Source organism: Carcharodon carcharias, chromosome 1 (assembly GCF_017639515.1).
Source record: "Carcharodon carcharias isolate sCarCar2 chromosome 1, sCarCar2.pri, whole genome shotgun sequence".
In the NCBI taxonomy this organism is placed as follows: domain Eukaryota; kingdom Metazoa; phylum Chordata; class Chondrichthyes; order Lamniformes; family Lamnidae; genus Carcharodon; species Carcharodon carcharias.
In genome coordinates this window covers 243,469,383-243,613,561 of record NC_054467.1, presented here as the reverse complement: position 1 = coordinate 243,613,561, position 144,179 = coordinate 243,469,383, and the positions used below count along the sequence as shown (strand labels likewise).

Sequence of the window (144,179 nt, the reverse complement as noted above, 5' to 3'; positions counted from 1 at the left end):
ATAGACAGAGATGCGGGAAGAGCAGTCAGAGAGGGGGACATGCGGGAAGAGCAGTCGGAGAGGCAGACAAGCGGGAAGTGCGGTCAGAGAAACAGACCTGCGGGAAGAGCAGTTGGAGAGACTGACATGCGGGAAGAGCAGTCGGAGAGGGGTCATGCGGGAGGAGCAGACGGAGAGACAGAAATGCGGGAAGAGCAGTCAGAGAGGGGGACATGCGGGAAGAGCAGTCGGAGAGACAGACATGCGGTAAGAGCAGTCAGAGAGGGGGACCTGGGGGAGGAGCAGACGGAGAGACAGACATGCCGGAAGAGCATTCAGAGAGGGGGACTTGAGGGAAGAGCAGTCAGAGATGGGGACATGCGGGAGTAGCTGACGGAGAGACAGATATGTGGGAAGAGCAGTCAGAGAGGCAGAAATGCGGGAAGAGCAGTCAGAGAGGGGGACATGCGGGAAGAGCAGGCGGAGAGGCAGACAGGCGGGAAGAGCAGTTGGAGAGGGGGACATGGGGGAGGAGCAGACGGAAAGACAGACATGCGGGAAGAGCAGTCAGAGAGGGGGAAATGCGGGAGGAGCAGTCAGAGAGGGGGACATGCGGGAGGAGCAGACGGAGAGACAGACATGCGGGAAGAGCAGTCAGAGAGGGGGACATGCGGGAGGAGCAGACGGAGAGACAGATATGTGGGAAGAGCAGTCAGAGAGGCAGAAATGCGGGAAGAGCAGTCAGAGAGGGGGACATGCGGGAAGAGCAGTCGGAGAGGCAGACAGGCGGGAAGAGCAGTCGGAGAGGGGGACATGGGGGAGGAGCAGACGGAAAGACAGACATGCGGGAAGAGCAGTCAGAGAGGGGGAAATGCGGGAGGAGCAGTCAGAGAGGGGGACATGCCGGAGGAGCAGACGGAGAGACAGACATGCGGGAAGAGCAGTCAGAGAGGGGGACATGCGGGAAGAGCAGTCAGAGAGTGGGACATGTGGGAGGAGCAGTCGGAGAGGGGGACATGTGGGAGGAGCAGTCAGAGAGGGGGACCTGGGGGAGGAGCAGACGGAGAGACAGACATGCAGGAAGAGCAGTCAGAGAGGGGGACATCCGGGAGGAGCATTCAGAGAGGGGGACCTGGGGGAGGAGCGGACGGAGAGACAGACATGCAGGAAGAGCTATCAGAGAGGGGGTCATGCAGGAAGAGCAGACGGAGAGGGGGACATGCGGGAGGAGCAGACGGAGAGACAGAAATGTGGGAAGACCAGTCAGAGAGAGGGACCTGCGGGAAGAGCAGTTGGAGAGACAGACATGCAGGAAGAGCAGTCGGAGAGGGGGACATGCGGGAGGAGCAGATGGAGAGACAGACATGCGGGAAGAGCAGTCAGAGAGGGGGACATGCGGGAAGAGCAGTCGGAGAGGCAGACATGCGGGAAGAGCAGTCGGAGAGGGGGACATGCGGTAGGAGCAGACGGAGAGACAGACATGCGGGAAGAGCAGTCAGAGAGGGGGACATGCGGGAGGAGCAGTCAGAGAGGGGGACCTGGGGAAGGAGCAGACGGAGAGACAGACATGCAGGAAGAGCAGTCAGAGAGGGGGAATGCAGGAAGAGCAGTCGGAGAGAGGGACATGCGGGAGGAGCAGACGGATAGACAGACATGCGGGTAGAGCAGTCAGAGAGGGGGACATGCGGGAAGAGAAGTCGGAGAGGCAGCCATGCGGGGAGCGCGGTCAAAGAGACAGACCTGCGGGAAGAGCAGTTGGAGAGACAGACATGCGGGAAGAGCAGTCGGAGAGGGGGTCATGCGGGAGGAGCAGACGGAGAGACTGACATGCGGGAAGAGCAGTCAGAGAGGGGGACATGCGGGAAGAACAGTCGGAGAGGCAGACATGCGGGAAGAGCAGTCAGAGAGGGGGACGGGGGGAGGAGCAGACGGAGAGACAGACATGCCGGAAGAGTAGTCAGAGAGGGGGACTTGCAGGAAGAGCAGTCAGAGAGGAGGACATGCGGGAGAAGCAGACAGAGAGACAGACATGCGGGAAGAGCAGTCAGAGAGGCAGACATGCGGGAAGAGCAGTCAGAGAGGGGTCATGCGGGAAGAGCAGTCGGAGAGGCAGACCTGCGGGAAGAGCAGTCGGAGAGAGGGACATGCGGAAGAGCAGTCGGAGAGACAGACATGCGGGAAGAGCAGTCGGAGAGGGGGGACATGCGGGAGGAGCAGACGGAGAGACAGACTTGTGGCAAGAGCAGTCAGAGAGGGGGACATGCAGGAAGAGCAGTCGCAGATGGGGACATGCGGGAGGAGCAGACCGAGAGACAGACATGCGGGAAGAGCAGTCGGAGAGGGGAACATGCGGGAGGAGCAGACGGAGAGACAGACATGCGGGAAGAGCAGTCAGAGAGGGGGACATGCGGGAGGAGCAGACGGAGAGACAGGCATGCGTGAAGAGCAGTCAGAGAGGGGTTCAAGCGGGAAGAGCAGTTGGAGAGGCAGACATGCTGGAAGAGCAGTCGGAGAGGGGGACCTGGGGGAGGAGCGGACGGAGAGACAGACATGTGGGAAGAGCAGTCAGAGAGGGGGACATGCGGGAGGAGCAGTCAGAGAGGGGGCCGTGGGGGAGGAGCAGACGGAGAGACAGACAGGCGGGAAGAGCAGTCAGAGAGGGGGACATGCAGGAAGAGCAGTCGGAGGGGGGGACATGCGGGAGGAGCAGACGGAGAGACAGACATGCGGGAAGAGCAGTCGGAGAGGGGGACATGCGGGAGGAGCAGACGGAGAAACAGACATGCGGATAGAGCAATCAGAGAGGGGGACATGCGGGAAGAGCAGTCGGCGAGGCAGACCTGCGGGAAGAGCAGTCAGAGAGAGGGACCTGCGGGAAGAGCAGTTGGAGAGGCAGACCTGCGGGAAGAGCAGTCAGAGAGAGGGACCTGCGGGAAGAGCAGTTGGAGAAACAGACATGCAGGAAAAGCAGTCGGAGAGGCGGACATGCGGGAGGAGCAGATGGAGAGACAGACATGCGGGAGGAGCAGTCAGAGAGGGGGACATGGGGGAAGAGCAGTCGGAGAGGCAGACATGCGGGAAGAGCAGTCGGAGAGAGGGTTATGCGCGAGGAGCAGACGGAGAGACAGACATGCGGGAAGAGCAGTCAAGGAGGGGGACATGCGGGAGGAGCAGTCAGAGAGGGGGACCTGGGGAAGGAGCAGACGGATAGACAGACATGCAGGAAGAGCAGGCAGAGAGGGGGAATGCAGGAAGAGCAGTCGGAGAGGGGGACATGCGGGAGGAGCAGACGGATAGACAGACATGCGGGTAGAGCAGTCAGAGAGGGGGACATGCGGGAAGAGCAGTCGGAGAGGCAGACATGCGGGAAGTGCGGTCCGAGAGACAGACCTTGGGAAGAGCAGTTGGAGAGACAGACATGCGGGAAGAGCAGTCGGAGAGGGGGTCATGCGGGAGGAGCAGACGGAGAGACAGACATGCGGGAAGAGCAGTCGGAGAGGCAGACATGCGGGAAGAGCAGTCGGAGAGGGGGACCTGGGGGAGGAGCAGACAGAGAGACGGACATGCAAGAAGAGCAGTCAGAGAGGGGTACATGCAGGAAGATCAGTCGGAGAGGCAGCCATGCGGGAAGAGCAGTCGGAGAGGGGGACCTGGGGGAGGAGCAGACGGAGAGACAGAGACGCGGGAAGAGCAGTCAGAAAGGGGGACATGCAGGAAGAGCAGTCGGAGATGGGAAATGCGGAAGGAGCAGACGGAGAGACAGACATGCGGGAAGAGCAGTCAGAGAGGGGGACATACGGGAAGAGCAGTCGGAGAGGCTGACCTGCGGGAAGAGCAGTCGGAGAGAGGGACCTGCATGAAGAGCAGTCGGAGAGACAAAACAAAAACAGAATTACCTGGAAAAACTCAGCAGTTCTGGCGGCATCGGCGGAGAAGAAAAGTGTTGACGTTTCGAGTCCTCATGACCCTTCGACAGAACTTGAGTTCGAGTCCAGGAAAGAGCTGAAATATAAGTTGGTTTAAGGTGTGTGTGTGGGGGGCGGAGAGATAGAGAGACAGAGAGGTGGAGGGGGTTGGTGTGGTTGTAGGGACAAACAAGCAGTGATAGAAGCAGATCATCAAAAGATGTCAACGACAATAGTACAATAGAACACATAGGTGTTAAAGTTAAAGTTGGTGATATTATCTAAACGAATGTGCTAATTAAGAATGGATGGTAGGGCACTCAAGGTATAGCTCCAGTGGGTTTTTTTTTAATAATGGAAATAGGTGGGAAAAGGAAAATCTTTATAATTTATTGGAAAAAAAAGAGAAGGGGGAAACAGAAAGGGGGTGGGGATGGGGGAGGGAGCTCACGAGCTAAAGTTGTTGAATTCAATATTCAGTCCGGAAGGCTGTAAAGTGCCTAGTCGGAAGATGAGGTGTTGTTCCTCCAGTTTGCGTTGGGCTTCACTGGAACAATGCAGCAAGCCAAGGACAGACATGTGGGCAAGAGAGCAGGGTGGAATGTTAAAATGGCAAGCGACAGGGAGGTTTGGGTCATTCTTGTGGACAGACCGCAGGTGTTCTGCAAAGCGGTCGCCCAGCTTACGTTTGGTCTCTCCAATGTAGAGGAGACCACATTGGGAGCAACGAATGCAGTAGACTAAGTTGGGGGAAATGCAAGTGAAATGCTGCTTCACTTGAAAGGAGTGTTTGGGTCCTTGGACGGTGAGGAGAGAGGAAGTGAAGGGGCAGGTGTTGCATCTTTTGCGTGGGCATGGGGTTGTGCCATAGGAGGGGGTTGAGGAGTAGGGGGTGATGGAGGAGTGGACCAGGGTGTCCCGGAGGGAGCGATCCCTACGGAATGCCGATAAGGGGGGTGAAGGGAAGATGTGTTTGGTGGTGGCATCATGCTGGAGTTGGCGGAAATGGCGGAGGATGATCCTTTGAATGCGGAGGCTGGTGGGGTGATAAGTGAGGACAAGGGGGACCCTATCATGTTTCTGGGAGGGAGGAGAAGGAGTGAGGGCGGATGCGCGGGAGATGGGCCGGACACGGTTGAGGGCCCTGTCAACGACCGTGGGTGGAAAACCTCGGTTAAGGAAGAAGGAGGACATGTCAGAGGAACTGTTTTTGAATGTAGCATCATCGGAACAGATGCGACGGAGGCGAAGGAACTGAGAGAATGGGATGGAGTCCTTACAGGAAGTGGGGTGTGAGGAGCTGTAGTCGAGATAGCTGTGGGAGTCGGTGGGTTTGTAATGGATATTGGTGGACAGTCTATCACCAGAGATTGAGACAGAGAGGTCAAGGAAGGGAAGGGAAGTGTCAGAGATGGACCACTTGAAAATGATGGAGGGGTGGAGATTGGAAGCAAAATTAATAAATTTTTCCAAGTCCTGACGAGAGCATGAAGCGGCACCGAAATAATCATCGATGTACCGGAGAAAGAGTTGTGGAAGGGGGCCGGAGTAGGACTGCAACAAGGAATGTTCCACGTACCCCATAAAGAGACAGGCATAGCTGGGGCCCATGCGGGTACCCATAGCCACACCTTTTATTTGGAGGAAGTGAGAGGAGTTGAAGGAGAAATTGTTCAGCGTGAGAACAAGTTCAGCCAGACGGAGGAGAGTAGTGGTGGATGGGGATTGTTCGGGCCTCTGTTCGAGGAAGAAGCTAAGGGCCCTCAGACCATCCTGGTGGGGGATGGAGGTGTAGAGGGATTGGACGTCCATGGTGAAGAGGAAGCGGTAGGGGCCAGGGAACTGGAAATTGTTGATGTGACATAAGGTGTCAGAGGAATCACGGATGTATGTGGGAAGGGACTGGACAAGGGGAGAGAGAAGGGAGTCAAGATAACGAGAAATGAGTTCTGTGGGGCAGGAGCAAGCTGAGACGATCGGTCTACCTGGGCAGTTCTGTTTGTGGATTTTGGGTAGGAGATAGAAGCGGGCCGTCCGAGGTTGGGCAACTATCAGGTTGGAAGCTGTGGGAGGGAGATCCCCAGAGGAGATGATGTCAGTGACAGTGCTGGAAACAGTGGCTTGATGTTCAGTGGTGGGGTCATGGTCCAGGGAGAGGTAGGAGGAAGTGTCTGCGAGTTGACGCTCAGCCTCCGCGAGGTAGCGGTCAGTGCGCCAGACAACAACAGCACCACCCTTGTCAGCGGATTGGTGACAATGTCGGAGTTGGACCTGAGAGAATGGAGTGCAGTAAGTTCAGAGAGAGACAGGTTAGAATGGGTGAGAGGAGCAGAGAAATTGAGACGACTAATGTCGCGCCGACAGTTCTCAATGAAAAGATCGAGAGAAGGTAAGAATCCAGAGGGAGGGGTCCAGGTGGAGGGAGAATATTGGAGATGGGTAAAAGGATCCGTTGAACTGGGAGAGGACTCCTGCCCAAAGAAGTGAGCCCGGAGACGAAGACGGCGGAAGAAGAGTACAGTATCATGCCGAGCCCGAAATTCATTGAGGTGAGGGCGTAAGGGTATGAAACTAAGTCCTTTGCTGAGCACTGAACGTTCAGCATCGGAGAGGGGAAGGTCGGGGGTATAGTGAATACACGGCTGGGGTTGGGACTGGAAGAAAGGGTGGGGACGGAGGGACAGGCAGGGGTGGAGGGTCCTAGATGGGTGTTGGTGTCGATGAGTTGTTGGAGCTTGCGTTCCTTAGCACTTGAGAGAAAGAGAAAAAGTTTCTTGTTGAGGCGTCGGATGAGCCGAAGGATAAAATGAAACAGGGGGCACGCGCAGCTTTGAAAAAGGGTACGGCGGTGCTGCTGGAGGGAGAGGTCGAGTGTGTTCATATGGCGGCACATGGCACTGAGAGTGGATTTCAGAATGTGATGGGAACAGCAGTCCAAGAAACGTTTTATGTCCCGGAGATACCTGTAATCCTGGGTGGGTTCGAAACATGAGGGGTGGAATTTCAGTTGAAATCCACGTGGGGTAAGTCGGAGACGGAGACAGTCACTGAGAAAGGAGATATGGCTGTGAAAGCGGGTCTAAATAAACACCTTGTCAAACACTAGGAGAGAAATGGAAAGAAATGAAGGTGAACAAGGCAACAGAGAGATCCGGAAATCTTGTCGCAGAGAGACAGACATGCGGGAAGAGCAGTCGGAGAGGGGGGCATGCGGGAGGAGCAGACGGAGAGACAGACTTGCGGGAAGAGCAGTCAGAGAGGGGGACATGCAGGAAGAGCAGTCGGAGATGGGGACATGCGGGAGGAGCAGAGCGAGAGACAGACATGCGGGAAGAGCAGTCGGAGAGGGGGACAGGTGGGAGGAGCAGACGGAGAGACAGACATGCAGGATGAGCAATCAGAGAGGGGGAATGCAGCAAGAGCAGTCGGAGAGGGGGACATGGGGGAGGAGCAGACGGAGAGACAGACATGCGGGAAGAGCAGTCGGAGAGACAGACATGCGGGAAGTGCAGTCGGAGAGGGGAACATGCGGGAGGAGCAGACGGAGAGACAGACATGAGGGAAGAGCAGTCAGAGAGGGGGACCTGGGGGAGGAGCAGACGGAGAGACAGACATGCGGGAAGAGCAGTCAGAAAGGGGGACATGCAGAAAGAGCAGTCGAAGACGGTGACATGCGGGAGGAGCAGACGGAGAGACAGACATGCGGGAAGAGCAGTCAGAGAGGGGGACATGCGGGAAGAGCAGTCGGAGAGAGGGACCTGTGGGAAGAGCAGTCGGAGAGACAGACATGAGGGAAGAGCAGTCAGAGAGGGTGACTTGCGGGAGGAGCAGACGGAGAGACAGACATGCGGGTAGAGCAGTCAGAGAGGGGGACATGCGGGAAGCGCAGTCGGAGAGGCAGACATGCGGGAAGAGCAGTCAGAGAGGGGGACATGCGGGAAGAGCAGTCGGAGAGGCAGACATGCGGGAAGAGCAGTCGGAGAGTGGGACCTGGGGGAGGAGCAGACGGAGAGACAGACATGCGGGAAGAGCAGTCAGAGAGGGGGACATGCGGGAAGAGCAATCGGAGAGGCAGACCTGCGGGAAGAGCAGTCGGAGAGAGGGACCTGCGGGAAGACCAGTCGGAGAGACAGACATGCGGGAAGAGCAGTCGGAGAGGGGGACATGCGGGAGGAGCAGACGGAGAGACAGACATGCGGGAAGAGCAGTCAGAGAGGGGGACATGCGGGAAGAGCAGTTGGAGAGGCAGACATGATGGAAGAGCAGTCGGAGAGGGGGACCTGGGGGAGGAGCAGACGGAGAGACAGACGTGTGGGAAGAGCAGTCAGAGAGGGGGACATGCGGGAGGAGCAGTCAGAGAGGGGGACCTGGGGGAGGAGCAGACGGAGAGACAGACATGCGGGAAGAGCAGTCAGAGAGGGGGACATGCAGGAAGAGCAGTCGGAGAGGGGGACATGCGGGAGGAGAAGACGGAGAGACAGACATGCGGGAAGAGCAGTCAGAGAGGGGGACATGCGAGAAGAGCAGTCGGAGAGACAGACCTGCGGGAAGAGCAGTCGGAGAGAGGGACCTGCGGGAAGAGCTGTCGGAGAGACAGACATGCGGGAAGAGCAGTCGGAGAGGGGGACATGCGAGAGGAGCAGACGGAGAAACAGACATGCGGGTAGAGCAATCAGAGAGAGGGACATGCGGGAAGAGCAGTCGGAGAGGCAGACATGCGGGAAGAGCATTCAGAGAGGGGGACATGCGGGAAGAGCAGTCGGAGAGGCAGACATGCGGGAAGAGCAGTCGGACAGGGGGACATGCGGGAGGAGCAGATGGAGAGACAGACATGTGGGAAGAGCAGTCAGAGAGGGGGACTTGCGGGAAGAGCAGTCGGAGAGGCAGACATGCGGGAAGAGCAGTCGGAGAGGGGGACATGTGGGAAGAGCAGTCAGAGAGGGGGACATGCGGGAAGAGCAGTCGGAGAGGGCGACATGTAGGAGGAGCAGTCGGAGAGGGGGACATGTGGGAGGCGCAGTCAGAGAGGGGGACCTGGGGGAGGAGCAGACGGAGAGACAGACATGCGGGAAGAGCAGTCAGAGAGGGGGACATGCGGGAGGAGTATTCAGAGAGGGGGACCTGGGGGAGGAGCGGACGGAGAGACAGACATGCAGGAAGAGCTGTCAGAGAGGGGGTCATGCAGGAAGAGCAGTCGGAGAGGGGGACATGCGGGAAGAGCAGTTGGAGAGGCAGACCTGCGGGAAGAGCAGTCGGAGAGGGGGACATGCGGGAGGAGCAGACGGAGAGACAGACATGCGGGAAGAGCAGTCAGAGAGGGGGACATGCGGGAAGAGCAGTCGGAGAGGCAGACATGTGGGAAGAGCAGTCGGAGAGGGGGTTATGCGGGAGGAGCAGACGGAGAGACAGACATGCGGGAAGAGCAGTCAGAGAGGGGGACATGCGGGGGGAGCAGTCAGAGAGGGGGACCTGGGGAAGGAGCAGACGGAGAGACAGACATGCAGGAAGAGCAGTCAGAGAGGGGGAATGCAGAAAGAGCAGTCGGAGAGGGGGACATGCGGGAGGAGCAGACGGAGAGACAGACATGCGGGTAGAGCAGTCAGAGAGGGGGACATGCGGGAAGAGCAGTCGGAGAGGCTGACATGCGGGAAGTGCGGTCAGAGAGACAGACCTGCGGGAAGAGCAGTTGGAGAGACAGACATGCGGGAAGAGCAGTCGGAGAGGGGGTCATGCGGGAGGAGCAGACGGAGAGACAGACATGCGGGATAGCAGTCAGAGAGGGGGACATGTGGGAAGAGCAGTCGGAGAGGCAGACATGCGGGAAGAGCAGTCAGAGAGATGGACCTGGGGGAGGAGCAGACGGAGAGACAGACATGCCGGAAGAGCAGTCAGAGAGGGGGACTTGCAGGAAGAGCAGTCGGTGAGGGGGACATGCGGGAAGAGCAGTCGGAGAGGCAGACCTGCGGGAAGAGCAGTCGGAGAGAGGGACCTGCGTGAAGAGCAGTCGGAGAGACAGACATGCGGGAAGAGCAGTTGGAGAGGGGGACATGCGGGAGGAGCCGACGGAGAGACAGACTTGCGGGAAGAGCAGTCAGAGAGGGGGACATGCAGGAAGAGCAGTCGGAGATGGGGACATGCGGGAGGAGCAGAGCGAGAGACAGACATGCGGGAAGAGCAGTCGGAGAGGGGGACAGGTGGGAGGAGCAGACGGAGAGACAGACATGCAGGATGAGCAATCAGAGAGGGGGAATGCAGCAAGAGCAGTCGGAGAGGGGGACATGGGGGAGGAGCAGACGGAGAGACAGACATGCGGGAAGAGCAGTCGGAGAGACAGACATGCGGGAAGTGCAGTCGGAGAGGGGAACATGCGGGAGGAGCAGACGGAGAGACAGACATGAGGGAAGAGCAGTCAGAGAGGGGGACCTGGGGGAGGAGCAGACGGAGAGACAGACATGCGGGAAGAGCAGTCAGAAAGGGGGACATGCAGAAAGAGCAGTCGAAGACGGTGACATGCGGGAGGAGCAAACGGAGAGACAGACATGCGGGAAGAGCAGTCAGAGAGGGGGACATGTGGGAAGAGCAGTCGGAGAGAGGGACCTGTGGGAAGAGCAGTCGGAGAGACAGACATGAGGGAAGAGCAGTCAGAGAGGGTGACCTGCGGGAGGAGCAGACGGAGAGACAGACATGCAGGTAGAGCAGTCAGAGAGGGGGACATGCGGGAAGCGCAGTCGGAGAGGCAGACATGCGGGAAGAGCAGTCAGAGAGGGGGACATGCGGGAAGAGCAGTCGGAGAGGCAGACATGCGGGAAGAGCAGTCGGAGAGTGGGACCTGGGGGAGGAGCAGACGGAGAGACAGACATGCGGGAAGAGCAGTCAGAGAGGGGGACATGCGGGAAGAGCAATCGGAGAGGCAGACCTGCGGGAAGAGCAGTCGGAGAGAGGGACCTGCGGGAAGACCAGTCGGAGAGACAGACATGCGGGAAGAGCAGTCGGAGAGGGGGACATGCGGGAGGAGCAGACGGAGAGACAGACATGCGGGAAGAGCAGTCAGAGAGGGGGACATGCGGGAAGAGCAGTTGGAGAGGCAGACATGATGGAAGAGCAGTCGGAGAGGGGGACCTGGGGGAGGAGCAGACGGAGAGACAGACGTGTGGGAAGAGCAGTCAGAGAGGGGGACATGCGGGAGGAGCAGTCAGAGAGGGGGACCTGGGGGAGGAGCAGAAGGAGAGACAGACATGCGGGAAGAGCAGTCAGAGAGGGGGACATGCAGGAAGAGCAGTCGGAGAGGGGGACATGCGGGAGGAGAAGACGGAAAGACAGACATGCGGGAAGAGCAGTCAGAGAGGGGGACATGCGAGAAGAGCAGTCGGAGAGGCAGACCTGCGGGAAGAGCAGTCGGAGAGAGGGACCTGCGGGAAGAGCTGTCGGAGAGACAGACATGCGGGAAGAGCAGTCGGAGAGGGGGACATGCGAGAGGAGCAGACGGAGAAACAGACATGCGGGTAGAGCAATCAGAGAGAGGGACATGCGGGAAGAGCAGTCGGAGAGGCAGACATGCGGGAAGAGCATTCAGAGAGGGGGACATGCGGGAAGAGCAGTCGGAGAGGCAGACATGCGGGAAGAGCAGTCGGACAGGGGGACATGCGGGAGGAGCAGATGGAGAGACAGACATGTGGGAAGAGCAGTCAGAGAGGGGGACTTGCGGGAAGAGCAGTCGGAGAGGCAGACATGCGGGAAGAGCAGTCGGAGAGGGGGACATGTGGGAAGAGCAGTCAGAGAGGGGGACATGCGGGAAGAGCAGTCGGACAGGGGGACATGCGGGAGGAGCAGATGGAGAGACAGACATGTGGGAAGAGCAGTCAGAGAGGGGGACTTGCGGGAAGAGCAGTCGGAGAGGCAGACATGCGGGAAGAGCAGTCGGAGAGGGGGACATGCGGGAAGAGCAGTCAGAGAGGGGGACATGCGGGAAGAGCAGTTGGAGAGGCAGAGATGCTGGAAGAGCAGTCGGAGAGGGGGACCTGGGGAAGGAGCAGACGGTGAAACAGACATGTGGGAAGAGCAGTCAGAGAGGGGGACATGCGGGAGGAGCAGTCAGAGAGGGGGCCCTGGGGGAGGAGCAGACGGAGAAACAGACATGTGGGAAGAGCAGTCAGAGAGGGGGACATGCGGGAGGAGCAGTCAGAGAGGGGGCCCTGGGGGAGGAGCAGACGGAGAGATAGACATGCGGGAAGAGCAGTCAGAGAGGGGGACATGCAGGAAGAGCAGTCGGAGAGGGGGACATGCGGGAGGAGCAGACTGAGAGACAGACATGCGGGAAGAGCAGTCAGAGAGGGGGACATGCGAGAAGAGCAGTCGGAGAGGTATACCTGTGGGAAGAGCAGTTGGAGAGAGGGACCTGCGGGAAGAGCAGTTGGAGAGGCAGACATGCGGGAAGAGCAGTCAGAGAGGGGGACATGCGGGAAGAGCAGTCGGAGAGGCAGACATGCGGGAAGAGCAGTCGGAGAGAGGGTTATGCGGGAGGAGCAGACGGAGAGACAGACATGCGGGAAGAGCACTCAAGGAGGGGGACATGCGGGAGGAGCAGTCAGAGAGGGGGACCTGGGGAAGGAGCAGACGGAGAGACAGTCATGCAGGAAGAGCAGTCAGAGAGGGGGAATGCAGGAAGAGCAGTCGGAGAGGGGGCCATGCGGGAGGAGCAGACGGATAGACAGAGATGCGGGAAGAGCAGTCAGAGAGGGGGACATGCGGGAAGAGCAGTCGGAGAGGCAGACAAGCGGGAAGTGCGGTCAGAGAAACAGACCTGCGGGAAGAGCAGTTGGAGAGACTGACATGCGGGAAGAGCAGTCGGAGAGGGGTCATGCGGGAGGAGCAGACGGAGAGACAGAAATGCGGGAAGAGCAGTCAGAGAGGGGGACATGCGGGAAGAGCAGTCGGAGAGACAGACATGCGGTAAGAGCAGTCAGAGAGGGGGACCTGGGGGAGGAGCAGACGGAGAGACAGACATGCCGGAAGAGCATTCAGAGAGGGGGACTTGAGGGAAGAGCAGTCAGAGATGGGGACATGCGGGAGTAGCTGACGGAGAGACAGATATGTGGGAAGAGCAGTCAGAGAGGCAGAAATGCGGGAAGAGCAGTCAGAGAGGGGGACATGCGGGAAGAGCAGTCGGAGAGGCAGACAGGCGGGAAGAGCAGTTGGAGAGGGGGACATGGGGGAGGAGCAGACGGAAAGACAGACATGCGGGAAGAGCAGTCAGAGAGGGGGAAATGCGGGAGGAGCAGTCAGAGAGGGGGACATGCGGGAGGAGCAGACGGAGAGACAGACATGCGGGAAGAGCAGTCAGAGAGGGGGACATGCGGGAGGAGCAGACGGAGAGACAGATATGTGGGAAGAGCAGTCAGAGAGGCAGAAATGCGGGAAGAGCAGTCAGAGAGGGGGACATGCGGGAAGAGCAGTCGGAGAGGCAGACAGGCGGGAAGAGCAGTCGGAGAGGGGGACATGGGGGAGGAGCAGACGGAAAGACAGACATGCGGGAAGAGCAGTCAGAGAGGGGGAAATGCGGGAGGAGCAGTCAGAGAGGGGGACATGCCGGAGGAGCAGACGGAGAGACAGACATGCGGGAAGAGCAGTCAGAGAGGGGGACATGCGGGAAGAGCAGTCAGAGAGTGGGACATGTGGGAGGAGCAGTCGGAGAGGGGGACATGTGGGAGGAGCAGTCAGAGAGGGGGACCTGGGGGAGGAGCAGACGGAGAGACAGACATGCAGGAAGAGCAGACAGAGAGGGGGACATCCGGGAGGAGCATTCAGAGAGGGGGACCTGGGGGAGGAGCGGACGGAGAGACAGACATGCAGGAAGAGCTATCAGAGAGGGGGTCATGCAGGAAGAGCAGACGGAGAGGGGGACATGCGGGAGGAGCAGACGGAGAGACAGAAATGTGGGAAGACCAGTCAGAGAGAGGGACCTGCGGGAAGAGCAGTTGGAGAGACAGACATGCAGGAAGAGCAGTCGGAGAGGGGGACATGCGGGAGGAGCAGATGGAGAGACAGACATGCGGGAAGAGCAGTCAGAGAGGGGGACATGCGGGAAGAGCAGTCGGAGAGGCAGACATGCGGGAAGAGCAGTCGGAGAGGGGGACATGCGGGAGGAGCAGACGTAGAGACAGACATGCGGGAAGAGCAGTCAGAGAGGGGGACATGCGGGAGGAGTATTCAGAGAGGGGGACCTGGGGGAGGAGCGGACGGAAAGACAGACATGCAGGAAGAGCAGTCAGAGAGGGGGAATGCAGGAAGAGCAGTCGGAGAGAGGGACATGCGGGAGGAGCAGACGGATAGACAGACATGCGGGAAGAGCAGTCAGAGAGGGGGACATGCGGGAAGAGAAGTCGGAGAGGCAGCCATGCGGGGAGCGCGGTCAAAGAGACAGACCTGCGGGAAGAGCAGTTGGAGAGACAGACATGCGGGAAGAGCAGTCGGAGAGGGGGTCATGCGGGAGGAGCAGACGGAGAGACTGACATGCGGGAAGAGCAGTCAGAGAGGGGGACATGCGGGAAGAACAGTCGGAGAGGCAGACATGCGGGAAGAGCAGTCAGAGAGGGGGACGGGGGGAGGAGCAGACAGAGAGACAGACATGCCGGAAGAGTAGTCAGAGAGGGGGACTTGCAGGAAGAGCAGTCAGAGAGGAGGACATGCGGGAGAAGCAGACAGAGAGACAGACATGCGGGAAGAGCAGTCAGAGAGGCAGACATGCGGGAAGAGCAGTCAGAGAGGGGTCATGCGGGAAGAGCAGTCGGAGAGGCAGACCTGCGGGAAGAGCAGTCGGAGAGAGGGACATGCGGAAGAGCAGTCGGAGAGACAGACATGCGGGAAGAGCAGTCGGAGAGGGGGACATGCGGGAGGAGCAGACGGAGAGACAGACTTGTGGCAAGAGCAGTCAGAGAGGGGGACATGCAGGAAGAGCAGTCGCAGATGGGGACATGCGGGAGGAGCAGACCGAGAGACAGACATGCGGGAAGAGCAGTCGGAGAGGGGAACATGCGGGAGGAGCAGACGGAGAGACAGACATGCGGGAAGAGCAGTCAGAGAGGGGGACATGCGGGAGGAGCAGACGGAGAGACAGGCATGCGTGAAGAGCAGTCAGAGAGGGGTTCAAGCGGGAAGAGCAGTTGGAGAGGCAGACATGCTGGAAGAGCAGTCGGAGAGGGGGACCTGGGGGAGGAGCGGACGGAGAGACAGACAGGTGGGAAGAACAGTCAGAGAGGGGGACATGCGGGAGGAGCAGTCAGAGAGGGGGCCGTGGGGGAGGAGCAGACGGAGAGACAGACAGGCGGGAAGAGCAGTCAGAGAGGGGGACATGCAGGAAGAGCAGTCGGAGGGGGGGACATGCGGGAGGAGCAGACGGAGAGACAGACATGCGGGAAGAGCAGTCGGAGAGGGGGACATGCGGGAGGAGCAGACGGAGAAACAGACATGCGGATAGAGCAATCAGAGAGGGGGACATGCGGGAAGAGCAGTCGGCGAGGCAGACCTGCGGGAAGAGCAGTCAGAGAGAGGGACCTGCGGGAAGAGCAGTTGGAGAGGCAGACCTGCGGGAAGAGCAGTCAGAGAGAGGGACCTGCGGGAAGAGCAGTTGGAGAAACAGACATGCAGGAAAAGCAGTCGGAGAGGCGGACATGCGGGAGGAGCAGATGGAGAGACAGACATGCGGGAGGAGCAGTCAGAGAGGGGGACATGGGGGAAGAGCAGTCGGAGAGGCAGACATGCGGGAAGAGCAGTCGGAGAGAGGGTTATGCGCGAGGAGCAGACGGAGAGACAGACATGCGGGAAGAGCAGTCAAGGAGGGGGACATGCGGGAGGAGCAGTCAGAGAGGGGGACCTGGAGAAGGAGCAGACGGATAGACAGACATGCAGGAAGAGCAGGCAGAGAGGGGGAATGCAGGAAGAGCAGTCGGAGAGGGGGACATGCGGGAGGAGCAGACGGATAGACAGACATGCGGGTAGAGCAGTCAGAGAGGGGGACATGCGGGAAGAGCAGTCGGAGAGGCAGACATGCGGGAAGTGCGGTCCGAGAGACAGACCTTGGGAAGAGCAGTTGGAGAGACAGACATGCGGGAAGAGCAGTCGGAGAGGGGGTCATGCGGGAGGAGCAGACGGAGAGACAGACATGCGGGAAGAGCAGTCAGAGAGGGGGACATGCGGGAAGAGCAGTAGGAGAGGCAGACATGCGGGAAGAGCAGTCAGAGAGGGGGACCTGAGGGAGGAGCAGACGGAGAGACAGACATGCAGGAGGAGCAGTCAGAGAGGGGGACCTGGGGGAGGAGCAGACGAAGAGACAGACATGCGGGTAGCGCAGTCAGAGAGGGGGACATGCGGGAAGAGCAGTCAGAGAGGGGGACATGCGGGAAGAGCAGTTGGAGAGGCAGAGATGCTGGAAGAGCAGTCGGAGAGGGGGACCTGGGGAAGGAGCAGACGGAGAAACAGACATGTGGGAAGAGCAGTCAGAGAGGGGGACATGCGGGAGGAGCAGTCAGAGAGGGGGCCCTGGGGGAGGAGCAGACGGAGAAACAGACATGTGGGAAGAGCAGTCAGAGAGGGGGACATGCGGGAGGAGCAGTCAGAGAGGGGGCCCTGGGGGAGGAGCAGACGGAGAGATAGACATGCGGGAAGAGCAGTCAGAGAGGGGGACATGCAGGAAGAGCAGTCGGAGAGGGGGACATGCGGGAGGAGCAGACTGAGAGACAGACATGCGGGAAGAGCAGTCAGAGAGGGGGACATGCGAGAAGAGCAGTCGGAGAGGCATACCTGTGGGAAGAGCAGTTGGAGAGAGGGACCTGCGGGAAGAGCAGTTGGAGAGGCAGACATGCGGAAGAGCAGTCAGAGAGGGGGACATGCGGGAAGAGCAGTCGGAGAGGCAGACATGCGGGAAGAGCAGTCGGAGAGAGGGTTATGCGGGAGGAGCAGACGGAGAGACAGACATGCGGGAAGAGCACTCAAGGAGGGGGACATGCGGGAGGAGCAGTCAGAGAGGGGGACCTGGGGAAGGAGCAGACGGAGAGACAGTCATGCAGGAAGAGCAGTCAGAGAGGGGGAATGCAGGAAGAGCAGTCGGAGAGGGGGCCATGCGGGAGGAGCAGACGGATAGACAGAGATGCGGGAAGAGCAGTCAGAGAGGGGGACATGCGGGAAGAGCAGTCGGAGAGGCAGACAAGCGGGAAGTGCGGTCAGAGAAACAGACCTGCGGGAAGAGCAGTTGGAGAGACTGACATGCGGGAAGAGCAGTCGGAGAGGGGTCATGCGGGAGGAGCAGACGGAGAGACAGAAATGCGGGAAGAGCAGTCAGAGAGGGGGACATGCGGGAAGAGCAGTCGGAGAGACAGACATGCGGTAAGAGCAGTCAGAGAGGGGGACCTGGGGGAGGAGCAGACGGAGAGACAGACATGCCGGAAGAGCATTCAGAGAGGGGGACTTGAGGGAAGAGCAGTCAGAGATGGGGACATGCGGGAGTAGCTGACGGAGAGACAGATATGTGGGAAGAGCAGTCAGAGAGGCAGAAATGCGGGAAGAGCAGTCAGAGAGGGGGACATGCGGGAAGAGCAGTCGGAGAGGCAGACAGGCGGGAAGAGCAGTCGGAGAGGGGGACATGGGGGAGGAGCAGACGGAAAGACAGACATGCCGGAAGAGCAGTCAGAGAGGGGGAAATGCGGGAGGAGCAGTCAGAGAGGGGGACATGCGGGAGGAGCAGACGGAGAGACAGACATGCGGGAAGAGCAGTCAGAGAGGGGGACATGCGGGAGGAGCAGACGGAGAGACAGATATGTGGGAAGAGCAGTCAGAGAGGCAGAAATGCGGGAAGAGCAGTCAGAGAGGGGGACATGCGGGAAGAGCAGTCGGAGAGGCAGACAGGCGGGAAGAGCAGTCGGAGAGGGGGACATGGGGGAGGAGCAGACGGAAAGACAGACATGCGGGAAGAGCAGTCAGAGAGGGGGAAATGCGGGAGGAGCAGTCAGAGAGGGGGACATGCCGGAGGAGCAGACGGAGAGACAGACATGCGGGAAGAGCAGTCAGAGAGGGGGACATGCGGGAAGAGCAGTCAGAGAGTGGGACATGTGGGAGGAGCAGTCGGAGAGGGGGACATGTGGGAGGAGCAGTCAGAGAGGGGGACCTGGGGGAGGAGCAGACGGAGAGACAGACATGCAGGAAGAGCAGTCAGAGAGGGGGACATCCGGGAGGAGCATTCAGAGAGGGGGACCTGGGGGAGGAGCGGACGGAGAGACAGACATGCAGGAAGAGCTATCAGAGAGGGGGTCATGCAGGAAGAGCAGACGGAGAGGGGGACATGCGGGAGGAGCAGACGGAGAGACAGAAATGTGGGAAGACCAGTCAGAGAGAGGGACCTGCGGGAAGAGCAGTTGGAGAGACAGACATGCAGGAAGAGCAGTCGGAGAGGGGGACATGCGGGAGGAGCAGATGGAGAGACAGACATGCGGGAAGAGCAGTCAGAGAGGGGGACATGCGGGAAGAGCAGTCGGAGAGGCAGACATGCGGGAAGAGCAGTCGGAGAGGGGGACATGCGGTAGGAGCAGACGGAGAGACAGACATGCGGGAAGAGCAGTCAGAGAGGGGGACATGCGGGAGGAGCAGTCAGAGAGGGGGACCTGGGGAAGGAGCAGACGGAGAGACAGACATGCAGGAAGAGCAGTCAGAGAGGGGGACATGCGGGAAGAGAAGTCGGAGAGGCAGCCATGCGGGGAGCGCGGTCAAAGAGACAGACCTGCGGGAAGAGCAGTTGGAGAGACAGACATGCGAGTAGAGCAGTCGGAGAGGGGGTCATGCGGGAGGAGCAGACGGAGAGACTGACATGCGGGAAGAGCAGTCAGAGAGGGGGACATGCGGGAAGAACAGTCGGAGAGGCAGACATGCGGGAAGAGCAGTCAGAGAGGGGGGCGGGGGGAGGAGCAGACGGAGAGACAGACATGCCGGAAGAGTAGTCAGAGAGGGGGACTTGCAGGAAGAGCAGTCAGAGAGGAGGACATGCGGGAGAAGCAGACAGAGAGACAGACATGCGGGAAGAGCAGTCAGAGAGGCAGACATGCGGGAAGAGCAGTCAGAGAGGGGTCATGCGGGAAGAGCAGTCGGAGAGGCAGACCTGCGGGAAGAGCAGTCGGAGAGAGGGACATGCGGAAGAGCAGTCGGAGAGACAGACATGCGGGAAGAGCAGTCGGAGAGGGGGACATGCGGGAGGAGCAGACGGAGAGACAGACTTGTGGCAAGAGCAGTCAGAGAGGGGGACATGCAGGAAGAGCAGTCGCAGATGGGGACATGCGGGAGGAGCAGACCGAGAGACAGACATGCGGGAAGAGCAGTCGGAGAGGGGGACAGGCGGGAGGAGCAGACGGAGAGACAGATATGTGGGATGAGCAGTCAGAGAGGCAGAAATGCGGGAAGAGCAGTCAGAGAGGGGGACATGCGGGAAGAGCAGTCGGAGAGGCAGACACGCGGGAAGAGCAGTCGGAGAGGGGGACCTGGGGGAGGAGCAGACGGAAAGACAGACATGCGGGAAGAGCAGTCAGAGAGGGGGAAATGCGGGAGGAGCAGTCAGAGAGGGGGACATGCGGGAGGAGCAGACGGAGAGACAGACATGCGGGAAGAGCAGTCAGAGAGGGGGACATGCGGGAAGAGCAGTCGGAGAGGCAGACATTCGGGAAGAGCAGTCAGAGAGGGGGACATGCGGGAAGAGCAGTCAGAGAGTGGGACATGTGGGAGGAGCAGTCGGAGAGGGGGACATGTGGGAGGAGCAGTCAGAGTGGGGGACCTGGGGGAGGAGCAGACGGAGAGACAGACATGCAGGAAGAGCAGTCAGAGAGGGGGACATGCGGGAGGAGCATTCAGAGAGGGGGACCTGGGGGAGGAGCGGACGGAGAGACAGACATGCAGGAAGAGCTGTCAGAGAGGGGGTCATGCAGGAAGAGCAGACGGAGAGGGGGACATGCGGGAGGAGCAGACGGAGAGACAGAAATGCGGGAAGAGCAGTCAGAGAGAGGGACCTGCGGGAAGAGCAGTTGGAGAGACAGACATGCAGGAAGAGCAGTCGGAGAGGGGGACATGCGGGAGGAGCAGATGGAGAGACAGACATGCGGGAAGAGCAGTCGGAGAGGGGGACATGCGGGAAGAGCAGTCGGAGAGGCAGACATGCGGGAAGAGCAGTCGGAGAGGGGGACATGCGGTAGGAGCAGACGGAGAGACAGACATGCGGGAAGAGCAGTCAGAGAGGGGGACATGCGGGAGGAGCAGTCAGAGAGGGGGACCTGGGGAAGGAGCAGACGGAGAGACAGACATGCAGGAAGAGCAGTCAGAGAGGGGGAATGCAGGAAGAGCAGTCGGAGAGGGGGACATGCGGGAGGAGCAGACGGATAGACAGACATGCGGGTAGAGCAGTCAGAGAGGGGGACATGCGGGAAGAGAAGTCGGAGAGGCAGCCATGCGGGGAGTGCGGTCAGAGAGACAGACCTGCGGGAAGAGCAGTTGGAGAGACAGACATGCGGGAAGAGCAGTCGGAGAGGGGGTCATGCGGGAGGAGCAGACGGAGAGACTGACATGCGGGAAGAGCAGTCAGAGAGGGGGACATGCGGGAAGAGCAGTCGGAGAGGCAGACATGCGGGAAGAGCAGTCAGAGAGGGGGACCTGGGGGAGGAGCAGACGGAGAGACAGACATGCCGGAAGAGTAGTCAGAGAGGGGGACTTGCAGGAAGAGCAGTCGGAGAGGGGGACATGCGGGAGAAGCAGACGGAGAGAAAGACATGCGGGAAGAGCAGTCAGAGAGGCAGACATGCGGGAAGAGCAGTCAGAGAGGGGTCATGCGGGAAGAGCAGTCGGAGAGGCAGACCTGCGGGAAGAGCAGTACGAGAGGGGGACATGCGGGAGGAGCAGACGGAGAGACAGACTTGCGACAAGAGCAGTCAGAGAGGGGGACATGCAGGAAGAGCAGTCGGAGATGGGGACATGCGGGAGGAGCAGACCGAGAGACAGACATGCGGGAAGAGCAGTCGGAGAGGGGGACAGGCGGGAGGAGCAGACGGAGAGACAGACATGCGGGAAGAGCAGTCAGAGAGGGGGAATGCAGGAAGAGCAGTCGGAGAGGGGGACATGGGGGAGGAGCAGACGGAGAGAAAGACATGCAGGATGAGCAATCAAAGAGGGGGAATGCAAAAAGAGCAGTCGGGGAGAGGGACCTGTGGGAAGAGCAGTCGGAGAGACATACATGCGGGAAGAGCAGTCGGAGAGGGTGACATGCGGGAGGAGCAGACGGAGAGACAGACATGCGGGTAGAGCAGTCAGAGAGGGGGACATGCGGGAAGAGCAGTCGGAGAGGCAGACATGCGGGAAGAGCAGTCGGAGAGGGGGACCTGGGGGAGGAGCAGACAGAGAGACGGACATGCAAGAAGAGCAGTCAGAGAGGGGTACATGCAGGAAGATCAGTCGGAGAGGCAGCCATGCGGGAAGAGCAGTCGGAGAGGGGGACCTGGGGGAGGAGCAGACGGAGAGACAGAGACGCGGGAAGAGCAGTCAGAAAGGGGGACATGCAGGAAGAGCAGTCGGAGATGGGAAATGCGGAAGGAGCAGACGGAGAGACAGACATGCGGGAAGAGCAGTCAGAGAGGGGGACATGCGGGAAGAGCAGACGGAGAGGCAGACCTGCGGGAAGAGCAGTCGGAGAGAGGGACCTGCGGGAAGACCAGTCGGAGAGACAGACATGCGGGAAGAGCAGTCGGAGAGGGGGACATGCGGGAGGAGCAGACGGAGATACAGACATGCGGGAAGAGCAGTCAGAGAGAGGGACCTGCGGGAAGACCAGTCGGAGAGACAGACATGCGGGAAGAGCAGTCGGAGAGGGGGACATACGGGAGGAGCCGACGGAGAGACAGACATGCGGGAAGAGCAGTCAGAGAGGGGGACATGCGGGACGAGCAGTCAGAGAGGGGGACCTGGGGGAGGAGCAGACGGAGAGACAGACATGCGGGAAGAGCAGTCAGAGAGGGGGACATGCGGGAAGAGCAGTCGGAGAGGCAGACATGCGGGAAGAGCAGTCAGAGAGGGGGACATGCAGGAAGAGCAGTCGGAGATGTTGAAATGCGGGAGGAGCAGACGGAGAGACAGACATGCGGGAAGAGCAGTCAGAGAGGGGGACATGCGGGAAGAGCAGACGGAGAGGCAGACCTGCGGGAAGAGCAGTCGGAGAGAGGGACCTGCGGGAAGACCAGTCGGAGAGACAGACATGCGGGAAGAGCAGTCGGAGTGGGGGACATGCGGGAGGAGCAGACGGAGATACAGACATGCGGGAAGAGCAGTCAGAGAGAGGGACCTGCGGGAAGACCATTCGGAGAGACAGACATGTGGGAAGAGCAGTCGGAGAGGGGGACATGCGGGAGGAGCAGACGGAGAGACAGACATGCGGGAAGAGCAGTCAGAGAGGCAGAGATGCGGGTAGAGCAGTCAGAGAGGGGGACATACGGGAAGAGCAGTCGGAGAGGCTGACCTGCGGGAAGAGCAGTCGGAGAGAGGGACCTGCATGAAGAGCAGTCGGAGAGACAAAACAAAAACAGAATTACCTGGAAAAACTCAGCAGTTCTGGCGGCATCGGCGGAGAAGAAAAGTGTTGACGTTTCGAGTCCTCATGACCCTTCGACAGAACTTGAGTTCGAGTCCAGGAAAGAGCTGAAATATAAGTTGGTTTAAGGTGTGTGTGTGGGGGGCGGAGAGATAGAGAGACAGAGAGGTGGAGGGGGTTGGTGTGGTTGTAGGGACAAACAAGCAGTGATAGAAGCAGATCATCAAAAGATGTCAACGACAATAGTACAATAGAACACATAGGTGTTAAAGTTAAAGTTGGTGATATTATCTAAACGAATGTGCTAATTAAGAATGGATGGTAGGGCACTCAAGGTATAGCTCCAGTGGGTTTTTTTTTAATAATGGAAATAGGTGGGAAAAGGAAAATCTTTATAATTTATTGGAAAAAAAAGAGAAGGGGGAAACAGAAAGGGGGTGGGGATGGGGGAGGGAGCTCACGAGCTAAAGTTGTTGAATTCAATATTCAGTCCGGAAGGCTGTAAAGTGCCTAGTCGGAAGATGAGGTGTTGTTCCTCCAGTTTGCGTTGGGCTTCACTGGAACAATGCAGCAAGCCAAGGACAGACATGTGGGCAAGAGAGCAGGGTGGAATGTTAAAATGGCAAGCGACAGGGAGGTTTGGGTCATTCTTGTGGACAGACCGCAGGTGTTCTGCAAAGCGGTCGCCCAGCTTACGTTTGGTCTCTCCAATGTAGAGGAGACCACATTGGGAGCAACGAATGCAGTAGACTAAGTTGGGGGAAATGCAAGTGAAATGCTGCTTCACTTGAAAGGAGTGTTTGGGTCCTTGGACGGTGAGGAGAGAGGAAGTGAAGGGGCAGGTGTTGCATCTTTTGCGTGGGCATGGGGTTGTGCCATAGGAGGGGGTTGAGGAGTAGGGGGTGATGGAGGAGTGGACCAGGGTGTCCCGGAGGGAGCGATCCCTACGGAATGCCGATAAGGGGGGTGAAGGGAAGATGTGTTTGGTGGTGGCATCATGCTGGAGTTGGCGGAAATGGCGGAGGATGATCCTTTGAATGCGGAGGCTGGTGGGGTGATAAGTGAGGACAAGGGGGACCCTATCATGTTTCTGGGAGGGAGGAGAAGGAGTGAGGGCGGATGCGCGGGAGATGGGCCGGACACGGTTGAGGGCCCTGTCAACGACCGTGGGTGGAAAACCTCGGTTAAGGAAGAAGGAGGACATGTCAGAGGAACTGTTTTTGAATGTAGCATCATCGGAACAGATGCGACGGAGGCGAAGGAACTGAGAGAATGGGATGGAGTCCTTACAGGAAGTGGGGTGTGAGGAGCTGTAGTCGAGATAGCTGTGGGAGTCGGTGGGTTTGTAATGGATATTGGTGGACAGTCTATCACCAGAGATTGAGACAGAGAGGTCAAGGAAGGGAAGGGAAGTGTCAGAGATGGACCACTTGAAAATGATGGAGGGGTGGAGATTGGAAGCAAAATTAATAAATTTTTCCAAGTCCTGACGAGAGCATGAAGCGGCACCGAAATAATCATCGATGTACCGGAGAAAGAGTTGTGGAAGGGGGCCGGAGTAGGACTGCAACAAGGAATGTTCCACGTACCCCATAAAGAGACAGGCATAGCTGGGGCCCATGCGGGTACCCATAGCCACACCTTTTATTTGGAGGAAGTGAGAGGAGTTGAAGGAGAAATTGTTCAGCGTGAGAACAAGTTCAGCCAGACGGAGGAGAGTAGTGGTGGATGGGGATTGTTCGGGCCTCTGTTCGAGGAAGAAGCTAAGGGCCCTCAGACCATCCTGGTGGGGGATGGAGGTGTAGAGGGATTGGACGTCCATGGTGAAGAGGAAGCGGTAGGGGCCAGGGAACTGGAAATTGTTGATGTGACATAAGGTGTCAGAGGAATCACGGATGTATGTGGGAAGGGACTGGACAAGGGGAGAGAGAAGGGAGTCAAGATAACGAGAAATGAGTTCTGTGGGGCAGGAGCAAGCTGAGACGATCGGTCTACCTGGGCAGTTCTGTTTGTGGATTTTGGGTAGGAGATAGAAGCGGGCCGTCCGAGGTTGGGCAACTATCAGGTTGGAAGCTGTGGGAGGGAGATCCCCAGAGGAGATGATGTCAGTGACAGTGCTGGAAACAGTGGCTTGATGTTCAGTGGTGGGGTCATGGTCCAGGGAGAGGTAGGAGGAAGTGTCTGCGAGTTGACGCTCAGCCTCCGCGAGGTAGCGGTCAGTGCGCCAGACAACAACAGCACCACCCTTGTCAGCGGATTGGTGACAATGTCGGAGTTGGACCTGAGAGAATGGAGTGCAGTAAGTTCAGAGAGAGACAGGTTAGAATGGGTGAGAGGAGCAGAGAAATTGAGACGACTAATGTCGCGCCGACAGTTCTCAATGAAAAGATCGAGAGAAGGTAAGAATCCAGAGGGAGGGGTCCAGGTGGAGGGAGAATATTGGAGATGGGTAAAAGGATCCGTTGAACTGGGAGAGGACTCCTGCCCAAAGAAGTGAGCCCGGAGACGAAGACGGCGGAAGAAGAGTACAGTATCATGCCGAGCCCGAAATTCATTGAGGTGAGGGCGTAAGGGTATGAAACTAAGTCCTTTGCTGAGCACTGAACGTTCAGCATCGGAGAGGGGAAGGTCGGGGGTATAGTGAATACACGGCTGGGGTTGGGACTGGAAGAAAGGGTGGGGACGGAGGGACAGGCAGGGGTGGAGGGTCCTAGATGGGTGTTGGTGTCGATGAGTTGTTGGAGCTTGCGTTCCTTAGCACTTGAGAGAAAGAGAAAAAGTTTCTTGTTGAGGCGTCGGATGAGCCGAAGGATAAAATGAAACAGGGGGCACGCGCAGCTTTGAAAAAGGGTACGGCGGTGCTGCTGGAGGGAGAGGTCGAGTGTGTTCATATGGCGGCGCATGGCACTGAGAGTGGATTTCAGAATGTGATGGGAACAGCAGTCCAAGAAACGTTTTATGTCCCGGAGATACCTGTAATCCTGGGTGGGTTCGAAACATGAGGGGTGGAATTTCAGTTGAAATCCACGTGGGGTAAGTCGGAGACGGAGACAGTCACTGAGAAAGGAGATATGGCTGTGAAAGCGGGTCTAAATAAACACCTTGTCAAACACTAGGAGAGAAATGGAAAGAAATGAAGGTGAACAAGGCAACAGAGAGATCCGGAAATCTTGTCGCAGAGAGACAGACATGCGGGAAGAGCAGTCGGAGAGGGGGGCATGCGGGAGGAGCAGACGGAGAGACAGACTTGCGGGAAGAGCAGTCAGAGAGGGGGACATGCAGGAAGAGCAGTCGGAGATGGGGACATGCGGGAGGAGCAGAGCGAGAGACAGACATGCGGGAAGAGCAGTCGGAGAGGGGGACAGGTGGGAGGAGCAGACGGAGAGACAGACATGCAGGATGAGCAATCAGAGAGGGGGAATGCAGCAAGAGCAGTCGGAGAGGGGGACATGGGGGAGGAGCAGACGGAGAGACAGACATGCGGGAAGAGCAGTCGGAGAGACAGACATGCGGGAAGTGCAGTCGGAGAGGGGAACATGCGGGAGGAGCAGACGGAGAGACAGACATGAGGGAAGAGCAGTCAGAGAGGGGGACCTGGGGGAGGAGCAGACGGAGAGACAGACATGCGGGAAGAGCAGTCAGAAAGGGGGACATGCAGAAAGAGCAGTCGAAGACGGTGACATGCGGGAGGAGCAGACGGAGAGACAGACATGCGGGAAGAGCAGTCAGAGAGGGGGACATGCGGGAAGAGCAGTCGGAGAGAGGGACCTGTGGGAAGAGCAGTCGGAGAGACAGACATGAGGGAAGAGCAGTCAGAGAGGGTGACTTGCGGGAGGAGCAGACGGAGAGACAGACATGCGGGTAGAGCAGTCAGAGAGGGGGACATGCGGGAAGCGCAGTCGGAGAGGCAGACATGCGGGAAGAGCAGTCAGAGAGGGGGACATGCGGGAAGAGCAGTCGGAGAGGCAGACATGCGGGAAGAGCAGTCGGAGAGTGGGACCTGGGGGAGGAGCAGACGGAGAGACAGACATGCGGGAAGAGCAGTCAGAGAGGGGGACATGCGGGAAGAGCAATCGGAGAGGCAGACCTGCGGGAAGAGCAGTCGGAGAGAGGGACCTGCGGGAAGACCAGTCGGAGAGACAGACATGCGGGAAGAGCAGTCGGAGAGGGGGACATGCGGGAGGAGCAGACGGAGAGACAGACATGCGGGAAGAGCAGTCAGAGAGGGGGACATGCGGGAAGAGCAGTTGGAGAGGCAGACATGATGGAAGAGCAGTCGGAGAGGGGGACCTGGGGGAGGAGCAGACGGAGAGACAGACGTGTGGGAAGAGCAGTCAGAGAGGGGGACATGCGGGAGGAGCAGTCAGAGAGGGGGACCTGGGGGAGGAGCAGACGGAGAGACAGACATGCGGGAAGAGCAGTCAGAGAGGGGGACATGCAGGAAGAGCAGTCGGAGAGGGGGACATGCGGGAGGAGAAGACGGAGAGACAGACATGCGGGAAGAGCAGTCAGAGAGGGGGACATGCGAGAAGAGCAGTCGGAGAGACAGACCTGCGGGAAGAGCAGTCGGAGAGAGGGACCTGCGGGAAGAGCTGTCGGAGAGACAGACATGCGGGAAGAGCAGTCGGAGAGGGGGACATGCGAGAGGAGCAGACGGAGAAACAGACATGCGGGTAGAGCAATCAGAGAGAGGGACATGCGGGAAGAGCAGTCGGAGAGGCAGACATGCGGGAAGAGCATTCAGAGAGGGGGACATGCGGGAAGAGCAGTCGGAGAGGCAGACATGCGGGAAGAGCAGTCGGACAGGGGGACATGCGGGAGGAGCAGATGGAGAGACAGACATGTGGGAAGAGCAGTCAGAGAGGGGGACTTGCGGGAAGAGCAGTCGGAGAGGCAGACATGCGGGAAGAGCAGTCGGAGAGGGGGACATGTGGGAAGAGCAGTCAGAGAGGGGGACATGCGGGAAGAGCAGTCGGAGAGGGCGACATGTAGGAGGAGCAGTCGGAGAGGGGGACATGTGGGAGGCGCAGTCAGAGAGGGGGACCTGGGGGAGGAGCAGACGGAGAGACAGACATGCGGGAAGAGCAGTCAGAGAGGGGGACATGCGGGAGGAGTATTCAGAGAGGGGGACCTGGGGGAGGAGCGGACGGAGAGACAGACATGCAGGAAGAGCTGTCAGAGAGGGGGTCATGCAGGAAGAGCAGTCGGAGAGGGGGACATGCGGGAAGAGCAGTTGGAGAGGCAGACCTGCGGGAAGAGCAGTCGGAGAGGGGGACATGCGGGAGGAGCAGACGGAGAGACAGACATGCGGGAAGAGCAGTCAGAGAGGGGGACATGCGGGAAGAGCAGTCGGAGAGGCAGACATGTGGGAAGAGCAGTCGGAGAGGGGGTTATGCGGGAGGAGCAGACGGAGAGACAGACATGCGGGAAGAGCAGTCAGAGAGGGGGACATGCGGGGGGAGCAGTCAGAGAGGGGGACCTGGGGAAGGAGCAGACGGAGAGACAGACATGCAGGAAGAGCAGTCAGAGATGGGGAATGCAGAAAGAGCAGTCGGAGAGGGGGACATGCGGGAGGAGCAGACGGAGAGACAGACATGCGGGTAGAGCAGTCAGAGAGGGGGACATGCGGGAAGAGCAGTCGGAGAGGCTGACATGCGGGAAGTGCGGTCAGAGAGACAGACCTGCGGGAAGAGCAGTTGGAGAGACAGACATGCGGGAAGAGCAGTCGGAGAGGGGATCATGCGGGAGGAGCAGACGGAGAGACAGACATGCGGGATAGCAGTCAGAGAGGGGGACATGTGGGAAGAGCAGTCGGAGAGGCAGACATGCGGGAAGAGCAGTCAGAGAGATGGACCTGGGGGAGGAGCAGACGGAGAGACAGACATGCCGGAAGAGCAGTCAGAGAGGGGGACTTGCAGGAAGAGCAGTCGGAGAGGGGGACATGCGGGAAGAGCAGTCGGAGAGGCAGACCTGCGGGAAGAGCAGTCGGAGAGAGGTACCTGCGTGAAGAGCAGTCGGAGAGACAGACATGCGGGAAGAGCAGTTGGAGAGGGGGACATGCGGGAGGAGCAGACGGAGAGACAGACTTGCGGGAAGAGCAGTCAGAGAGGGGGACATGCAGGAAGAGCAGTCGGAGATGGGGACATGCGGGAGGAGCAGAGCGAGAGACAGACATGCGGGAAGAGCAGTCGGAGAGGGGGACAGGTGGGAGGAGCAGACGGAGAGACAGACATGCAGGATGAGCAATCAGAGAGGGGGATTGCAGCAAGAGCAGTCGGAGAGGGGGACATGGGGGAGGAGCAGACGGAGAGACAGACATGCGGGAAGAGCAGTCGGAGAGACAGACATGCGGGAAGTGCAGTCGGAGAGGGGAACATGCGGGAGGAGCAGACGGAGAGACAGACATGAGGGAAGAGCAGTCAGAGAGGGGGACCTGGGGGAGGAGCAGACGGAGAGACAGACATGCGGGAAGAGCAGTCAGAAAGGGGGACATGCAGAAAGAGCAGTCGAAGACGGTGACATGCGGGAGGAGCAGACGGAGAGACAGACATGCGGGAAGAGCAGTCAGAGAGGGGGACATGCGGGAAGAGCAGTCGGAGAGAGGGACCTGTGGGAAGAGCAGTCGGAGAGACAGACATGAGGGAAGAGCAGTCAGAGAGGGTGACCTGCGGGAGGAGCAGACGGGGAGACAGACATGCAGGTAGAGCAGTCAGAGAGGGGGACATGCGGGAAGCGCAGTCGGAGAGGCAGACATGCGGGAAGAGCAGTCAGAGAGGGGGACATGCGGGAAGAGCAGTCGGAGAGGCAGACATGCGGGAAGAGCAGTCGGAGAGTGGGACCTGGGGGAGGAGCAGACGGAGAGACAGACATGCGGGAAGAGCAGTCAGAGAGGGGGACATGCGGGAAGAGCAATCGGAGAGGCAGACCTGCGGGAAGAGCAGTCGGAGAGAGGGACCTGCGGGAAGACCAGTCGGAGAGACAGACATGCGGGAAGAGCAGTCAGAGAGGGGGACATGCGGGAGGAGCAGACGGAGAGACAGACATGCGGGAAGAGCAGTCAGAGAGGGGGACATGCGGGAAGAGCAGTTGGAGAGGCAGACATGATGGAAGAGCAGTCGGAGAGGGGGACCTGGGGGAGGAGCAGACGGAGAGACAGACGTGTGGAAAGAGCAGTCAGAGAGGGGGACATGCGGGAGGAGCAGTCAGAGAGGGGGACCTGGGGGAGGAGCAGACGGAGAGACAGACATGCGGGAAGAGCAGTCAGAGAGGGGGACATGCAGGAAGAGCAGTCGGAGAGGGGGACATGCGGGAGGAGAAGACGGAGAGACAGACATGCGGGAAGAGCAGTCAGAGAGGGGGACATGCGAGAAGAGCAGTCGGAGAGACAGACCTGCGGGAAGAGCAGTCGGAGAGAGGGACCTGCGGGAAGAGCTGTCGGAGAGACAGACATGCGGGAAGAGCAGTCGGAGAGGGGGACATGCGAGAGGAGCAGACGGAGAAACAGACATGCGGGTAGAGCAATCAGAGAGAGGGACATGCGGGAAGAGCAGTCGGAGAGGCAGACATGCGGGAAGAGCATTCAGAGAGGGGGACATGCGGGAAGAGCAGTCGGAGAGGCAGACATGCGGGAAGAGCAGTCGGACAGGGGGACATGCGGGAGGAGCAGATGGAGAGACAGACATGTGGGAAGAGCAGTCAGAGAGGGGGACTTGCGGGAAGAGCAGTCGGAGAGGCAGACATGCGGGAAGAGCAGTCGGAGAGGGGGACATGTGGGAAGAGCAGTCAGAGAGGGGGACATGCGGGAAGAGCAGTCGGAGAGGGCGACATGTAGGAGGAGCAGTCGGAGAGGGGGACATGTGGGAGGCGCAGTCAGAGAGGGGGACCTGGGGGAGGAGCAGACGGAGAGACAGACATGCGGGAAGAGCAGTCAGAGAGGGGGACATGCGGGAGGAGTATTCAGAGAGGGGGACCTGGGGGAGGAACGGACGGAGAGACAGACATGCAGGAAGAGCTGTCAGAGAGGGGGTCATGCAGGAAGAGCAGTCGGAGAGGGGGACATGCGGGAAGAGCAGTTGGAGAGGCAGACCTGCGGGAAGAGCAGTCGGAGAGGGGGACATGCGGGAGGAGCAGACGGAGAGACAGACATGCGGGAAGAGCAGTCAGAGAGGGGGACATGCGGGAAGAGCAGTCGGAGAGGCAGACATGTGGGAAGAGCAGTCGGAGAGGGGGTTATGCGGGAGGAGCAGACGGAGAGACAGACATGCGGGAAGAGCAGTCAGAGAGGGGGACATGCGGGGGGAGCAGTCAGAGAGGGGGACCTGGGGAAGGAGCAGACGGAGAGACAGACATGCAGGAAGAGCAGTCAGAGAGGGGGAATGCAGAAAGAGCAGTCGGAGAGGGGGACATGCGGGAGGAGCAGACGGAGAGACAGACATGCGGGTAGAGCAGTCAGAGAGGGGGACATGCGGGAAGAGCAGTCGGAGAGGCTGACATGCGGGAAGTGCAGTCAGAGAGACAGACCTGCGGGAAGAGCAATTGGAGAGACAGACATGCGGGAAGAGCAGTCGGAGAGGGGGTCATGCGGGAGGAGCAGACGGAGAGACAGACATGCGGGATAGCAGTCAGAGAGGGGGACATGTGGGAAGAGCAGTCGGAGAGGCAGACATGCGGGAAGAGCAGTCAGAGAGATGGACCTGGGGGAGGAGCAGACGGAGAGACAGACATGCCGGAAGAGCAGTCAGATAGGGGGACTTGCAGGAAGAGCAGTCGGAGAGGGGGACATGCGGGAAGAGCAGTCGGAGAGGCAGACCTGCGGGAAGAGCAGTCGGAGAGAGGGACCTGCGTGAAGAGCAGTCGGAGGGACAGACATGCGGGAAGAGCAGTTGGAGAGGGGGACATGCGGGAGGAGCAGACGGAGAGACAGACTTGCGGGAAGAGCAGTCAGAGAGGGGGACATGCAGGAAGAGCAGTCGGAGATGGGGACATGCGGGAGGAGCAGACTGAGAGACAGACATGCGGAAAGAGCAGTCGGAGAGGGGGACAGGCGGGAGGAGCAGACGGAGAGACAGACATGCGGGAAGAGCAGTCAGAGAGGGGGAATGCAGGAAGAGCAGTCGGAGAGGGGGACATGGGGGAGGAGCAGACGGAGAGACAGACATGCAGGATGAGCAATCAGAGAGGGTGAATGCAGGAAGAGCAGTCGGAGAGGGGGACATGGGGGAGGAGCAGACGGAGAGACAGACATGCGGGAAGAGCAGTCAGAGAAGGGGACCTGTGGGAAGAGCAGTTGGAGAGACAGACATGCGGGAAGAGCAGTCGGAGAGGGGGACATGCAGGAGGAGCAGACGGAGAGGGGGACATGCAGGAGGAGCAGACGGAGAGACAGACATGCAGGAAGAGCAGTCGGAGAGGCAGACATGCGGGAAGAGCAGTCGGAGAGGGGGACATGCGGGAAGAGCAGTCAGAGAGGGTGACATGCGGGAAGAGCAGTCGGAGAGGGGGACATTTGGGAGGAGCAGTCGGAGAGGGGGACATGTGGGAGGAGCAGTCAGAGAGGGGGCCCTGGGGGAGGCGCAGACGGAGAGACAGACATGCGGGAAGAGCAGTCAGAGAGGGGGACCTGGGGGAGGAGCAGACGGAGAGACAGACATGCGGGAAGAGCTGTCAGAGAGGGGGACCTGGGGGAGGAGCAGACGGAGAGACAGACACGCGGGAAGAGCAGTCAGAGAGGGGAACATGCGGGAAGAGCAGTCGGAGAGGCAGACCTGCGGGAAGAGCGGTCAGAGAGAGGGACCTGCGGGAAGAGCAGTTGGAGAGACAGACATGCGGGAAGAGCAGTCGGAGACGGGGACATGCGGGAGGAGCAGACGGAGAGACAGACATGCGGGAAGAGCAGTCAGAGAGGGGGACTTGCAGGAAGAGCATTCGGAGAGGGGGACATGCGGGAGGAGCAGACGGAGAGACAGACATGCGAGAAGAGCAGTCAGAGTGGGGGACATGCGGGAAGAGCAGTCGGAGAGGCAGACCTGCGGGAAGAGTAGTCGGAGAGAGGGACCTGCGGGAAGAGCAGTCGGAGAGACAGACATGCGGGATGAGCAGTCAGAGAGGCAGACATGCGGGAAGAGCTGTCGGAGAGACAGACATGCGGGAAGAGCAGTCGGAGAGGGTGACCTGCGGGAAGAGCAGTTGGAGGCGGACATGCGGGAGGAGCAGACGGAGAGACAGACATGCGGGATGAGCAGTCAGAGAGGCAGACATGCGGGAAGAGCTGTCGGAGAGACAGACATGCGGGAAGAGCAGTCGGAGAGGGTGACCTGCGGGAAGAGCAGTTGGAGGCGGACATGCGGGAGGAGCAGACGGAGAGGGGGATATTTGGGAAGAGCAGTCGGAGAGAGGGACTTGCGGGAAGAGCATTTGGAGAGGCAGACATGCGGGAGGAGCAGACCAGAGTGACAGACATGCGGGAAGAGCAGACGGAGAGGGGGACATGCGGGAAGAGCAGTCAGAGTGGGGCCCTGGGAGAGGAGCAGACGGAGAGGCGGACATGCGGGAAGAGCAGTCAGAGTGGGGGTCATGTGGGAAGAGCAGTCGGAGAGAGTGACTTGCGGGAAGAGCAGTTGGAGAGGCAGACATGCGGGAGGAGCAGACGGAGAGGGGGACCTGCGGGTAGAGCAGACGGAGAGGGGGACATGTGGGAAGTGCAGACGGAGAGGGGGACCTGCGGGAAGAGCAGACGGAGAGGGGGACCTGCGGGAAGAGCAGACGGAGAGGGGGACCTGCGGGAAGAGCAGTCGGAGAGGGGGACATGTGGGAAGAGCAGACGGAGAGGGGGACATGTGGGAAGAGCAGACGGAGGGGGGACATGCGGGAGGAGCAGACGGAGAGGGGGACCTGCGGGAAGCTCAGACGGAGAGGTGGACCTGCGGGAAGAGCAGTCGGAGAGGGGGAGATGTGGGAAGAGCAGACGGAGAGGGGGACCTGCGGGAAGAGCAGTCGGAGATGGGGACATGTGGGAAGAGCAGTTGGAGAGGGGGAAATGCGGGAAGAGCAGTCGGAGAGGAGGACATGCGGGAAGAGCAGTCGGAGAGGGGGACCTGCGGGAAGAGCAGTCGGAGAGGGGGACCTTTCAGCTGCTCAGAGCCGGCTGAATTTGAAAGGAGAGTGAAAAAAAAATTGTGACATCACAGGAAAGAAGCAATTTTGATTGGCTGAAGAAGTAGCTGTTTGGTGAGTATCTGATGAGTATCTGGTAAGTGTTTAAAGTTTATTCTATTCCTAAGGTTTAGAATAAAGAATAATTGTACTTTTTGCTAAGGTTTATTAAGTAGGATTAAAAGTTCAAGTGATTTAAAAGTTTAAGGTTAAGGCATGGCAGGGCAGCTCAGCCAAGCAGAATGCCCATCCTGTGGCATGTGGGGAGTCATGGACACTCCTCGTGACCCAGACGAGCCCATGTGCAGGAAGTGTCACCGGCTGCACAAGCTTGAGCTCCGCGTTTCAGAGCTTGAGCAGCTGCTGGAGTCATTGAGGTGCATTGGTGAGGTGCAGAACTACATGGATAGTGCATTCTGAGAGGTGGTCACACTGCAATTTAGGGGCAAGCAGGCACATAGGGAATGGATGACCACCAGACAGTCCAAGAGAAACAGGCAGGTAGTGCTCACTAACCGGTTTTCCACTCTGGATATCGGTGAGGGTTATGGATCCTCGGAGGAATGCAGCAAGAGCCAAGCCCATGGTGGTCCAGCTGTACAGGAGTGGGGGAAGAAAAGTGGAAGGCCAGCACTGATAGGGGATTCTTTAGCTAGGGGAGCGGACAGGCATTTCTGCGGCATTCAATGTGACTCCACAATGGTTTGTTGCCTCCCTGGTACCAGGGTCAAGGATGTCACAGAACAGCTGCAGGATATTCTTGTGGGGCAGGGTGAACAGCTTGAGGTCGTGGTCCACATTGGTACTAACGACATAGATAGGAAGGGGGATGTGGTCCTGCAATCGGAATTTAGGGAGCTAGGCAAAAAATTAGCAAGCAGGAGCTCTAAAGTAGTAACCTCCGGATTACTCCAAGTGCCACATGCAAGTGAGTACAGGGATAGGAAGATATGAATGCATGGCTGGAAAGAAATTGCAGGAAGGAGGGCTTTAGGTTCCTGAGACACTGGGACTGACTCTGGCGGAGGTGGCACTTGAACAAGCCAGACGGGTCTGAGTTCCTTGAGGGTTGTTTTGCTAGTGCTGTTGTGGAGGGTTTAAACTAACTCAGCAGGGGTGTGGGAACCAGGAGAGGATATTAGAAAGTGATACCAGGGTGCATGGAATGTTGGGAGAGGCAGATAGCACTAAAATAGAGAATAGTAAGTTAAAAGAGAAAGTCAGAGTAAGGGAGCAAGTAATGAAGTCTAAATCAGGATTACACTGCATGTATGTGAATGCACGAAGTATAATTAATAAAATTGGAGAGTTACAGGCACAGATTGCCTTGTGGGGCTATGATGTTGTGGTGATAACGGAGACCTGGTTAAGGAAGGGCAGATCTGGATGCTAAATATTCCTGGTTACAGAGTGTTCAGAAAAGATAGGAAAGAGAAAAAAGGAGTGTGGCATTTTTAGTTAGGGAGAGTATTGCAGTACTGGAGAAAGATGATGTGTCAGAGGATTCAAGGACAGAATCAATTGGGCTAGAGCTAAGGAATAAGAAGGTACAATTACATTGCTCGGTGTAATGTATAGGCCACCAGATAGTGGGAAGGATATAGAGGCACAAATCTGCAAGGAAATTATAGAGAGGTGTAAACATAATAAAGTAGTTATAATGGGGGACTTTAATTACCCGTATATAGACTAGGTTAATGGTAGTGTAAGGGGCAATGAGGGACAAGCATTCCTAGATTGTGTTCAGGAGAATTCCCTACAGCAGTCTGTGTCCAGTCCAACAAGAAAGGAGGCACTGCTTGACCTGGTTCTTGGGAATGAGTTATAACGACAAGTGACAGTACTTGTAGATCAAGTGACAGTAGGGGAACATTTAGGAGACAATGATCATTGTATCACAAGGTTTAGGATTACGGTGAAAAAGGATATTGTTCAATCCAGAATAAGAATAATCAACTGACACAGAGCAGACCTCAATGGGGCAAGAACGGAGCTGGGCCAGATAGACTGGAACCAAAGGTTGCGGGAAAAACAATAGTTGAACAATGGGCTGCCTTCAAAGAGGAGATGGTTTGGGTACAGTCAAGGTATGTTCCCTCAAAAGGGAAGGGTAGGACAAACAAATCCAGAGCTCCCTGGATGACAAAGAAGATAGAAATTAAGTTAAAGAAGAAAAAGCATGCTATGACAGGTGTCAGGTAGCAAATACAATTGAGAACCAAGCTGAATACAGAAGGTACAGAAGGAATGTGACAAAGCAAATACAAGAAGCAAAGAGGGATTATGAAAAAAGACTGGCAGTTAACACAAAAGGAAATCCCAAAGTATTCTTTAAGCACATCAATAGCAAAAGGGTGATAAAAGAAGGAGTAGGGTCGATTAGGGACTAAAAAGGGGGTTTATCCATAAGGGCAAGAGGCATGGTTGAGGTGTTAAATGAATTCTTTGCATCTGTCTTGACCTACAAGGCAGGTGCTGCCCAGGCCATAGTGACAGAGGAGGAAACTCAATCACTGGAATGGTTTAAGATTAATAAAGATGAGATATTGTTTAAGCTTTCGGTACTTAAAGTTGACAAGGCACCTAGACCGGATGAGATGTATCCAAGATTATTGAAGGAAATGAGAGTGGAAATTGCAGAGGCACTGGCAATAATCTTTCAATGTTACCTGGATTCGGGGGAGGTGTCAGAGTACTGGAGAATTGCAAACATTACGCCCTTGTTCAAAAAAGGCTGTAAAGATCTGCCCTGCAATTACAGACCAGTCAGTTTAACTTCAGTGGTAGGGAAACTGCTAGAAACAATTATTCGGGATAGAATTAATAGTCACATGGAAAAATGTGGATTGATTTGGAAGAGTCAACATGGATTTGTTAAAGGAAAATCATGTCTAACCAATTTGCTGGAGATTTTTGAAGGGTTAACAGATGGTTGATGAGGGCAAGGCCATTGATGTGATGTATATGGACTTCCAAAAGACGTTCGATACAGTGCCATACAACAGACTTGTGAGGAAAGTTATAGGTCATGGAATAAAAGGGACAGTGGCAATGTGGATACAAATTGGCTGAGGGATAGGAAACAGAGAGTAATGGTTAATGACTATTTTTCAGGGTGGAAGAAGGTTTGTAGTGGAGTTTCCCAGGGGTCAGTATTGGGACCCTTGCTCTTCCTGATATATATAAATGATCTAGATCTTGGTGTGCATTGGGACAATTTCAGAGTTTGCGGATGACACAAAACTTAGGAGAATTGTAAACTGTCAGGAGGAGGAGAGTGTAGAACTTCAAAAGGGCATTAACACATTAGTGGAGTGGGCAGATAGGTGGCAGATGAAGTTCAATGCAGAGAAGTGTGAGGTGATACGCTTTGGTACAAAGAACATGGAGAGACAGTATAAATAAAGGATACTATTCTAAAGGGTGTGCAGGAGCAGAGATCTGGGTGTGTATGTACATAAGTCATTAAAGGTGGCAGGACAGATAGAGAGAACTGTTTCTAAAGCATACAGTATTCTAGGCTTCATTAATAGGGGCATAGATTACAAGAGCAGGGAGGTTATGAGAAACTTATATAAGGCACTGGTTAAACCCCAGCAGGAGTATTGTATATAGCACTGGGTGCCACACTATAGGAAGGATGTGAACACAATGGAGAGAGTGCAGAAGAGGTTTACGAGAATGGTTCCAGGGATGAGACAGTTCAGTTATGAGGAAAGATTGGAGAAGTTGGGACTGTTTTCCTTGGAGAGGAGAAGGCTGAGAGGAGACTTGATAGGAGTTTTCAAAACAGTGAGGGCCTGGACAGAGTAGACAGGGAGAAACTGTTCCCAGTCATCCCAGATCAAGAACTAGAGGACACAGTTTCAAAGTGCATTGCAAAAGAAGAAAATGCGAGGTGAGAAAAAACTTTTTCACACAACAAGTAGTTAGGGTTTGGAATGCACTGCCCGGAAGTGTGGTGGAGGCAGGTTCAACTGAGACATTCAAGAGGGCATTGGATGATTATTTAATTAGAAACAATGTGCAGGGTTACCGGGAAAAGGCAGGATATTGGCACTAAGTTAAAATGCTCAGAAAGCCATGCAGATACGATGGGCCGAATGGCCTCCTTCTGCACCGTAACAATTCTGGGATTCTGTTATGTACCACTTGTGGGTGATATGAAACTTAGAAGCATTGTGAACTGCAGGGAAGATAGTGTAGAAATTCAAATTGGGGGAGACAGTAGTACAGTGGTAATGTCACCAGACTTGTAATCCAGAGGCCTAGGTTAACGCTTTTGAGGGACACAGGTTTAAATCCCATCACAGCAGTTGGTGGAATTTAAATTCACTTAATAAAATTGGACTTGAAAGCTAGTCTCACTAATGATGGCTGTGAAACTATCATGATTGTTGTAAAAACCCATCTGGTTCACTAATGTCCTTTAGAGAAGGAAATCTGCCATCCTTATCTGGTCTGGCCAACACATGACTCCAGAGCCAGAGGAATGTGGTTGACTCTTAATTGTCCTCTGAAATGGACCAGCAAGCCACCAGTTCAGGGTGGGCAACAAATGTTGGCCTTGTCAGCAATGCCCACATCCCTTGGAAGAATAAATTTTAAAAAGGACATAGACAAGTTGGTGGAATGGGCGGATAATTGGCAGATTAATTGAAATTTGAAGTGATTCGTTGTGATAGGAAGAACATGGAGAGGCAATATAAAATCAAAGGGTAAACAAAGGGGGTGCAGGAGCTGAGGGACCTGGGTCTATATTTGCATAAGTCATTGAAGGCGGCAGGACAAGTTGAGAAAGCAGTTAATAAAGCATGCAGTAACCTAAGATTTATTAATAGGGGCATGGAGTACAAGAGCAAGGAGTTATGTTGAATTCTAAATCTAAAGAAAGATAACTACGAACGTATGAGGTGTGAGTTGCTTAAGATAGACTGGGGAACTTCATTAAAAGGCATGATGGTGGAGAGGCAATGGCTGATATTTAAGGAACGAATGCATGCATTGCAACAGCTATACATTCCTTTCTAGTGCAAAAGCACACAGGAGAAGCATCCAACAAAGGCTAACAAAAGAAATTAAGGATGGTGTTAGATCCAAAGAGGAGTCATATAAAGTTGCTTGAAAAAGTAGCAAGCTTGAGGATTGGGAGCAGTTCAGTTTAGAATTCAACAAAGGAGAACCAAGAGATTGGTTAAGAGGGGAAAAATAGGACATGAGAGTAAACTTGCAAGAACATAAAAGTGGACCATAAAAGTTTCTACAAGCATGTAAAAAGAAAAAGATTAGTGAAGACAAATGCAGGCCCCTTACAGTCCGAAACGGGGACATTTATAATGGAAAACAAGGAAGTGGCAGAGCAATTAAAAAACTATTGTAGTTGTCTTCATAGAGGAAGACACAAATAACTTCCTGGAAATACTAGGGAATAAAGGATAATGAGAAGGAGGAATTGCAGGAAATTAGTATTACTAAAACAATAGTGCTGGAGAAATTAATGGGACTGAAAGACGATGAATCCCTAGGGTCTGATAATCTACATCCCAGGGCACTAAAGGAGGTGGCCATGGAAATAGTGGATGCGTTGATTGTCATCTTCCAAAATTCTATAGACTCTGGAACAGTTCCTCCAGATTGGAGGGGGGCAAATGTAACCCCACTATTTAAAAAAGGAGAGTGGGAGAAAATAGGGAATTACAGACCAGTTAGCTTAACATCAGTAATAGGGAAAATACTAGGGTCTATTGTAAAGGATGTGATAACATGACACTTAGAAAATATCAATGGGATTAGAGAGAGTCAGCATGGATTTATGAAAGGGAAATCATGTTTGACAAACCTACTGGAGTTTTTTGAGGGCGCAACTAGCAGAATAGATAAAGGAGAAACAGTGGATGTGGTGACTTTCAAAAAGTTTTCGATAAAGTCCCACATAAGAGGCAAGTGTGCAAAATTAAAGCACATGGGATTGGGGGTAATATATTGGCATGGATTGAGAAATGGTTGACAGACAAAAGAAACAGAGAGTAGGACTAAATGGGTCTTTTTCAGAGTGGCAAGTGGTGACTAGTGGGGTACTGCAGGAATCACTGCTTGGTCCCCAGCTATTCAAAATATATATCGATGATTTGGATGAGGGAACTAAATGTAATATTTCCAAATTTGCTGACAACATAAAACTAGGTGGGAATGTGAGCGGTGAGGAGGATGTAAGGAGAAATTGGATAGGTTGGGGTTATTTTCCTTAGTACAAAGAAGGCTGAGAGGTGACTTGATTGATGTGTACAAAATCATGAGGGGAATAGATAGAGTGGACAGGATAAACTTGTTTCCCTTGATGGACAATTCTGGAACCAGGGGACATAGTCTCAAGATAAGTGGCAGAGGGGGAAGGGGGGACATGAGGAAGAACTTTTTTACAAGAGGATAGTGGGTGTCTGGAATTCGCTGCCCAAGTTGGTGGTAGAGGCAGAAACTGTAAACTCCTTTAAAAAGTAGCTGGATCTGCACCTTAAGTGCTGTAAGCTGCAGGGCTATGGACCGGGTGCAGGAAGGTGGGATTAGAAAGGGCACCTGCGTGTCCTCGGGCTGGCATAGACAAGATAGGCCGAATGGCCTCCTTCTGTGCTGTAACTTTTCTATGGTTCTATGGTTCTAAGGAGTCTTCAAGATGATTTAGACAAGTTGTGTGAGTGGGCAATTACATGGCAGGTGCAGTATACCATGCGTATGTATGAAATTATCCACTTCAGTAAGAAAAACAGAGTTGCAGAGAATCATTTAAATGGTGATAGATTGGGAAATGTTAATGTACAAAGGGACCTGGGTGTCTTTGTCCATCAGTCACCGACAGCGAGCATGCAGGTGAAGCAAAAAAACAAAAACAAAAAACTGTGGATGCTGGAAATCCAAAACAAAAACAGAATTACCTGGAAAAACTCAGCAGTCTGGCAGCATCAGCGGAGAAGAAAAGAGTTGACGTTTCGAGTCCTCATGACCCTTCAGCAGAACTGGGTGAATCCAAGGAGAGGGGTGAAATATAAGCTGGTTTAATGTGGGGGTGGGGGGAGAGAAGTGGATGGGGGTGGTGTGGTTGTAGGGACAAGCAAGCAGTGAAATGAGCAGATAATCAAAAGATGTCACAGTCAAAAGAACATAAAGGTGTTGAAGTTGGTGATATTATCTAAATGAATGTGCTAATTAAGAATGGATGGTAGGGCACTCAAGGTACAGCTCTAGTGGGGGTGGGGGGCATAAAAGATTTAAAAATAATGGAAATAGGTGGGAAAAGAAAAATCTATATAAATTATTGGAAAAAACAAAAGGGAGAAGAAACAGAAAGGGGGTGGGGATGGAGGAGGGAGGTCAAGATCTAAAGTTATTGAATTCAATATTCAGTCCGGAAGATGAGGTGCTGTTCCTCCAGTTTGCGTTGGGCTTCACTGGAACAATGCAGCAAGCCAAGGACAGACATGTGGGCAAGAGAGCAGGGTGGAGTGTTAAAATAATTCCAGATAGTTATTGAATTCAAATTCCACCATTTGCTGTGATGATATTTAAACCCAGGTCCCCAGATGGTTATTCTGGGCCCCTGAATTACCAGGCCAATGGCAATACCACTATGCCAGCACCACCATCTCTCTATATCACCGCTGGGGCTTTTTATTAAGCCTATTTCCAATCCAGCAATACCACTATGCCTCCCCTGTTTTGTTAGAAGTATTCAAAATCTTGAGTGGGTCTGGACAGTGTAGATAGAGAGAAACTGTTCCCAGTCATTAAAGGATTGAGAACATGAGGGCACAGACTTAAAACGATTGGCAAAAGAAGCAAAAGCAACATGAGGAAACACTTTATCACACCGTAAGTGGTTAAGGCCTGCAATGCACTGAGTGTGGTAGAAGCAGGTTCAATCGAGACTTTCAGGAAGGAATTGGACTGTTATCTGAAAAGGAAGAATGTACAGGGTTCCAGGGAGAAGGCAGGAGAATGGCACTAGGCGAGTTGCTCATTCAGAGAGCTGGCGCAGACACAATGGGCCGCATGGCCTCCTTCTACGTTGTAACAACGCTATGATTCTATGACACTATCTCAATTATCCCTACCTCTAGCCGACATGTGACTCGAGTCCCATTCTGTATGGTTAAGTTTTCGTCTTCTTACAGCGATGAGGAATGAACAATAAATATTGCCTTGCTAGTTTCCTGCAATAAATTTAAAAAAAAAAACAAATTTTTCTGATTGTCCATCGAATTCCTCAATGATGAATTCTACTTGTGATATGAATGCCCATCTGTTAAATCTCTGTCGGTCTCTTCGAAGTTCAACCCCTTTTTTTAAAATATAAGAACCGTAAGAAATAGGAACGGGAGTAGGCCATTCGACCCCCTGGAGCCTGTTCCGCCCTTCAATAAAATCACGGCTGATCTGTCCAAGCTACCTTCTCACAGCAGAAGCCACCTTGGACATACCGAACATTATGGATGGGATTTTCAGGGCCCTCCCACCACCGGGATCGTCCAGTCCCACTGAAAGTCAATGGATTTTTGGCTGGCCCGCCGCATCCCCCACAGTGGGTCCCACCATGCCAGGGCTGGGAAATCCCGGCCTGTGACTTATATTCAAAAGCATATTGTTTGCACTTCACAAACGGTGAATGAATGAAAATGTAAGAGAGAGTGCGAAAGAGCAAGAGAGAGACAGAGACAGAGAGAGAGAGAGAGAGACAGAGAGAGAAAGGAAGTCAGTCTTTGGAGTAAGGAATCTGTGATTACCTAACACGGAAGCCAGAATATTAACAGAGATTAAAAAGTAGGGAAAATCCCAAGATATTTTATGAGTATATCAATGGGAAGAGGATAACCAGGGAAAGAGTAGGGCCCCTAAGGGACCAAGGGGGCAATCTATGGGTGGAGCGTTGAATGAATACTTCATGTCCGTCTTCACCCAAGAGAATGAGGATGAAGGTATCGAACTCAGGGAGAGAGACTGCGAGGTTCTTAAGCAAATTGATATAAGGTATTATATATATAAAAAAAAGATATTGGAGGTGTTGGCAGGCTTAAAAGTGGGCAAATCTCCAGGTCCAGATGATTTGTGTCCCAAACTGCTGAGGGAGGCAAGGGAGGAGATCGCAGGGGCTTTTACCCAATATTTTAATTCCTCTCTGGCCATGGGGGAGGTGCCAGAGAACTGGAGAACAGCTAATGTGGTTTCGCTATTTACGAAGGGTTGTAGAGATAAACCAGGGAACTACAGGCCAGTGAGTCTCACAATAGTGGTAGGGTAACTATTGGAGAAAGTTCTGAAGAAGAGTATCTATCTCCACTTGGAGAGGCAAGGTTTGATCAGGGATAGTCAGCATGGCTTTGTCAGAGGGAGGTCATGCCTAACAAATTTGATTGAATTTTTTGAGGTGGTGACCAGGTGTGTAGATGAGGGTAGTGTAGTTGATGTAGTTTATGTGGATTTCAGCAAAGCCTTTGACAAGGTCCCACATGGGAGACTTATAAAGAAGGCAAAGGCACATGGGATACAGGGTAACTTGATAAGGTGGATTCAAAATTGGCTTAGTTGTAGGAGGCAGAGGGTGATGACAGAAGGATGCTTTAGTGACTGAAAGCCAGTGTCCAGTGGTGTACCACAGGGATCTGTGCTCGGTCCCCTATTATTTGTCATTTATATAAATGACATAGATGACTATGTGGGGAATAGGATTAGTGAGTTTGTGGATGACACAAAGATTGGCCGGGTGGTTAACAGTGAAGTTGAGTGTCTTGGGCTAAAGGAAAATATAGATGGGATGGTCAAATGGGCAGATAAGTGGCAGATGGAATTTAACCCTGAAGAGTGTGAGGTGATACACTTTGGAAGGAGTAATTTGACAAGGAAGTATTCAATGAACAGCATGGCATTAGGAAGTTCTGAGGAACAAAGGGACCTTGGGATGTGAGTCCATAGATCTCTGAAGGCAGAGGGGCATGTTAGTAGGTTGGTGAAAAAGGACACTTGCCTTTATCAATCGAGACGTAGATTACAAAAGTAGGGAGGTCATGTTGGAGTTGTACAGAACCTTGGTGAGGCCACAGCTGGAGTACTGTGTGCAGTTCTGGTCGCCACATTATAGGAAGGATGTGATTGCACTGGAGAGGGTGCAGAGGAGATTCACCAGGATGTTGCCTGGGATGCAACATTTAAGTTATGAAGAGAGGTTGGATAGACTTGGGTTGTTTTCATTGGAGCAGAGAAGACTGAGGGGCGACCTGATCGAGATGTACAAGATTATGAGGGGCATGGACAGGGTGGATAGGGAGCAGCTGTTCCCCTTAGTTGAAGGGTCAGTCACGAGGGGACTTAAGTTCAAGGTGAGGGGCAGGAGGGTTAGGGAGGATGTGAGGAAAAGCTTTTTTACCCAGAGTCACATGAAGAAGGGGCTGATACTCATTGTGTCAATAATTTTCGAAGTGCAAAACAGGATGCCTGGTATATCAGTAAGAAGTTGACAGAAGGAATTTCAGCAAATATCACACACAAGCCTCAAAACAGTAACTGTCACAGGGACCATTTTCCAGTTACCCCAGTCAATTTGCAGCTCTAATAGGTCAAGAAGTTCATTCTATTGTGATCAAAACAACTGGAGGCAGTGCAGAAAAGTGACACCAGGATAGAGGTCCAAATTACAAAGACAAGATTGGAAAGAGGCTTTGGAAAGTTTATCTTACAGAAAGAAGTATGCAAAGTAGCAAATGAAAGGTCAGAGCCATGGGCGGGTTGGTGTCACCCTTCCCTCTGAATCAAAGGCTGTGGAGTCAAGTCCCACACTGAAGTACTGAGGCAATGCTACATAGTTGGAGGTGCCATCTTTCAGATGAAGCGTTAAGCCCTCTCAGGCGGACTTGATCTCATTGGTAATGTTAAAAATGCAGGTCCCTTTAAGAGTAAACCAGGGCAAGCGTCAGAGTGAATTGAGAGCAGGCGATGCTCATTGAAGCCTGTGCTTAAGAGTTAAGTTTTTGGACATGGAGGGGATCCAAAAAGAAAGAGTTATTTGTTATTTGTACTGAACTATTGTTTAACAATAAAACAGTTCTGATTCACAGAATGTCTTCAGCTGCCTGATTCGGTAAATGGATATCCACCTATTAAACACCCATGACACTATTTCATTGAAGAGCAGGGGAGTTCTCCCCAGTATCCTGGCCTATACTTATTCGTAAATCAACATCACAACAACAGATTATCTGGTAATTATCATATTGCTGTTTGTGGCAGCTTGCAGTGCGCAAATTGGCTGCCATGTTTCTTACATTGCAATAGTGACTACAATTCAAAAATACATCATTGGTTGCAAAGCACTTTGAGATGTCCAGTGGTCATGAAAGGTGCTATATTAATGCACGTCATTTTGAATTAAGGAACAAGGTAATTCATTTTGGTGTAATATTGCAAACTAAATCATAAGGGCAGGACAAATTAGCAAAAGGGAAAATTAGTTTTATGGGTCAGCTCATAATCATCAGCCATTACTGCTACCTGTCCAGCAGTTGCAGCCCTTTCGTCTTCAACATGGGTTTTTAATTACAGAAGATAGGGAGTTTTTAAATTCTTCCAAGGGAATGGTCTCCCTGAGAACTTCATAGGTTGTTTCAACTCCTGATGCTCATATCCACCTGTCAAAACTAATTTGCTTAATCTTTTCGTTCAATGAAAGTTTGCCCAGGCTGTTTCCTTAAATTTCAAAACTTTTGTCTGTATGTTTCAGGAACCAACTCATATACACTCAAAATGGCCTTTTTCACCACATCATAATCCCTAGAACCCTCCTCTGACAGTGAAGTGTAAATTTCCTGTACTCTGTCTGTCAATTGCGGTGGCATAGTACTTATTTTCACTGGACTGATAATCCAGAGACCCAGGGGACCCAGGTTTGAATCCCACCACGGCAGATGGTGGAATTTGAATTCAATAAATATCTGGAATTAAAAGCCTACTGATGACCATGAAACCATTGTCAATTGTCATGAAAACTCACCTGGTTCACTAAATCGGCTAGCCTTATCTGGTCTGGCTTACATGTGACTCCAGACCCACAGCAAGAGGTTGACTCTTAAAAATGTCCTCTGAACAAGGGCAATTAGGGATGGGCATTAAATGCTGGCCTAGCCAGCGATGCCTACACCCCATAAACAAATTTTAAAAAAGAATTTGCTCTGCATAGACAATGTCCAGTTTTCCCGGGGCCAGTTCAGCTGTTTAGCTATCTTCTCAAATGAAATAAAGAATGCTTCAACATCCCTTTCCACAAATTTTGGAAGAGCTTGTACAAACTTAAAATCTCCCCACTGGTTCTGATCTGGAAATAAGTCCTGTCTCACCTTCTGGTGTCTCTTTTTTTAACCGTCAGCATTTTAAGCTGGAATTCCCTCTTTTTCCCTTTCCTCCTTTTCTAACTTCATGATTTCTAACTCCCTTTGGAATGCCCTTTCTCTTTCCTTTTCTGCTGCCTCTAGTTCCATTTTTTTTATTTGCAACTGAATTTGAGCCCATTCCAATGAACCACCCTTTGGAGAACTCAGTCTCTCTGGTATTCCTTCCAATTTCAAATGCTGTGCCATCTCTTCAATTATCTCTGCCTTCCTAGCTTTGGCAGGCAATCCAACTCTTAATTTACTTGCCAATTCAACTAACCTGGCTTTTGGGATCCCTTGTAAAATCATCAGTGACATCTCTTCCACTCGCAGGAAAGCTTTAGTCGTTTCCAGTGCCATCTTATTTTTGACAGTACAAACCTGGTGTTTCCTTTTAGCTTTTATCACTTACTAAATCTACAAGCAAATAGTCATTGTATTTTGTTCCAAAATATCCCATACTCGAGCCCCCAAACTTTGTCATGACTCACTAAGAATAGTGCGCTATAATATCAAGCTCCCCAAGCTGTGACCAATGTGAAAAAGTTCGATCAAACCACCAGATTTTCCCCAATTCTACCAAACTGTTTAATTTATATAACAGAATATGAGCATCAGCTTTGAAAACTTAATTGGCATCACACAATGAGATAATGGGAACCTTTGATAATTACTTCAGCCCCAAGAAGAATTTAGTCATAGAGAGAGCAAGATTCAACCAGAGGAGCCAAAGGCCCGGTGAATCCATTGATTCCTTTATTAATGATTTATATCAATTGGCTCATACCTGCAGTTACAGAGCCTTAAAAAATGAATTGATTCAAAACTGTATCATTGTCAGCATGTTCAATGATGTGCTGCCGATCTTTTGCAATCCAAAGAGGGTTTGATCTTAGAGAAGGCTGAAAAAATTGTAAGGCAAGTGGAGTTATGACAGCATTCAAAGGATACTGGGAGTGGACAGGAAAGTGGACAAGATCAGCCAGACCTTATGGTCTTCTCATGTTTCTTATGTTTTGACAGCAGAATTGGGGTGTACTTCAGGGAGACATCGAGGCTCGGGAAAGGTCATTCCAGTATGTAGGCCCAAAGTCGGGAGCCCCACCCACCAAAAAGCCAGAGGAAAAGCCCGACAAAAATGCTGAAGGGGGAGGGAGATCCATTCCACTTATGACCAAATGCTCCGGATGTGTCAACAACAGACAAAAACACCACAAAGGCTGCCGGCAAGAGGAGCCGAATGCTTTCCCTGCGGCAAAACCGGACATTTTAAGCAGTCCTGTAGATCCAAAACACAATTCAAGAGAAGGAAGCCAAAACACGTTCTCAACCATTTTGAGGTCTAAAAAATAGGAGATACACGTTTCCAATCTGATAGTTTCCTAGGAGAAATCAAAGAAGCTAATAAACAGTTCTGGTCTGTGGAGTTGAAAGTCCAAGGATACAGAACAGAATTTAATTTGGAAACTGGGGCAGGAGTATGTCTTATCAGGCAGATTGGACTGTCTTCAGAACTGGCTTAAAAAGGTAAAAATTCAACCATCTGACTTGATGCTACAAGGGCCTGGAGGCATAGATCTCAAAGTGAATGGCCAATTTACTACAACCCTTAAACATGAAGATAAAGCAATTAACAAAACCCTTTATATCTTAACAGAACCAGCAAATTTCTCTACTCAACAGGTCAACATGCATAAGACATAGAAACTCGATTAGGTATCAGTGGAGGTAAGCAAAGCAATACTCGAGGATGAATTCCCAAAGATGGTTAAAGGAGCAACAGGCTTCGAAACAGCAGCTACACTTGATGTTCACCCATTACACAGTGAGTCACTCTTTATTGTAGAAACACTATCCACTGGACCACTGGAGGAGGTTGCAGATCTCTCACTTCTTTTCATAGACAGGCTAGAAGGTGCAGAAATAGAAGGTACTGAAAAAATGGTGACTATCCACCAAAGGGGCTTCTAGACGTTGATCGGCTCTTTCCTGACAGAGTTCATGGGAATGAAGCAGGTGATCACTTGGAAGAAGAGATCCTAGATCTTGCTATGCTCTGATGCCACTGCCAATACAGATGGAATCTCTGTTGTCTTTTTTGAGGAGCCTCAGCTATTCATTGAAGATACAGAGAGCTGAATTTGTCTACTTGTCCCACTGAACCCACAAACGGGGTGCAACAACAATTGCTGGCTGACAACAGTAAGCTATTCAAGGAGGAAGAGATGCTTGATTCCAAGTTGGATCAAACCAATGGAGGACCCAAACTACAGAGCCTCTACCAGGTGGAGAGTCCTATGTAGGAATTTCATCTTGATCCAGGTCTGGAGGTTTGTTCTATTGTTGAAGATGGTGCAGCTTTACCTTCTGATGCTGACACTGTCATCCCATTGCCTATAGCAGAGCAGCCTCATGCTGAAAGAAGCATGGAAATGATACCACTACCTACAGAAAGTGCTGAAATTACCCTAAGAGTGGTAGAGGAGTCATCTTTTCTTCATATCCTGCAAGGATATTCTTCATTCTTCTTCTCATTGACCAGGTTTATTCAAATCTCAGGTGTTGAATACTTTTGTTGTCAATGCAGCAGTGAAATTCTTCATCAAAGTTGAAAATGCATCACATTCTCAGGCCTTTCTCCTGTGTGCAAAACAGAAGCAGTAGATTACAGAAAGAACATCAGTTTGCTCTCTTCCTATTCACTGGGGTGTGAAGGTCCGAGCCCTGAAAATTTCTCTCTTGAATCAGTTTTTCATTGAACGGGTTTCACAGCCTTTACAGTCAGGTTGTCATAAAGGTCACAGCACAGGTATCAGCAGATGTCAGAAGCTTCTGTCCCACTTCATCAGTGTGTTTAACTTCCAAGGAGAAGACAAGAGAACGCATACGTCCACAAGAGCCAAGGACACTACTGGAGATTGAAGCCCTCTAGGAAACAGTGACTTAGAGAGGGGGTGGTGGGAGCAGGGAAAAGGTAGAAGTTGGATAGAAACTAAACAGTGCAAGAGGTTTACAGTCATCGGAATTGTAATATAAATAGTTTAACAAAAGAATGTAACAGCTTGAGATTTTATTTGGGGGGAAACATAGAGTAATGTGTTAAAGGTGCTGTTAAAGAAACCATGATGTTAATAAGGATGACATCAAGAGTCAGATAACCAAGAGGCTCCAAGAGAGCAGGATGCAGAATGGTTGGTGTCTCAGAAACCATGTACTTACCCTGAGGTCTTTGTAAATAGTTCTTAATAAATAGTTACAAGAAAAACTACATACCGACTATCTCAAGCCTATCATAGAATAAGCAAGGCCTCATCAAGGTATGTTAAGACAGCAAAGCGCAGTAACAATAAAACCTCACTAAGACATAGTGACAATATGAAACAGAACCTTCATCTTCAACCATACTTTTGGCCAGCTACCCAGACAGCAATTATGTGACTCAGTTTCAAATGTTGTTTGATAATACTTCTGTAAAGTGACTTGGGGTATTTTACACTGTTCGAGGGCTTATCTAAATTCAAGTTTTTGATTCATTTACCTTAAGTGAAAGCCTACAAGCTGTCCAGCCATTTGATCCTGATCATCAGCTACACTTTCTCATTAGTGACTTTGTCAGTGAACTCTAAATTGACCCACCCAGGGTGGTCTCTCCTCCCAACCATTCCAGCTCACCGGGGCTAGCTCAGAACACTGCTTGAAAAAAGTCATCTGCCTTCAGTTCACCCTATGCTAGCCCACTCTTTTGATTTGGAGCATTTACTTAAACCTTCAAAAGAGTTTGCTGGCAATTATCTGGCAAAGGCAGTGCAGCGACAGGCTGGCTGAGAATGAGTGACATTTAAGAGGTGTCAGTCATAGTTCAGTGGATAGCACTCTCAGCTCTGAATCAGACAGAAGTGACTTGAATACAAAATTGAAGTGCAGTACTGAGGTAGAATTGCACTCAGAGGTGCCATTTTTCAAATGAGGCATTTAAACAATGCCACATCTGCCATTTCAGGTGAGCATGAGATGAAAGATCCCTGGCACTATTTTAAAGAAGTTCAGGAGTTCTTCCCCAGTGCCGTGGCCAATATTTATGCCTCAGCCAACCTCATTGCTCATAGTGAATGGTGGTGGACAATTAAACAACTCACTGGAGAAGGCAGCTCCACAAATATCCCCATCCTCAAAGATGGGGGAACCCTGCACAACAGTGCAAAAGATATGACCGAGGCATTTGCTACAATCTTCAGCAGAAGTGCCGAGTGGATCTTGGCCTCCTGTGGAGGCCCCCAGCATCACAGATGCCAGTCTTCACCCAATTGGATTCACTCGACATGATATCAATCAATAGTACTGAAGACTTGTGCTGTAAAAATAGCCACACCCCTAGCCAAGCTGTTCCAGTAGTCATACATAGCACAAAGGAAGATGGTTGTGGTTGCTGGAGGTCAATCATTTCAGTCCCAGGACATCACTTCAAGAGCTCCTCAGGTTAGCGCCCTAGGCCTAACTATCTTCAACTGCTTCATAAATGACCTCCCCTCCATCACAACGTTAGAAGTGGGGATGTTCGTTGATGATTGCACAATGTTCAGCACCATTTACGACTCCTCAGATACTGAAGCAGTCCATGTCCAAATGCAGCAAGACCTGGAAAATATTCAGGCTTGGGCTGACAAGTGGAAAGTAACATTCCTGCCACACAAATGCCAGGCAGTGACTATCTCCAACAAGAGAAAATCTAACCGTCGTCCCTTGATGTTCAATGGCATTACCATCACAGAATCCCCCACTATCAACATCCTGGGGTTACCATTAACCAGAAACTGAACTGGACTAGCCATATAAATATTGTGGCTACAAGAGCAGGTCAGGGGGTAGGAATTCTACAGAGACTAACTCACTTCCTGACTCCCCAAAGCCTGTCCAGCATCTACAAGTCAGGAGTGTGATGGAATACTCTCCGCTTGCCTGGATGAGTGCAGCTCCAACAACACTCAAGAAGCTTGACACCATCCAGGACAAAGCAGCCCACTTGATTGGCACCACATCCACAAACATTCACGCCCTCCACCATCGACACACAGTGGCAGCAGTGTGTACCATCTACAAGATGCACCGCAGGAACTCACCAAGCCTCCATAGACAGCACCTTCCAAACCTGCGACCTTTACCACCTAGAAGGTTAAAGGCAGCAGATATATGAGAACACCACCACCTGGAAGTTTCCCTCCAAGCCACACACACATCCTGACTTGGAAATATATCACAGTTCCTTCACTGTTGCTGGTCAAAATCATAGAACTTCCTTCTTAATAGCACTGTGGGTGTACCTACACCACATGGACTGCAGCGGTTCAAGGTAGCTCACACCACCTTCTCAATGGCAATTAGAGATGGGCAACAAATGCTGACCTAGCCAGTGACACCCACATCCCATGAGCAAATGAAAAAAAATGATCACATTGCTGTATGATTTAGCACTTTCCTGGGAAAGATAAAAGCCACAAATAGAGCCGCGTTTGTCAATCAGATGGTTCTGGAGGGCTGAAGGCTAGAAAGAGGCAGAAAAGGACCCCTGAAATACTGAGAAAGTGCTGCACTGTTGGAGGTGCTGTCTTTTGGATGAAACATTAAACTGAGGCCCCATCTGCCTGTTCTGCTGGATGTAAAAGATCCTTCGGCAATATCCTTCAGCCAACATCATTAAAACAGATTTAATTTTTCTTTATTTTTTTCACGGGATGTGGGCATTGCTGGATAGGCCAGTAATCCCTAACTGCCCTTCAACTGAGTAGCTTGTAAGTTCATTGTGGCAATTATAGTTTTATTTAGTGTGTCATATACCTTTAAGAATAATACTTGTTAAGGAAGGTCACATGATCTGTAGTACTCAATAGGAGAGTAGTGTAGGCTACCTCAGTAGTCAGCTGTGTAGAGATAGAGTTTGAACTGAAAGCACAGGTGTAGTTGCTGCTGAGTAACTTTGTAAATAAACTTAAAGTGTACACCTAAGGAGTGCCTGATCGATTCTAACAATAGTACCAGCTCGGCACCACCCACAATAATCTAGTGATGAAGATCAAACAAGTTTAACAGAAGAAACCAAGTGAAAAGAAATCGGCACTGTAACTCGCACAATAATTGTAAGTAGAAGTTCTGTTCAAATCAACAAAGTAATTCCCTCTTGAAATGGCGCAATTCAGAAGAATTGATCCTTTCAATCCAGCCATGATCTCATTACATTGAATGTCTCATATTCTTTTTCCAAGCGATCAAGATTATGGGGGAAGAGAAGAGGTGAGCGATCCTCTAAAGTACATATGAGAATACGGCTTGACTCAAAGCTGGACAACACCCAGTGCCCCAGGTTTCAACAATGTTGATGGATTGATGGACATCGTGAAGGGTCATTAACAACCATAGTCCTGAGTAATGATGCAAAGGTTCAAGTTTAATTTGAGAAATAGAGCCCCGGCTGAGACGGCTACACATTATGTGGCAAATTTGAAGCAGTTAGCAGAACATTGTGAGTTTGGTACATCTCTAAATGACATGCTCAGATCGTTTAGTGTGTGGTGTGAATGAAGACACGATTCAAAAGAGATTATTGCCCAAAGTGAATTTGGATTTCAAGAAGGTGCTAGAGCTATCACTGGCCATGGAAAGCTCAGTAAGAGGTTCAAAAGCCATACAGGGGGAGCAAAATGGTGCCGTCCTCCACATCAGGTGGGAAACCCAAGCCAAAAAGGGGGCAAAAATGCAAGACTCTGCTAAGAAGCAGGAAGCAGTCCCCGCTAGCCAAAAAATAAGGAAGGATGACTTAGCAGCGAAATCAAAAAATAATTTCAATAGAGGTGGAAACAAGCAGTCCTTTAACAACCGGCAGTTTAAAAAAATCGAATGTTATTATTGTCACAGAAATGGGAAAATAAAGAGACAATGCAAGGAAAGAGTCAAACATGCTTACAAACAACAGAAAAAACCCAATGAGAACTACAATATAGAAGAGCCCAAAACAACAAATTTAGATGTTTACTCGTTGTTCAATCTGGAAGTTGGAAAGACAGAACCAGTATATGTAACAGTGAAAGTAAATGGCAGACCTGTTAGAATAGAAATGGACACTGCAGTAATTGGGGAAATATCTTCAGATATCTGAATGGTGGGGAATATTAACTAAATTTAGAGGAAACAACTTCCAAACTAAAAACATACACATGGGTGAAGATATTCAAAAGAGGAGGCATTATTGCCCTATTGATCAAGGAGTCAATTCCTACAGTAAAGTGGGATGGTATCTTAGAGGGTTCCGCAAATGGTGCCAAGGCCATATGGATAGAACGTAAAAACAAAAAGGGAGCAATCACTTTTCTAGTTGATAGAGGAACAGATATGTAGGCAAATCTCAGAGAAGTGTAAAAAAAAAAGGGGAATAATAGTAGAGGATTTCAACATCCCCAATATTAACTGGGATAGTCTTAGTGTGAAAGGCTTAGAGGGGGTGGAATTCTTAAAGTGCATCCAGGAGAGCTTTTTGAGCTAGCATGTAGAAAGTCCTACAAGAGAAGGGGCCACACTGAATCTAATCTTAGGGAATGAAGCCGGGCAAGTGGTAGAAGTGTCAGGGGGGGAGGGGGGGTGCATTTTGGGGATAGTGACCATAACTCTAAGATTTAAGATAGATATGGAAAAGGACAAAGATGGACCAGAAATAAAAGGTCCTGAATTGGGGGAGGCCGATTTCAATATGATAAGACAGGATCTGGCCAAAGTGGACTGGGAGCAGCTACTTGCAGGAAAGTCTACATCAGACCAGTGGGAGTCATTCGAAATGGAAATAGAGAGAGTCCAGGGCCAACATGTTCCCGTAAAGGTGAAGGGTAGGACCAACAAGTCCAGGGAACCCTGGATGTCAAGGGATATAGAGGATTGGATAAGGGAAAAAAAGGAGGCTTATAGCAGAATCAGACGGCTGAAAACAGCAGAAGTCCGAGAAAAGTATAGGAAGAGTAGGGGATTATTTAAAGTAATTAGGAGAGCAAAGAGGGGTCATGAAAAAACACAGGCAGGCAAGATAAAGGAAAATCTCAAGGCAATTTTTAAATATATTAAGGGCAAGAGGATAACCAGGGAAAGAGTAGGCCACATTAGGGACCAAAGTGGCAACCGTGTGTGGAGCTGGAGGACGTCGGTGAGGTTTTGAATGATTATTTTTCATCTGTGTTCACCATGGAGAAGGACAATATAGATATAAAAATCAGGGAGGTGGACCGTGATATACTTGAACAAATCAGCATTGATAGGGAGGGGGTATTAGTGGTTTTAACGGGCTTAAAAGTGGATAAATCCCCAGGCCCAGATGAAATGTATCCGAGACTGCTATGCAAGGCAAGGGAGGAGATTGCAGAGGCTCTGACACTAATTTTGAAATCCTTTCTGGCCACAGGAGAGGTGCCAGAGGACAGCAAATGTGGTACCATTATTCAAGAAGGGTAGTAAGGATGAACCAGCTAATTACAGACCAGTGAGTCTAACATCAGTGGTAGGGAAACTATTAGAAAAAATTCTGAGGGACAGGATTAATCTCCACTTGGAGAGGCAGGGATTAATCATGGATAGACAGCATGGCTTTGTCAGGGGGGGATCATATTTAACAAAATTGATTGAATCTTTCGAGGAGGTGACTAGTTGTGTTGATGAGGGTCGTGCAGTTGATGTAGTCTACATGGACTTCAGTAAGGCTTTTGCCAAGGTCCCACATGGGAGAATGGTCAAGAAGGTAAAAGCCCAAGGGATCCAGGGCTATTTGGCAAATTGGATCCAAAATTGGCTCAGTGGCAGGAGGCAGAGGGTGATGGTCAAAGGTTGTTTTTACAATTGGAAGCCTGTGACAAGTGGTGTACAGCAGAGATCGATGCTGGGACCCTTGCTGTTTGTAGTGTGCATTAATGGCTTACACGTGAATATAGGAGATATGATCAGTAAGTTCGCAGATGACATGAAAATTGATGGTGTCATAAATAGTGAGGAGGAAAGCCTTAGATTACAGGATGATATAGATGGACTGGTAAGATGGGCAGAGCAGTGGCAAATGGAACTTAATCCTGAGAAGTGTGAGGTGAAGCATTTTGGGAGGACTGATACAGCAAGGGAATACACAATGAATGGTAGGACCCTAGGAATTACAGAGGATCAGAGGGACCTTGGCGAACATGTCCATAGATCCTTGAAGGCAGCAGAACAGGTAGATAAGGTGGTTAAGAAGGCATATGAGATATTTGCCTTTATTAGCTGAGGCACAGAATATAAGAGCAGGGAGGTTATGTTGGAGCTGTATAAAATGCTAGTTAGGCCACAGCTGGAGTACTGTGTGCAGTTCTGGACACCACACTATAGGAAGGGTGTGATTGCACTGGACAAAGTGCAGAAGAGATTCACCAGGATGTTGCCTGGACTGGAGCAATTCAGCTATGAAGAGAGACTGGATAGGCTAGTGTTGTTTTCCTTAGAGCAGAGAAGGCTGAGGTGGAACCTGATAGAGGTATACAAAATTATGAGGGGCATAGATAGGGTAGATGGGAATAAATTTTTCCCCTTAGAGAAGGTGTCAATAACCAGGGGGCATAGATATAAGTTAAAGGGCGGGAGGTTTAGAGGAGATTCGAGGAAAAAATCTTTCACCCAGAGGGTGATTGGAATCTGGAATGCAATGCCTGAGGGGTTGGCAAGAACCGTCACAATATTTAAGAAGTATTTAGATGAGCACTTGAAACACCATAGCATACAGGCTACAGGCCAAGTGCTGGAAAATAGGATTAGAATAGATAAGTGATTGATGGCCGGCACAGACACGATGGACCGAAGGGCCTATTTCTGTGCTGTATAACCCTATGACTATAACTATGAGAAGAAATTCCTTCACATCTCAGTTTTAAATGCGTGCCCCCTTATTCTGTAACTATGCCCCCTAGTTCGAGATTCCCCCACTAATGGAAGTATCTTCTCAACATCTAACCTGTCAAGCCCCCTCAGAATCTTGTACATTTCAATAAGATCACCCCTCATTCTTCTAAATTCTAATGAATAAAGCCCGAACCTATTTAACTGTTCTTGACAAGTCAACCCCTTCATCCCAGGGATCAGCCTAGTGAATCTCTTTTGAACTGCCTCCAATGCCAGTATATCCTTTCTTAAATACGGGGACCAAAACTGTACACAGTGCTCTAGCTGCAGCCTCACCAACACCCTGTACAGTTGTACAAGACTTCCCTATTTTTAAACTCCAAGCCCCTAGCAATACAGGCCAAAATTCCATTTACCTTCATCATTACTTGCTGCACTTGCACGCTTACCTTTTGTGTTTCATGCACAAGAACACCCAGATCCCTCTGTGCTACACTTTTTTGAAGCCTCTCCCCATTTAAATAATAGTCTGCCTTTTGATTCTTCCTATCAAAGTGCATGACATCACACTTTCCAACATTAAACTCCATCTGCCAAGCTTTTGCCCATCAACTCATCCTATCCATATCCCTTTGCAGATCCCTTATGTCCTCATCACAACTTGCCCTCCCACCTACTTTTGTATCAGCAGCAAATTTGGATACATTACACTCTGCCCCCTCCTCCAAGTCATTAACATAAATAGTAAATAATTGAGGCCCTAGGACTGATCCTTGTGGCACTCTACTAGTTATGTCTTTCCAACCTGAAAAAGACCCATTAATCCTGACTCTCTGTCTTGTGCGCTAACCAATCCTCAATGCTAATACATTATCCCCAATGCTGTGAGCTCCTACCTTTTATGTGGCACCTTATCAAAAACCTGCTGGAAATCCATATATACTACATCTACCGGTTCCCCTTTATCAACACTGCTTGTTATATCCTCAAAGAACACTAGCAACTTTGTCAAACATGATTTCTCTTTCACAAAACCATGTTGACGCTGTTTGATTGTGTTAAGCTTTTCTAAATGTCCTGCTATTTCTTCCTTAATAATGGACTCTAGCATTTTCCCAACTACAGTTTTTGGATTGACTGGCCTATAGTTTCCTGCTTTTTGTCTCCCTCCCTTCTTGAACAGGGGTGTCACATTAGCGGTTTTCCAATCCGCTGGAACCCTCACAGAATCCAGTGAGTTCTGGAATATTTCAATCAATGCCTCCACTAGCTTTGCAGCCACTTCCTTCAAAACTCTTGGATGCAGGCCATCAGGTCCTGGTGACTTGTCTGTCTTCAGTCCCATTATTTTGTCAAATACTTTGTCCTTCATGATAAAGATTGTTACAAGATCTTTCCTCCCATTAGCTCCTTGTTTATCTGATATCTTTTCAATGTTTATAGTGTCCTCTACTCTGAAGACCTATGCAAAATATTGGTTTAAATTATTTGCCATTTCCCTGTTCCCCATTATCAATTCTCCAGTTGCATAAAGGAAGGTGGTGGCGTTGGGGCATTGTCACCGGACTATTAATCCAGAGACCCAGGCTAATGCTCTGGGGACAAAAATAAAAATACCTGGAAAAACTCAGCAGGTCTGGTAACATCTGCGGAGAGGTATGACTCTTCAACAGAACTAAGTAAAAATAGAAAAGAGGTGAAATATAAGCTGGTTTAAGGGCGGGGGGGAGGGAGGGTGGTGGGACAAAAAGAGCTGGATAGAGGGCCAGTGATAGGTGGAGATAACCAAAAGATGTCATAGACAAAAGGACAAAGAGATGTTGAAGGCGGTGATATTAGCTAAGGAATGTGCTAATTAAGGGTAGAAAGCAGGACAAGCAAGGTACAGATAGCCCTAGTGGCAGTGGGGTTTTGATTCCTTCAAACCACACCCACTAAGGCTATCTGTACCTTGCTTGTCCTGCTTTCTACCCTTAATTAGCACATTCCTTAGATAATATCACCACCTTCAACACCTCTTTGTCCTTTTGTCTATGACATCTTTTGGCAAGCTCCACTTATCACTCGCCCACTTGCCCTCTCTCCAGTTCTACTTGTCCCACCCACCCCCCCCCCCCCCCCCCCCCGCTACCTTAAACCAGCTTATATTTCACCTGTGTTCTATTTTTACTTCGTTTTATTGAAGAGTCATACGGACTCGAAACGTTAACTGTGTTCCTCTCCACAGATGCTGCCAGACTTGCTGAGTTTTTCCAGGTATTTTTATTTTTGTTTTGGATTTCCAGCATCCGCAGTTTTTTGCTTTTACCTTAATGCTCTGGGGACTTGGGTTTGAATCCCAACATGGCAGATGGTGGAAATTGTATCCGATAAAAAGAAATCTAAAGTCTAATGATGATCATGAAACCATTGTCGTAAAAACCCATCTGGTTCACTAATGTCCATTAGGGAAGGAAATCTGCTGTCCTTACCTGGTCTGGCCTACACGACTCCAGACCCACAGCAATATGGTTGACTCTTAAAATGCCCCCTGAACAAGGGCAGTTAGGAATGGACAATAAACGCTGGCCTAGCCAGCGATGCCAACATCCCATGAACAAATTTTTTAAAAATCCTCCACACTCACTTTAGCCATTCTCTTTTTATATACCCGCTTTGTTTTTATTTTTCTTGCCAATTTATTTTCATAATCAATTTTCTCCCTCCATTAGCTTTTTAGTCATCCACTGCTGGTTCCTAAAAAAAATTTCCAATCCTCTGGCCTAGCACTGATTTTTGCCAATTTTATGCCTTAGTTTTTGATTGGCTATCTGCCTTGTCCATCTTTGTTAACCACGGGTGGTTCATCCTTCTCATCGAGTCTTTCTTTTGGACCGGGGTAAATTTTTGCTGAGTGTTATGAAATATCTGCTTAAACGTCTGCCACTGCTCATCCACTGCCCTTCCCTGTAGTCTATTTTCCTAGCCCGCTTTAGACAATTCTTTCTTCAAACCTCTGAAATTGCCCTTATTTAAGCTGAGGACACTGGTTAGAGACCCGAGCTGCTCACCCTCAAACTGAATTGGAAATTCTACCATGTTGTGATCACTACCCCCTTAATAATGATATTTCTTATTAATCCCACCTCATTACATATTACCAGATCAAAAATAGTCTGTTCCCAGGTAGGCTCTGCAATGTATTGCTCTAAGAGACAACCCCTGATGCATTCTACAAATTTGTCTTCCATGTTATCCCTGTCAGTCTGATTTGTCCAGTCAAAATGCAGATTAAAATCACCCATGACAATTGTAGCACCTTCTTACACGCTTCCATTATTTCCTGATTTATTCTTTGTCCTACAGTGAGGCAACTCCTCGGGGGCCTATAGATGACTCCCGCCCGTGACTTCTTTCCCTTGCTTTCCCTTATTTCCACCCAAAACTGATTCCACATCGTGATCTATTGCACCTATATCACTACTCACCACCGCACTGATACCTTCCTTTATTAACAAAGCTACCCAACCTCCTTTTCCTTTTTGCCTATTTTTCCCATAGAATACCCTTGAACATTGGGTTCCTAGTCTTGGTCACCCTGCAACCATGTCTCTGTATTGGTATCAAGTCATTTATTTCCATCTGTGCCGTCAACTCATCTATCTTGTTACAAATGCTGCGTGCATTCAGATAAAGAGCCTTAAGGTTTGACTTTTTATACATTATTGTTCATTCTGGTTTTAATTTCTGCTGCACTCTTCTGCTTTTATTTTCTGCCCCTTCCTGTCTCACTTTGATTATTGTTCGCCTCTTCACTGCCCTATATGTCTGCTCTCTCATTTCTTCTTGATTTTTTTTAAACTTCCCTTCAATTGGACCCTCCCTAATGAGTTTAAAGTCCTTTCTACAACCCCTAGTTATATGATTCGCCAGGACACTGGTCCCAGCATGGTTCAAATGAAGCTCATCCCACCAGAACAACTCCTTTCTTCCCCAGTACTGGTGCCAGTGCCCCATGAATCAGAACCCATTTCTCCCACACCAATCTTTGAGCCACGCATTTACCTCTCTAATCTTATTTACCCTATGCTAATTTGCACATGGCTCAGGTAGTGATCCGTAGATTACCACCTTTGTGGTTCTGCTTTTTAAATTTATCCCCAAGCTGCTTGTTGTCCCTCAGCAGAACTTCTTACTTAGTCCTCCTTATGTTGTTGGCATTACATGGACCACAACAACTGGATCCTTCCCCTCCCACTCCAAGTTCCTCTCCAGCCCAGAATGTCTTTAACTTGGCACCAGGTAGGCGACACACCCTTCAAGACTCTGTTTGCTGCAGAGGACAATATCTATTCCCGTAACTATGCTATTCCCATTACTACTACTCTTTTCTCCCCCCACTTGAATGGTGTTCTGTACCAGTGCTGTGGTCAGTTCACTCATCCTCCCTGCAGTCTGTGCCTTTGTCCACACCAGGAGCAATAACTTCATATCTATTGGACAAGGGCACAGGCTGAGGCTCCTCCAAAGCTAAAGTTTGGATCCCCAAACATGCATCACTCACAGTCACAGCCTCCTGTCCCTGCTCACAGTCCAAATTTGATGTAATTAATCTAAGGGGTGTGACTGTCTCCTGAAACTGTCCAGGTAACTCTCCCCCTTCCTTGATTTGTCAGTGTCCAGCTCATCAACTAAGCTGAAGTTCCTTGAGCCACCAATACTGCTGCAGATGTGCTGACCGTGCATCACACCAGCTCCCACATACTACAGCTGCAATACATCACCTACCCAGCCATCTCTATTCTATTAAAATATTTAACATCCAAATTAATTCAGTGAATTTCTTCACTATACTCTTCAGCTGTAATAACGTCTCCTGATTTAAACCACTTGGCCAATCAAAAGAGACAAGGAAGGGATGCCCACCAATCACCTGTTTTCCTTTGACGTTACACTTTGGCTCCGACAGGGAGAAACAGGTCCTCCTCTAGCATTTTCTTCTAGGTGCTGCTGACTGCCTACCCCAAGGTCGTCCTCTTGCACTGGACGGTTAATAAAGTAGCTAAGTTATACAGACACCCCATTCCAAAAATCGAAGACCTGTATGCCAAGCTGACAGTTGGAACCACCTACACAAAGCTTGATGAGTCAAGCTTATCAACAGAGTTAGATAATGCATCCTGGGAATTTGTCACAATTAATACCCACAAAAGGTTGTACCAATATTCTCGTTTGTCTTTCGGCATCTCCTCAGCTTGCGCCATCTTCCGGGGAACAATGTAAAGTTTGCTGCAGGGATTGTCCCAGGTTGTAGTCTATTTAGACTATGTTTTGGTGACAGGATTCACTGAAACTTAGAAGTCTTAAGATCTATCTTGCAAGTTGGAGTGTGTTTAAAAACAAAAAAATGTATGTTTCAAGTGAGGGAATCTATTTGGGTCACCGGGTAGATTCACAGGTCCTCCACCTGGTTGAGGAAAAAGTGAGTGCGTTCAACCCAGTACAGTCATGTCTGATGTTCCTGTAAGGGTTGAGGATACAGAACCGCAGGTACCCACTGAAGCACCTGATGTTCAGGCAACTCTGACAAGGCATCTGAAGTAATAGAGCTGAGGCGTTCTACATACATAAGGAAACCACCAGAGTGGATGTACAAAACACGATTTTGAAGAACAGTAGGGAAAGTTTTCCCCAATGTCCTAGCCAATATTCACTTTGCAAGCAACATCACAAGGTAATCAGGTCATCGCACTGCTATTGTGGGAGCTTGCTTTGTGGAAATTGGCAGCCTTGATTCCTAAATTATACCTTTAAAGGTATACCTTTGGCTGTAAAGTGATTTAGGATACCCTGAGTTTGTGAAGATGCTATACAAATAGTAGTCTTTCTTTACATGTTAAATATTGAGATTTTGGCTATTCGACCAAATCTGTAGTTTCCAGAATTTAAAAGCAAGATGAAATTTTTAGTTTAAAAAATGCCAACATAAAAATAATCATGCACAATCTGCATTGTGTTTGAATGGGGCAGATCCATGGCTGCAAGTCTCCCTCAATAGCCCAGAACAATGAAACCACTTTAATATACAACTACCTTTCACAACCACGGTGTCCCAAATCAACCTTAATATTCCTTTGAGATGAATTAGTGATCTGGTTGAGGGATGAACGTGGGCCATGACACTACAGAAATTCCCTCCTCTTCAAACAAAACCTGAGTAGATGAATGGAGTCTGCTTTAACCTTTCTAAACTTACTTTCCAATGATGTAGATTCCCCATCCCCCCAATCTTGAGTGGGGGCTGACCTTTGGATTTAGAAGCGAGTGCATTGCTAATCAAGCCAGCCCGAGTCTGCAAATTAGAGCTCCAAGTTAACAAGCACGGAACTGTGGATAAACTTGGGCCCTCCCTCATCTATATTGCTTGGGGAAATGTGTTCCAAGTAGGCATGTGGCAGAACATGTACCCTGTTAAATTAGCCAGCCAATTTGCATTTGGTGATTTAGAAAGAACAAACTTCACATGTACAATTCAATATTTTATTGAATATTTAAGACTTGTATGAAGTCACAATGCTGCAATGCACCAATTATTGCAAGGAGTGCATTCCCAATGTCACCAACCCAAATGGATTGATAATGAAGATTAATAATACAGTTTTACACTGTATGACAAAAAAATCTAATCCTCCAATCAGATTTACTCAAACTTTCCTTCATAAAAAACATTTTAAAATGCAAAATGTTACTGCACAATCCTGAATGAATTCTATACATAATTACACTGAATATTAATTTGTGTCTTTTATTTTAAAAAAATGTCTACTTCAGAAAAGACAGGAGAAGCTTAAATGTACACGGGCAAAATGAGGCATCACAAAGGAAGATTTAGCACAGTAATAGGATTCTTTCTAACAGTTCACACCATCTTTAGGTCAGCTCATTTAAACCTGTGTTCTATGCAAAGGCATAATGAAAGACAGCCACATACTAATTCCACTTAAAGGAGCACATTAAATTTAACATTTGGTAGAGTTTGTAAATACCCAATTTACAAACAGAGCATTGGGTATTTTAAAAGGCTGAAGCAACTTAGGGAAAGGAGAAAGGTTACATTCAGCAGAAAAAGCACCTTGCAACCCCATTTTTTTTAATATTTCATTTGTGGGACGTGGGCATTTGTTCTCAATCATTAATTGTCCTCGTGGTGGTGAGCTACCTTACTGAATGGTTTGCAGGGCCATTTCAGAGGGCACTTTACATTCAGTCATAAAGCAGGTAAGGAAGGTAGATTTCCTTTCCTAAAGCATTTAATGAATCAGATAGACTTTTACAACAATTCAGCAGCTTCATGGTTACTGATACTAGCATTTTATTCCAGGTTTATTCAATTGAATATAAATTCACCAGCTGCCATGGTAGGATTTGAACCTTTCTCAAGATCATTAGTATCAGGTTTCGGGATCACTTATCCAGTAACATAACCACTCTACTACCATATCCCTGAAGTCTGTATATCTCCTGCCATAAGGTAATGAGTTTAGTAACTCTTCCTTCAAACATTTCAGTTCTCCCCTCCCAAAGACTTGGTCTGATGGAAACCCAAACAGGCACATTGCGACCCTAACAGGACAGGTGGCCCTCCCACACAGGGCTAAATGTTAATGTGAAAGGCCCCTAACCAAGAAAAGTTGACACCAGCTCAGTACTACCAAACATGGCACTCGCCAATTTGTCCCAGCTACAATATTTTCAGCTCATAATCATTTCAGACTGTGCCCATACCCATCAAAACATCTGCCTCTGCTCAGGTATCATCAAGAGCAAAATGTTTTATTAAGTCCACAATATAGGTACTTTTTAAAAACTGTTTAGGCAAGTACTCTACCAATTTAAAATTTTGATCCTGAAAAGAATGATATAAAGAGTGAAATAAAACATTTTTAAGCATACCTATATTTCATGAGCAAAAATGCATTTAAAATTTCATAGCCACTTGACCAGCACACTTGAATTGTAAAAACAATGTGCACTTTGAAATGTGATGTGCCCAAGAAGGTCTGCATAGCAATAAATGGTTGTGTGTACTATATAAGACATGTGGCTTCAGTTACTGCTCCATTCAGCAATCTCATCACACTTAGCTGCTTATTCATATCATCCCCATACAGTAACCACAAATGCTATTATACTTGAGTTAGGGACATAAAGGGTGTTGTCATCGTCACAATCACCTTGGTACAGACAATCCCACTGCACAAATCTTTAAAAGGCTACTTCAGGTGGTCCAACCCAATCTGAATCTAGGGAAAGTCCACGAGTGACTTTTGAATTGCTTTTGCATAATCTGAAAAGTAAGGCCAATGTAAAATGGAGAGCATGCAGGAGTGAATCAGAGGTGAGGAACTAACAAAAAAAATGAATTGCACATAGTTACTGTCCAGTATGAAACCTGTGTGATTGGTCCCAGCTTTCAAATCAATATTAATGCATCAATAATTATGCAAGGTAAGTATGCTATTAGTTTTGATAGTAAGGAAATAACCAGGGCAAGAAATCAAAGAAAATGTGAGGATAATTAATGTATACTAATAAATTAAAAATGCAATGCTGGAAGCTAAAACAGAATTTTCTTAAAAATTCATTTACGGGATGTAGGCTCTGCTGGCTAGGCCAGCATTTATTGCCCATCCTTAATTGTGCTTGACAAGGTGGTGGTGACCTGCCTTCCTGAACTGTTGCAGTGCAAGTGGTGCAGGTACGCCCACAGTGCTGTTAGGGAGGGAGTTCCAGGATTTTGACCCAGCCACAGTGAAGGAATGGCGATATATTGCCAAGTCAGGATAGTGAATGACTTGGAGGGGAACTTCCAGGTGGTGATGTTCCCATCTATCCGCTGCCCTTGTCCTTTTAGACGGTAGTGGTCATGGGTTTGGAAGGTGTTCTAAAGGAGCCTTGGTGAGTTTCTGCAGTGCATCTTGTAGATGGTACACACTATTCCCACGATTTGTCAGTGGTGGAGACAGTGAATGTTTGTGGAAGGGATGCCAATCAAGCAGGCTGTTTTGCCCTGGATGGTGTCGAGCTTCTTGAGTTTTGTTGGAGCTGCACTCATCCAGGCAAGTGGAGAGTATTGCATCACATTCCTGGCTTGTGCCTTGTAGATGGTGGACAGACTTTCAGGAGTAAGTTATTTGCCACAGGATTCCTAGCCTCTGACCTGCTCTTGTAGCCACAGTATTTATATGGCAAGTCCTGTTCAGTTTTTGGTCAATGGTACCCCCCAGGATGTTGATAGTGGGGGATTCAGTGATGGTGATACCATTGAACATCAAGGCGCGATGGTTAGATTCTCTCTTGTTGAAGATGGTCATTGTCTGGCACAAATGTTACTTGCCGCTTGTCAGCCCAAGCCTGGATATTGTCCAGGTCTTGCTGCATTTGGACATGGACTGCTTCAGTATCTGAGCGGTCGCGAATGGTGAACATTGTGCAGTGAACATTCTCACTTCTGATCTTATGATGGAAGGTCATTGATGAAGCAGTTGAAGATGGTTGGGCCGAGGACAGTACCAAGGGACTCCTGCAGTAATATCCTGGAGCTGGGATGACTGACCGCCAACAACCACATCCATCTTTTGTGCTAGGTATGACTCCAACCAGCAGAGTTTCCCCCGATTCCCATTGACTCCAGTTATGCTAGGGCTCCTTGATGTCAAGGGAAGTCACTCTCATCTCTAATCAGGAGTTCAGCTCTTTTGACCATTTTTGAACCAAGGCTGTAATGAGGTCAAGAGCTGAGTAGTTAATCATTCTTTTGTTCATCCAATGTCTATCCATTGCCTCAGTAATGATGTCCCAGAAACAACATTCTACTTTACTTTCAAACAGATTTCATGTAGAGTTTACAGAAATTATACAATTTTTGGCACAGCTCATCAAGGTTCCTTCAACACCAGCATTCAAACCCGTGACCTATACCACCTAGAAGCACAAGGGCAGCAGATGCATGGGAACACTGCCACCTGCAAGTTCCCTCCAAGCTTCACGCTATCCTGACTTAGAACTACAGTTACCATTCCTTCACTTTCGTCCATTCAAAATCTGGAATTTCCTTCCCTAACAGCATTGTGGGTGTACCTACACCACATGGACTGCAGCAGTTCAAGAAGGCAGCTCACCACCACCTTAAGGACAATTAAGGATGGATAATAAATGCTGGGTTTAGCCTGTGATGCCCATATCCCACCCACGAATTAAAAAATTCAGCCCACGATCTTCCTGTGATTGCAGCATCTATAATTTTATTGTTATTCCCTGTTCCACTTCTCTTTCCACATTTCTACCAGATGCTTGTTTATTTTCACTGTTGTTCTGAGCGATTGACCCTATAACGTTACTGGACCTTTCTCCCCGGATCTGACAGACCCATACATTTTGATTTTAGGCTCAACTTTATTTGACTTGAAAAGCTCACAATTCTCCAACAAGAGATTTTTATGACATGAAAAGCGCAGCGACAAAAGACATTCCAATCTGGTAGCACATTCACCTCCATAACTATCTGTGCAACTGTTAATTCCAGCACCAATTCCATTTCTGCTCTCTTCCCAACATATTTTCATTGCCTGGATCTTAACTCAGTATGATGACATTTTTGTATACTTATTGAGGGAGGCTGCTACAATCTTTGTTGGTTTATACATGCTTTTGAATAAGATGGGGTGGTTTTTTCATTGGTGACAATCCCATACAATAAACAGCTTTTCTTCAGGCTGAATGTGAACATAAACTAAATGGGTCCCCTCTATTAGCCAAAATAATGGCTAACACACACTGGTATATAAATCTTGTGAATTGGCAAGATTTTAAGAGATCTACTATCGGACACAGGAAAAAACACAATTCCGCCATCTTACATGCACAAAATGATATAACAGCCAGATATGATCCTGCAGGAATAAGTAAATTAGACAGACTTCCAAGCACAGATGATTTATTGCAATAAGCATTTTTTAGAAACTTGATAGGAGGCCTATAGGCTGAACAATGTTTAGGTAATTAACAAAAGAAAATGGAGTTGAATACTCAACTGCAACCATGTGCTTGGAATCAACCTAGTCAATATGACAAGAGGAAGGAGTTCAGTTTTTCACTTCACCACCACACCCCAGTCCCAGCCCAAGCACCTATTTCCACATCAGTCCAGACAATGAATGTGCTTGTAAGCTCTTTACAGGATAAGTCTTCTGTCAATCAGGAGCAGGAATCCTGGCTGATATTTTTCCTCCGATAGCCCACAGGTGCTGAAGCAATAGTACTGCAATTAAGAGCAGCCAGCTGGACACTGATGGAAATGGAGCCAGGGACCTTCTGGCCTTTACTGTTTTGTGCTTCGCAGACCTGGCCCATCAAGGCATTGGAGAGCTAGGGAGACAAGCATCATGGCACATGGGCAATGTCAGTACGTTCATCTATTTTTCAATTGGTCAAAAATTCAAGGAACTTATTCATATGACAAAAATTGAAGTGCCTTCAATCAGTATAGCAATGTTAACAAAATGTCAAATGTAAAGACATATATTTTGCAACATTCAGAATTCATAAATTGCTCTTTCACTACGAAACTTGCACAGCAAGGCAAAGATTAGTTGAAAATCCATTAGCTCCTCTTGACCAGTTTTGATGATGCTCAGCCAACAGTTGCTGTATCTATATATACCATTGTGCCCTCACAGCAACATAAGCACATTCTATCTCCACGGTTTGCTACAGCCCGTCGAACAAACTCTCCGCCCCTCGCCCACGTGTTTTTTGAATGTTTTAAAATAATGACTGAAACTCACATGGCAGCGTTGCTCGTGTTTCCAACAATTCAGGTTAGAGCTACGCGCTGGATAAATGCCCTTCAACAGAAGGACACAAGGAGCACTCTAAGCACCACCCAGCCCGCTCAGCAGTTTAAAGCTGCATGCTGACTGGACATTCCAGTTGTCGCTTTCCCTTGAATTTTACACATCTGATCTATCTACACGTGCATGCAGAAAAGGAATCCCAACGTATGTGCTTATGGAATCAGTGATAAATTAACTGGCGCCTACACAACCGTAGTGCTCTCAAGGCAGAACCGGATCTCTGGTCAGATCTACACCCATCGTCGCTTCGGGTACGCAATCATCCAAATGGTCACATTTTTAAAAACATTTCAGATTTCAGTATGGATGTACAATGTAAAACGTGGTGGAAGGGTCTTAGTATCCCATCAGTTGGTCTTTAAACTTTTGGCAACTTTTTTTTCCCCAAAAGTCATGAGAATGTAGCTTGTAACCTTTCGCAAACGCCGAGTGCGTCAGGATAAACAAAACAGAAGATATCCGAGATCAAGAACCTGCCGCCTGTCCGGTCGACATCCCGCTGTTAGGAGACAGATGCCCTCAGAGCCTTGGCTCCATTGGAACTGAGTGTCCGTGATCTCTGCCTCAGCAGCTGCTTTTCAGGAATGTCAAAGCTCTCGAAGAGTGGGTTGTTGACAATGTCTATGGCCTCAGGACGCTCAGCAGGTTCATGAGAAAGCATTTGTTGCACCATGTCATGCTGCAGAGCAGTTTCAAAAAAATTCAGAAAAGTTAATTTCTACAGAGGCTTATTAGTTCCACTGACTTCCATCATCTTTCATACATACATCTGAAAGACCTCAGCAGAGTAGTGTCTGACACCAGACACCACACTTTAGGAAGGTGTAAAGGTCTTGGAGAGCACACTGGGGTGGCAATTTATTAGCGGTGTCAGGGTTTCAATTATCAGAGAAACTGGGTTCATTCTCCTTAGAGCAGAGAAGGGAAGTTTAATAGGGGAAGTCAATATAATAAGGAGTTTTATAACAGATAGGGAGAAACTGTTTCCACTGATAGGAGGAACCAGAGTACACATTCAAAACAACTGGCGAGAAAGCCAAGACGAGAAATGTTTTTACTCCATGAACTGTTATCAACAACAACTTGCATTTATATAGTGCCTTTAATGCACTAAATTGTCCTAAGATACTTCATAGGTGCATTCAACAAAATTTCACACAGACATTTGGACAGATGGCCAAAAGCTTGTTCAAAGAACAACAAAATAAAGGAGGAAAGAAAAGTAAGAGGCAGAGAGGTTTTAGTAGGGAATTAAAGCTCAGGGCTTAGGCAGCTGATGGTACAGTTGTCAATGGTGCAGCAATTAAAATCAGGGATGCTCAAGAGGCCTGAATTGGAGGAGTGCTGATATCTGAGGGTTATAGAGCTGGAAAAGATCAGAAAGATTGCGTGTGGGGGAGGCCATGCATATATTTGATGACAAGGATGAGAAATATAAACTGGGGTATTGCTGTACAGGGAGCCAATGTAGGACAGCATGCACAGGGTTTGTGAGTCAACAGGACTTGGTGCAACACAGGATAGTGTGTTTTGGATTTATGTAGGTACGAAACTGTTGGGAAAGTCAAGTCTAATGGCAACAAAGCAGTGGATGAGGGTTTCAGTAGATGAGCTGAGGCAGGACTGAGTGGATAATACTATGGAAGTAGAAGTAGAACCTTGGTGATGGAATGGATGTGGTCTGAAGGTGAAGTGACACCAAAGTTGGGAATTGTCTTGTTCAACCTCAGTCAACAAGGGAGAGGGTCAGAGTCGGTGACCAAGAAATGGGAATTTTTGTCAGAGACCAAAGGCAACACACATTCAAGGATGTCTGAAATGCGCTGCCTGAAAAAGGGTGGGTGGAATAATAGCATACTGAATAGTAATTTTTAGGAAGAGAACTAGATCATAACTCAAAAGCGGAAAAATTTTCAAGGCTAAGGGGAAAGAGCAGGGGAGACACACTAATTGGTTGCTCTGTCAAACAGCCAGTGCTTGAGTAATGAGCCAAGTGGCTTTCTTCTGTGCTGCATAACTTTGTGACTATGTTGCTTAGAATTTAACTGCCATTGAAAAGTATGAATATTCATCCACTACAGATTGATGCTTTTAACAGCAACTTAAATCAGCTATTTATAGCACTGTACTCTAGCTGAACACAGCGCTGATGCGCAACATGCAATACAACAGATTAAATGCACAAAACATAACCACAGGGCAACACAGCAGACAGAAATGTGCAAAGTGTTGAGCCTGTGATAATTCAATAGTTGAGACAAAACACCTCCCATCGTGCTCACCATCTGTCAGCTCACTCATTCATTTACACTGCTCAGGTGGTTCAATGTTGAGGAATTAAGTTTCTGACCAGGGGTTCTATGAGTAATCCTACTCCTGCCAAAACAACTCCTCTATCCCCTCGAGCCAGCCCCAGTTAACAAAACTGAAATAGGCAGTGATGTTAAACAGACTGGCCACCAACTTCAAGAATTATAGTCCTAGCTCATAACAGATGGTCACTCCCAATGTGGCCAGCTGATCGATACTTAAATATTTAATCATTAAGCAACACATTTATTCACTTGCATACCTTATCAGCTATTATGGAGATTTGGTCTTCTCCCACCTCCTTCTTTCCCCACATCTGCTTTTCACTTTTTCAACAGAGATTAGGAAGTCATTGTGCATGTGCAAGAATAGATCTGGCTACTCTGCATTATTCTATCCCCATTTTATTTACAGCTGAAAAGGACTGAATAAGTAAGGCTCAATGTCTACAATCTCACGTTATCACAATATCACTTTTTATTAGCCTCTGCTTAGTGCAGGAAGAAACATTAAACCTCAATTACAGTTCATAACATTGTACAGAACACTGATTCAAATCCTCTGCTGATAAACTAACATAACAGGATAAACAATTCAACTGGGACTAAAACTTAGTTCCAGAGTCTTTAAATAAGATTTTAAAACCAATCTTAAAATTCTCTTCGTGTTCAAATCCCTCTATGACCATATCTCTAATCTCGTCCATCCTGACAGCTCTCTAAGATCTCTGCTTTCCTCCAATTCTGGCATTTTGTACATCTCCAACTTCCACTGCTCCACCATTAGTGGCAAGGCATCCAACGGTCCAGACCCCAAGCTCTGGAATTCCCTGCTTATCCGAACCTCTCTCGCTTTTCAAGAGATTTTTTCAAACTTACTTCCTAGGGCAGGTGACCAAAAGCGTGGCCGCCTATCCAAACGGCTCCGTTAGCTTAGTGCCACATTTTGTCTGAATGAAACAATTTGGGATGTCCTATCACATTAAGAGGTGCTATTCAAATGCAAGTTGTTGTTGAAGAAAGGGATGTATGCCAGGTGACTGCAGTTGGCAAAGGGATTTTCATTCCATCTTCCCAAATTGGAATTAAGTCAAGTTCCAGGAGCTGAAAGAACACGGGAGTGGCCACTCCTATTTAACAACTAGGCTACACTTCCTTTCTTATCCCTGCTCTGCCCTACTCCTTAAGTGAACATACCATGTCAGACAATATCTGCTACAATTAAAAGCTAAATATCATTGGGTATTGCATGCTCAATGCTTACCTCCTGGTGATATTCCTCAAGAAATAAGGAGGGGAACTTCAAATCGCGAACTCCTGTTAATGTCTATAAAAGGGAGAGGAATTATTTAAACATTAGGAACAAGTCTTGAAATTCGGGGATGATTCAGTGGACAAACACACTGTCATGCTCTCAATGCAGGTCATGAATGTTTTTGATTGGGTACTTGATGTGCACCGAGTTAACTAATGCCAGCCTAGACAGCAGAGGGAGCTCCAAAGTTAACGAGCAAAAGACAAAGCCACAAATTCAACCAGCCCCAATCTCTGCCCCAGTGCCCCACTTCAGAGGCAAGGCCTCGGATCTGTCCCCTGGATGTCCCTCATGACCTCTGTACTCCTATTTCAGTCCTCCTTGCGAAATGCTTCTCAAAATCCAGCTCTCTGGCTTAACATCACCCTTTGTCTGGTGGCCTGCTCGGTTTCATTTGGAGAAGTAGTGGCGTAGTGGTAGTGTCACTGGTACAGCAATCCAGAGGCCTAGTTGATGCTCTGAAGGCAAAGGCTCAAATCCCACCGTGGCAACTAGTGGAATTTAGATTCAATTCATAAAGAATCTGGAATTCAAAAGTTTGTTTCATGGTCACCATTACTGAAGCTATCACTGTCATAAAAACCCATCTGGATCACTAATGTCCTTTGAGGAAGGAAATCTGCCATCCTTACCTGGTCTGGCCTACATGAGGCACCAAATCCACAGTAATGTAGATGACTCTTAACTGTCCTCTTAAATGGCTTAGCAAGCCACTCAGTTCAAGGGAAATTAGAGATAGGCAACAAATGCTGGGCCTTGCCAGCGATGCCCATAACCCATGAAAGAATGTTTTTTTTAAATGAGTACGCAATTAACATGTGTTATACGGAAGCCTACAGAAAACAACTGCTTTCATGACCTTCTGCCTCATTCAGGTAACGTAGCAAGTTTTTTTTTATTCATTCATGGGATGTGGGCTTTGTTGGCATGGCCAGCATTTATTGCCCATACTAGTTGCCCTTGAGAAGGTGGTGGTGGGCTGCCTTCTTGAACCGCTGCAGTCCACGTGGTGTCAGTGTACCCACAGTGCTGTTAAGGAGGGAGTTCCAGGATTTTGGCCCAGTGACAGTGAAGGAATGGTGATATATTTCCAAGTCAGGATGATGAGGGACTTGGAGGGGAACTTCCAGGTGGTGGTGTTCCCATGTATCTGCTGCCTTGTCCTTCTAGTGGTAGTGGTCGTGGGTTTGGAAGGTGATGTATAAGGAGCCTTGGTGAATTCCCAGAGTGCATATTGTAGATGGTAAGCACTGCTGCTACTGTGCGTCAGTGGTACAGGGAGTGAATGTGGATGTGGTGCCAATCAAGTGGGCTGCTTTGACCTGGATGGTGTCAAGATTTTTGAGCATTGTAGGAGCTATACCCATCCAGGCAAGTGGGGAGCATTCCATCACACTCCTGACTTGTGCATTGTAGATGGTGGACAGGCTTTGGGAGTCAGGAGGTGGGTTACTCATTGCACTATTCCCAGCCTCTGACCTGCTCTTGTAGCCACATTATTTATAATGCTAGTCCAGTTCAGTTTCTGGTCAATGGTAACCCCTAGGATTTTGATCGTGGGGGATTCAGTGATTCTGATGCCATTGAATGTCGAGGGATGATGATTAGATTCTCTCTTGTTGGAGATGGCAATTGCCTGGCACTTGTCTGGCGCAAATGTTACTTGCCACTTGTCAGCCCAAGACTGGATATCGTCCAGGTCTTGCTGCATTTGGACGTGGACAGCTTCAGTATCTGAAGAGTCGCGAATGGTGCTGAACATTGTGCAATCATCAGTGAACATCCGCACTTCTGACCTTAAGATGGCACTGTGGCACAGCTGTTGGTAAAGGCTGAGGTGTTTAAAGCCCAGAGGGAAACCTGAACAACTGTCATAACCTATATTTTCAATTGGTATGTTTGAGATACAGCTCTGAATTCAGGAATGAGACCACCAAGCCTCGAGGGTTTTTATATAAAACAAAATTAAACATTTATAAATTTAACAACAAATTACTATCATAACTTTTAAATAAATCCCCAAAGTAATCACTCCCAGGTAAATCATCAAGGCAACAATAACCCCTTGACTTAAACACACACCAGTGAAAGCACATTTGACCTTAAAAATTCAAAATGAGGGTCCTTGCAATTTGGTTCCTTTGCAGACACAGTTGTAGGCTTACAGGCTGGTTAGATCTTAAATGGCTCTGAATTACACAGACAGACAGACACCTTTCCGTTTATACCTAACTTCTCCTGTGAATGTAAATTTTTCATGGCGTCCTCAGCTTCTAACATCACAGCTTCTAACAATATCATTTTCATCCCACTAATTTTTATTAGTGATATAAACACATTGCTTGGCATCTCCCAGCTAGGTACAAGATTTCACCCATTCTTTTGAATGGTTTATTTAAAAATGCAAATTGTCCCCTTGGCACTTATGTTTCTAAACTTCTCCATGTTTATTTAATTACTATTTCAAACCTACTTCTTTCTACACATCAAAGCACCCAGACCAGATGGCTTTAATCCAATTAAGATACACAGACACAATTAAACTATTTTTAAAAAAAATTCCAACAACATTAACATCTCTCCATGATAGATGGAAAGAAGATCCATGATGAAGCAGCTGAAGATGGTTGGGCCTAGGACACTATCCTGAGGAACTCCCGCAGTGATGTCCTGGAACTGAGGTGACTGACCTCCAATAACCACAACCATTTTCCCTTTGTGCTAGGTATGATTCCAACCAGTGGAGAGTTTTCCCCAATTCCCATTAACTCCAGTCTTGCTAAGGCTCCTTGATGCCACACTTGGTCAAATGCAGCCTTGATGTCAAGGGCAGTCACTCTCACCTCACCTCGGGAGTTCAGCGCTTTTGTCCATGTTTGAACCAAGGCTGTAATGAGGTCAAGAGCTGAGTGGCCCTGGCAGAACCCAAACTTGGTGTCAGTGAGCAGGTTATTGCTAAGCAAGCTGGTCCCTAACTGCTCAGTATATTGATGAACAGGTAAGTGGCACATTCTGTAGGAACACTTACCTGGACTCTCTCCATTTGCGTGCTGAATGGATACAATAATTCAAACAGGATCAGGCCCAAAGAAAAGATGTCCACTTTGTGAGAGTAAGTATTTCCAGATATCTACAAAATATATAGCGATTTTAAAAAATATATATATTACATATATATGTATCATATATAATTATATAGCTATACTTAGCATTTACCAAGTTTACTGGAAAATACTGTGAATGACTTTACTAACCTGTTCTGGGCTCATATAGAGCTTAGTGCCCACCTGCCCTGTGTGTCTAGCATACACTGGCATTGGTGTAAGTATGGACCCCTCCTCTTCCTCTTGGTCCATTGCAGTCACCAGCCCAAAGTCACCAACTTTCACCACGTCATCCAATGTAAAGAAAATATTTGAAGGCTTCAAAGGGAAATGAAAAAAGGAGGCTACTTCAAATAAGATTCATGAAAGATAGCAATTGTTGAGTGAGACTATCGACAGAGATGTAATTAGACTAAAAATTAGAATACAACAAAATTAAAACTTTTCCACTGTAATTTAATGGCACTTTGCAATGCACCATTTAAACACAATACAAATTCTGCATCTGTAAGGCTAGGGGTGCTGTTCATCAACAATTCCAATGTTCAGCACCATCCCAATTCCTCTGCTAATGAGTGGATCCATGACAGCCAACAGCAGGACCTGGAAATCATCCACAATGGGGCAGAAGGGCGATTGAAAGTATTTCTATCACTTAAGGTAATGGGTAATGATCATCTCACAGAAAAAAGTCATGTCATCCAGCAGCACCACCATCGCCAACTCTACCTCCAACACATGGCTGGTCCAATCACATGAGCACAAGGACTATAAGAACATGGCAAATCCTAGGCATTCTGACCAGTGACTGACTCACCCTCTGATCCTTCAAAACCTTGAAACCATCTAGCAGGCTCAAGTCAGCTCCTTCATGCTGAATTAAAACATAACACTTTCATGCAGTTTGGGAAGCTGGGAGATTACTTAGCCATTAGTAAGTAAAGTTACAGCCTATTCAAATCACGGCAACAAACCAATGCACATTTGTTGAAGCTGTGGAGCAAAGAGAACTATGTGAACTATGACTAAAACAAGGGAAAGATACCTTTAGAAGTTATGCACCTAAACAAACACCTATTATTCTACTCCCAAGGCAAGCATCTCCTATAGAAGATTAGGGTGCGACATTCCCAGTAGCTCCCAAGTTGCTTGACTATGGCACTAGACAATTCCTATATAAGCCAGTGCTTACAGCACTGATCAGCACGGTCAAGGAAAGGTTGCTTGAAGATGACAACAGAACACAGATGTAAATCAAGTGAAACTGGAGACCAACATCAGTAATCAAACAAACATTCCTGATTTAGTTTTACAGTCACCGTACACCGTATAAATGCTGGCCTAGCCAGCGACGCCCATATACCATGAAATAATGTTAAACAAAAGTTGCCAGAACTTCAAACCACATGGAATACTTGAGGAAAACAGCACAGAAGCATTTAAGGGGAAATTAGATAAAACACATGAGGGAAAAAGGAATAGCAGAATATGAGGTACAGACAGAGAAAGCTTTTGTTAAGGCCAGACTAGTGATGCCACACACAGCAAAAGTACCTCAGACAGATAATGATGGGAAAAATAACAGCTAGATGCAACAAGACCAAGCTCCACAGGCCCTGATATATAAATTGCACTAGAATGTGACAGTATCAACCTTGTTAAGGGTCACTTATTTCACTCCTCCAGTGGATTAACAAAGTACACCAGGTGACTTAAAAGTAAACTGTAGGAAACCAACAATTTCTACTTACAACAGCCTGTTACTCTCTTTCCCTTCAACAATAAGCAAAAATTTGTCAATGTTCGGTCCTTGGTGCTGCTCTACTGCTCATGCCCATTAAGTTAATATGCTGAAGCTAAGCTGCCAATCAGATGCTCAAGTGCTTAAAAAAAAACAGAATTCCCAGAACAGGGAGGAGCCTTTACATTCCTTCAGAAGTTACCAGCTTTGTCACTAAGATGACGAGAAACTTCACTCAGGGTGGTGAACCTACCACAGAATTCTCTACCAGAGAGGCCAAGTCACTGGATTTATTTAGAAAGGAAAGAGATAGATTTCTGAACTCTAAAAGCATTAAGGGATATGTGGAGAGAGCAGGAGTACAGCATAGAGATAAAGGGTAAGCCATGATCACATTGAATGGTAGACCATGCTCGAAGGGCCGAATAACCTACTCCTATTTTCTATAAATAAGTATAATTCCTATAAATGAATATTCTCCAAATAAAAGGTGTGGCTATGGGTACCCGCATGAGTCCCAATCATGCATGTCTCTTTATGGGGTATGTGGAATATTCCTTGTTCCAGTCCTATTCAGGCCCCCTCCCACAACTTTTCGTTTGGTACATTGATGACTGTTTTGGTGCCGCTTCATACTCTCATCTGGACCTGGAAAAATTTCTCAATTTTGCTGCTAATTTCCACCCCTCCATCATCGATACTTCCCTCCCCTTCGCTTCCTTGACCTCTGTCTCTATTTCTGGTGATAGACTGTCTGCCAATATTCATTACAAACTCACCGACTCCCACAGCTACCTTGACTACAGCTCCTCAACACTCGCTTCCTGTAAGGACTCCATCTCATTCTCTGTTCCTTCGCCTCCCATCGCATCTATTCTGATGCCACTTTCCAAATCAGCACTTCTATAATGTCGTTCCTCTTCCTTAACTGAGGAATCCCCCCCATTGTGGTTGACAGGGCCCTCAGCTGTGTCCGACCCATCCCCCGCGCTTCTACCCTCACACCTTCCCCTCCCTCCCAGAACCATGGTAGGGTCCCCCTTGTCCTCACTTTCACCCCACCAGCCTCCGCATTCAAAGGATCATCCCCCGCCATTTCTGCCAACTCCAGCATGATGCCACCGCCAAACACATCATCCCTTCACACCCCCCAACACATCATCCCTTCACACCTCCCCACCACCCCCCGTCAGCATTCCGTAGGGACCCTTCCCTCCGGAACACCCTGGTCCACTCCTCCATCACCCTCAACACCTCATCCCCTTCCCACAGCACTTTCCCATGCAATTGTAAAAGGTACAACACCTGCTCCTTTACCTCCTCACCATCCAAGGGCCCAAACACTCCTTTCAGGTGAAGCAGTGCTTCAGTTGCACCTCCTTCAATTTGGTCTACTACATCTGCTGCTCCTAATGTGGTCTCCTCTGCACTGGGGAGACCAAACGCAGACTGGGTGACTGCTTTGCAGAACACCTCTGGTCTGTCCGCAAGCATGACGCAAACCTTGCGGTCACTTGCCATTTCAACACACCATCCTGCTCTCATGCCCACCCTTGGCCTGCCGCAATGTTCCAGTGAAGCCCAGTGCAAACTGGAGGAACAGCACCCCATCTTCCAATTAGGCACTTTACAGCCTTCCGGACTTAACATGGAGTTCAACAACTTCAGACCATGAACTCTCTCCTCCATCCTCACCCCATTTTCAAATCCCTTTTTTTTCTTTAGAACATTCATTTGCATTTTTTAATCCACTTATTTTTATTTTCTTTCATTTATCTGTGGTTTTATCCCCTTTATCCCCTTTTCTATCCCATTTTCTATCCTTTTTTAATCCCTCCAACACCACCCCATCCCCCCCACCCCATTCCCTTCAGGGCATCTGTTTCTTGTTCTATTTTGTTCTTTCACACAATGCTACCCTTGTTCTGCTTTCTTACCTTTATACCAGTATCAGTACCTTTTTTAGCACCAGCACTACCATTAACACTCCCTTTGTCCTTCGGTTCATATCTTTGTCAATCCCTCCTTTGTCCCCACCTATCTCTGGCCTTCTATCCAGCTCCACCTGCTCCAACCCCCTTAAAAATTATAAATTTCATCACATTTCCACTTCTCTTCAGCTCTGAAGCTGGATCATACAGACTCAGAACATTAACTCTCTCTGTCTCTCTCCACAGATGCTGCCAGACCTGCCGAGTTTTTCCAGCATTTTATGTTGTTGTTTCAGATGTCCAGCATCCGCAATATTTTGCTTTTACCCTATTTTCTATGTTTCTATGGACACATGCCCCTATGCCTGTAATTGTAGTGGTACTTAAAAAAAAAATGGGAATTATGCATGTTGGCAGCCAAAAGATTTGAATGCATCTAAAGTAATTATCAAAGGGAGGCATTGAAAAGGAAATAGGAGATTAGCCCAAATTTAGACAAGTTTGTAGTTTGAATGGGAATTGTTGTGGGGGGAGGGATAGGGACGGTGTGCAGGGTGCAGAAAAGGAGAGAACATGCTTTTTAAAAATGCACATTCTACATAAGAACATAAGAAATAGGAACAGGAGTAGAACATTCGGTTCCTCAAGCCTGCTCAGCCATTCAATAAGATAATGGCTGATCTTCGTGTTTCAATCTCCAAATCTCCACGTTCCCATCTAACCCTGATAATCTTTGATTCCCTTGCCTAACAAGAATCTATCTACCTCTGCCTTAAAAATATTTAATGACCCCACCTCCACTGCCTTCTGAGGCAGAGAGTTCCAAAGTCTGTCAACCTTCAGAAAAAAACTTCTCTTCTCTGTCCTAAAAAGGGCGATCCCTAATTTTAAAACAGTGCCCCCTGGTTCTGGATTCACCTGCAAGAAGAAACATCCTTTCGACGTCCACCTTGTCAAGGCTGTTCCGGATCTTGTATAATTCAATCAAATCACCCCTCACTCTTCTGAACTCCAGTGGAAACAAGCCCAGCACTGGATCCCAACACAAATCGCAACACTGGAAGGCACCATGGTGAGCTCTACTTGTTTTGCCTGGGTCCAATGGAACACAGTATAAAATAGACCCACACCTCCCTCTATGCGCTGAATTGATGATATAAAGTAGAAAGTACACTACATAACTCCCCAAAGAAAGGCATACTAAAATAAGTTACTAGTGCTATAATTCAGACACAAAACATGACACGTGAATAAAAACACAATACATTTCCACACCGCTCCTCATGCAATGAAGCAGCAGAGCACTTTTCAATGCCAGGCAAGAGCACGGACAGGAAGAGGTACAAACAATGTTGAGGCTGGAGAGGAAGGTGACAGAGTCATGTACTGGTTCGGGGTTTGGGGGTAGCAGAGTCACATATATGCATTATGCAAGTAGTTAATGCTGCTCAGCTTCAAGAGAAGAACGAACATAAAAAGCACCCGAGGTGAATGCTTCCATAGCAGAAGGGTGTTGGAAGGCTTATATACCAATGCCCTGCAGGATAAATTGTATTTAAATCAGTGTTGTGTTAGACAAGATTATGAACTTAAAGAGCATAAATATACAGAACAAAAAATATCCCAAGGCAATTGAACCACAGGAAGAGAGGCCAGAGGGTTAAAGAAAAAGAAAAATGGGCAAAGAGCACCCAAGTGAAGACCCTTGGATGTTTTTCTACGTTAAAGGTGCTACATAAAAGTAAGTTGCAGCTGAACAAAAATATGCTTAAATTAAAAACACTGAGGTAATTAACTCATGTTATTTCTCCTTCCATCCCACCCCCCCCCCCCCACCCAACCACACCCCCGCCCCCCCCTCCCCCAACCCCACGCCCCACCCCCTATTACATCCTCATCATGTCCCAGCCACCATTACAATGAGAAGCAATCAGGAACAAATTCAACAGCTGAACTGCAATTATATATGAACAGTTAATCTGCTTCTGACAGTAGAGAAGAGAATGTAGGCTCCAAGATCAGGAGTACTCCTCTACTCCCAATAGTGTCATGGGACCTTAGATAAACCTCCAAAATAGGAGCAGAAGGCAGCCATTCGGCTCCTCGAGCCTGCTCCGTATTCAATAAGATCAAGGCTAATCTGTGTGTTTCGAATTCCACATTCCTATCCACCTCCGATAACCTTTGATTCCCTTGCCTAACAAGAATCTATCTACCTCTGCCTTAAAAATATTCAATGACCCCGCTTCCACTGCCTTCTGAGGCAGAGAATTCCAAAGTCGCACAATCCTCAAAAAAAAAAAAATTCTCCTCACCTCTGTCTGACAGGGGCAACCCCTCATTTTAAAACAGTGCCTCCTAGTTCTGGATTCACCCGCAAGAGGAAACATCCTTTCCACATCCACTTTGTCAAGACCATTCAGGAGCATATATAAAACAAAAACAGAATTACCTGGAAAAACTCAGCAGGTCTGGCAGCATCGGCGGAGAAGAAAAGAGTTGACGTTTCGACTCTTTTCTTCTCCGCCGATGCTGCCAGACCTGCTGAGTTTTTCCAGGTAATTCTGTTTTTGTTTTGGATTTCCAGCATCCGCAGTTTTTTTTTTATCAGGATCATATATACTTCAATCAAATCACCTCTCACTCCTGTAAACTCTAGTGGAAACAAGTCCAGCCTGTCCAAGACCCTCCTCTATCGCTGCAATCGAGTCCCACAAACCTCAGATAACTGTGCTTCTTTAATTTTGATCTCTTGATCATTTTAACTGGTTCACCAATGGTTATTATGCCTTCGCTACTGGGCCCCAAGTTCTGGAATACCCTCCCTCAACCTCTCTCTCCTCCTTCATGGCCCTCCTTAAAACGTAACTTTTTAACCAAGCTTTTGACCACTTACCCTAATATCTCATGTAGCTCAGTGCCATATTTTATTTTATGATGCATTTGTGAAACACCTTGGGATGTTTTATTACTTTAAAGGCTCTATACAAATACAAGATGTTGAACAGCTCAAAAAGCTTCATCATTCCATAGCCTATATTTGGAAGACTAAATCTATATTCTATTCTTCCCTACACTTCACAACTCCCTACTGATATTCTCAACTTTTATCGATTGGTCTACATATTTAAGTACCCGCAGAATTTGCAGTGATACAATTTGTATCCTTTTCACAGGTAAGGCGAACACAGCATGAAAGGTTCACATATCCACCCTTTAAGGATTTAGTGACAACAGTGACATGTGTTTAGTTTATAATACCTTAAGATCTCTGTGCATTAGTCCTTTGGTGTGCAAGAAGCAGACAGCATCAGCCATCTGTAAAAATATCTTTAGACACTCAGTCCGATCCCGGTCCTCCATCTGGCACCGGCCGCTCATCCAGTCCTTCAGAGTCTCTTTCCTGCAGAGCTGCATCTGAATGTACAAGTAAACTTTAGGCGAGTTCGGTTTTGCTTTCTCTTCTGGGTCTTTACGCAGGCTCAGATTTAATGAGGTGGGTCTCGGCGGAGAACATGATAAAATATTTCTGGAACCCAGGCTCTCTGTTCTACTCGTTGTCTGTACCTGGGAAGTAGTGGCTTGTTTCACGCCACAGCTCGTACTGTGGCTCAACAGTTCCAAGTCCAGATCATGTTCAGATGCTCGGTCACAGCCGGAATCTTCAAACACCACGTCAAAGGACGCAGTCCTGTCCTCGTTCGCAAGACTACCGGCAGCTGAAGGGAATAATTCGAAAGAATGTGCCAGGTCAGAATTGCCCTCACTTTCACACTCAGACAGAAGACTATCTTGGCCGCACTGGGGGTGTCCCAGAGGCTGGCTGAATTCTGTGGAGAGGTCCAAACACACACATGGCTCCGATGAAGAAGGCTGATCGGCAGCAATCACAGAGTAGGAGCTGAACTTCACCGATGGCGTAGATCTAAGTGAACAGTTTTCCACAACTGGAAGCTTTGGCCGGTTAACAGAAGGAATATCTGGAGAACTCGCAGGCCAATCAGTGCTACGAAAGTTGAGGAAAAAAATAGAATGAAGCTCACAATCTGGTAATTAAATTATAACTTTAAAAAAAAAAATCACACTTGCCACTGTAAATGTGAACACATAGGATCAAACTGAGACTAAAAAGTGAGACAAAAACATGAGGAGGAAGAAAGCTTTTGTATACCACATGTGCATTCGAATGCACAGTTATATAGTTATAACCAGCCTGCAATTGAAAGCACATTTTGCTGACGATACTAAGCTAAGACACAATGAATTCTAATGGATAGCAGAAATTGATTATGGTGAGTGGGCAGAACTTCGGATACAGTTTAACACAACTAATTATGATATAGTTTACTTTGGACACGTGAAAGGTATAAGATTCTAGTCTAGATACAAGCACTAGGTAACACGTGAACAAAAATGTTTAGTGGTCCAGGCAAACAAATATTTAAACAGCTGTTTGTAGATGCACAAAAGGCCAATTTGATAGTAGACTACAAATTGAAGTACAGAAGCAAAGAACTGCTACTGCAATTATAAAAAGTATAAGACAACATTTGACACATTATACTAAGTTTTGAATATCTCTACTTTGACACTAGATAGATGTGGTTTGAATTCTTAGACATGAGCTTGGCATTAAGAAGAGATCTGACCAAAGTGTTTAAAATAATGAAAAGCATTGCCACATCAGATAGAGAATGGATCTTCTCCAGTCAGGGAACCACAAAATGAGGGGATCTCTGGTCTACAGATCATCGGAGACTGGATATACAACCCAAGATGCATGCCGGGCCCCTGCAGAAGTTCCGACATGCTGACCACCATGTGAGTTGCCCAGGAAGTTAGAACTTCTGACAGGCAATTCCCCTGCTTTCCAGGACCCTCCACAAGAGTCTCAGACTCTCAGCTAGAGTCGGAGACTTCAGGCAGTTCTGTGGTACTTATCTGGATAGTTACCCAGGAAATGTTAAGACAGATGAAAACCTAGTCCAACTCCTGGGTAGGAGGCCTTGTGATGCAGTGGTAGTGACCATACCCCTGGCCAGAAGCTCTGGTTCAATTACCACTAAAGGACTTGATGCCCATGAAGGTGCATTCATAACATGGCCAAATAGGTTGATTATCAGCCTGTAAATCCTTCCAATACACCTAATGGCAGACAGCATGAACAGGAGAATTTCCTAGTTAGCCATAGTGCAGAATTCAACAGCAAATCACTTTGCCAAGCATAATTATGGACCAATCCAATGGAAGTTCATGGTCACCATCGCCGTCTTAAGAGCATAGTACCTGGCAGAGGGGGGACTCCTGGGTAACTACAGAACCAATTCCCCCATCCACCACCCCCACTGACTTCCCCCTTACCTCACCCAATTACCTCACCCATCCTACCCATTCACCAACAGTGAATCTTTAAACTTGCCATACAGCAGCTAGTGCTGTAAAAAGTGGGCATGTCCTGCCTTCCTCTGGTGTTACAACGCTGCGATGGAGTTCTTCAGTACGCTCCACATTTCTGGAGAAGCCAACCTCAAAAAAACCAGCAAGAAATGCGGAGCAGCATGGGGAGGGAGGGCGGGCATGGAAAAGTTCGAGCAGAGCAACAATCCGATGATGATTGCTGCTTCGCAGGAGATCTGGGCCACAGTCTTAGAATTTGAGCTGAGGCAATTAAAAAAGTAAATTGAAAAAAATATTTTTACACAATGAGATTGAGGGGTGAAACACTGTCGTCAAAGGCCACAGATATAAAACTAAGGTGCTAAAGAGATCCTATTGAAACATACAAATCCCTGAGGGGCTTTGAAAGGGTAGATACCAGAAGGATGTTTTGGCTTGCGGAAGAGATTAGAATTAGGGATTACATAAGAATAAAGAGGTCTACTGTTTAAGACGGAGATAAAGAGAAATTCTCTCTCAAAAGGGTCAGAATTATCTTCCCCAGAGAACAGTGGAGGCTGGGTCATTGAATTTATTCAAGACAGAGCTAGACTGATTTTTGATAGACAAGGGAGTCAAGGGTTATTGGGGCAGACAGGAAAGCGGAGTTGAGACCATAACTAGATCAGCCATGATGTTATTGAATGGTGGAGCAGGCTCAAAGGACTGAATGGCCTACTCCTAAGTCCTATGTTCCTACAAGTGTTTACTTGGGAAATCAAGATATGAAAAAAGAATTTAGAGCAAGAAATTGGGACTGGAAAGAAGAAGAGCATATTAAATGCTCTTCCCCCACTTTTGCAATCTGTGAGTGAGGTTACACCAATCCATCATCCTGCTTGTAAGTCACATTAGAGTATTCAGATGTGCCTACTGACCACTAGCATTGGAGTTTTTACCCTTCATCTTTCAGCAGCTGCTTGTCCATCTCCTCCTGCCAGCCTTCAGGTGGTGTCTCCAGCCAGGCGTTGAAATAGCGGACAATCCCTGGATGCTCCAGTTTAGCCAGTGCTTTCACCTCTCTCATCACCTTCTCCCTTGCCTGATCACTGTGGAATTATGAAGAGTTATAAGAATAGAGACAATTCCCCAGGCAAACACCAAAATCCTTAGTACAAAAACAGAACGGTTTCATTGTTTCACTTGGGTTTCCTCTTGCAGGATTGTGAAAGCTTCAGACCAAATTGGTGATATCGGGACTTTTTTTTTAAAAAAAGGAGAATTCAGTTCAGAAAAACCTGTTTCTTAAAAAAAAATTCATTCACAGGATGTGGGCATCACTGGCAAGGTTGGCATTCATTGCCCAATTGTAGCAGAGTTGTACAACAGTTTGGAGCTAAGAGTCGATCACACTGGGCTGGAATCTTGTGTAGGTCAGGCCGGGTAAGGACAGGATTCCTTCCATAAAGGGCATGAGTGAACAAGGGTTTTTTTCTCTAAAAGAATGACAATCTGACAGCTTCATGGTCCCTTTAACTGACATTGTTGTTTTTTTAAAGCTAGATTTTCATTCTTTATTTAAAATTGAATTTAGCCCTTAAAGGACACCTAATAACTATAACAGAACTGTATTGACATTCAGTGACACACACACGGCCCATCTAAACTCAGGCAAGTGTTAGAGTGGAGCAAGTTTGAATTTTTTTTGTTTATTCATTCATAGATCAGCATTTGTTACCCTCAAGGGTGGTAGCAGCAAGCCACCTTCTTGAACTGCTGCAGTCCCTGTGGTTTAAGTACACCTCCAATGCTGTTACGGAGTTCCAGGATTTTGACCGAGTGACAGTAAAGGAACAGAGATATATTTCCAAGTCAGGATGGTGAGTGACTTGGAGGGGAACTTGCATGTGGTGGTGTTCCCATGCATCTGCAGTCCTTGTCCCTCTAGATGGTAGAGGTGACAGATTTGGAAGGTGCTGTTGAAGAAGCCTTGTAAATGCTACACACTGCTGCCACTGTGCGTCGGTGGTGGAGGGAGTGAATTTTAATGGTGGTGGATGGGGTGCCAATCAAGCAGGGATGCTTGGTCCACTTTCTTGAGTGGTGTTGAAGCTGCACTCATCCAGGCAACTGGAGAGGATTACATCACACTCCTGCCTTCTGTCTTGTGGACAGGCTTTGGAAAGTCAGGAGGCGAGTTACTCTCTGCAGAATTCCCAGCCTCTGACATGCTCTGAAAGCCACAGCATTTATATGCCTGGTCCAGTTCAGTTTCTGGTCAATGGTATTTGGATATTGATAGTGGGGGATTCAGCAATGGTAATGCCATTGAATTGGAGAAACAGTCCTCAGTGTAGTATGACATTGGCTCACTTGACTACTCTTACTGTGCTGGTTTTTTCCTACCTGGCAACAGTCTCAGGTCAGCAGACAAAACAAAGGCACTTCGGAAGTCAATTGGCTCAGACCTGACAGAACATATAGAGCCATTCTTCCTTTGACTCCAGGGCAATCCTCACATTACTCATGGTGAGTTTTCACATTGATCTTAATCTGGCGCTACCGTTGGGTGCGAGATAGAGGAGATAGGAACCAGCGACACATGTATCCCTTAAGACCATTACATGTACTGACATGTGCAAACATGCATCCAACTTAACTCTGTCCAAGCAGGTTGGCAGAGACTCACTTACTGAGAAATCTTTTGCAACTTTGAAATTTCACAAGCGTTTTCTCACCGATTCGGGAGTCGAATCCTCTTGATGGCGTAATTACAATCATCGACTTTGTTTTTTGCCTCAAACACAACACCAAAACCTCCACGACCAAGACACTGAACCAACTCAAAGTCAGTAAGGCACCTGAAGGAGGTTTAATCTTCATTATTGACACTGCTTACATGGATTCTTTATAAATACATGTTAAAGACCTAATAACTAGAGTAGGATCCAAGCTATAGACAAACGCCAAAAAAAGAGCAAATTTTTAAAAATCAGATCGCAAGAACAATCACAGGCCTTCAGCCCCTTGAGTCCAATAGGAAATAGGAGTAGGCCATTAACCCATTGAGTCTGTTTCACCCTTCAATAAGGTCATGGCTGACTGAATTGTGGACTCAATTCCACTGTCTCATAATTAGATTACTTTTGATCTGTACCGCAACCCCATTTTCTCACCTTTGCTTCATACTTCTTATTCTAGAAATCTGTTATTGTCAAGTCCTGAAAAGCTCTGATAGTCTACAGCCTCTTAGGTGAAGGTAATACCAATTTTCTTCAACTGTGTTAAGGGCTTCCTGGTTTCACACTCGAGTGGCCTGGGGCTAATTGTAAAGTTATGTCCCCTTTGTCACCAGAGGAAAATGGTGTGTCTGTATTTACTCTCTTGAATCCTTGTACAATTTTCAACACCTCAATTTGTTTACCCCTCAATCTTCTCAAGGAATTACAAGCCAAGACTATACAAACTGTCCTCAGTGTTTTTAAAAATTCTTTCATGGGACGTAAACAACAAAGGCAAGGCCACTTTTTTTTTGTCCATCTCTAATTGCCCTTGAGAAGGTGGTGGTGGTGAGCTGCTTTCTTGAACTACTGCAGACCATGTGGTGTAGGTACACTCAGTGCTGTTAGGGAGTGTGTGCCAGGATTTTGACCCAGCGACAGTGAAGGAATGGCGATATAGTTGCAAGTCAAGATGGTGAGTGACTTGGAAAGGAACTTCCAGGTGGTGGTGTTCCCATGCATCTACTGCCCTTGTCCCTCTAGGTAGTGGTGGTCACAGGTCTGGAAGGTGCTTTTGAAGGAACCTTGGCAAGTTGCTGCCATGCATCTTGTAGATGGTAGACACTGCAGACATTGTGTATTGGTAGTGGAAGGAGTGAAAGTTTAAGGTAGTGGAAGAAGTGCCAATCAAGCAGGCTGCTTTGTCCTGGATGGTGTCAAACTTCTCAAGTGTCATCAAAGCTGTACTTATCCAGGCAAGTGGAATGTATTCCATCAAATTCCTGATTGTGTATGTAGATGGTGGACAGGCTTTGGGGAGTCAAGACGTGAGTTACTTGCTGCAGGATTCCCAGCCTCTGACCTGCCCTTGTAGCCACAGTACTCATGGTTGGTCCGGTTCAGTTTCTAGTAAATGGTCACTCCCAGGTTGTTAACTGCCAATATTATTTGAATACAAATTTATAAAGCTCTATTGATTAAGAAAATTCTGGAGAACGTACAAGAACCTAGGTAAATGGAACCCCAACCACTAACTTGAGAGTTGAATGGCTATTACTTGAGGACAGTCCATTTAGTGCCCTTTAATTTGGGATGCGCAGCGGGAGATTGTTAAAGATGAATCCTAGGATTGTAGCTATTTTCCTGACTGATTTTCATACTGTAAAATGGGAAAAGAGTAGAGATAGGATTGGATGGTCAAACACCTAAAGGAGGCAAATGATCAGGTGATGGTTCGCAATACAATAATAAGACAAGGGGGTACAACAAACTGATAACAGTAGGGAATTACAGATCTTAGTTATGTGAACATTCAAATAAATAATAGACAAGTTATCCCAGGCCCTACCTGCTACCTTGAGCAGTCAAGTGCACAAGCACACCTGGCCGATATGTGAAAACAAAATAGTTGCAGTTTTCGCTAGCTAATAAGTGGTAGACTTATCGAGGATGTTGATGAGGGAGAGCCAGTGGATGTGGTTTATTTGGACTTTCAGAAGGCTTTTGACAAGTCCCACATAAGAAATTGGCATGTAAAATTAAAGCACATGGGATTGGGGTAGTGTATTGAGATAGATAGAAAACTGGTTGGCAGACAGGAAACAAAAAGCAGGGATAAACGGGTCTTTTTCCGAATGGCAGGCAGTGACTAGTGGGGTACCGCAGGGATTGGTGCTGGGACCCCAGTTATTCACAATATATATTAATTATTTAGATGAGGAAATTAAATGTAATATCTCCAAATTTGCAGATGACACAAAGCTGGGTAGGAGGGTGAGCTGTGAGGAGGATGCTTCAGTGTGATTTGGACAAGCTGAGTGAGTGGGCAAATGCATGGCAGATGCAGTATAATGTGGATAAATGTGAGGTTATTCATTTTGGTAGCAAAAACAGGAAGGCAGATTATTATCTGAATGGCTATAAATTGAGAGAGGGGGATGTGCAACGAGACTGGGTGTCCTTGTACACCAGTCGCTGAAGGTAAGCATGCAGGTGCAGCAGGCGGTAAAGAAGGCAAATGGTATGTTGGCCTTCATAGCCAGAGGATTCGAGTACGGGAACAGGGATGTCTTGCTGTAATTGTACAGGGCCTTGGTGAGACCACACTTGGAATATTGTGTGCAGTTTTGGTCTCCTTATCTGAGGAAGGATGTACTTGCTATAGAGGGAGTGCAGCGAAGGTTTACCCGACTGATTCCTGGGATGGCGGGACTGACATATGAGGAGAGATTGAGTCGACTAGGATTATATTTGCTGGAGTTCAGAAGAATGAGGGGGGATCTCATAGAAACCTATAAAATTTTAACAGGACTAGACAGGGTAGATGCAGGAAGGATGTTCCCGATGGTGGGGGAGTCCAGAACCAGGGGTCACAGTCTGAGGATATGACCATTTAGGACTGAGATGAGGAGAAATATCTTCACCCAGAGTGTGGTGAGCTTCTGGAATTCGTTACCACAGAAAGTAGTTGAGACCAAAACATTGTATGTTTTCAAGGAGTTAGATATAGCCCTTGGGGCGAAAGGGATCAAAGGGTATGGGGAGAAAGCAGGAGCAGGCCGTTGAGTTGGATGATCAGCCATGATCATAATGAATGGTGGAGTAGGCTCGAAGGGCCGAATGGCCTACTCCTGCTCCTAGTTTCTGTTTCCATGAAAGGCAAGGAAGAAAAGCTAAAGATGCAGAAAAAGAGGCAAAACTTGAAAGAGTACCAAATTTAATGAACAGCTAACAAACCAATGCGACATGGACGACAGTGCACACATACAGTTCCATACTCATGGAAAGTTGAAAATGGAGCACCACTATTCAAGAGAGGAGGGAGACAGAAAGCTGGAAATTATAGGCCACTTAGTCTAACATTTGTCATTAGGAAAATGCTAGCATCCATTACTAAGGAAGTAGTAGCAGGACATTTAAAAAAATCATAGTACAATTAGGAGGAGTCAACATGGGTTTTGTGAAAGGGGAAGTATTTAACAAATCATTGAACAAAGTTATTATAGCTCTTTAGGAATGTAACATGCAGGGTGGATAAAGGGGCGCCAGTAAATATGGTGTATTTGGGTCTCAAAAGGCATTCGATAAGGTGCCACATAAAAGGCTACTGCACAAGATAAGAGCTCATGGGGGTGATATATTAGTTAGCCAATCCTCTATCCATGCTAACAAGAAACAGTTGGATAAATGGGTCATTTTCAGGTTGGCAAACTAGTGGAGTGCTGCAGGGATCAGTGTTGGGGCTTTAACTATTTAAAAACTATGTTGACGACTTGGATGAAGGGACAGACTGTACTGTAGCCAAATTTGCTCATGATGAGCTTAGGTAAGAAAACAAGCTGTGAGGAGGGTACAAAAAGTCTGCAAAGGGATATAGACAGATTAAGTGAGCAGACAAAAATGTGGCATAATTGTGTATAATGTGGCAAAACGTGAAGTTGTCCATCTTGGCAGGAAAAGAGAAAAGCAGATTAATATTTAAATGGAGAGAGACTGCAGAATGCTGCAGTGCAGAGGGATCTGAGTGTCCTTATATACGACTCTCAAAAAGTTAGCATGCAGGTACAGCAAGTAATCAGGAAGGCAAATGGAATGTTGGCCTTTATTGCAAGGGAAGTGAAGTATAAAATTCAGGAAGGCAAATTATGGAAATTTGAAGGATATACTGGCTATAGAGCCACACTGAAGTGTTCAAATTTCTTATAGGGCTTGTCAGGTTAGAGGCTGGATGTTTCTCCTGGTTGGGGGTTGCGGGGGGGGGGGGGGGGCGGTGCGCGCGCTCTGGAAGCAGGGTACAGAGTCTCAGAATAAGTAGGACAAATAGGACCATTTAAGACCCAGGTGAGGAGGAATTTCTTGAGAGGGCAGTGAAACTTTGGAATTCCCTACCTCCAGAGGGCATGAGGCTCAGTCATCGAGTATGCTGAAAGCAGAAGTCAATAGATTTCTAAGTACCAATGACATCAAGGGATACAGCCATAGTGCAGGAAGATGGCTTTGGGGTAGATCATCAATCCCGATTTAATTAAATAGCAGAGCAGGCTTGAAGGACTGAATGGCCGACTCGTGTTATGTTCCCAGTCTTGCTACAGCTGTGCAGGACATTGGTGAGACCGCAACTGCAGTACTTTACGTAGTTTTGATCTCCTTACTTTTTTTTTTAATTCATTCATGAGATGTGGGTATCGCTGGCCAGGCCAACATTTAAGGAAGGACGTACCTACTTTGGAAGCAGTTCAGAGAAGGTTCCCTAGGCTGATTCCTGAGATGAAGGGGTTGCCTCTGGAAGAATGATTGAGCATGTTGGACCTATACTCATTAGAGTTTAGAAGAACGAGGGGTGAATCGCATTGAAACACAAAACTCTGAGAAGATTTGACAGGGTAGATGCCGAAAGGATGTTTCCTCACGTGGGGAAATCTAAATCAGGCACAGTTTAAAAATGAACGATCTCCCATTTGAGATGGAGATAAGGAGGAATTTCTTCTGAGGGTCACTAGTCTTTGGAATTCTCTTTCACAGAACAGTGCAGGCTAATCTATTCAAGGCTGAGTTACAGGGTTTTGGATAGGCAAGGGAGTCAAGGGTTATGGGGACAGGTAGGAATGTAATGTAGAGTTAAGACTACAATCAGGTCAGCAATGATCTTTTTGAGCAGGCCCAATGGACCAAATGGCTGGGCTCTTGCTCCTATTTCTTATGATCTTTCACAGAAAATAACTAGAGAAGGAAAGAAGAAATGGGATTTTTATTTATTCAGCAGCATATCACATCTCTCAAACATCCTGAAGAGCTTCATGCACAGCAAATTATTCTTAAATGCATCATCTTATGAAAACAAACGCAGCAGCCATTTTTCACACGCCACAACTCCAAAATGAAAGGTCAATAAATTGTTCTTTGTGATACTGGTTGAATAAACATCTTTGGCCAAGTCAAGGAATTCCTCGCTGCTTTCCAAATAGTACAGATAGGAGCTCTGTAACAGCCATTTGAACTTTAGGGACAAGAGGAGGCTGACACGGTTTAATGTTAGACTCAAAAAGATGGCAAACTCAATGTAGGGTTCTCTCAGTACTGCACTGCTTTGGGTGCTTAAGTCTTGGGAGTGGGGCTGCAAACAAGGATGTTTCAATTCAGAGGGAAGGCAGCAATGGCCAGAAGCTGATCTAAATTAGTATTAAATCATCAAAAGGAAGGCAATTCAGCTACAACATGAGCTAGACATCTCAGCCGATTCTCACTGTGGGAAGAATTCCTCACAACATGTACCTTCAGCCACACACAACATTAATGGAAATGAAGCTTAATTTTGTTTGCTTTTACCTGGACACGTAGTCAGCTGTCCCAGAGGAATTTCCCAGCTCGATCTTGACTTCTCCTACAGCTGCCTCGCTTGTGCTATCAGTCTGGCATGGTGATTCTGACTCTTTCATTTGCTGCACAGAACAGACATAAAACAGGTCGGTGTGTTAGTCACTGCAGAACTTTGACAAGATTCCCCATGGCGGACTGGTTAAAAAAAAAAATAAAAGCCCATGGGATCCAGGGGAACGTAGCAAGCTAGATATAAAATTGACTCAGTGGCAGGAACCAGAGGGCAATTGTTGACGGATGTTTTTGTGACTGAAAGGCTGTTTCCAGCAGGGTTCCGCAGGGCTCAGTGCTAGGTCCCCTGCTTTTTGTGGTATATATTAATGATTTGGTCTTGAGTGTAGGGGAATGATCAAGGAGGTTGCAGACGACACACAAAAGAAAAAAAAAAAATCGGCCACGCAGTTGAGAGCGAGGAGGAATGGTGTAGGTGGCAGGAAGATAGCAATAGATGGTCAGGTGGGCAGAAAACCTGCAAATGGAATTTAACCCGTAGAAGTGTGAGGTGATGCCTTGTGTGACCTCCCCAAATGCAAGGGCATTCACAATAAATGGGACAATACTGAGGTTTAGAGGAAGTGAGGGACCTTGGAATCAATGTCCACAGATCCCGGAAGGCAGCAGGATAGGTTGATGAGTTGGTTAAGAAGGCATATGGAATCCTTTCATTTATTAGCCAAGGTATAGGAAATAAGAACAGGGAGGTTATGCTGGAACTATATAAAACATTAGTTAGGCCACAACTTGAGTGCTGTGTGCAGTTCTGGTCACCTCATTACAGAAAGGATGTAATTGCATTCAAGGGGATACAGAGGTGGTTTACGAGGATGTTGTCAGGACAGGAAAATTGCAGCTATGGAGGAAAGATTGGACAGCCTGGAGTTGTTCTCCATAGAATAGAGGCGGCTGAGGGGAGTTTTGTTTGAGATGTACAAAGTTGTGAGGGACCTGAATAGGAGTGGGCGGGAAGGGCTATTTTAACAGAGGTCCGTGACGAGGGGGCATAGATTTAAAGTGATTGGTAGGAGGATGAAAGGGAAGATGTGGAAAACTTTTTTCACCCAGAGGGTTGTGGGGATCTGGAAATCACCACCTAAAAAGGACAGAAGAGGCAGAAATCTCAACTCATTTAAAAAGGCATCTGGAGATGCAGCTCAAGAGACACCCTGAGGGGATACAGGCCAAATGCTCACAGTGAGTTTGGGCTGGGTGGCTTGTTTATCGGCTGGCACAGACACAATGGGCCAAATGGCCTCTCTGCTGCAAACTTTCTATGATTCGACCAATACCCTGCTGAACAGGAGTGACAAAGGCCCGAAGGGGTGATCCTACTGGATGAATACTGAAAAATGTGGATAACTCTTTCAAAGAGCTGACACAGAAATGATGGGCCGAAAGGCTTTTTAAAAAATAATTAATTCACGGGACGTGAGCATCGTCGGCTGGGCCAGCATTTATTGCCAAACCCTAGTTACCCTTGAGACGGTGGTGGTGAGCTGCCTTCTTGAACCGCTGCAATCTCTGCGGTGTAGGTACACCCAATGTGCTATTAGGAAGGGAGCTCCACGATTTTGACCCAGCAACAATGAAGGAACAGTGATATATTTCCAAGACAGGGTGATAAGTGACTTGGAGGGGAACTTACAGGTGGTGGTGTTGCCATCTATCTGCTGCCCTTGTCCTTCTAGATGGTTGTGGTAGTGGGTTTGGAAGGTGCTGTCAAAGGAGCCTTGGTGAATTCCTGCAGTGTGTCTTGTAGATAGTACACACCACTGCATCGGTGGTGGAGGGCATGAATGTTTGTGGATGGGGTGCCAATCATGCATTTGTCCTGGACGGTGTCAAGCTTCGAGTGTTGCTGGAGCTGCACTCACCCGGACAGGGCTGTATCATCATTTCATGATGCTAGTGGGAGGGTAGCACATTTGACTGCCTTGCAGAAGCCAGGGCTAGAGATCTGTGTCCCAAATCTATGACTTCCAATGCCTGCAAGTGTAAAGCCACCCCTTACCAATGAGATACAGCTTACAATAAATCTACATAGGGAAGGGCTATCTGGATAGCAGGGCCAGGAAATTGGGTCTGCGCTCTCCAGGATTTAGGAAAATTAAAAGGTGACCTCACTGACACATCCAAGATTCTGAAGGGGCTTAAATAGTCTCGACACTGAGGCTGTAGCCCCTGGCTGAGGAATCTAGAGCACTGTCTCAGGATAAGGTGTTGATTATTTAGGATTGAGACCAGGGGAAATTTTTTAAAGTATTGGGAGCCTTTGAAATTCTCTACCCCAGAGGGTGTGGATGCTCCATCGCTGAATACATGCAAGACTGAGACAGACGGGTTTCTCGTGCCTCAGGGAATCAACTGACATGGGGAGCGGGCAGGAAAGTGGAGTTGAGGCAGAAAGTGGCACCGAGGCCACATCCAGATCGGCCACCATCATCTCAAATGGCGCAGCAGGCTCATTGGGCCGAGTGGCCTATTCCTATTTCTTATGATCTTAGGGAGGCAATCCCACAGTTTAGCCTCATGGCAGCTGAAGGCATAACCGCCGATAGAGCTATAGACAAAAACCAGGAATCCACCAACGCAGACATCTTGGAAGGCTGCAGAGCTGGCGAAGGTTCCAGCAACAGGGAGGGGCAGGGGCATGTCAGTGGGGGGGGGGGGGGGGGGGGGGGGGTGTAGATAGTGTAGAGGGGAGGAGAAATCTAAACCAGAACACAAGCTGCATGGCGTGCACAATGACAAAGAACGGAGAGAGGTAGAAAGCATCCACTCAAGCTTGTGGGCTCCACCCAAATCATAGAAATAATTTTTAAAATAGAAATTTGCAAAGATATCTCTGTAGGAATAGAATCGCAAATATTCAGCTTAACTGAGAAAATCATATAAAACTCATTTTCCAGAAGCAAGTACTGAACATGGAATTTAGAAATTATTAAACAATTATACTAAAGAATCACAAGAATATTTTTTTAGCGACAGTGGATTCTGTACAATAAAGGGTGGATGCACCAGCATTCCAGACCTGAATATATAACAAAAAGCTCAAGGCTATACCCTATTTATCCAGAGTGGACTAGTACCCAAAGTAATTAAAAGCAAAACGTTTCTGGAAGGTAACTAAACAGACCGATTTGCAGCACGTACTGTGACTGAGGCTGGATGTCGGACGAGCTTACGAACAATGTAGGTAGTTGCAAAGATGCAGAAGAGGATGGTGCCAGCAATCTCCCTCCACCATTCCAGCAGGAGAATGGGATCTTTACTTTTCATTTTCTTCTTCACCCTCTTGGAGTCGAAGAGTCTGATGGAAATCTGCGTGTTCCGCTTGCTTCTCTCTCTCACATAGTAAGGCAAATGAAAACCATAGTCTGCCAACACAAACATATGAAGCAGATTCAGTGGAGTAATGGTAATGCCACTGGGGTAGTAATCCAGAAATCCAGGCTAATATTCTGGGGACATGGGTTTCAATCCTACCACGGCAACTAGGGAATTTAAATTCAACTAATAAATCTGAAGGCTAGTCTCAGTGATGTGTGGTAAAAATACATCTGGTTCACTAATGTCCTTTTTAGGGAAGGAAATCTGCCATCCTTACCCGGTCTAGTCTATATGTGACTCAGACCCACAGCAATGTGGTTGTCTCTTAACTGCCCTCTGAAATGGCCAAGCGAGCCACTCAGTTCAAGGGCAATTAGGGACGGGCAACAAATGCCAGTCAGGCCCGCGTCCCATGAATCAAGATGATTTGAAAACAAAGCTGTCCACCAGCAACAAATTCAAACTTACCTGAAGCTCTGCTCGCCCATATCCTGGCTCATACTCGCTGGCCTGCATTGCACACCCACGAGCCAACACAGCAATTTTAGAAATCCCACCCTTCATTTCAAATTCCTCGTCGCTTGCCACAATCTCTAACCTCCTCTGGCCCTGCGGCTCTCCAAAATCTCAACTAACTCTGACATTCTGCACATTCCCGATTTTCACTGCACTATCGTTGGCCCGAAGCACTGGAATTCCCTCTGAACCTCTCCCCTCTGAGATGCACTTGAAAACACCGCCTCTTTGACTCAGCTTTCAGTCACCTGTTTTAATCTATCAGGTGGCAAATTTTGTTTGCCATCTTTCCCGTGAATCGCCTCATGACGTTTTTCTTTGAATATTTCTCCACTATTCTCCTAAAAGCGGCCATTGTCACAACCACCCACTTCGGGAAAGCACACATTGCTCCGAGCAAACACCTCCGAACCTTTTCTCCTCCCTCAGTTCAGAGTTTTAACCTGGTGGTCCCCGGTGCTGAGTTTTGTACGACCGGTGGCAAATTAAAAAAAAAACTTTGCCGACTCTCAAACACAACTCCGATTTAACCAAAGAAGAGCTTCACAATAGGAAAAGTGGCATTATCCCACCTCCGTGCAGGTATTAGGGGCTGAAGTGGGAGGATGTTTTTCCCCTATATGAAAGACGAGGCAGTTGACACCTCAGACAGAACCACCTGAACTCTTTGCAAGCCTGACGTCGTAACCTTTCCCACGGTCAAATGGATGCAGCCCTTGCAATCACAGGTCTGCGCACAGGGGGAAGACAATGAACTTTTCCTTCGTGATCACTGGAAATTTCTAAGGATCTGGCACTCCGGTCTGGATTCTTCTGCCCCGCCAATATGCCAATTAAATTCCATACCAACACAGGTAAAGTTTCCTCTACGCTATACCCAGGAGCACAGTGTCAGCATCAGCACACCCACATGAACTGCTACTTAGAACTTAGGTTCTTCAGTGCAGCTGTTATTTTTTTTTAAAAAGAGACCAAATGGAAAAGGGAGAGCCTTGCTTTCTGGTATCGGGCCACCTAGCGCCCTCTGCTGTTCCATCCATGGTAATGGGAATTTTACTGTCTTTATTCTGTTATGGGTCCAGGGTTCTCTAGCAAAACCGGATTTATTCCCCATCCCTAGTGCCAAGGTATTTTCAGCAGGACTTCAGAAACCACCAATTTAGTACATCTGATTGATTTGCTAAGCTACTTGAGAAGTTAGTTAAGGACCCAATTTACACAGAACTCCGACCAGATAAGGATAGCAAGTTTCCTTCCCCAAACACCTTTGCGCCAACCTGACAGCTTCATGGTCACTGCTACTGACCCCAGAGTTTTAATTCAGGCATACATTGTTTCTTAAATGAAGATTCAAAATGTCAGATTGCATTGCGAGATTTGAACAGACGTTCTCCGAATGTAGTCCAGGCCTTCAGGTCCAAGAAGATAACCACTACATTGGCATGTCCAATAATGCTGAGAGTACCGAGTATAAACATGACTGGGAACTGTGCGAGAGTCACTGCAAGATTAAAACTCCTGCTGGAAAATGGTACCAAAGTTCACAGTCTAGGCCCACATGACTAGTAGACTCTTCAGCAAGTGATGTTGGCACCCATGGAACTGTCTCCCAACAGGGGGAGAGAATGGGAAAGGGCAAAAGAATCAGACTGGCAAAACTAACCACACACTAATCTTAAAACATTTCATTACAGGGCAACGAGTACACATGGGTGATACTATAGGGCCTTACCCATAGCACATTGGACAAACACTTAAATAAAAGCAAAATACTGCAGATGCCAGAGACCTGAAATAAAAACAGAGCGCTGGCAGCATCGAGTCCGATACAGCTCTTGATCAGAACTGAAGAGGTAGGAATGTGATGGGTTTTACGCTGTTGAAAAAGGGGAGGAGCAGATGGAGCACAAGAGGTCAGGGATAGGTTACATATGAACATATATACGAACGTACGAATTAGGAGTCGGTGGCCATTCAGCTCCTCAAACCTGCTCCGGCATTCAATAAGATCATGGCTGATCCGATTGTAACCTCCACTCTACATTCCCACCTACCCCCCGATAACTTTTCACCCCCCCCCCCCCCTTGCTTATCAAGAATCTATCTAGCTCTGCCTTAAAATATTCAAAGGCTCTCTTCCACAAAAAGTGGTGGAAGCCGACACTCAAAAATTTTCTCCTCATCTGTGTCTTAAATGGGCCACCCCTTCTTTTAAGCAGTGGCTCCTAGTTCTAGAGGGTGGGGGAGGTTAAATGATAAAGATGTTGTGGAACACAAGGAAAAGGAACTGGCAATGGTGGTGGTAAAGACACAAAGCATTGGTCCAGTGGATTATTAACAGCAAAATAAAAGTCTCAAAACATTAACTCTGTCTCTCTCTCCACAGGTGCTGTCAGGCCTGTTGAGGATTTCCAGCACTGTTTTTATTATGGATAAAGAAATTAAAAGATTCTGGGTAACCTCCCAGTAAAGCTCCATTAGCTCTTAGAATACAAAACTTATTAGAACAAGACTGCAGGGCCAAGGATGGTAAACCAAGGACATTTATGACCGTGTATTAAAAGCACAAACTATACAGCCCCTTAAAATGGAGGGAGTTATGAAAAGCCCAATTACTGACAAAAGATGGGAGCAAGAATGCTGTAGATTAAGTTGTGCAGTTTTGACTAAAGCATACACTTCACAAGATCAAGACACTTAGCTCAGAAGAGAAGTTGTAACTTACCGTATGGGTACTGCAAAATTGACAAAGCTCCATTACTATATTCATCGTGAGAATGTCTATCATTGATGAGGCATTTATCATGCTCGTCAGACGTGATCAATGCTGGTGTTCTAGCCGGTGAATCTTTTTTTTAAAAAAAAGTGAAAAAACAAACTTTAAGTGACAGTATCCTCGTATTCCTCGTCTGACACGGCTTGGTAAGTAGCACTCTCACCTCTTAACCAAGTGTGGGTTCAAGCCCAGGTGCCATCTTTCGGATCAAATGTTAAGCCAAGGCTCCAGTCTGCCATCTCACAGCAGAGTGCTCCCCCTGGCATCCTGGCCAACATCTATCCCTCAACCAATTATCTAAACCAAAAATAGCTCCGATCATTTATGCCACTGCTGTTTGTGGGATCTTGCTGTGTATAAATTGGCTGCTGCATTTCCTACAATACATCAGCGATTGCAAAAGCTGCGACACAATTTGGAACATGCTGAGCAAAGCTCACATGTATACAGTGCCTTTGTCTTTCTTCAAAGGTGTATCAAGAAGAATGGTCCAACACTCCCACCCAGTGGGCCAAATGGCAATTGCACGTACACCTCACTGTGGGACCTACGCTCCGCGACAGTAAAATACTAATCCAGCTCATGCTAGAAGTAATAAAGTTACGAGTCTGGAGAAGTTTCCATTTGCTCAAGTACACTGATCCCAATGATTATTCTTTTCCTCTTCTTCTACCCATCAGAAAGAGTGTGCCTGACTTGGAATAGCCAAGAGGAAGCTGAAAGGAAGGGCCCACAAGTGTATATTTATGCTGTCATTTTATACATTCAAATCAGTCCAAAATTAGGGTCTATACTAGGACATACATGTCCACTAAAATGGCACTTAAAATTGAAATTGGAAAGAATTCAAGAAGAAAGGAAAGACTTATTGACTGAATAAACCAACTCTGGAAATTATGAAATTAGATCCAAAAGTTATAAGATCTTCTGCCTCAAATGCACTTTCCCACCCACTCCACATATCCCTTGATTCTCCAAGACACAAAATAATCTGGTAGCACCTTCCAAACCCACGACCGCTACCATCTAGAAAGGCAAGGGCAGCAGGCGCATGGGAACACAATCAACTGCAAGCTCCCCTCCAAGCCCACACACCATCCTGAGAATATATCGCCGTTCCTTCAGTGTCACTGGGTCAAAATCCTGGAATTCCCTCCCTAACAGCACTGTGGGTGTACCTACATCACATGGACTGCAGCAGCTCAAGAAGGCAGCTCACTACAATCTGCTCAAGGGCAATTAGGGATGGGCAATAAATGCTAAACTTGCCAGCGAAGCCCACATCCCTTAAAAATGAATTTAAAAAATATTCAATGATGGAACAGCCACAACCCTCCGGAGTAGAGAAATCCAAAGATTCACTACCCTTTGAGTGAAGGCATTTCTCCTCATCTCAGTCCTAAATGATCGACCCTTTATCCTGAGACTGTGTGCCCGTTCAAGATTCCCCAGCCAGGGGAAACAAAGTCTCAGAGTCGACTCTGTAAATACCTTCATAATCTTGTACATTTCAACGAGATCACCTCTCTTTCTTCAAAACAGAGTACAAAGACCCAACTTACTCAGCCCCTCACCATAGGACGACCCTCTCATGCCAGGGGCCAATCTATTGAACGTTTGCATGAGTGACCAAAGATAAATCTGGGCACAGGAAGCAGGACGGGGAGAGCAGAGGAAGGGTTGCTTTTCACTGTTTGTCTGGGAAATACTCAGTGCGCAGGATGCAGAAGAAGCTTGAAGCATGAGACAGCCAGCCAGCCAGCCACCAGGGAAGCTGACCATCAGCCAAGCTGACCATCAGCCGGCCAATGTAGATGGGAGATACAGTCCGACAGGGTGGCATTACTGGATAAAGGGATAACATCTGAAGAGGAACATCAGCCCGGGGAAGCAAGGCACTGGAAGTCAATAACAGCTTTGGTGACCAGCAAGATTGCAGGAGCGTTAACAGGAAGAATGCAGCCATTTATTGAATGAGAATTTTAGTTCCAAGCCCTCAGCTGGCTCAGCCTAATGCACAAACTGCAGTTTATTGCTGGTCAGGGAAGGAGTGACTGGGTGGGGTTGTTGGTGGGGGGGGGGGGGGGGGGGGCCATCTGGCATGCAGGCATTGCATGGAGCATTCCTTTGTTGCCTTTTTCCAATCAAACACTCATTCACAAATGGAAAGGCTGGCGAGAAGCAGAGTGCACCTCATAAAGATCAAAAGGCTTCACTGAGAATCCTTCCTAAACTTCAGAATTGTGGACTAAACAGATTTTAAATGGAAAAGCGGAATGCTGAAATGAAGGCGCAAAAAAAAAAAAAAGCAGGAAATACTCATCAGGCCTGGCAGCACCTGTTTGAAATGGGAATGAAATGGTCACAGAATGCAATAACGGGCATTCATTTACGTAACTCAAAAGTTCAGGAAAATGCCTTTGCTCAGAGTGGTTAGAATGTGGGTTTTGCTAACATGGGGAGCAGCTGAGGCAAGTGGCGTTGATGCACTTCAAGAGGAAGTTACATCAGCAGATGAGTGAAAAAAAGATTATGTTAATAGAGCTGAAGTAGTAGGGTGTGAAGCATAAATACCAGAGACCCATTGGGCTGAATGCCCTGTTTCTATGCTCTTGCACACTACATATTAAACAGGTGATGCAGGTACTAAAAACGAGAGCATGGCATTTCATAAGTGATTACAACAGCTGTATTTTCTGGGAAAAACAAAGTTTAAGACAAATGGAAGTGAAACAACCGAAGCTTTGCTTCAGCACTGCAATTGCTTACGGATTAGAGGCTTCCATCTGACATTAGGCAAAGGCGTGACTCCATTGTCCCCAGGGTCCTCAATGGCCGATACCATCAATGGGAATTTGTCGCACAATTTAACAGACGACTGCATATACAGCTGTCCCTTGTACATGCCTATAATAACAGCGGAAGAATAGGAATGTTTAGAAATAGCAGGAATGTGCAAGAGCTTGGTGAGCTAGAAAATTCATCCAGTATTTTGCTGTTAAATTGCAGTTGTCTCAACTTCACAAAATAGGGTATATTAAAAAAATTACAAACTAAAAAAAACCAGAAAATGGCAGAAACGTTATGCCAGTTAGCACCTGAAGTGGAAAGACAGCAGTTTGGTTCAAGATCAGGGCTAATGAAGATAGGGATGGGTGCACATTGCTGGTATCTATTTCAAATGCTGATCAACGAGCTGTGGATTCTTTCATTGTACCCTTCAACTCATTGAAAACCATAAGCAGCTGTCCATTGCCATATCCGTTCCCTGAAATCTTCCATTACATCAAATGCAGCATTTCATTACACAGTATTTACAGCACAGAAACAGGCAACTCGGCACAGCTAGTTTACACTTTACATGAGCCCCCTCCCACCCTACTCCATCTAATCACTTCCTGGGAGCTGAATCTTAATCAGGGGCTATGATTCTCTGGAACTTCTTCCCACCAGCGGAGCCTCGGTATACACAGGTCACAGGCATTCCCACCAGCGGAACCTCGGTACACACGGGTCACAGGCATTCCCACCAGTGGAGCCTTGGTATACACGGGTCACAGGCATTCCCACCAGCGGAGCCTCGGTATACACGGGTCACAGGCATTCCCACCAGCAGAACCTCGGTACACATGGGTCACAGGCATTCCCACCAGCAGAACCTCGGTACACACGGGTCACAGGCATTCCCACCAGCGGAACCTCGGTACACACGGGTCACAGGCATTCCCACCAGCGGAACCTCGGTACACACGGGTCACAGGCATTCCCACCAGCAGAACCTCGGTATACACGGGTCACAGGCATTCCCACCAGCAGAACCTCGGTACACACGGGTCACAGGCATTCCCACCAGCGGAGCCTCGGTACACACGGGTCACAGGCATTCCCACCAGCGGAGCCTCGGTACACACGGGTCACAGGCATTCCCACCAGCGGAGCCTCATACACACGGGTCACAGGCATTCCCACCAGCGGAGCCTCGGTATACACGGGTCACAGGTATTCCCACCAGCGGAGCCTCGGTATACACGGGTCACAGGCATTCCCACCATCGGAGCCTCGGTACACACGGGTCACAGGCATTCCTACCAGCGGAGCCTCGGTATACACGGGTCACAGGCATTCCCACCAGTGGAGCCTTGGTATACACGGGTCACAGGCATTCCCAACAGTGGAGCCTCGGTATACACGGGTCACAGGCATTCCCACCAGCGGAGCCTCGGTATATACGGGTCACAGGCATTCCCACCAGCGGAACCTCGGTATACACGGGTCACAGGCATTCCCACCAGCGGAGCCTCGGTATACACAGGTCATGGGCATTCCCACCAGCGGAACCTCGGTATACAGGGGTCACGTGCATTAGGCATGGTTCATGCAATGACCGATTGAATCTCACATGGTAAAATTTAGGCCATGAGCTGATGATGTTGAGCTGCCTTCTTGAACCACTGCAGTTCATGTGGTGTAGATACACCCACAGTGCTGTTAGGAAGGGAGTTCCAGGATTTTGATCCAGCGACAGTGAAGCAATGGCGATATATTTCCAAGTCAGGATGGTGAGTGACTGGGCGGGGAACTTCCAGGTGGTGGTGTTCCCATCTATCTGCTGCCCTTGTCCTTCTAGATGGTAGTGGTCGTGGGTTTGGAAGGTGCTGTCTGAGGAGCCTTGGTGAGTCTCTGCAGTGCATCTTGTAGATGGTACACACTGCTGCTACTGTGCGTCAGTGGTGCAGGGAGTAAACATTTGTGGATGTGGTGCCAATCAAGCAGCTGCTTTGTCCTGGATGGTGTCAAACTTCTTAAGTGTTGTCATTTGAGCGATGGTTAGGTTCTCTCTTGTTGGAGATGGTCATTGCCTGACACTTGTGTGGCACAAATGTTACTTTCCACTTGTCAGCCCAAGCCTGCATATTGTCCAGGTCTTGCTGCATTCCGACATTGTCTGTTTCAGTGTCTGAGGAGTTGCAAATGGTGAACATTTGTCCTGCCTTTTGTGTACAGGACACACCTGGTCAATTTTCCACATAGCCAGGTAGATGCCAGTGTTGTAGCTGTACTGGAACAGCTTGGCTAGGGGTGCAGCAAGTTCTTCAGTACTATTGCGGAATATCGTCAGGGCCCATAACCTTTGCAATATCCAGTGCCTTCAGCTGTTTCTTGACATCACGTGGAGTGAGTCAAATTGGCTAAAGACTGGAATTTGAGATGCTGGGGCCCTCTGCAGGGGCCAAGATGGATCATCCACTCGGCACTTCTGGCTGAAGATTGTTGCAAATGCTTCAGCCTTATCTTTTCCACTGATGTACTGGGCTCCCCCATCATTGAGGGTAGGGATATTTGTGAAGTCTCCTCCTACAGTGAATTGTTTAATTATCTACCACTATTCACGATTGGATGAGGCAGGGCTTAGATCTGCTCCGCCAGTTGCGGAATCAGAGCTCCATCACTTGCTGCTTAAGCTGTTTAGCATGCAAGTAGTCCTGTGTAGTAGCTTCACCAGATTGCTACCTCATTCTTAGGAATTTCACTTATAGATTTCCTTTCTTTTATTCAGGGTTCTGCACAGATTAAATGATGTAGAAGACCACAGGAAAGTGACAAGTGAGGACAGCCATTTTCCCTTTTTTAATACATCCATCCAGAAAGATAAAGGATCCTCTTTAGACTGTGTGTCATCCTCACCACTTGCCTTCTCACCTATTTTTGCATCATCCGCAAACTTGGCAATAATACAGTCACTTCCTTCATCCAAGTCATTAATATATGTTGTAAATAATTGTGGCTCCAGCACTGATCCCTGTGGCACTCCATGAGTTACAAGTTGCCATCCTAAAATTGTCCCCCATATCCCAACTCTGTCTTCTATTAGTTAGCCAGTCCTCTATCCATGCTAATTTACTACCCCCAACATCATGGACTCTTATCTTATAAAGCAGCCTTATGTGCGGTACCTTATCGAATGCCTTTTGGAAATCCAAATATATTACATCTACTGTTTCCCCTTTACCTATCTGCTTGTTACCTCCTCAAAGAATTCTAATAAATTTGTCAGGCATGGTTTCCCCTTCATGAAGGCATGCTGACTCTGCTTGATTAGATTATGTATTTCTAAATGCTCTGTCATTACATCCTTTACATTAGACTCCAACATTTTTGCAATGACAGATGTTAAGCTAACTGGCCTATAGGTACCTGTTTTTTATCTCCCTTCCTTTTTGAATAAGGGTATTACATTGGTTGTTTTCCAATCCTCTGGGACTTATCCAGAATCTAAGGATTCTTGGAAGATTACTACCAGTGCATTCACTATTTCTGTAGCTACCTCCTTTAATATCCTAGGATGCAACCCATCAGGTCCAGGGGACTTATCGGCCTTTAGCCCCATTAGTTCCCCTAGTACTTTTTACTCTACTTATATTTATTTCCTTTTGATTAGTATTTTTGGAATGCTATTAGTGTATTTTACCGTGAAGACTGATGCAAAGTATTTATTCAACTTCTCTGCCGTTTCCTGGTTCTCCATTATTATTTCCCCAGCCTCATTCTCTATGTTCACTTTGGCGCCTCTCTTCCTTTTTATATATTTAAAGAAGCTCTTTCTGTCTATTTTTATATTACTTGCTAGTTTACCCTCAAAGTTTATTTTCTCCTTTTGGTCATCCCTTGTTGGTTTTTAAAACTTTCCCAATCCTCTGGCTTACCACTAATCTTGGCCACACTTTTTTTCTTTCAATTTGATGCTATCCTGAACTTCCTTGGTTAACCATAGTTGGTTTATCCCCTTCCTAGAATCCTTCTTTCTCACTGGGATATATCTTTGTTGTGAGTCATGATCTATTTTCTTAAACATCTGCCATTCCTCATCAAGCGTTTTTTCTGCTAAATTCCTTCCCCAGCCCACTCCAGCCAACTTTGGCCTCACTCCTTTGTAATTACCCTTATTTAATTTTAGCACAAGTTGTTTCCAACCCAAGCTTCTCACACTCAAACTGAATGCTAAATTGTACCATGTTATGGTCACCGTTTCCTAGGGGATCCTTTATTCTGAGGTCATTTATTAAACCTGCCTCATTACACAATACCAGATCCAAAATAGCCTAATCCCTGGTTGGCTCCATAACATATTGTTCTAGGGAAGTGCCTCGAATACACAATGAATTCTTGCTCATGGCTACCTCTACCAATTTGATTTTCCCAATCTATATGAAGATTACAGTCACCCATGATTAACATGCTGCCTTTTTTACATGCCCTCTATCTCCTGATTTATTCTCTGTCCTACAGTATAGCTACTGTTAGGGGGCCTATAGACTACTTCCACCAGTGTCTTCTTCCCCTCGTTATTTCTTACCTCCACCCCTATGGATTCTACATCTTCAGATCCAAGATCATTTCTTGTTATTGTACTTATTGCACCTCGTACTAACAAAGCTACCCCAGCACCCTTTCCTTCCTGCCTGTCCTTTCAAAAAGTCACAAACCCCTGAATATTTAGTTCCCAACTTTGATCACCTTGTAACCATGTCTCCGTAATGGCAATGAGAACATACCCATTGACCTCTATTTGTGCCATTAATTCATTTATCCTGTTCCAAGTACTACATGCAATTAAGTAAAGAGCCATTAATTTTGCCTTTTTAACCATTTTTTCCCCTTTGGCCCTATTTGCTGCTGTTTCTTTATGTTTGTACACTCTGTCTCTTCCTGTCACACTCTGGGTATCATTACCTAAATAGCTACCCAGCAATGCTGTCATATCCTTTTGCTTTGTTAACCTATGTATCCCTTCTCCAGAAACCTCCCCACCTCTATTTAATTGAAAGCCCTCTGTCACAAAAGTTCTCACGACACTACCTTGGAAGTGCAGAGCAGTCTTTCTTGGTGCCCTGGCCATTATTTATCCCTCAGCCAACCTCCAAAAACAGACTTGCTGCTGATTGTGGCAATATGTTGTGGGCAAATTAGCAGTTTTGTTTCTCTGAAAGCTTTTCATATGGAACTTTGCATTTTGGCAGTCTTTCCAAAAGCCATTTCAACTGCTGTTTCCTGGAGGTTCAGGAAGGACCTAGACTACTTTTGGAATATCCAACTAGGGGTCAGGAACTCACTGCATGGATAATTACACCATTAAAGCCATGTCCTCATGTTAACACAGCCCACACCAAGGTGCCAAGCTGACAGGTTTAAAATGCTAGCTTACTCTGCACTTGACCACTGCAGTTTGGCTTCGTTCCCTTACCAAGATAGACACCAGACTCTGCCGACTCGGCTGCTCCTCTTGCCGCCTCCACCAGATCTTCCTCGTCATCCATTTCATTGCCGTGACTAGCGGAGTAACTGGCATCATCGAAGAGGCTGACTGGAATCACTTCCCCATCCTCTACCAACCAGGCTGATGCGACTGGAGTACAGAACTAGCCAGACAATGGCAGAAGGTAAGAATACGTCAATGTAAGTCACAAACCCCTTGAGCACAGGAGTACAGAATTTTGAATTTTACAGGTTCTAAAAAACAATTGCCTTTTAATATTAGGCCCGTGCATTAAGAATTTGTTACCTGGTGCTCCCACTCAAGTTGCCCACCTCGTTTGTTGCTAAAAGACATCACCTTCCAGTCTGAGACAGAGACCTTTATGACCCGGTCTTTTACAGTGGCTTCCTTGTCCCCTTCAGAGAAGATCTTTGATTGGCCCTTCTTACTGCTGGCACTAGAACTACTCTCAATGTAGTTGATTCCCGATGCCGAATCTCGAATAAACATTAGGTCATAGTGCCCAACACTGAAGTTCCACCTTCAGAAAATAAAGCTTAAATAAATAAATAAATAAATAAAAAGTTTGTCACACAACTGGCAACAACTTGCATTTATATAGCACCTTCAATGGAGTGAAAGGAGCTTCACACCGAACCGCATAAGGCGTTATTAAGAACAAGCAGTTAAAAGCTTAGTTAAAGAGGTAGTAAGGCTTTAATAAGCGTCTTAAACGGAGGAGAGGCAGACAGGCGGAGGCAGGAAATTCCAGAGCTTAAGGCCTTGACAACTGACAGAGTGCCAAACAATGGCGCAGCGATTAAGATAGGGAATGCACAAGAGGCCCGAACGGGAGGGGTGCTTAGAACTTGGAGTGTTGTTGGGTCGGAGGGGATTACAGAGATAGAGGGATTGAGGCCACAGGGGGATTTGAAAACAAGGCTGAGAATTTTAAAATGGAGGTGTTGCTGGAAAGAAAGTCAAGGTAGCCTCTCAGAACTTGCCCATTTACACTGCAGGAAAGGCACAGCAGCTCATACATACCTAATCACCCCTCAAAGCCCTGCTACATATTAATTTTAGCTAGCACCCAATGCCCCAGTCGGCTTTCCAATAGTTAAAACATCCTGTGATGTTTCTAATGGTGGCCCACCAATCTGCCTAACCAGAGTTTTTTTTTTTAATTCTTCCACGGGGCGAGAGCACCGCTGGCTAGGCCAGCGTTTTTATTGCCCATCCCCAATTTCTATTGAGAAGGCGGTGGTGAGCTGCCTTCTTAAACTGCTGCAGTCCGTGTGGTGTAGGTGCACCCACAGTGCCGTCAGGAAGGGAGTTCCAAGGTTCTAACCCAGTGAAGGAACAGTGACATATTTCCAAGTCAAGATGGTGTGAGGCTTCGAGGAGAACTTCCAGGCGGTGGGGTTCCCATGCATCTGCTGCCCTTGTCCTTCTGGATAGTGGCATGGGATTAACTCAAGGCTCTCTATTACTTTACTCCTTAGTAGTGTGTGCTGCAGTCAGGTTATCCATCCAACTCAAGCTATTTGCTAATGACGCCCAATGATTAGCTCTGAAGCCAAAACAGTAGAACCGGTTCACGAAAAGCTGCTTCAAAACATTTGGGGTGGGGGCAGAAAGAGGGAGAAACGTTTCTCAAGTTAACACCCTCCTCCAAAACCAATACCATACCCCCAGCCCCATTGTAAAACATCCTCCTCCAAATAGCCCCAACATAAAATATCCTTCTCCAAGCATCCCCGACCTCAAATCAGCTCACCGACGAACAGAACCGTGAACCTAACTCACTTCTCGGCACCAGATCGAGGGCCCACAGCCCTGACTGTTTTCTGTGTACGCTGCAGTAGCAGGAGGTCTGATTCCTGTTCGGTCATCTCTTCGTCCCAGCGGCGGCAACCACCCACAGAGCAGACATAGCGCATCTGTTGGGGGTGGAGGCAAGAGAGAAAAGAAGGGAGTCTTTCAACAAACCATACAGTGGCGGTGCCACAGAAAAACATTCACTTCTACCGTTTGCTACCCCATGCAGCACCAGACCAGATGCAGAACAGAATATGAGTGAAGCCTGAGCTAAGGGTCTCATTTACACATATATGTGTAAGATTTCATCCAAGCCAACGGATTATGGGTTCAAGCCCCACAGTGGCACATAATCCTCACGGAACAGCTCTGTTGGGAGAGGTGGGTTTCACAAAGCGTAAAAGAGACGAGCAGCAAGATGTTCCCAGGTCTAGGGCAGCAATCCTCCATCAAGCAAAAGATCTTACTGCCTTTGCTTCCACATCATTTAGCAGGTCTTTTTTCTGGCAGTACTGGTTGGTTGGGCACAATTGCTTGCAACAGGGCATCAGTTGTATGGCATGTGTTAACTCAAAATCCAACATGGGACTGAACGAAGTAGTACTTCTGGCCAGGTCAAGCAATCATTACAACTTTAGGTAATGGTTTGTTCCTTTTTTAAAAAATAGCTTCAGAATGAACCTCAACCAATTGTAAAATGCGACACGATGGGCCCTTCAGATTTGAAAACAATGAGAAAAATTGATTATATATTAAAAAGAAATAATTGCAAGGCTTTGGGCAAGGAGCTCAAGGGTGAAACTAACTGGTAGCTCCTTCAGCACAGACACAATGGGCCAAACGGCCGACTTCTGTACTGTGCCAGTCTACATATTCTACAAACAGGAGTCGCATCCACAGATTCACTTACCTTTCCAGTGTACGCGTCCAAGCCATAGCTTGTCCGTGACTTCCCTCCGACCAAGACCACGTCGTCACCAAGTCGGTAGGATGATTCCAGCAGTGACTCCACTGTAAAAGGAACTGCCTCCATGCTCTCCCGATCTCGGTCCCATTGGAAAAGGTGGCCATCCAGGGACGGAATTATTACTTTGTTCCCAAAGACCTGCGGGTAGGTACAGCAGTCACATCCTATGTGCATCTTAAGCTGTGGGCAGCAGCACTAGGCAAATACAGCATGCGTTTACACCCACAGCCAACAACAGTGCAAGCTTCAGAACCACTGGTTTGCACAGACAAGGCAAAACACACCTCTGGCCATTTACTCCAAAATAGTTTCCTGGAATGTACAAGCGACAGAAGGGGGGGGAAAGAGGTCTGTGGGTGGAGAAAGATGAGAAAGGAAAAAAAGGCCAGAAACTTCCCAACAGAAACAGATTGACAAAGAATGCAGGAGCTCCCATCAAGATACATAGCTTTGTTTAAGCAACCCAACCACACTTAGCTAAAGACAATAGGGATATATTCTTTGTGGCTTCAACTGCACATTCAATCGTAGGGCTTGATGAATTCAAATGCTAGTTACACATTATATAAACTCAGGCACATGAATATATGTACATGTATGAAAGAGGGGTTACAGAGATATACCAATATAAAAAAAAATGTTGAATATATACGACTTTTATTTTTATATAATGCTTTAAGTATATACATTCTGATAAAACCACAGCACAGAAAAGATTATCGACAGCATAAATCTGTGTGCATCAAGCAGCACTTGCTTGGCAATAACCTGCTCCCTGACATTCAGTTTGCATTCCACCAGGTCCACTCAGCTCCTGACCTCATTACAGCCTTGGCTCAAACATGGACAGAAGAGCTGAACTCGTGAGGTGAGAGTCACTGCCCTTGACATCAAGACTGCATTTGACCAAGTGTGTGGCATCAAGGAGCCCGAGCAAAACTGAAAATGGGCATCAGGGGAAAAACTCTCCAGTGGTTGGAGTCACAGGACTATGGTTGTGGCTTTTGGAGGTCAATCATCTCTGTTCCAGGACATCACTGCTGGAGTTCCTCAGGGTAGTTCCCTAGGCCCAGCCATCAATGAATGACCTTCCTTCCATCCTAAGGTCAGAAGTGGGGGTGTGCACTGATGATTGCACAATGTTCAGCACCATTCACTGACTGCTTCAGTACTGGGGAGTCATGTCCAAATGCAGCAAGACTAACGTGAGGGTCCTCCATGAAGCTGTGTCCACTGGCACTGAAGCCCTGCTCCTGCCAATCCAACTCCCATGATGGGCTATTGCTTTCGGATGCCCAAAACCCACCTCCCTCGGCAGGTTCTCTTCACACAGCTCTCCATTAGCCAACATTCAAAGGGCAGCCAAAGACAAAAGTATAAGGATACGTTCAAGGACGCCCTAAAGCACGGAGTGGGAGAATGCTGCCGATCCCTTGGCATGGCACCTCCTGGTCCATCAAGGCACAAGCCACTTCGAGGCTCAGCAACTCTACAGTGAGGCAGAACGGCAGCAGCAGCAGGAGAAGGAAACCAATCTGGGGCTGCGATTTCCACTCCCCTGCGCAACAACATGCCCCCACTGCGGAAGAACATGTGGATACGGAATTGGGCTGGTAATACATGTATAAGAGGCAATCAAAAAGGCCAACCCCTCAAGGGCAGGTAATTATGCTTTGGTCCCAAGGGATCGATCCGATTGGAACAGTCTGAAGGAAATCTTATCTGATCACAGACGGTAAACTTAGAACAAAGCATCATTTTTCACTGAAGTACAGTTGCTAATTTACTAAGTGCCCTTTGTTTGTGGAGATTTGCAAGGAGTGGGTATGCTAAAATGTTAAGAGTCAGGCAATTTCTTCCATCCAATTGGTAACAGGCATTCAGATCTTTTAGGGACCAGAAATCTCCATGATAAACTGAAGGAACCAGAGTACAATATACTCTCACCCACTGTGCAACTTCCAGATATCCAAAAAAACTCACTAAAGTACACAGTAATCTGCTGAACATCAGATCAGACAACACTTCAGGAGGTGCAGAAGAAAAAGCAGTGTATAATATCGCTCAACCATCCCCAAAAAACACAGCTGCCATTTTGCACGCAGTAATGTTTACAACTGAAAATCCAATTGCAAATGGCACGAAACCAGGACAGGCAGTGGAAGGCAGCTCAAAGTATAAAAATGATTTGAACAAGTGGACAGAACAAATAGCACAAAAATTAATACAGACAACTACTGCTTGCACAAAAGGAAAAACAGATAACAGTAGGTGTTGAAATAATTACAGATGAAGTTAAACAAAGTTAATCTTGGGAGCTCAAAACTCAGGTCCCAAAAAATAAAAACAATAACTGCACTGCCAAGATAAAAGGATACAAGTCACAAATTGTGATCAAACTGTTGAGTGCACTACTCAGACATAAAAACACAACTAAAAAATTGGTGGGGCATTCAGCCCCTCAAACCTGCTCCGCCTTTCAAGACGATCATGGATGATTTACTTGTATTTCAAATTCCACGTTCCCATCTAACTCCGATAAGCTTTGATTCCCTTGCCTAACAAGAATCTATCTACCTTTGCCTTAAAAATATTCAATGACCCCGCTTCCGCTTCTAAGGCAGAGAGTTCCAAAGTGCCTCGCTTCATCTCGGTCCTAAAAGGACGACCCATAATTTTTAAAACAGTGCTTCCTAGTTCTGGACTCACCCACAAGAGGAAGCATCCTTTCCACATCAACCTTGTCAAGACCGTTCAGGGTTTTATTTACTTCAAATCACCCCTCACTCTTCTAAGCTCAAGCGGAAAGAAACCCAGCCCGTCCAACCTTCCCTTATATAAGCCAACTCACTCATTCCAGGTATCAATCTAGTAAACCTTCCTCAAATGAGACCCAAGTTGCACACAGTATTTGAGATGTGGTCTCACCAATGCCCTGTGTAACTGAAGCATAACATCCTTACTTCTATGTGCAATTCCTCTCATAATAAAGAATAGCATTTAATTAGCCTTCTTAATTACTTACTGTACCTGCATACTAGCTTTATGTGGCTCATGTATTAGAACACCTAGATCCCTCTGCATCTCAGATCACATCAAGTATTGATTGTACTGAGTCCAGTCCTGCTCACTGACACAAATGAGAAATTTTCTCACTCTAGAGGCAGTGTCAAAAGTTTTATTTATGACTGAAGGCTACAGAAATCTGTTTATAAGCCAAGTACATACTGAGGGGGTATTGCACTGTTAAAGATGCCATCATCGAATGAGAAGTTAAACCGAGGCTTTGTCTGCTCTCAGCTGGATGGAAAAGATCCCAACCTATTTGATGAACAGCAGATCAGTTCTCTCCGGTTTCCTGGCAAATATTGATCCCTCAAACAACATCAAAACAGATTATTTGGTCATTTAGCTCACGGCTGTTTGTGGGACCTTGCTGTTCATAGCAAACCGATAAATCCAGGTCCCTTTTAATATAAATTTCAAGTCCAGGGCAAGGTGGTGCAAAAACAAAATCGGGAGAAAGGAAATTAAAGACTGATATCAGGAACTTTCTCACAAAGAATAATGGATACCTAGAATAAACTCCCAATAGCAAAGAAATAATTAGATGCTGCAATGAGGAAACAAGTTATTCTGGATGGGTATAGCATGAGCAGAATCACCTTCCTCATATGCAATGCTCTTGCAAATGCAGTAAATGACGATATTAGTTTTGGGTGATATAACAAAAAAGGCCTTTAGGAGGCAGAATGAAGGGCAGGACACCTGAACACCCATTTCAAATAACACCTGGGATTTAAAAAGAAATGTCCACCTGAACTACTGGAACAAAATGGAAAGCAGTTTCATCCTAGGGCAGCTTCTCATACAATACAGCACTCCCTCAGTACTGCACTGAAGTAGGAACTTTAGACAATCAACTTAGTAGAAATCTCAATCTTCTGAAGGGCTCCAAAACAAGGACTAACCTATCAGCTATGGTGCAGGATGGCTAAAAGGGGAGGTCGGAAACTGAATTTTGTCTCTACATTATTGTAAGTTATATTACGGTGCTCCAATATACAAAATGAGATTTTGACTAACCAATGACAGTCCTTTGAACTTTATTGGCACTTGTAATTAAACTTGTTCTGGTCTCCAATGAACAAGAGCTTTCAATAGAAAATTATGTTGAAATGTCCCTTTAAGATTACAACAATTGTGAATGAAAATATATAATGGCAATATTTACTATTCAGTCATCTGACCAATAAGAAATGCCATTCTCAGTAACTCCTTTGCAACATCGGGTTCCATCAATCCCTATGTGTTCCATTTTAAGTGCAGTCATGAACTGCAGAGCTGACACACATCCTTGGGCATTTCTTCATCCTCCACATTCACTATTCCCAGGTCTAGGATTACATTCAGTTAACAGCAGAGAGATGGGTCATGGAACTCAACCAGTTTTTCTACTCCACAGCCGCTCCTCCCAGCCTCTTCATCACTGAATAATATTAACATATCCTTTTATTCCTTTCTCCCACTGTGGTTATCTCACTTCCTCTTTTGTCCTGTGTGCCTTGACTGAGCAATCAGCAGCACAGAAAACCCTTTTATGGCCATTATAAAAGCATCTCTAATTATTGTGCAATGACACAAGAGTTACAATACACAAACTGAAGATCAAATTGATGCATATGAAGGTACATGCAGCACCAGCATGACAGCACTGTTTCATTTCTCACAGTATGATCTTATATCCAATATAATTTCTGGACTAGCATCTGAGTGCCTGCACATTTGAATAAAGAAAAGTTCTATGAACTTCTTCCTCACTCCCCTCGAAGATTCTCTTGCGGCTGCAGTCGTATGCAAGAAGGCTTCAGAGTGCAGCAAATTACATCAGTGTGCAGTGATGCTGCACTGCATCTGCTCCACATGGAAATGGGCTTAAAAGCTGAGCACGGTGAAATATTTTATACCACTGCCACGAACTGGGATCTTACTGAAAAGTTTCAGTTGAAAAGGAAAGAAGAGATCAGCACTGTAATTCATCAACAGCAAATCCTCAGTAATCTATAATCAGGTCTGAGCTCTCACTGCAGGTCATAATGCTGAAGGTGGTGTGAAACAAGGTGACATCATCCATCCCCCTATCTCTGCAAAGACCATTACCTCACCAGCTAATCTGTTAGTATGACTCATACCAGACTGAAGGCATCCTTACTGCTTCAAAGCGGCACCTCATTCAAACTGCAATTCCCTCGTACAGAAGTCTTTCAATGTTTTACAGAATGCCAGAGGGCATCAAAGATTAAACTCAGCACGAGCAAGGCAAGCAGTCAGGAAGAAATTCTTGCAGGTCCCATTCTTTAGATTTCATTGCTGACAAGAGATCATCTAAAGGAAATGTCCATAAAAGATCTGTACCTCTTCATCTGCTGCCACCTAATTAGTAAAGTGGAAAAAAAGATGGCATTCCCAGAAAGATAGATTTCTTACTGAATCCCTAGTCTTAACCAAATCGACTGAAGACAGCTGTGAGGACATAACATTGTCCTTTGTGTCATTTATTGGGGTTGAAGCACTTTGGGGTAACCCCCAGGTGGTGTCAGGCAATATATGAATGCAAGTCTTTGGTTTCTTTCTCCAGGCTATGAAAAGGGTGGAAGACAAGCACTTCTGACCACCATCTCACGACCCATGCAACTCAGCTTAACCACAGTGTTAGCCACAACCTGACAACACACATTACCATCCTGCACAAATAGCCACTTCAGCAAGGAACTGGAGAACTGCCAGTGTCTGTGAAAGCAGAATGAAATGGAGTCATTCTGAAGAGGATGTAAAAGGTGTAAAGATGTACAAATTGTCACTAACCTAGCAGCCAGCAATGGAGACCCTCCTCCTGTAAAAGTTTCAACTGAAGGTAACAGACAAAAGGGTCTGAAAGTTTTTTGTGACAAGGAATCATGTAATTATAGCATTATAACAGTAAAATACTGCAGATGCTGGAAATCTGAAGCAAACAGAAAATGCTGGAAAAGCTCAGCAGGTCTGGCAGCATCTGTGGAGACAAAAACAGTTAATGTTTTGAGTCTGTATGACATTTCTTCAGAACTGAAGAGAGGTAGAAATCGGATGGATCTTATGCTTTTGACGGGGGCTGGATGGAGTATAATAGGTCAGGGATAGGTGGGAGCTCAGGAGAGATCTGACAACGATGTCATGGACACAAGACAAAGGGAGAGTTAATGGTAGCCAAAGACAAAAGGTGGTGCTAGTACTCTCCTCATCGCTGCTTCACCTGAAAGGAGTGTTTGGGACCTTGGACAGTGAGAAGAGAGGTGGTAAAGTCGCACGTGTTACACTTTCTGCGATTGCATGGGAATCACAGAATCACAGTGCAGAAGAGGCCCTGCGGCCCATCGAGTCTGCACCGACACGTGAGAAACACCTGACCTACCTACCTAATCCCATTTACCAGCACTTGATCCACAGCCTTGAATGTTGTGACATGCCAAGTGTTCATCCAGGTACTTCTTAAAGGATGTGAGGCAACCCGCCTCCACCAACCTCCCAGGCAGTGCATTCCAGACCGTCAGCACTCTCTGGGTAAAAAAGTTCTTCCTCACATCCCCCTAAACCTCCTGCCCTTCACCATGAACTTATGCCCCCTTGTGACTGATCTTTCAACTAAGGGGAACAGCTGCTCCCTATTCACGATAATCTTGTACACCTCGATCAGGTCGCCCCTCAGTCTTCTCTGCTCCAACAAAAACAACCCAAGTCTATCCAATCTCTCTTCATAACTTAAATGTTTCATCCCAGGCAACATCCTGGTGAATCTCCTCTGCACCCCCTCCAGTGCAATCACATCCTTCCTGTAATGTGGCGACCAGAACTGCACACAGTACTCAGCTGTGGCCTCACCAAGGTTCTATACAATTCCAACGAGATCTCCCTACTTTTGTAATCTATGCCTCGATTGATAAAGGCAAGTGTCCCATTTGCCTTTTTCACCATCCCATTAACATGCCCCTCCGCCTTCAGAGATCTATGGACATAGACGCCAAGGTTCCTTTGTTCCTCAGAACTTCCTAGTGTCATGCGATTCATTAAATGCTTCCTTGTCAAATTACTCCTTCCAAAGTGTATCACCTCACACTTTTCAGGGTTAAATTCCATCTGCTACTTATCTGCCCATTTGACCATCCCGAATATATCTTCCTGTTGCCCAAGACACTCAACCGTATTGTTAACCACTCAGCCAATATTTGTGTCATCCGTAAACTTACTAATTCTACCCCCAACATGGTCATCTGTGTTGTTTATATAAATGACAATTAATAGGGGACCGAGCACAGATCCGTGTGGTACGCCACTGGACACTGGCTTCCAGTTACTAAAGCATCCTTCTGTCATCACTCTCTGGAAGGGAATGAGGCGTTGGGATGGAACAGTATACCAGGGTCCATTGAATGGAAAGGTGCCATGAAATGTTGACAGGAGAAGAGAGGGGAATATGTATTTGGTGGTGGCATCATGCTGGAAATGCTGAAGGATGATCCTTTGAATGCGGAGGCTGGAGGGGTGAAATGTGAGGATAAGGGAACCCGCTCATGGTTCTGGGAGGGAGGCCTCATCCCTTCCCAGGGCATCTTCCCATGCAATTGCAGAATGTGTAACACTTGCCGCTTTACCTCCTCCCTCCCCACCGTCCAAGGCCCCAACACTCCTTTCAGGTGAAGCAGCACTTCACTTGCATCTCCTTCAATTTGGTCCACTGCATTCGCTCTTCACAATGCCATCTCCTCGACATTGGGGAGACTCAAAGCAGACGGTGACCACTTTGCGGAACACCTTTGCTCAGTCCACAAGCGTGACCCAGATCTCCGTGTCGTTTGCTATTTCAATTCACCATCTTGCTCTCATGCCCACATGTCCATCCTTGGCATGCTGCAATGTTTCAAACTGGAAGAACAGCACCTCATCTTCCAATTAGGCAGTTTACAGCCTTCTGGACTCACTGGGTTCAACAACTTCAGACCATGAACTCTGTCCTCCATTTTGATCTTTTTAATTTTTTTTCCCCCAACCCCCTCCCTGCACAGAGCTATCTGTAACTTGTTCTTATGTTGTGCTTTCACAAAATGCTGACCCTTGTCCTGCTATTAACACATTCTGCTATCTTACCTTTCATGCCACAACTGGCATCTTCCTTAGTCTTTAGTTCTATCATTAACACACTTTGCCTGGTGTCCATGACATCTTTGTCAATCTCTCCTGAGCTTCCACCTGCCCTTGACCTTCTATTTTGCTCCACCACCCCCCAATTCAACATAAAATCCATCACATTTCTATGTCTCTTCAGCTATGAAGAGTCATACAGACTCAAAATGTTAACTCTTTCTCTCTCCATAGATGCTGCCAGACTTTAGTATCTCCAGCATTTTCTGTTTTTATGCAATGGTAGCACTTTCCATAGCAAAATGCAAGTGTTTCTAGGCCACCTGAAAGGGGTGGAATTATTACACTTCAGGTGGGTAGGAAACATTAGTTTTCCCTTTGTTTACCTTCTATTACTGCCTGGACCAATATATTTGTATAAAGTTACCAAAGTGACCTCAGCATTTCAGCAGTGTAGTAAGTGCATGTATACGGGATGAAGTCCATACAAGCAACAGAACACGATCTAGCTGAATTATGTAGATATGAAACGAAGCAAAGGATCACGGTAGTGCTTCCAAAACTATTTTGGAATGTGACCTCAGTTTTAACTCACCACCATCTTCAAGAGAAATTAGGGAGGGGCAAAGACCAGCCTTACCAGCAATACCCACATCTTCTGAACGAATACATATATAAAAAAAACTCCTGAAAATTAGTGCCATCTCAGACACCAGCAAAAATAAAACAGCAATAAAGCAGCATAGTAACATTTGGTACATTATTAAAGTTCGGGTATTATAGGTCACCATATCATGTACATAAATACAAAAATGTTATAAAAATATTTTTTTTTACAAATACTTTACATCCTTGCATAGGTTTCAGCCAAACTCTCCATATTGCATAGTAACAGAAGACCCAGTGAAGCCCATCTCCTCCTACCCACACTTGCCTCTTCCCAACACACCTTGCCCAGGCTAGGCTCCTAATCACTGCCCATCAGTGGACAGCTATGGTTCTTCCTTGTCTGGTACCACCTGGATCCTCCCTGCCAGGGAAGGGCAAGCCATGTTCCCAGGGGACAGGAGCTCAGGCCCCAGGGGCTCAGACAGTCCAAAGTGCAGCCTCTTCACTGGGCGCTTAGGTAGCATCAGGGTCCCCAGTCAGCTGAAACAGAGGCAGCCCAAAGCAGCTGCTGCTGCCGCCGAGGGCAAATGTGGTCAAGAATACAGTTGGCTGAAATCTACCCCCCTCCACTCCTCCAGGGCTAGAGCCTGAAGCAGGTTGCAATTGGGTCAGGGTCAAGTTGCTCCATCGGTAACGGGGCCTCTCACTGGGCGAGGGGATCCAGCTTTCCTGCACTAGAGCAGCAGCTCCTGCAGGAAAGGTGGTACCAAGAAGAGGGTCCAGTGCAGGAAGGCACTCTGCAGGCTGCACATGGGAGCAGCAGCTACAGGGGCCGCAGCCTCTGCATCTCCCAAACGTACAATGCGAGTTAAAGCCAGATCAGAATTGGCAGCAGTTTAAAGCGAGAGGGGCTAAGTGACGAGGTCAGAAACCAGAATAAAAGGGCACAATTCAACAATTCAAAAATCAGACTTCTGCCAAATATTGGAAATTCCCACCCCCAAGGTAAAGAGCAGTGCAATGATGCATGCTTTCCCCAGTTCTCTTCAAAAAATACCTACCACTCCAATTCTCAGTCAGTAACTAGGCAATATGGATGAGAAGAGTTCAACACTCAGTCTTTCGTTTGTTTAACTTTAGTTAATCTTACCTGGCATGTCGTAGGGCTGCGACAATTGACCTCGATACAACTGGGTTAGAGATGGAAAAGTAAAATCTCTAGCTAAAATTTCTAACTGGCTGCCCTTCAGTAACTGCTGCTGGAAATACACACATACATGGACATCGGAAAAGGAGAACGTCAGACTCAGTTGTGAGACCCCATGTGGCTGCAGACCAGACTAACGTTCACAATCAAGGAACACAAATGGCTCCTTGGACCAGACCAGCAGAGGGCGATCAACACCCACAAGACTATATGGCAGGAAGCAGAAATGGGGGGATATGAGCAACACTGGAGACACCCAATAGATGAAATGCTTCAGGGACTAGCCATACGATAAGTGGGAGAACAGCACCCACTTGACTTGTAGAAAATTCTATTTTAGCTTAGTTAATGAAGTGGAGTTTATACAATTAGATCTTCAATAAATTGCATGTCAGGAGGGATTCAATTTCATAGCAGAATAGAAATCAGCATTCCGGGGCCATAAAGGAGCACACAGATTTTAAAACTCTCTCATCTTTGTTCTCAAGTAGCTTTGCCACTTCCCACCTCTAATCTTTAACCCTAAAACCCTCAAGATATCTGCACTTCAATTCTGGCCTCTCGAGTATCACCAATTTTATAGACTGGGACTCAGACTTTTACAGCACAGCCCATCGTGTCTGCTGGTCAAAAAGATCTGACGACATTAATCTCATTTTCCAGCACTTGGCCCAAAGCTCTAGTTATGTTGCACAAGTGAATATCTAAATACTTCTTAAATCTTAGAAGAGTTTCTAACTCAACAACCCTTTCAGGCAATGAGTTCCAGACTCCCTCCACCCTCAGTGAAAAATTTCTCCTCAGCTCCCTTCTTAGCCTTCTACGTCTTGCCTTAAATCTATGTCCCCTGATTATTGACCCCCCCCACTAATGAAACGAAGTGCCTTCCTATCCACCCTATCTATGCCCCTCAATCTTATACCTCTTTCAGGGCCCCCCTCAACCTTCACTGCTCCAAGGAAAACAACCCCAGCCGATCCAATCTTTCCTCATAGCTCAGACCGTTCAGCCCAGGTAGCATCCTGGTAAATCTCCTCTGCATCTTCTCCCGTGCAATCACATCTTTCCCGTAATGTGGTGACCAGAACTGCATGCAGTACTCCAGTTGTGGCCTAACCAGAGTTTTATATAGTTCCAGCATGACTTCCCTGCTCTTGTATTCAATGCATCGGCTAAAGGCAAATATCCCATATGCCTTCTTAACCACCTTATCTACCTGCCCTGCTACCTTCAGGGATCTGTGGATATGCATACCAAGGTCCCTCTGATCTTCAGTACTTTCCGGTCCTACCATTCATCGTGTAATCCCTTGCCTTGTTAACTCTCCCCAAGTGCATTACCTCACGGGTTGAATTCCATTTGCCACTGCTCTGCCCACCTGACCAGTCCATTGATATCCTCCTGCAGTTCATAGCTATCATCCTCACTATCTACCACCCTACCAATTTTTGTGTCATCCGCAAACTTCTTGATCATACCCTCTACATTTAAGTCCAAACCATTTATGGACACCACAAACAGCAAGGGCCCCAGCACCAAGCCCTGCAGAACCCCACTGGAAACAAACTTCCAGTCACAGAAACATCCCTCTATCATCATCTCTGCTTACTGCCTCTCAGCCAATATTGGATCCAATGTGCCATTTTGCCTTGGATCCATGGGCTCTTAATTTCTTAACCAGTCTGCCATGAGGGACCTTATCAAAAACTTGCTAAAGTCCATGTAGACCATATCAAATGCAATACCCTCATCAACACTCCTGGTTACCACAAAAAATTCAATCAAATTTGTCAAACATGACCTCCCCTTAACAAATGCATGCTGACTATCCCTGATTAATCCATGTCTCTCCCAAGTGCAGATATATTCGGTCCCTCAATTCTTTCTAGTAATTTCCCCACCACTGAGATTAGCCTGGTTGGCCTGTAATTTCCTGATCTATCCCTTCCTCCCTTTTTTTAAAAAAATAATGGGACAACATTAGCAGTCTTCCAATTCTCTGGCACCTCACCTGTGGCCAGAGAGGATTTGAAAATTACTGCCAGGGACGGATATCTCTTCCCTTGCTTCCCTCAACAGATGGGATACATCTCATCTGGGCCTGAGGATTTATCCATTTTTAAGGCCGCTGAAACCACTAGTATCTCCTCTCTCTGTTAATTTCCTCTAATACTTCAGAGTCCTCCATCCTGATGTCTAGACCTGTATTGTCCTTTTCCATTGTGAAGACTGATGCAAAGCATTCATTGAGGACTGCACCCAAGTCTTCCAGGTCCACACACACATTACCCCTATGGTCCCTCATTGGCCCTACTCTTTCCCAAGATATTCTCTTGCTCTTTATATATTTAAGAAACCCCTTTTGATTTTTCTTTATTCTACCCACTAATGCTTTCTCATGCACTCTCAGCTTTCCTAATTTCCTTTCTAAGTTCCCCTCTACACTTTTTAGACTCCTCTAAGGACTCTGCCATAAGCTTCTCTTTTTATCTTAATCCTAACCTTTTATGTCCCTTGACATCCAGGGTTCTCCGAACTTGGTCTCCCCTTTGTCTTCACGGGAACATATTTGTCCTGTACTCTCGCTACTTCCTCCTTGAATGCCTCCCACTGCAAATAGCTGCTCCCAGTCCACTTGGGCCAAATCACATCTCATCTTAGTAAAATTAGCCTTTCCCCAGTTTGGAACTTTTATTCCTGACCCAACCTTACCCTTTTCCATAACTATCCTAAATCGGAGTTGTGGCCACTATCTCCAAAATGCTCCCCTACGGGTACGCCTTCCACCTGCCTGGACTCATTTCCAAAGGTCCAGAACTGCCCCCTCTCTTGCTGGGCTTTCTACCTACTGGCTAAAAAGATTCTCCTGGATGCAACTTAAGAATTTTGCTCCCACCCCAACATGCACACAAACTATCCCAGTTAATATTTGAGTAGTTAAAATCCCCTGTTATTCTTATACTTCTCTGACATTTGATTATATATTTGATCTTCTAGCTCTCCCTGACTGTTCCAGGGGCCAAAGTACATATAGTACACACCGAATAGCGTGTTTGCTCCTTTTGTGCTTTTTACTTCTACCTATGTGGCTTCCTTTGATGATCCTTCCAAGATATCATCCCTCCTCACTGCTATAATTGATTCCTTGATCAATATTGCAACACTCCCTCCTTTTCTATCCCTCTCGTCTGAATACCCTAAAACCAAGAATGTTGAGCTGACAATTCTGCCCTTTTAGCCAAGTCTCGGTCATCACTATGACAACATACTCCCACATGCCTATCTGTGCCCTCAGCTCGTCTGTCTTATTCCTCAGGCTCCTTGCATTTATATTCCATTTAGCCTTGCTAAACTCACTTGTTTCTTACCTAGCCTGTGTTTCCACCGCCTTCCAGACTCACTCAGTGTTTTAACTTCTAATTCCATCTCTTCTCTCCCCTCTGAACCTCAGGGTCCGATCCCCCTGCTAAGTTTAGTTCAAATCCGCCCCAACAGCATTAGCAAACCTCCCTGTGAGGATGTTGCTCCTGTTCCTGTTCAGGTCCAACTTGTACAGGTCCCACCTCCCCCAGAAACAGCCCCAATGCCCCAGGTATCTAAAACCCTCCCTCCTGCACCATCTCTCCAGCCACGACATTCATCTGCTCTATCCTTCTATTCCTACGCTCAGTACTGCTTGGCAACGAGGAGCAATCCCGAGATTACTACCTTTGAAGTGCTGCTTTTCAATTTCCTACCTAACTCCCTAAAGTCTGCTTACAGGACCTCATTTCTTTTTCTTCGGATGTCATTGATCCCAACATGGACCACAACCTCTGGATGTTCACTCTCCCCCCTTTCGAATGCCCTGCTGCCATTCCATAACATCCTTGACCCTGGCACCCAGGAGGCAACATACCATCCTGCAGTCAGCCGCTGAAGTGCCTCTCTGCTCCCCTCATGAACGAATCCCCTACCCCTATTGCCCTTCCACGCTTCTTCCTCCTGCCCTGAGCAGCTGGACCACCCACAATGCCATGGCCTTGGCTCTGGTTGTCCTCCACAGAGGAGCCGTCACTTTCACCATTTTCCAAGGCCAAAAAAAAGTTTGCGAGCAAGATGCACTCGGGGGATTCCTTCACTACCTACATGGTCCCCTCCTATCTGGTGGTCACCCATTCCCTCTCTGCTTGCACTTCGTTAAGCTGCAGGGTGACCACGTCTTGAAACATGCAATCCACCAACCTCTCAGCCTTGTGAATGCACAACTGTGATGTGCCCCAACTGCCGCTCAAACTCCAAAACCCAGAGCTCAAGTTGCTCCAATTGGAGGCACCTCCTACACACATGGTCAGCCAGACTGCCAGGAGCGTCTAGGATTTCCCACATAGCAAAGGATGTGCAAATCATGGGACTGAACTCCCCAGACATATCTTAACTAAATAGAGTATGAGCCCTTGCTTCTATTTCACCCTTACTCCTACCTGATTATAGACTAGTTGCTAAATCCTCTAGATAGACCAGGTCCTATAGGTGCTGCTGACTGCCTGTCCCAGGATCCTCCTCTCCCTACTGCTTGCACTGCTGATGGCTGTGCCTTCAGGTGCCTGGGCCCCAAACTCTGCAATTCCCTCCCAACTCCTTTCCACTTTTACAACATTTTGGGTCAAAATCCTGGAACTCCCTTCCTAATAGCACTGTGGGTGTACTGACACCACATGGACTCCAGCAGCTCAAGAAGGCAGCTCACCACCACCTTCAAGAGCAATTAGGGGTGATCAATAGTTCATCAGGGTAGTGTCCTCAGCCCAACCATCTTCAGCTGCTTCACTAATGACCTTCCTTCCATCATAAGGTCAGAAACTGGGATGTTCGCTGATGATTGCACAATGTTCAGCACCATTCACAACTCCTCAGATACTGAAGCAGTCCATGTACATTTGCAGAAAGGCCTGGACAATATCCAGGCTTGGGCTGACAAGTGGTAAGTAACATTCGTGCCACACAAATTCCAGGCAATGACCATCTCCTACAAGGGAGAATCCAACCATCGCCCCTTGATGCTCAATGGCATTACCATCACTGAATCCCCCACTATGAACACCCTGAGGGTGACCAGAAGCTGAACTGGACTAGCCATATAAATACCATGGCTACAAGAGCAGGTCAGAGGCTAGGAATCGGGCGACAAGTAACCCACCTCCTGACTCCCCAGAGCCTGTCCACCATCTACAAGGCACAAGTCAGGAGTATGATGGAATACTCCCCACTCGCCTGGATGAATGCAGTTCCCACAACACTCAAGAAGCTCGACACAGTCCAGGACAAAGAGCCTGCTTGATTGGCACCCCTTGCACAAACATTCATTCCCTCCACCACCGACGCACAGTATGTACCATCCAAAAGATGCACTGCAGGAATTCACCAAGCCTCCTTTGACAACACCTTCCAAACCCACAACCACTACCATCTAGAAGGACAAGGGCAGCAGGTAGATGGGAATACCACCACCTCCAAGTCATTCAGCATCCAGACTTGGAAATATATCGCTGTTCCTACACTGTCACTGGGTCAAAATCCTGGAACTCCCTTCGTAACAGCACTGTGGGTGTACCTACACCACATGGACCGCAGCGGTTCAGGAAGGCAGCTCACCACCACCTTCTCAAGGGCAACTAGGGATGGGCAATAAATTCTGGGCCAGCCAGAAATGCCTACATCCTGTGAATGAATAAAAAAAATCCTTAAAACCTGTCTCATTGACTAACCTTTTGGGCATCATGCCGTTCGCTGTCAAATTTTGTTGGATAACGTTCCTGTGAAACTCTTAGGGACTATGTTAAAGGATCTGTATAAATAGTTTTTGTTGTTGGCTCAACTGGGATGACAAGCACTTCTGTAACATTTACTATCCAGCTGACCCACAAGTGTCCATCTGCTGTGGAGCCATCTGTTCAGGGCCACTAGCTACAGAGAAGGTGAGTGAAGAGAAATTAGAAATAAAGGCCCAAATTTTAGAATACAAGCAATCAGGCACCAAGAATAAGGTAATAAGAATCATAAGAAACACAATGGCACATGTCTTCATGCATATTGAAGCTGTGATATGTACAGTTGTAGGTCAACAGAACAATGAGGGACAGCGATAAGAGGCCAGTTAAAATTACAATATTCACTTGACAATTTGACTTGCTAAATAAAGGAGTGTTAGTGTGTGACAAAGTGCAACATCACTAATTGAGAAGGCCACAGATTTAACTCCCCTTCCTATTCAATTCCACTCCTGACCGGCGTCACACCAAACAAGACTGTGAAGACAACCTTTGTACCTCTGAGCAGCCAAAGCGGATTTATGAAATCGAATGCCCTCTGTAGGAAACAAACAGACAAAGACATGGAGATAAGGTTTCCGGATAGGTCTGAGTGGAGAAAGTCTGCTGGGTTGATAAGCAGGGCCATAACCTTCATCTACCAACTCACTAGGCACTGGAATGTTAGAATATAATGACTTTGCACCAATCCAATTAATGCAAAACAGTCCTTCAATCAAACAGAGTCAATGCTCAAAGTCACAAGAATACTGTTTGCAGGCAGTCACATGTAATACCACATGAGAGCATAACAAGGCTGCCAAGAAAATTCACTTTTCTTTAAGATAGTGGAACAAGCGTGGGCTCAACTGTTTAACATGAAAACATACAAGCCCACAGCCGCCAATGGTAGAATCACACAGCATACAGAGCATTTGATCGCACCGACCATTCAGCTCAACTGGATCTGGTTGACAAAATAATCAATCATTAACCTGAAGTCACTTGGCTTATTTAGCTGTTTCCGTACAGTTACAACACTGGCATCTGCCTGACAATGTGCAATCCAGCCAATTACCACCTTATTTGTGTACACTCAATCAGCAAAGGAAGAGATTGTTCACATTATTGCTGTGTGATAGCACTGATGGCAATGTGCTTGCCAATGCTCAGTTTGATTCCACCAGGAGCCTATTAAAGCCTTGGTCCAATTATGAAAAAAAAGAGCTGAATGCCAGACAAGAGGTGAGAGTGATTGCCCCCAATATTATTTGACCAAGCATGGCATCAAGAAGCCTGAGTAAAAATGGAAGTCAATGGGAATCAGAGGAAAGCACTCCACTGATTGGAGTCATACCTAGCACAAAAGATGATGGTTTTGGTTGCTGGAGGCCAATCATCTCAGCCTGGGGCAATGCTGCAGGAGTTGCTCAGCCTATTGCCCTAGGCCCAACTATCTTCAATGATATTCCTCTAATTTAATTAAATAATTCTGGCACGAAAATCCTGTCTCAGTAATGGTGGCCACAATGAAACAATCAGTTTGTTATTAAAACCTGTCCTTGATGGAAGGAAATCTGCCACCTTTACCCAGTCTGGCTGATGTGCAACTCCAGACCCACAGCAATATGACTGACTGTTCACTGCCCTCTGAAATGACCTAGCAAGCCGCTCAGTTGTATTGTCAGGGGTAATAAATGATAGTCTTGCCAGTGATACCCATATTCCATGTATTAAATAAAAAAACCCTGAACCTTGTCACAATGATGGACAACCAGCACATCACCATGAGGTTGTGTTTATATTCTATCCTGACAGCTAACTGCAGCAATTGCTCCCTTTGCAACCCAATCCCCTGCTCCCAGCCCCAAACACATTGCAATATGCAGGAAGTTTTCCTGGTAACTCTGTGCATTGTGGAGACCCCTCAACTCCCGTCCATGCCATTACCTTTCAAACACTGGCCACATAGAGTCTTGACATAACTTTATATATGTCACAGGAGAGATTACAGTTGCCAGCATGCACCGGTGTTGGAGGGATTGAAATGTTTAAACTGGTGGAGATGTTGCCGATCAAGCAGGCTTCTTTGTCTTGGATGGTGTACATTGCCACATCAGAATATGCTATTACCAGAGATCAACAATAGTCAAATAACAAAACAATAATCAATGCCTTCCTAGCTATTGAAATAAACTTGAGTAATTTTTAGCCAAAGGTTCTGTTGATCTGTTTTACAGGGGCCATTGGACAAAGTGAGTTCTAAACAAACTGATGTCAAGCACTTCAAGACATCACAAAAGCAATCGCAAATATGAATATATATTGCCACAAAACAAAGTTAAAAAATCTGTATAGCTGCTGTAAAAGTCAGAGAGAGGGTCATCATGAGGTACTGATTCATTTCATCTTAAAACATGCCTCGTCACAATCACCTCTGATTAGGATTATTCCTCAAGATAATAAAAGGGACACTGGTTCACAGTCAATACTGAAATCACACATTTTCATTAAAAGCCTGGCTTCCAAGGAGTTGATAAAATCTCAATATCTATGGTTTTGAATTCAGAACTTTGCAAGTTTTTTACAAGTGTTTCTTATTATTAGCAGGCATATTAAATTTCACAATATTTTTGCTGTTCACTCATGCGGACCATAAAATTCCAAGTGCTGAGCCCTCTTCGCCTGAGGTCATTTTGAAACTGATTTTTTTTTTTAAACTGTTCATGGGATGTGGCCATTGCTGGCAAAGCCAACATTTATACCCATTCCCAACTGCCCTCAACAAGATAGCGGCAAGCCACCCTCTTGAACTGCTGTAGGTACACACACCATGCTATTAGGAAGGGAGTTCCAGGATTTTAATCTAGCGGCAGTGAAGGAATGGCAATATAGTTCCAAGTCAGGATGGTGAGAGACTTGGAGGGGAACTTGCAGGTGGAGGCAGGCCGCAAGTTTGGAAAGTGCTCTCAAAGGAGCCTTGACAAGTTGCTACTAGGTGGCACATGCTGCTGCTATTGCATGCTGGTGGTGGTGGCCGTGAATGTTAACGTGGTGAATGGAGAATTGATTAGGCAAGCCATTTTGTCCCAAGTTGTGTTGAGCTTCTTGAGTGCTGTTGGAACTGCACTCATCCAGGCAAGCGAGTATATGTATCATGCTCCCGAGTTGTGCCTTGGAAAAACTTTGGGAAGTCAGGTGAGAAGTCACCACAGAATTCCAAAAGCCTGACCAACTCTTGTAACCACAGTATGTGTGTCTGGTCTAATTCAAGTTTCTAGCCAAATGGTAACCACCAGCATGTTGATAGGGGATTCAGCGATGGTAGCGCCATTGAACCATGAGGGAGATGGTTAGACTCTTTTGTGGAAGATTATCATTGCCCGCTACTTGTGTGGTGCAAACATTACTTGGATTCTGTCATCGTAAATTCAGACCATAAAATGCTTTCACATTTGCCTTAATGGAGAACCCTTGCCTTAGCATAATTGGACGCTGGCAGCTGGGAAGATTTGTCTTCCCTCTTGAGGTGCTCTCCATCAGTAATGTAAAACTATCGTTATCAGAAGAGATCAGAGATATGTGTATTATATCCACTGGAGAAAAAAAGGACAAGAGCAGGTTTCAGAGTTTACAACTGATTAAAAAAAAAGTTTGTTGGAATCAACAGGAAAACATTTTCTTTTGGGGTTTGGGAGTCAGGGAGAATAGAAAAGTGAAAAATGTGGATAGAAGTTCATTACTTGATAATTGGCACCATGGGAACCAGTAAGGTAAGGTGACATTTCTTTACACAGATTTGTTCAGTGAGCATGGATTGCTGCAAAGACAGTTGGACAATTGGATAATTATTTCTAGCAGAGCATTTTCAGGGCGATGAGTAGAGTGGGATCAACTTTGGAATACTCCTTTTATACTGCAAATTGCTATAGGAGATGGCAACATTACCAGGCCATTGAACAAATATGAAAATAACAATGAACTCTGAGAGCCCAGACTTGTATGTTAGTGCACAATATCAAATATCTGGTTTCTTTGCCTAATCTTATAACTTGAACCATTTATGACAAAAAGCTAAACAAAACACTGTGTTCTCATTGCCCTGAATAAACTTGAAAGATAGATATTTCAATGCTAATGGGAACCACTCGAGCATTTACTCAATCACATTATTGTATGAAAACTTGCCTCAGCATTTACTCCAAGTTCACAACACAGATGATGTAACTCAAAACTTAACTAGATGTATTAGGCATTAATCTAACTTCAGAAGAAGTTGATCCTGATCAGATTAGTGGATATTTCTATATGATGCCATTGTTAGTCAGGTACCTGGGTCATGCTGCTGCCCTCCAATGAGAATTGGATTATTGGCTACTCATTAAAAGAAAACTGTTAGTCCATTTATTACAGCATTTCCATCTGTGCCAGTGCCTGAACACAAAAATATCCATCTCAGAGAACAAAATTCTTACAGCTGGCTGAGGGAGAGACAGCACAATGGTGCGGGTGGGTTTCAAGTGTGGACAAGCACCACAAACTCTTTTTTGTTGTCCAGACTCCATGCTTTCTCCTTTGAGAACAGGACTCAGCTCTGATCAAATTTATGAGACAGGTGAACTGGTACTTTTACATACCAACACCTAATCTCAGTCCACGGCTTTCCCCAATTTATATTGTAATCTGCCACTGGTCAAGGTAAGCAGACCACATTTCTGGGACAGCTACATTCTGCATAATGCATTACAACAGTGACTACATTTCAAAGGGAAAAAGCCCTTCATTAACACTAAATGTTTTGGGATGCCATGAAGAGAACCGTATGATAACGCAGGTTCCTCAGTGGGTCTGGGGGTGAGGGAAAAAGGAAAGCAGAATATTTAATTTTAAGGGCTCACAAGAGGAAATGCCAATGCAAAGGAAGGTCGCACATGATGAAGGGGCCCAGAAAAAAAAATTGGGGATACCCTCAGGAACAGTTTAAGGCTGCTTTGATATTGTGTGAAACCCTTGCTAATAATGCCAGCTTCTGATGGCATGGTTTCAAACAGCCCACTACAACACAAAAACAACTCTGCCCGGATTCACTTCAGGCTGAGAGCAGGAAAACACCATGTAAATGAGTCTTCCAAGGGGAGTCCCACAAGTTTGCTTTTGGATCATGACCCACAGCATCACCTTTCTTTCTTTGCTCCCCTCCTAAAACTGTTTGCTGAACAAGGTCTACAACTGATTAATTTTTGAGCACTCTATACAAATTGAATTATTTATATTGTTAGCGTGCGGTGACTATTTCACAGTGAAACACAGTAACCACATTATGCCCGCCAAGATCTCTCAAACAGCAGTGAGAAGATCAGGCGTTTCTTCAATGTTGTTGATGGAGGAAGAAAGGTAAAAGAAAGAAATGTCCTACCCTTCTTGAAACAGCCTACAGGGCTCTTAATCATAACAGGTAGGCAGGACTACTGTTTTCTCAAACCCTCCCAAAGGTTAATTTTGCACTGGTACCACAGATCACCACGCTCAGCTACGTGCCAAAGTGACAGGCAGAAGCAGAAATGAACAGAAGTGTGCGCGCATGGCATGGAGTAGGAGTGAGATAAAGAAAATGTTATCAATATCAAATAGCATCCATATTTTGTGCTTCTGTTCCAGTTTCTTAGCCAGTGTGAAATTCAACCACAGAAGATCCAATAGATAGAAAATATGAGGTTAATGACCAGATGTTGCTAGTGCTGGTAGTGTCGGTTGACCGATGTGCATTGAACAAATCATCAGGTAACTTCTCGATATTCCTTTGAATGGTGCCATGGAATTTCTATATCAACCCCAATAGGCAGTTGGGACCTTGATCATACCTCCTTCAGAACAGCACTGAAGAAGTGTAACCCTAATTACATATTCCAGTCCTGCAGTAAGGTTTCATACAAACATACGAATTAGGAGCAGTAGGACATCTGACCCCTCGAGCTTGTGCCGCCATTCAATAAGATCATGGCTGATCTGACTGTGGCCTCAACTCCACATTCCCACACCTACCCCACCAAGTCTTTAATTCCTTTGTTAAACAAGAATCTAACCATCCCTGCCTTAAAAATATTCATTGACCCTGCTTCCCCTGTCCTCTGGAGAAGAGAGTTCCAAAGATTTACAATCCTATGAGAGAGAAAAAAAAAACTCTCAGCTCTAGCTTAAATGGGCAACCCCTTATTTCAAAACTGTGTCCCCTAGTTCTAGTCTCTCCCACAGGGGGAAAACATCCTTTCGGCATCCACTCTAACAAGTCACCTCAAGACTTTATATGTTTCAATAAGATCACTTCTCAATCTTCTAAACTCCAATGGATACTGGCCCAGTTTGTCCAGCTATTCCTTGTGAGGCTACCTGGGATTTGGGTGGGGGGGTGTCATCAGTCAAGTGAACCTTCTCTGAACTACTTCTAATGTATTTACATCCTTTCTTAAATAAGGAGACCAAAACTGTACACAGTACTCTAGATGCAGTTTCACCAAGGCCCTGTACAAGCGTAGCAAAACATCCCTACTTTTATATTCCATTCCCCTTGCAATAAACTACATTACATTTGCCTCCCTAATCACTTGCTTCGTCTCAACTTCCTGATTCAGGGTTGAAAGCATTACCCAACTGATCTAACTAATAGTACAATTTATGCAATGTGCCAACAAACTAAAAACAAAACAGGTATAGGAGAATCCTCAAAGAGTTTACATAGCACCTTTAATATTAAAAAAATCGAAGGAGCTTTGCAGATGGAAAATTGATGCAAAGCCAAAGGTGGAGATATTAGGAGTGACTAAAGACTGAAGGCACAGACAACAAGAAATGGTGTATTCACAACAGGCCAAAGTTGATGAGATACAGCTCTTTTGGGGAGCTGGACAGGAAAAGGTTACAGAAATAAAGAGGGATGAGGCTACGAGGATGAGAATTTTAAATTGAAGCTTTTGTGGGGCTGGTTATCCAACATAAGTCAGTGACCTCAGGGTGATGGATAGCAGTGAATTAGAACTGGATGGGATGAGGGCAGCAGAGATGTGATTTAGCTGATGTTCATAGAGAATGAGTAGGCAGAAGAGCTTTGGGATGGTTGAGCCTGGAGGTAACACAAGCATCAACGTGGGTTTTGGTAGATTGGCTGAAGCAGATATGGAGATGGTCAATGTTGTGGAGGTGGAAGTTGGCAGCATGTTAAAGACAACAGCATTTTCCTCTTACCTCAGGCTTACTGAGACTGGCTGAGACTAAAGAACCAGCGCCCACATCGAGCTCCCAGCATTTGGCCCCATGATTCTCTGGATCCAGTGCTGCAATGCGCCCATCCATCATGCTTACGATAACCAGGGATCTGCCAGCAGATACAGGCAGGATAAACGCAAAATGAGGTGCTCTGACAAATAAGTTTTCTCATCAAAAAGTCACATGCCTGATATTATTCACTGTGATAATAGAAAATTGGTCAAATGAATTTCAGTAAGACAGACTGGTACAATTTCGGTAATGTCTACGTAGACAACAGCTCACCATCATAAATTGTCAAATTTGCCCTTCTAAACTTGGATTGTGTCTGCAGGGAACATCTTAAACGATACATCAGAATTACATAGAATCTACAGCTACAAGACCCACCTGTTATGGGCCAATATTTATGCTCCATCGAGCCTTCTCCCACTCATCTTTTTCTGCCCTTCACCCATTTCCCTCTTTTAAATGCCGATTCTGCCCTGTCTGCAGTCATGTTCCTGCTATGCTTTGCTGCTGCTTGGAGCTACTCCCCGCAGGAGATCTGCTGTCATGGTATGTTACACCCGCCTGTCTTGCACCATCCTCATACATCCGCTGTAGCTCATCCACAGCCACTCTGTGACATCTGTCATACAATTGCGCCTAGGTTGACCCCTCTTTCGGCTGCACTCCACTTTGCCCTCAAGAAGAGATCTCTGTAGTTTTCCAGCTCTGATCAAATAGCCGAAATATTGACGCGGTCTTTGTTCTTTTCTGAATGTCACTTCTCAAGAGTTTTTTTGCTTCTTTGCTCTTGCAATTTCAACTTGCAACTTCTGACTGATAGTTAAACATATCACTCCTGGTGGAACGAATCTGTAGTGTTACATTAGTGTTGCAAAATGGGCATTGCACAAAATGAAAAGGAAACCAGCATTTAAGCAATGGCCTAATTGTATATTAGTACTGTGTTAAATAAGTCGAGTAATGACAAAGCCTTGAGAGACATTCTCACTGTAAAACCTCATGTTTAGGTTAGGGACCAGTAACTTTCTGTTTAATGTAGACAAAGTTTGAAATCCCAGATACTTGAAAATAAATCCACAAGGTGCCATGGTTTTAAATAAAATAAACTTTACTATACAATCTACAATATCTATCTTATACTCCAACATTCAGAATTAAAGAGGTAAAGAATTAACAGGCAAACTGTGTTCGAACGCACCACACTGCACATTAATGGCAAATGCAAGCAAGACAGATTTTTCAGCGATCCACCCAGACATCAATGACCACTGAGGAGACTCCCTACCTCCCAATGGTGCAATCTCTTCACCTGAGACTATGTTCCACAGGATTCAGAAAGCTTCACCACCCCTGGATTTCTCCGAACTCCAATCTCCCAGCTGCACTAACCATAAATAGCTCCCAGGGCTTCTCCTCAATCCTAACTGCCACTAGCATAGAACCAGAGACCTTACATTGTTTTCTCAGCACCCCAGGACTTTCCTGAACTGCCAGCTGTCTGCTAACAGCTCCCAGGGCTTCTCTGTGAGTTGCAAACCACATGAGGTCCAAGCTGCAACTAACCTCCCCTCCCAGCAAACACATACAGAGAACCTTCTTAAGCTCCACCCACCTCTATGCTGATGTAGCCTTTCGGGGTTCAGTGAATGCTTTTAAACTAGTTTAGCTCCAACTCACAAACAAAACATCTCTGGACTGCACTCCTTTGCAGGCAGTGCAGACATTACAACTCCAGCTACGTAAGCCTACCTGCTGTTACCTTTCTAGCTGTTAAAAGGCCATGTTGACAAAAGGTGTTAAGTGTAATAGACTCCAAACTATTTTAGTTGCATTATCCTAGTTACTACAGTTAAACATTAATCTTCCCAGATCTAAATGTCACCTCTAAAATATTAATATGAATTATGAACTAGGTATTAAGCCTTGAGACACAGTCACTATAAAACCCCAACAATCACCACCCTGCATGACATTAAATCAAAGATTTTTTAAATATTGAATATATATTATTTGCATTCTGCACATTTTCATTCCAAAAGCTTGGGTCTTGCTCCAAACATGCAAAAACACATTTAGTGAAATGAAGTCTCAGCCTATTTCCCCCATCCATTAGGAAGGGTCCCTTCAGTTATGCTGAATACAAGTGGTTCCATGGCAAAGAGGCTTAATCAAATTACGTAGAAACAATGCAATGTCCATTTGTGAAAAGCATCCAAAGATCTATCAGACACTCTCAAGCGATACGCCAGCTGCACTCTCTCTGCTTACCAAGCTTTTACTCCCCTCTGAGAAGTTTGAGCACTGCCCTGCAGCAAGAACTGTTTTGTTGGGTCCAGTGGCATTTCTTATTCCTGCTTTGTTTTTAAACTGCTCCTCAAAGAGTAATCTCTTTGAGGAGCAGGCAATTGTGCTTCACCAGTTCACTTAAGGAGGTTTGGTACATGTTGTACTATCTGGATCCTGTCCAACAGGTGAAGGAAAATAAGAGCCGAACAGAGATAAGCAATTTCAAAGCTCACTGAATGAAGTTTAAGAAAGGTTAGTCCGAGGCTTAATGACATCCCAGAATCAGAGAACTGTTAAACAGAAGGAGGCCATTCGACCCACTGTATTTGCACTGGCTACCTCAATGAGTGCCATTTAGTGCCATTCCCCCACCTTCTCCCCGTAACCCTGCACATTCTTCCTTTTCAAATAACACTAATTCCCTTGAATACCTCGATCGAACCTGCCTCCCCCTCACTCTCAAGCAGTGCATTCCAGATCTTAACCACTTGCTGCGTGAAAACGTTTCTCATGTTGCCAGTGCTTCTTTTGCCAATTACGATAAATCTGTGCCCTTTCATTCTCGACCCTTTCACAAATGGGAACAGTTTTTCCCAATCTACTCTGCCCAGGTTTCTCGTGATTATGAGTACGTCTGTCAAATATCCTCTCAGCCTGTCCCACCCTCATCGTATGAGGGGGATGGACGGATGGAAGGAGGGTAGAGCCGGAGGGGGGTGGGGGGGAGAAAGAGAGGAGGGTGGGTGCCAGGGGGGAGAAAGAGAGGAGGGTGGATGGGGGGGGGTGTGAGGGAGAGGAGGGGGGGTGGGGTGGGTTTGAGGGAGAGGAGGGTGGATGGGGGGGCGTGAGGGAGAGGAGGGTGGATGGGGGGGCGGGAGGGAGAGGAGGGTGGATGGGGGGGCGTGAGGGAGAGGAGGGTGGATGGGGGGGCGTGAGGGAGAGGAGGGTGGATGGGGGGGCGTGAGGGAGAGGAGGGTGGATGGGGGGGGCGTGAGGGAGAGGAGGGTGGATGGGGGGGGGCGTGAGGGAGAGGAGGGTGGATGGGGGGGGCGTGAGGGAGAGGAGGGTGGATGGGGGGGGGCGTGAGGGAGAGGAGGGTGGATGGGGGGGGCGTGAGGGAAAGGAGGGTGGATGGGGGGGGCGTGAGGGAGAGGAGGGTGGATGGGGGGGGCGTGAGGGAGAGGAGGGTGGATGGGGGGGGCGTGAGGGAGAGGAGGGTGGATGGGGGGGGCGTGAGGGAGAGGAGGGTGGATGGGGGGGGCGTGAGGGAGAGGAGGGTGGATGGGGGGGCGTGAGGGAGAGGAGGGTGGATGGGGGGGCGTGAGGGAGAGGAGGGTGGATGGGGGGGCGTGAGGGAGAGGAGGGTGGATGGGGGGGCGTGAGGGAGAGGAGGGTGGATGGGGGGGCGTGAGGGAGAGGAGGGTGGATGGGGGGGCGTGAGGGAGAGGAGGGTGGATGGGGGGGCGTGAGGGAGAGGAGGGTGGATGGGGGGGCGTGAGGGAGAGGAGGGTGGATGGGGGGGCGTGAGGGAGAGGAGGGTGGATGGGGGGGCGTGAGGGAGAGGAGGGTGGATGGGGGGGCGTGAGGGAGAGGAGGGTGGATGGGGGGGCGTGAGGGAGAGGAGGGTGGATGGGGGGGCGTGAGGGAGAGGAGGGTGGATGGGGGGGCGTGAGGGAGAGGAGGGTGGATGGGGGGCGTCAGGGAGAGGAGGGTGGATGGGGGGGCGTCAGGGAGAGGAGGGTGGATGGGGGGGCGTCAGGGAGAGGAGGGTGGATGGGGGGGCGTCAGGGAGAGGAGGGTGGATGGGGGGCGTCAGGGAGAGGAGGGTGGATGGGGGGGCGTCAGGGAGAGGAGGGTGGCTGGGGGGCGTCAGGGAGAGGAGGGTGGCTGGGGGGGCGTCAGGGAGAGGAGGGTGGCTGGGGGGGCGTCAGGGAGAGGAGGGTGGCTGGGGGGGTGTGAAGGTGGGTGGGGGAGTGAGGGAGAGGAGGGTGGGTGGGGGGGTTGAGGGTGAGGAGGGTGGGTGGGGGGGTGTGAGGGAGAGGAGGGTGGGTGGGGGGGTGTGAGGGAGAGGAGGGTGGGTGGGGGGGTGTGAGGGAGAGGAGGGTGGGTGGGGGGGTGTGAGGGAGAGGAGGGTGGGTGGGGGGGTGTGAGGGAGAGGAGGGTGGGTGGGGGGGTGTGAGGGAGAGGAGGGTGGGTGGGGGGGTGTGAAGGTGGGTGGGGGAGTGAGGGAGAGGAGGGTGGGTGGGGGGTTGAGGGTGAGGAGGGTGGGTGGGGGGGTGTGAGGGTGGGTGGGGGGGGGCGTGAGGGTGGGTGGGGGGGCGTGAGGGAGAGGAGGGGGGGCGTGAGGGTGGAGGGGGGGTCGTCAGGGAGAGGAGGGTGGATGGGGGGTTTGAGGGAGAGGAGGGTGGATGGGGGGGCGTGAGGGAGAAGAGGGTGGATGGGGGGCGTGAGGGAGAGGAGGGTGGATGGGGGGGCGTGAGGGAGAGGAGGGTGGATGGGGGGGCGTGAGGGAGAAGAGGGTGGATGGGGGGGCGTGAGGGAGAGGAGGGTGGATGGGGGGACGGTGTGAGGGGGTTGGGGGGGGGGGTGTGAGAGCTGCGGGTTCAGGGATCCCTACCTGGGCTTCTCATTCCCACTCGCCTCGCTTTCCTCCGCCTCATCGTCCTCCACAACCGCTTCGATCCCGGCTCCTCCTCCCGCCGCTGCCGCCGGGAACGGCTTCATCCCGCGGACCCAGGCAGCTGGGGCCTCGAGCAGCGGCTCCTCCTGGGCCAGAGTCCCGGCCGCCGCCAAGAGCAGCACCAGGGGGAGGAGGAGGAGGGAGTGACCCCAGGGGCCCGGCTGAACCCAGGAATCCATAAATCGGACATGAACAAACCGAACAGCGGGAACAACACCAACCGCCAGCCCGGAAAAACTCCCCGCTTCTGCCGCTTGTCTGTTTGTTGTGGTCCGGTAGAGGGGGAGTGAGTGGACGGGACTGTCAGTTCTCGTTGTACACTATGATTGCCCTATCTGCCCGTCAGTCATATGATGGTAACCAATCGTTCTTCAAAGAATACGTTAAGGGAACTTTGTCCACTTTTTAATGGACAATTGTACTGTCGCTCAAAAGAGCTGGCCAATCAGTGCCGTACGAATTTTTTTAGAGAGGGGCGTAGGTCCCGTTACTATGATTGGTTTTGAGCCATGTCACTCATTCCGTAACCACCCAATTGACTGTATCTATCCCGTTAGCTGTTTTCCATTGGTTCATTCATTCCTGGCCTTGCCAATGAGGAGTGCGAATGGAACGGATGGTCATCATGTGATGCCGCTCGCGTGTCCGGCTCAAAAACTTTTTTCCCCTCCATTCATGACAATTGCTGCCGCTCCAGATGGGAGGAGCTGTCGGATGACATCACCGCAGAGACGTGGCCGTTTCCAAACCAGCTCCTGTCCGAGGGGGAGGGGCGAGGGGGGAGGGAGGTCGGCAACGATGGCCCGAAGAAGACACACAATGTCAAAAGTTAATAGATCGCGTTAAAGGGGCACTGCCTCCCAAAGGATGTTTCGTGCACAATTTTATTCTCTGATTGGAGGCAAGGGGAAGATCCCAGGTAGATATTTATCAAGGGAAAGTATCATAACCCAGAGGCCATACTTATCAAGACAGATTAAGAGCATTTGCTCTTTAATAGCATGGAAGATGTAAAAGGAAGATGTTTCTAGTCCAGCAGCATCTGTGGAAAGAAAAGTCCAATATGACTCTTCTTCAGAGTTCCTCAGGACTTCTCTCATAAGAAATAGGAGCAGAAGACCACAACACCATTCAATGAAGAGTTCCGAGGAAGAGTCATTTTTGACTCAAAATGTTATCTCTGTTTCTCTCTCCACAGATACTGCCAGACAGGCTGAGTTTTTCCAGCACTCCCTGTTTTTATTTCAAATCTCCAGCATCCGCAGTATTTTGCTTTTATGTTTCCAGTCCACTTGTGAGGGAGACCGGAAGTAGGAGGACTCAAATGAATCCAACTGGGAATTCAGAGTGTTGAGGATGTGGGACTCACATTGAGTAGTTGAGACAAACAGCACTGATACATTTGAAGAGAATCTAGATAAACACTTGCAGGAGAAAGGATTAGATGAAGAGAATTCAGAGGAGGTTCAAGTAGAGCATAAATGCCAGTATAGACTTGTTGAGTCCAATGGCCTGTTTCTGTGCAGCAAATTCTATGTAATTTTACATAAGAAAATGATTATATAAACCAAAATTATTCGGGCGCCAGAAATGTGTAACAAAACACAAAATGTTGGAAACACAAACAGGTCAGGTTATAGAAACTAAGAGCAGGAGTAGGCCATTCGGCCCTTCGAGTCTGCTCCGTCATTCATTATGACCATGGCTGATCATCCAACTCAATAGCCTGCTCCCACTTTCTCCCTATACCCTTTGATCCCTTTCGCCCCAAGAGCTATATCTAACTCCTTCTTGAAAACATACAAAGTTACTAGGGGTGAAATTCCTCAGGCCTTCTCTCATAGAAACAGGAGAAAACATATCGCCATTCAATACGATCATGGCTGACCTTCAGTTTCAGCTCCATTTTCCTGCCCACTCCCCATATCATACGAACATGCGAATCAGGAGCAGGAGTCGGCCACTCAGCTGCTCAAGCCTGGTGTGCCATTCAATAAGATCATGGCTAATCTGACTGTAACCTCCTGCCTAACCCCAATAACTGTTCACCCTCTTTCTTATCAAGAATGCTGGCCCAGTCAGCGAAACCCACATCCTGTGAATGAATTTTTAAAAATCTATCTACCTCTCCCTTAAAAACATTCAAAGACTCTGAGTCCACTGCCTTTTTAGGAAGGAAGTTCCAAAGTTGTATATTCTCCCACAAGAGGAAACATCCTCTCCACATTCACCCTGTCAAAAGTCCTCAGGATCTTAAAGAATTCAATCAAGTTGACCCTTACTCTTCTAAACGCCAGTGGATACAAGCCAAGTCTGTCCAACCTTTCCTCATATAACCACCTGCCTATCACTGATATTAGTCTAGTAAACCTTCTCTGAACTGCTTCTAACACATTTACATCCATCCTTAAATAAGGAGACCAATACTGTACAAAGTACTCCAGATGTGGTATCCCTTGCTTCTCTAAGAAACCAAACATCTGTCTGCCCCAGTCTTAAATATATTCAATGATGAAGCATCTACATCCCTCTGGGGTTTGGAATTCCAAAGATTCACAACCATTTGAGTGAAGAAATTTCTCCTCATCTCAGTTCTAAATGATCTTATCCTGACGTCTGTGCCCTCATGTTCTAGATTAAGTCAGTGTGGATCGGGGAAAACTCTCCACTGATTGCAGTCATACCGAGCACAAATTAAGTTGGTTGTGGTTGTTGGAGGCCAATCCGCTCAGCCCAAAGACATCGCTGCAGGAGTTCCTCGAGAAAGTGTCCAAGGCCCAACCATCTTCAGCTGCTTCATCAATCCCTCCAAAATAAGGCTAGATGACTTCAAAGTGTTCAAAACCATTCGCAACTCCTCAGATACTGTGTCTATATGCAGCAAGACCTGAACTACAGTCAGGTTTGGCTGATAAGAGTCAAATAATATTCACACCACAATTTCCAGGCAATGACAATTTCCAACAAGAGGGAATTAACTATCTTCCCTTGATGCCTCAATGGCATTACAATCCCTCAACTATCAACATCCTGTGGGGTTGACCAGAAACTGAACTGGGCTAGCCACATAAATACTGTGGCTACAAGAGCAGGTCAGAGGCTGGGAATTCTATGTAGAGTAACCCACCTCCTAACTCCCTGAAGCCTGTCCATCATCAACAAGGAACAAGTCAGGAGTGCGATGGATTACTCTCCACTTTTCTGGATGAGTGCAGCTCCAACACTCAAGCATCTTGACACCATCCAGCAAAAGCAGCCTGCTTGATTGGTTCCCCACCACAACCTTAAACATTCTTTCCCTCCTTCAAATACAAGATGCACTGCAGCATTTGCCAAGATTCTTTCAATACCACCTTCCAAACCTGTGACTGCTACTATCTAGAAGGACAAAGGCAACAGTCAGATGGGAACACCACCATCTGCAAGTTCCCCTCTAAGTCACACACCATCCTGACTTGGTAACATAACACCATTACTTCACTATTGTTCTGTCAAAATCTTGGAGCTAACTCACTAACAGCACTGTGGGTGTACCTACATCATATTGTTACTATCCCAGCTGATGTTAACACTGGACAATTCAGAGTGAAACCTGGCTTAATAGATCCTAACTTTATTTTTGAAAGCATTGAGGGCAATTACTGAACAAATTCATAGGAGTCTGCTGATGAACATTTAACACAAAGAATAAAACAAGAAAAATGAACTATATTACACCAGACATATATCAATACAAACAGAAGAATATCACAGAATGTTACGGCACAGAAGGAGGCCATTCAGCCCATCGTGTCTGCACTAGCTCTTCGATGAGCGTTTTGACTTAGTGCCATTCTCCCTGCCTTTTCCCCATGCCCTTGCACGTTGTTTCAATTCAAATAATCATCTAATGCTCTCTTAAATGCCTCAATTGAACCTGCCTCCGCCACACTTCCAGGCAGTGTATTCCTTCAATGACGATGCACATATACACCCAGGTCACTCTGCTCCTGCACCTCCTTAAGAATTATACCTCTTATTTTGTATTGTCTTTGCATTTTCTTCCTACCAAAGTGCATCACCTCACACTATTCTGCATTGAACTTCATTTGCCACCTATCTACCCACTCCACCAACTTGTCTATGTCCTTTTGAAGTTCTACACTGTCCTCCTCACAGTTTACAATGCTTCCAAGTTTCATATCATCCGCAAACTTTGAAATTGTCCACTGCAAACCTATATCTAGATCATTAATACACTTTAGGAAACGCAAAGGTTCCAATACTGGTCCCTGGGGAACTCCACTACAAACCTTTCTCCAGCCTGAAAAATATCCATTGACCTTTACACTCTGCTTCCTATTTCTCAGCCAATTTTGTATCTACGTTGCTACTGTCCCTTTTATTCCATGAGCTATAACTTTTCTCACAACTCTGTTGTGTATCAAATGCCTTTTGAAAGTCCATGTACACCACATCAACAGTGTTACCCTCATCAACCCTGAATGTTAACTCTTCAAAAAACTCCAACAACTTAGTTAAACACAATTTCTGCTTTAGAAATCCTTGCTGGCTCTTCCTAATTAACATGCATTTTTCCATGTGACTATTAATTCTATCCTGAATAATTGTTACAAGAAGTTTCCCCACCACTGAAGTTAAACTGACAGGTGTGTAATTGCTGGGCTTATCCTTACAACCTTTTTTGAACAAGGGCATTATGTTTGCAATTCTCCAGTCCTGTGGCACCTCCCCTGAGTCTAAGGAAGACTGAAAGATTATGGCCAGTGCCCCTGTAACTTCCTCCTTTACTTCCTTCAATATCCTTGGATGCATCTCATCCGGTCCCAGTGTCTTGTCAAATTTAAGGACTGACAGTTTATCCAACACTTCCTCCTTATCAATCCTGAACCCTTCACGTGAGAGAGTTTCCTCCTCTGTTACCGTGGCGTTGATAGCATCTGCTTCCTTGGTAAAGACAGATGCAAAGTATTTGTTTAACACCTCAGCCATGCTCCCTGCCTCCATGTGTAAATCCCCTTTTTGATTCAAATATTCACTATTCCTTCACCCAGCTATACCTTCACAGACACATACAAGTTAGGAAAGATAAAACAATTTACCACGTCAATCTTATACTTTAATATTCAGGGTAAGTATGTGCCACATGTGAATTAACAGGCAAACTGTGGTCAGACACACCACACTCCAAAGTAAATGACAGATGTGAACAAAGCAGATTCCATGGACCTCTCAACAACCCACCCAGATGCTTGTCGCACAATGAGCCAACGAGTCTCACTGAAACTCTGTCTTTCTCATGAGGGCTTCCAATCTTTCAAACAACTCACCTTGGAATACTCTCAGAATATCACTCTCACTCAGACGGCTTTAACAAGGATCCACCTCCAGGGTTTCAATCTCGCCTCCTGAGACTCCTTTCTCCTGGATCTCCGAGTACACTCAAGCTTCACCGTCCAAGCACACTTTCAGATCTTCAGCCATGCCAAGCAGAAGGGCACTGCTCCAATGGGGTATCTTTGCCCCTATGACCCGGAGCATGGAGTCACCAGCCTTAGGCTGCCCTTTCGGATCTTCTGGGCTTCTCTGGGGCACACTTTGCTTCGAGTCTGCTCCCAGCAGCTCAGTCTTTTAGTTGGAGTCTATTTCTCTGCTCCTTACTTCGGACTTTATTTAAGAGACCTCTTTCTAATCCCTCTCATTGTACCTGCTGGGACTTTCTTCTGGCACCGCTTTCTGTCCTACTCCCTGGTTTGGGGCCCTTTTCCTGTTCCCCTTTTGTGTCCTACTTCCTGCAACACACTGTCTGGAATGGCGCTCCTGTTCAGGCCACCTGACCTGCAGTTTTGTATTGTTTCCCCTCTTTGCTTCTCTTCCTCCTGCGCAGACGTGCAGGGCCAGTTCACGGCCTAACGAATGGAAAAACCACTAACTGCGCATATACAGCCATCTGTCAGCCGGTGCAGGCACAAAAGGCCGAACTATTAAAAAAAAGGAACTGCCAATTTAAAAATCAAGCTAAGTATCCATGTTTCATCACAATATGGACTGTAGTAGTTCAAGAAGATGGCTCACCACCACCTTCTCACAGGCAATTAGGGATTGTCAATGCTGAACTTGCCAGAGATGCTGACATTCCATGAAAGAATGTACAGGGCATTGGCGAGACCACATCTGCAGTACTGTGTACAGTATTGGTCTCTTTATTTAAGAAAGGATTTAAATGCATTAGAAGCAGTTTGGTGAAGGTTTATGATACGAATACCTGGAATGGGCGGGTTATCTTATGAGGAAAGTTTGGACAA

At 47.6% G+C, this 144,179-nt stretch overlaps 1 protein-coding gene across 2 annotated transcripts; it reads right to left on the bottom strand.

The window, feature by feature from the left end:
* Positions 1 to 66,046: 66,046 nt before the first annotated feature.
* eif2ak3 (eukaryotic translation initiation factor 2-alpha kinase 3) lies at positions 66,047 to 138,175 on the bottom strand. 2 transcript variants are annotated; one of them, XM_041198477.1, is made up of 17 exons: positions 138,073 to 138,175; positions 132,876 to 133,005; positions 109,800 to 109,994; positions 108,878 to 109,011; positions 107,378 to 107,612; positions 107,060 to 107,234; positions 101,587 to 101,724; positions 98,767 to 98,889; positions 95,349 to 95,572; positions 92,148 to 92,260; positions 86,340 to 86,462; positions 84,561 to 84,710; positions 81,487 to 82,231; positions 74,704 to 74,871; positions 74,478 to 74,579; positions 71,399 to 71,461; positions 66,047 to 68,504 (listed from the first exon to the last, which is right to left on the bottom strand). In XM_041198477.1, exons 2-17 carry the CDS (start codon positions 132,984 to 132,986, stop codon positions 68,328 to 68,330), a joined length of 2,976 nt encoding a protein of 991 aa, XP_041054411.1. In that variant the 5' UTR covers positions 132,987 to 133,005; positions 138,073 to 138,175; the 3' UTR covers positions 66,047 to 68,327. The 2 variants fall into 2 exon arrangements, with proteins under 2 accessions (XP_041054411.1, XP_041054410.1); XM_041198476.1 differs by having other exon boundaries at positions 137,812 to 138,140.
* Positions 138,176 to 144,179: the final 6,004 nt, after the last annotated feature.

Excerpts from the sequence above, each read along its gene's own strand:
- eif2ak3 (XM_041198476.1), bottom strand. The coding sequence starts at position 138,053 with ATGGATTCCTGGGTTCAGCCGGGCCCCTGGGGTCACTCCCTCCTCCTC. Across the intron at positions 109,012-109,799 it reads TGGACGCGTACACTGGAAAG|ATGCGCTATGTCTGCTCTGT; the intron begins GTAAGTGAATCT and ends CACCCCCAACAG. Across the intron at positions 107,613-108,877 it reads CCTCGATCTGGTGCCGAGAA|GTGGAACTTCAGTGTTGGGC; the intron begins GTGAGTTAGGTT and ends TATTTTCTGAAG.